General features: G+C 42.1%; 5 protein-coding genes and 1 non-coding gene across 10 annotated transcripts; 2 read left to right on the top strand and 4 right to left on the bottom strand.

The window, feature by feature from the left end:
- The first annotated feature begins 10,073 nt into the window (after positions 1 to 10,073).
- On the top strand, positions 10,074 to 36,799 carry LOC108936098 (prostaglandin G/H synthase 1-like). Its single transcript, XM_018755178.2, has 17 exons — positions 10,074 to 10,214; positions 10,383 to 10,478; positions 13,421 to 13,537; positions 15,858 to 15,998; positions 21,905 to 22,048; positions 22,507 to 22,688; positions 23,724 to 23,807; positions 24,131 to 24,377; positions 24,951 to 25,237; positions 26,463 to 26,610; positions 27,148 to 27,491; positions 28,507 to 28,584; positions 28,953 to 28,989; positions 32,308 to 32,403; positions 33,698 to 33,874; positions 34,361 to 34,542; positions 34,640 to 36,799. The coding sequence occupies exons 1-17, from the start codon at positions 10,109 to 10,111 to the stop codon at positions 35,201 to 35,203; spliced, it is 3,030 nt and encodes a 1,009-aa protein (XP_018610694.2). The 5' UTR covers positions 10,074 to 10,108; the 3' UTR covers positions 35,204 to 36,799.
- Positions 36,800 to 39,966: 3,167 nt separating this feature from the next.
- rpl28 (ribosomal protein L28) lies at positions 39,967 to 42,707 on the bottom strand. Its single transcript, XM_018750493.2, has 5 exons — positions 42,673 to 42,707; positions 41,795 to 41,887; positions 41,544 to 41,667; positions 40,711 to 40,829; positions 39,967 to 40,100 (listed from the first exon to the last, which is right to left on the bottom strand). Exons 2-5 carry the CDS (start codon positions 41,873 to 41,875, stop codon positions 40,011 to 40,013), a joined length of 414 nt encoding a protein of 137 aa, XP_018606009.1. The 5' UTR covers positions 41,876 to 41,887; positions 42,673 to 42,707; the 3' UTR covers positions 39,967 to 40,010.
- Positions 42,708 to 42,989: 282 nt separating this feature from the next.
- LOC108933549 (uncharacterized) lies at positions 42,990 to 48,905 on the top strand. The gene is made up of 7 exons (XM_018750708.2): positions 42,990 to 43,277; positions 43,868 to 43,974; positions 44,147 to 44,261; positions 45,328 to 45,440; positions 45,835 to 45,934; positions 46,224 to 46,345; positions 46,474 to 48,905. Exons 2-7 carry the CDS (start codon positions 43,884 to 43,886, stop codon positions 46,599 to 46,601), a joined length of 669 nt encoding a protein of 222 aa, XP_018606224.2. The 5' UTR covers positions 42,990 to 43,277; positions 43,868 to 43,883; the 3' UTR covers positions 46,602 to 48,905.
- Positions 48,906 to 51,006: 2,101 nt separating this feature from the next.
- inpp5e (inositol polyphosphate-5-phosphatase E) lies at positions 51,007 to 56,294 on the bottom strand. 2 transcript variants are annotated; one of them, XM_018750824.1, is made up of 12 exons: positions 56,223 to 56,294; positions 55,163 to 55,600; positions 54,783 to 55,027; positions 53,859 to 53,982; positions 53,667 to 53,764; positions 53,382 to 53,506; positions 53,169 to 53,288; positions 52,860 to 52,967; positions 52,590 to 52,751; positions 52,181 to 52,296; positions 51,790 to 51,926; positions 51,007 to 51,550 (listed from the first exon to the last, which is right to left on the bottom strand). In XM_018750824.1, the coding sequence occupies exons 2-12, from the start codon at positions 55,544 to 55,546 to the stop codon at positions 51,418 to 51,420; spliced, it is 1,752 nt and encodes a 583-aa protein (XP_018606340.1). In that variant the 5' UTR covers positions 55,547 to 55,600; positions 56,223 to 56,294; the 3' UTR covers positions 51,007 to 51,417. The 2 variants fall into 2 exon arrangements, with proteins under 2 accessions (XP_018606340.1, XP_018606331.1); XM_018750815.1 differs by having other exon boundaries at positions 54,783 to 55,600.
- Positions 56,295 to 58,171: 1,877 nt separating this feature from the next.
- On the bottom strand, positions 58,172 to 82,567 carry sec16a (SEC16 homolog A, endoplasmic reticulum export factor). 4 transcript variants are annotated; one of them, XM_018753351.2, is made up of 32 exons: positions 82,438 to 82,567; positions 78,620 to 80,984; positions 77,519 to 77,968; positions 76,606 to 76,754; positions 74,885 to 74,976; positions 74,663 to 74,804; positions 74,217 to 74,415; positions 73,266 to 73,419; positions 72,956 to 73,098; positions 72,143 to 72,204; positions 70,076 to 70,214; positions 69,232 to 69,474; positions 68,742 to 68,839; positions 68,501 to 68,582; positions 68,282 to 68,399; positions 67,598 to 67,709; positions 67,091 to 67,196; positions 66,150 to 66,290; positions 65,918 to 66,031; positions 65,422 to 65,626; positions 64,885 to 65,279; positions 64,691 to 64,738; positions 64,208 to 64,375; positions 63,786 to 63,863; positions 63,587 to 63,643; positions 63,384 to 63,495; positions 62,703 to 62,843; positions 62,507 to 62,598; positions 62,328 to 62,399; positions 60,933 to 60,992; positions 60,116 to 60,193; positions 58,172 to 59,886 (listed from the first exon to the last, which is right to left on the bottom strand). In XM_018753351.2, the coding sequence occupies exons 2-32, from the start codon at positions 80,903 to 80,905 to the stop codon at positions 59,818 to 59,820; spliced, it is 6,405 nt and encodes a 2,134-aa protein (XP_018608867.2). In that variant the 5' UTR covers positions 80,906 to 80,984; positions 82,438 to 82,567; the 3' UTR covers positions 58,172 to 59,817. The 4 variants fall into 4 exon arrangements, with proteins under 4 accessions (XP_018608867.2, XP_018608843.2, XP_018608852.2 ...); XM_018753327.2 differs by having other exon boundaries at positions 77,519 to 80,984; XM_018753336.2 differs by having other exon boundaries at positions 77,519 to 80,981.
- A 3,124-nt stretch (positions 82,568 to 85,691) lies between these two features.
- trnal-caa (transfer RNA leucine (anticodon CAA)) lies at positions 85,692 to 85,804 on the bottom strand. Its single transcript has 2 exons — positions 85,767 to 85,804; positions 85,692 to 85,737 (listed from the first exon to the last, which is right to left on the bottom strand). It is a non-coding gene; the product is annotated as a tRNA-Leu (tRNA).
- Between the last annotated feature and the right edge of the window lie 23,249 nt (positions 85,805 to 109,053).

Raw genomic sequence — 109,053 nt, 5'->3', positions numbered from 1 at the left:
CAGGTACGGTTGTTTTGTGAGTCTACAATTTTTTGACCGATAAGAAGGTGATTACGTGAACTAACGTAACATTTCTGCAGGACAGGATACCTGGGAGAGCGTTATAGCCCCTCTGCTCTTCTGGAACATTTTGAGGAGGAAGACTGCAACCATATAATCAAGTAACTAATTCCAGGAGGAAAATTGTTTCCTTCCCTCCACTTGCATCCAGCCAAGGCGACCCGCTTGGCAGTGCAATTCTAGGCCGGCGGAGTGTGAGCCCCCTCGGGGCAAAACCCTAAGGCATAGGGGCTGGGCATGCGGGACCTCCGCTGCCACGCAGCCATCCTCTCGGAACAGAACCTCTTTTTTGAGCTCTGAGTGGTTAAACTGTCAATTTGAATCGTCTGGACACTGTAATTACTGGCGTGAGAGGAATTATACATTTAGCTTTATGTCCACCATAATTTCCTGTCCCCATGTTGATCCAAGGTGACTGGTGTTCTCAATATCCCCCATCTCCAAAGAGTTGTGCTCACACCCCAGGAAGACAGTCATGAACAACACTGAAGAGGAGGGTCACAATGGGGTCTGCTACATCGTGCAGCTCGCCTTCCACACATTACAACCCAAGCTTTTAATTTGTTCTTAGAGAGAGGGTCTCTCCAGGTTCTCTCATGTAGGAATAACACCAGTCTTTGTTTGACTTGTAGATGAGGGTCTAATGACCTCCTAGAGCTTTGATGAACGTGAAGAGTACAGCAGTGGTTACTCTGAGGTTACTTCAGTTGCCTAGCACCCAGAGATATTAACACTCAATAGGGTAAAGAACAAGAATGGCGAGTGGCAAATTAACTCCCTCACCCTGAATAAGAAAAGGACAGTGAATGAAGAACCTTTTGTCAAATCAGACATGTTTCTTTTGTGAGCAGAGCTGTCAGTCCAGACAAGGTTTGGCATAAAGGCTAAAATATACTGTCCTCAACACGGCAGCTGCATATGTTTTATAGTTTCAAGCTGGTCTTTGAGTATAGTGACGATATCCTTTATCTCTGTGGTTGTGGACCTATGTTTGATGCAGACCTGAGCATCGCAGTTCCCCTTTACCAGGTGCCCTGGGATTTTGTTCAGTATCTGCTTTCAAGAGCAAAACTGAAAAAGTTACGTGGATGTCAGCAAGTGGAAGAGACCTGGTTTGCGAGTCGATTATATCTATGTTTCACTTAAATTATTCATTAAGGTTAAATTTAATATTAACATGAATAATTTATTTATGTAAATGATGGCTCTAGGTACCGCTAATGATCCGCGAGTGCAATAATTAGCTATGAGCAATTCTGAGGCCTTGTTGATCCAATGTACGCAGTTCCAAGACCAATTCGAGAACTCGTGAGGGGCAGCGCTGATTACCTGAGAGTGTGAATCTTATAATTCGTCTAGAGGGAGCAACGCAAAGGAGGGCTGGCAAGTTTCCTTCCTGGCTCATTCCATGCCTGACGGATCAGTCGGCATGAGTAGTGCTGGTGTAACCCCGATTACCCTCCACTTTGAGGGATCACCAGGGGTCTGCTGGAGCACAGCGGGGTCTGTGTTGTTTTTTCACTGAACTGTGCATGCTCCTTGACACTTGACAAATGACCACTGTGCAGAGCCTCCTTCTCTTTTTTGGCCTCCGATTTCTTGCACACCTTACATTTACATTTACATTTACGCATTTACCAGGCGCTTCTCTCCAAAGCGACATACACCTTCTACCTCCCACTTCTTTATCTACGGTGCACTAAGTGTCTCATGCCCTGTAGTTCACAGGTACAGTTGAGAAAGCAAGACATGACCCTTTACCTGGAGTGTCAGCTCATCTCATCCAGTATAAATGTGTTCTTAGAGACACTGGCCAGCATAAATTGGCACATATGTGGTTAAAAATATAACCTCTTTTAATCTGCATGATTGCACAGCGCTGAGCCATGCAATATTGTATTTCATGTTACGTTTTTGCAATCCTGTGAAAACACTTCCGTATTGTGAAGCACATCCCGCAATTCGCACTGCTCCGAATGCAATGCTGCATTTCCTTGGCAAAATATTATTTCTCCTACTACGTATAGATCTTTATTGATCTTAACCTTTTCTAGGTCACCGACCCCTTCTCAAAGAAGTACGACTATAAATAAACTTAGAGAAAATATTGCCCTCGATTTATTGCGCTGAAACTTGATTACCTTAACATAGAATTTTTATACATGGTAATGCCTAAGCAATACTTTAGTTTGATTTTCAACTTTTATTCAGTTAAACAGTTTTATTTTGAAAGCCAGACTACATTTCACAAACCCCTAAACAGGAGCATAGCTATGAATTCCGGGCCACCCTGAAAGAATATTGCTTTCCCCCCGCTTAAATAAAATGAATTACCACTGAAATTTCTGTGGGCACTTTCCAGGTGTGGCCCCGTTAGTCATTGCCACCATACATTCTACCAGCGACAGCCCTGCACCTAAAGCCCTCGGGGGGGTCCGTGGATCCCAGGTTAAGAACCCTCCTTTAGATATACCTGTACAAAGTTTTACAGGTCCCTATTAAAAGAGCTACTTTATTTACACGGTAAAAGTCACCCAATTAATTACTTGTAGTTGCCCAACTCTGTAAGAGGCATCTCTGTCTCTGTAAGAGAGCCATCCCCCCCATCTGCCATGGAAATTCCTTATCACCATTTATATGTCATTTAGTTCTACTTTCTGAACCACAGCAGAAGATCCTTTTTCGTGAAAATTAAACCTGCATTTCCAATATTCACCCCTAAGTAAAAGGCATATAATTTGATCTAATGACACAATTTGCAACTGGAATTAATTTCAACTTGGAACAAGCTATTTCCACATTTTACAGAGTCTGACAGATGCTAATGTAAGTATAAATCTGTGCTGTCTGTCACACAGTATTGGTTCAGCAAATGTCTGACACAACCTACATGTATGTAGAGAATCCTGATCATTCTGCGATATGATACCCGATACGAGAAATATGTGTGCATGCAAAAGAAATGTGATCTGGAATATAGTGTGTTCTTTGGCAAAGATTTTAATGAACCAAAGGAAAAACTTGTCTATGTTAATTTTTTAAAATTAATTTTCACTATAGCTTTTCAGGGAAACATATAGGGAACTCAGAATTATTTATAGTCCAAATGTGTATCATATATTACTGCTGTAAAAATTACTCTAGATATATTGCTGATTCATAGCTTAGCAAAATACCATATAACCAATGAAACACTCATCCTAGTTTTTACTTGTCAGGTTTGTGTGCTGTACATATGGTTGTGTGAAAGCTGATACCATTGAACTAAAAAATGCTTTGCAGTGAGGAAAGTCTTCCATCTCACATGTTGTTAATCTTAAATTTCCACTTTGTTATAGGCACCATGAGCAACACACAACTGTACTACTGTATTAGGATTTGTAGGATGGTTAATACTACTCTACGTCTTGGAGCAGAAGAATTTTTATTACTGAATACTTTAATTATGCATAGATCCAAAAGTCTGTATTGTTTTACCATGGAGACCCAACATGGAACAAAAACATGTTGATACCAGCAAGATGGACACAGAGCAGTAATAAGTCTACAAGGAAAGGCAAACTCTTCCATGTGACAAAGTACATCACTTCCTAATGTTATTCATAACTAAAACCCTTGGATGATCCTATATTAGTTCAAAGCAGCATTAAAAAAAGGCCTCTGTCATTCAGATGCTTCTAATTCACTGGCTTATGAAAGCTTTAGATGAGTCCTTAACAATGCTGTGTAGTTCTGTAGGAAAGATCATCTTAAGTAATACATGATGACCCTCACCAAACTATCAGTTGGAAAGCAAATACAAGGACTGGACAGGAAGTCTGCTAATCTGTAACCCAATACCAAGGAAGGAAGAAGTCAGGAACCAGCCTTCAGAGCTTTCGCCAATCATATTCATCACAGGGCTTGGCCCAGACTCATTAGGCTACATTGCTGCACTTAACTAAACATCTTTTTCATGAAATAAATGCTTCCAGGTTACTTAGAGCCCAGGTCATGCAAGCATCTGATCTCAATTACTGCGGTGATATTGGACGTTTCTGGTGCTGTGAGCCCGTAGCGCCATGGCAACAGGCACAGAGTGCACTCCACCATAGATATGTCTGTTGTTCCATTCTTAAAGTCAAATGGAGAAAAATTATTATTAAATAATTGGTTCCTGATGCACTTCTTGCCCTGGAATATTAATTGCATGTTGATTAAACTTTTTCGCTATGTTATGCTGCAGAGAATTGTGACTGAGCTTTCAAATTGATGGTTCTAACTATCACCTGAGGATAAAGATATCAGATGTTCTAAGTTTAAACCCAGAGGAAAATACCTTCTGTTGATGACTGGGGTTTCAGAGGCCAGCTGGGTTATATACGGTTCTGTTCAAAGATAAATGGACTTGTACGTTGTAGTTCTTTTATATTTAGATGCATTCAGAAAAATGTGCAGAAAATAAGAACAAACAAAATGTCAAAATCTGTTCAGCATATGCTCCTCTAGACTGACAGAAAAGTTGTTGCTGGAGAAGAGTGACTGAAGAGCACCCGGGGAAGGTCTGTAAAATAGAAAGCTTGCGGAAAGCTGCTCAGGTCCGCTTAGACCAAGAGATCCTAGTGTTTGCTCTGGATTCTGCTCATGAACGCACAATATAAAATTGCCCAGTCTCTTTCTCCACCTGTATCTCTCACTGTAGCAGGCATGGTGGGTCTCCATGGCAACAGAGCACAGTACCATTTCCAGCCTATTTCCTGCAAATGTCTTGTGTTAGGTTAGACACAGATATAATTTAGGCAATACTCCCCCAAGTGGTGATCCATGAAACAGAAAATCTGTGGTTCTGACGTGGACAAATATGCAAAACACAGTTCTCTGCACATCTGTGTTTGTCCAAGGAACTAATGTTATATGAAAGCAAATAAACAAACTTCTTTTTAAGTCGTAGCTTGCAGCCAAGGAAAGAAGCCAAAATATACAAAATATAAAAAAAATTAAGGACTAATGGACAATAAAGGTGAATGCATGTGGATACAAAATGTGTAGAGATACAGAAACGAAGAAACAAAGTCTTCAGAGGACGACAGTAATAATAATAATAATAATAATAATAATGATTTAGAAAGGTAAAGCACGGAGGTTCTCAGTTCTGGCTCCGTTGTGGTGGAATGACCTTCCCCTCTCACTCAGAACTGCTGAATCTCTGTCTACATTCAAAAGGGGTCTGAAAACTCACCTTTTCTGGAGTCACTTCACCCAAGGTCTCTCCAGCTCACGTATAGTGTAAATGTTCATGCACGTTGACTTTATGATCATACCCAGATAAGCCTTTACACAGCTGCTACTCCTGTATTGTATGTAAATGTTTGTGTACCTTTTTATTTTTTTAAAAAAAAAAAAAAAGTGAGAAATTTTCTAGGAAGGTGATCAGGATTAGTCTATCCTGAGTTTTGTGCACCTACTTGTGCGATGAACATCGGTGCATAAAATGGAAAGAAACTAAATAGGTTTACTTAAGAATCACACATCTGTAACTATGTCTCTCTTTATCCTAACGTAATGCACACACTGTATTTTCCCTGAGATGTACGTCGCTTTGGAGAAAAGCATCTGCTAAATGAATAAATGTAAAATAATAAGAATAATAGTTCCAATAACTAGTGTTTTATTTTAAAAGGTATTTGTCTAGTACACAAGAAGAACTTGCAGTGAATTCCACCCCAAAGACACAAGGAAGAGCATGGAGAGGAAGATGTAGGAAATAGATGTGCCTGTACAGTATATTTTACATCACACACACACTGTCTGAAACTGCATGTCCCAAGCGGGGTCGCGGTGCCTAACCAGGCAGCACAGGGCACAAGGCTGGAGGAAAAGGATGCCAGTCTGTCACAAGGCACCCCAAGCAGGACTTGAATGCCAGACCCACCAGAGAGCAGGCACAGGCCAAACCCACCATGCCATGCCATGTCACGCCACGCCACACCATGCCACCACACCCCCTCATCCCCATTTCACATCACTTGTTGGTTTATTTTTGTTTTTACAACTCAAATAAAAATTCATTTAAGAGAAAATGTAAAAAAAAAAGTCCCAAATACTGGCTAAATACAAATACAAATACAAATTTCAGCAACTCATTTGGATGAGGTTCCATACAGTAAAACAATACTATAGTAGCATATAAAAACATATACACTTGTACCTCATGTTACAAATATCCGTATTATGAATTTCTGAAGATAGGAACAATTCCCAATTAAAAGAAAATCTTTAAAATGGTATTTTCTTCATAATGTATTTTCTGTAACATTTCTGTTGCAGGGTGAAAATGGCATGCAGTTCTGCTTCTCGCCATTAGTTGGCAGCAAAATCCACTCAGACTCAAATGGCGCTGTGGGGAGGAGAAGTGCAGTGTTCCGTCATGTGCAGTAGCTGTGCTGGGTCAGTTTCATTCAATATATTTTTTATTATTGCTATATTTAAGATTTTTACAGAAACCATCCAGCAAATAAACGCACATACATGTTACTATGCCTTTCAACTGAAATCTGAAAATGACAGTTGCTTTTGGTTCATCTAGGCCAGCTTTGTTGTATCCTAAGTCTCAGACATGACATGTTGTATCTTGTCTTACGTCTCATGTCTGCGGTGTAGAGACACATACCATACATATAAACACCAAGGCCCTGCAGTGTGTGAACTGTTGATGAAAACAGAGTAAATTGTCACTCAATAAATGTTTAATTCATTATCTGATGTTTTTAATAAATAAATTGTCATGATCATAACTCAATGCATTATCTGATATTTTAAACTGATTATTTATCTGATGTTTTTAATGGAAGCTAATCCGTAAATAAATTGAGGGACTGCACAATATAATTAAGCTTTTATAGATTGTAACTTTGTCTTTGGACTTGGGAACAATTCAAGTTATGAACAGACTTTTGGTCCAGCTGAGATACACAAGTGTATCTTTTTCACGTAATGGGTTTATTATTCATTGCAGTTGTGTTTTTGGCAAGTTCAACAATAGTATTACTTCCATAACAGGTATTTCATTCACTGTTTAATAAGTCTTTCACTCTGCAAGGCACACTATGTTCTTCCAGAACAAAACTAACTACTGTATCTGACAATGCTTGATTAGACAGATATAATATCATAACTGAAACAGCAGCCTCAGTACTATTATTAATTCATTTACTGTATGCAATTTACAACATTAAGTTCCTTGCAATGATTTATCGTTTGGGGTTCCAACCAGCACCAGCTAATAATGTCCTACGGTACTTAAGTGGGATTTTGTGAGAGAATGGGCCTAGACTGTGGAACCACACAACGCTAAGTGTTGCGGCTGTTAGTTTCATGGCTTTTCTAGAATTAGTTATTTTGCTGACGATGCTCTGTTTTAGTCTAAAATGAACTAATAACTCTATGTCTAATACTGGGTTTTCCAGACTGTAAGACTAGCTTGTCGCAGTTTCCCGAGATCTCTATTTTGATTAGTATGAAAATGGGGTTAAAGCATAGATTTGCATGTTCTGCGAATGTTCTAGAAACAATTACAACCTTTAAAGGTTTGGGACAAGTACATATTAGGAATTTTATAATTTATATAAAATTCTTAATTTTGCTGCATGTTATGTACTACTGTAAATATGCTATACTTGGTTTCACGTTAGTTGATCTACAAAACTTCACATCTGTCCCCCAACACTGGAATTCATAGGATGGTACAGTGAAGTCCTACCTTACACCTGTTACTGTGCTGGATTTCCCACTAGACATTGTAGGCAGAGAATCTACGGCTTATGAAGGAGGAAAAATGAGGAAAAAGAAATGTAATGTAAGTAAAAGTTCCAAATTAAATTTCAAGAATTTTATTTCAGAATTTCTAGGCATTCCCTAAGAAAGATTCTCTCTTTGACTTTTCTAATTATTGTGTGGTTTGGCAATAATAATAAAGAATTAAAATAAAGCATTAGAAGAATAAAGTGCATCTTCTCAATATGCATAAATCTATCTCTGTTTATCCATGTTTTGCACAGTATAGAGTAAAAGTGCCTAGGACCTGTGAAAACCAAAATCCAGCCCTGAGCTGTTATCTTGCACTGATTTGACTTTCATACTTTCTGTGTTATGTGGGAGACCCATGGGAGAATAAGGAAAAAAGTATTTCCACACTTGTATGGCAATTCTGAAGATGAACTAGTGATCATACACAAATCCTGTCCAGGATGACACCCCTATACTGTTTAAAAAGGTTAAAAAAGACCAAATGAGTTACCACTTTGTACAGAAATGCACAGTGTGCAGTAGGGTGAGTGTTTTCTTACTGCTTCTTTTGAGTTATTACAGTGTATTTTTCACAAGCATATTTATTAAAATACACACTATTTTTGGCTTTACGCAGTGTCAGCCCCCCCCCCCGAAACACTGCCATGACCCCTCGGAGGGAAAATGCATCTCTCATACATTGCATTTTTTCTAATTTAGCTGATGTTTTTCTCCAAAGCAACTTCCAATGGATACTATGTAGTGTTATCAGCCCACACACCTTATTCGGCAAGGTGACTTACACTGCTAGATACACTACCTACACTGGGTCACTCATCAGTGAAACACACACACTCTCGGGGAATCTGAACAGCATGTCTTTGGACTGTGGGAGGAAACCAGAGTACCCAGAGGAAACCCACGTAGACACGGTGGAGAACATGCAAACTCCACACAGACCGAGTGAGGATGGAACCCACATTGTCTCACACAACCCAGCAGCGCTACTCGCTGTGCCGCTGTGCCAGCATGCCATCCTGTTAGCACTCAGCAGAGGGCGACAAAGAATATAAAAAGTTGAGATTCTTTCCATCCGTAATGTGAATTGCCCATTGTTTCTGTATGCCCCTACAACGCCTCTTCAAAAACAGTCTGAAAGTAAAAAGTAGCAACTATTATCTGCCAGAATCTCATTTGGAAAAAAATATTAAAACGTGCCTTCTCTAAAATTCTCATAGGTGTTCCGACTCAAGGGCGCCCCTAGGAGTAGGAGCGGGTACTGCAGTTGTAAATTGGCGGTGCGTTAATTCGCATTAAAAGTTGTGTTCAGTCACAGGGGGGAGTGTGAGTGATCGTGCGAGTGAGTTCCTGTGCCTAGACTGTCTTAGGCTGCCTTTGGTGTGGCCAGGTGTGGTTTCTCGGGCTAAAAGGGCCATAATTCCTATTTGTCCTTCCTAGCGGAACCTCATGTTGCTTCCTCTTTTAATTAATTCTGCATTAAGAAAACCACACACATCGGGCTTTGTTCTCCCCGTTATCACCCATTGCTACAATTCATTACTTAAATGCGGTATCTTGAAAGCACAATCTGCATTAGTCATTCTGGAGTTTACAAACTTTATCCTCTTTCTGCACTGGTCCAAGTTGCAAGATTTACAAATTCATTTTCTTTCTGTAAACTCACAGTAGGGGCAAGGGGGTGCGGTGGCCCAGCGGGTTTGGCGGGGTCCTGCTTTCGGAGGGGTTTGGGGTTCGAGTCCTGCTTGGGGTGCCTGTTGCTTTAGGTCCTAAAAGGTTGCGGGATTGAATCCCCCCGCCAGGCTCTGGTACCCTTGAGCTGTATAAACTTTAGGGGTAATTAACGGTAATTAACGGTAAGTAACTTAACAGCGTAAATCGCTATGGAATTAATACTTCTAATTTAAGCGAGTCTTTTTCTTGTACAACGTGGAAATCAACTTGACTGACAGATTTATAGACACGTGGCGGGTATCCTACTGCAATCATTTCAGGGTAAATTAAGTACCTCGATTCGGAGAACTGCTGCCGGGGATGTAGTAATAAATTATACAGAATTAGTTTGGGGCATCCCAGCTTTCCGAAGGGGAGCGCACAGCTGCGAGGCGTGTGGGGGGGGGTCCCTGGGTACATGGGGGGGCACCTCACCTCCACGTGCTCCGTCCGTCCCACTGACGCGGCGCCTCCTGCACTTCGCCCACTTCCACAGAGGCGCGGGGGCGAGTCACCGAGCTGCGCAGCGCTGACATCATCTCGATCATATTTCATGCGAGAAGTGAGCGAGCCGCCCCGAACCAGGCAGGCGCTGCGGAGCTCGAAGACCCTGCCGAAGGAGCGAGCGCGGAGGAGTGGATCAGAGCGGAGGATGAGAGGTGAGCGCGCGCTTCTCCACACACAGGCGCGCGACGACGGTCCGCCGCCGCCGCCCGCCAGCTCCCTAACCCTGCAGTATCATGGGCTTAGTTAATACGCCGATGAAAGACATGCCGAGATCGTCTCCTAAAATGAACACGAAGGCGTTTTGTGCACTTCTTTGGCAGCTTCCAGCCCGGCGTTGATATGCACGCTCGTAGTAGTGCTGGCACGAGGAGGAGTCGGCGGCGCGCGAGGGGAGGCGGAGATCTCCAGGAAAACGTGTAAGTAAAGTGCAGCTGAGCGCACAGCACTCGTTCCTGACGAAGATTCATTCATTCATTCGTTAATTCGATTAAAAACAAACGAGCACCAGCGAACGTGACTGACACAGCAAATTAAACTTGCTTTTAAAAAACAGGGCATTATGGTTTCTCTCATAGAAACAGTCTCGTTCGGTTGCTTTGCTCTCTTTATTTCTTTACACTTTTGACTTTCCTGGACTGAAGTTTTTGCTTGTGAAATATTATTTTTGCTGACTGGTGTGTTTGTAATGCATAAAATTGTACTTTTGCTGAGATTTACGTCGCTTCGGACAAAAATAAAAGCGTCTGCTAAATTAATAAATGTTAATGTTTGTATGATAAGCTTCTCAAAATGAATAACCCATTTATACAGGAGTCATTTTTACTTCATTTGGGTAAACCAGATGAGAGCAACGCACACACACACACACATTTTGTTTCTGCTGCTGTAACATAAAAATTTCCTGTGGGATTAATAAAGTATTATCTATCTATCTATCTATCTATCTATCTTCTCTACTCAATTGACTCTGAAAATGATCGAGAGGCATCCCATTTCGGAGACATAGAGCCTGTGTTGAAGTACAGGTAGTAATAATTACAAAACTGTCCTCACAAATGTGCAAGTCGATGGCCAACGTGTGGCCCGCTACATAAAAGTCAGATGTTCTATTAAACTGATGCTTTGGCTTTGGGATAATTTCTGTTTCCTGTTAGGTCCCCACCTCTTCCCTCCTCGGCCGGAGGTATTTGTGAGCAGAACAAGTCTGATCTTGGATGAGTCCACTTTTTTTTTTGTAATAGTACACTTCCCTTGTGAGGTGTGGGGTGCGGGGAATGTAAGGCATTCGGGATATTGTTCGAGATACTCATACAGGCTGGACAATAGCAGCTTTTTGCCAGTGTTTCTGAGAAGAATGGAGGAGCGATTTCTCACCTGTCTGTGATAGATCTCCGCCAGCAGACACTTTAGAATACAGGATAGTGTGTGGGTGACCTCCAAAACTGGCAAATGTAAGAAAATATAAGGTACAGGGAGCTAAACTCTGCAGGAATGTTAATAGTGGCTGCTGCTAAGCCAAGTGGGGTAAAATGACTAGGGAACAAATATGTGTGTTAAACACACACACACATTGTCTGAACCGCTTGTCCCATGTGGGGTCACAGGGAGTCAGAGCCTAACCCGGCAACACAGGGCATAAGGCTGGAGGGGGAGGGGACACACCCAGGACAGGACACCAGGCCATTGCAAGGCACCCCAAGCGGGACACGAACCCCAGACCCACCGGACAGCAGGACCCGGTCCAACCCACTGCACTACCACACCCCTGTGTGTTAAACACAAACACACACATTTTCTGAACCACTTGTCCCATACGGGGTCGCGGGGAACCGGAGCCTACCCGGCAACACAGGGCATAAGGCTGGCGGGGGAGGGGACACAGCCAGGATGGGACGCCAGCCCGTCGCAAGGCACCCCAAGCGGGACACGAACCCCAGAACCCCGGACAGCAGGACCCGGTCCAACCCACTGCGCGACCACGCCCCCGTGTGTTAAACACATTTGTGTTAATTTTTCAAGATGGGCATTTTTGGGAGGTTGTGAGGGGAGCCATAACCTTGACCAAAATTTGCCCTTAATGTATATAAAACAGGGAATGTGTAAGATTTTTTTGGCACAGGCAGGCACTGTTTTGCCAAAAGGATCCTGCTGCCGCTTCATAATTCATAGTGACTTGTACAAAGGCACCTGCTGACTAAAAGAATGCTATACTTCTCAGATAAATAAAATTACACACATACATTGGCTAAAGCTGCGACAAGCCAGCGTCGAACCCGGCAATACAAGGTGTAGGAGACACACCCAGGATGGGATGCCAGTCCATCACAAGGCACCCCCAGTGATATTCGAACCCCAGACCCACCAGGGAGCAGGACCTGGCCAAACCCACTACTCCACCACACCCCCCTAAATAAAATTAAGAAGGGAAAATTAGGTACGCTTGGTCGTGAGCATTTGCATACAGCTTATTACTTTGTACAATCTAAGCCATGAAAGTTATTGCATATTTATCTCAGAATAAATGGCCACATTTGATAAGTATGCAGAATGTTGGCTTTTATCAATCACTGTATTACGTAATTGGCCAGAACCTATTTGCATTATAAAGGAGTTACTTTCTGTGTTATATTTGGGCAGCTATGTTATAAGGATTATTGTTGTTGTAACCTTATTTGAGGGTTTTCTGTTGTGTTCTCTGTTTAAATCAAATACCCGCTATAGTTGAGATAACAGTGTTATGGAACTTCTCATCATTTCACTATCGATTAGAGCTTGTCCAATGCAGGGTCACAGTGGTACAGGGCAATCACACACTCATTCACTCACATATACAAACAGTTTCTGCATTTTAGGGTCACCGGTTTACCCGAAACATGTGTTTTTGAACCACGGGAGGAAGCTGGAGCACTTAGGCGAAACCCACGTCCACACAGATGCAGCCAGATCCAAACCCGTGTCTGAAGCCACAGCTCACGAGCTGAGTGACCAGCACTATTTATTGTACCACTCTGTGGAACCACCTGGGAGACTGAGGCTGATTAAATTAGAACATTTTAATATTAAGACTAATATTTTACTGTGCAGTGATTGGAGTTGGGGAACTGGAGTAACATCTTTTTGTAGGGATAAGAGAAGCAGCTATAACCCTGTTGAAATCAGACACAGTCCTCCTGGTGAATGAGGTGGTGAACATCAGTAAGAGCTTTCCGCAGTGCAGTCATTTAGGACATTTTTTTTTTTTTTAAGAGAAAAGCGCTCGTGAGAGACGTTTCAGTTACAGAAGTGTTAGTCGAGCTGTCACCTGGCCCCTTTCGTGCGGTTTTAAGAACTCATTTGCGTTTATGTTCTCCTGTTGCAGACGATCCTTGCTGTCATTACCCCTGCCAGAACAGGGGCGTGTGTGTGAGGTTTGGCCCAGACAGATATGAGTGTGACTGTACCCGCACAGGTTACTACGGAGAAAACTGCACGATCCGTAAGTCTGCATTTTAATGTTTTGTTCAAGCTTTCAATTTCCTTTTTCTCGACTTTCTTTTCTTGCAGTCCTGACATTCACGGCCATCGTTAACATTTCCTGCAACCGACAGTCTAAATAACAGAACGAGAGATATGCGTAACGGCCGGATTGTCAAAGGAACTGTTTGGTTCACTCCGCATAGAGCCACGATGAAAAAAATTCACAATGCACAGCTTAGCACAGCTGTACATTCTCCGCAACTGGGGAACATTGTAAGACGAGGACGACTATCCCACCCTTGAAATAATTCGTATGGGAATCCATCAAGTTAGGAAAGTCATACCCTAGAAGAAAAGGGGAATAAATACAGCTGCATTGCTATGCTAAGCAGGTCCCTCTGAAAGCTGTGCAACCATTAAACACAGTCACATTCCTCGTCTTAGACAAGACATGAACGGCATCCTAAGCCAGTATTTCTAGTCCAGTAATAATGTTTACAACGTTTGTCTCTCGTTCATTAGCAGGCTATGAATGTGCGTAAAATCTACAGTCCTGATGTTCCGACAGAGCCGCTAACACTCCTAAGATGAATTTCACACCGGTAGTCTACCCCCCCCCCTCCCTTCCCACTGTAACTTTGTAAAGTTCTTGAAAGTGTCTACAGGAAAAGTGCTACACAGCAATATGCATTTTTGCTTGTGGTACAGATGTGGCAGGTCTATCATATAATACACATTTAATATAGCACAGCTGGAAGTTGGGCTTTCTAAGAAAACCCTCCTTACAAACGGGACGTGAAATCTGTAACTGAAATGTACTGAAGCAGGACAGTCATTATGAAATAGAAAGTGTGTGCATCATGATTATATAATACATTATGTAACGCACTTTAATAAGAAGTGGGGTAGCGGTTTGGGAGGGGGGGGGGGGGGGTCTGCCATCAGAGTCCAGCAAGAGTGGCCACATGGTCTGATTTGGCTGGTAGGTCGTAACGGCCCTGTTTCACTGAGGGCTAAGGATTGTATCACAGTAAAGATGTGGCCAATTGTGGTTAATGGCTCGGTTGGGTTTTTACTAATGCGGTGAACTGAAAAAGTTGTAAACTAAATCCATCAAAAAATGTAAAGCTGTTGTTCTGGGTGTTTCCCTAAAAAGTAACTGCATTGCGGATTTAATTACATACGAAAAATAAGCAAAAATATTTATCTTTGGAGTCAGCTTTTATTTTTCATATCACACTTTCTATTCCAAATGCTTTCAGTGGTTCTGTCAGGAACTTGTTGTATTTATCCATTTCACTGCCACTTATCTAAAGCTTTGTGCACTTCCTGACTCTGGAAGGGGAAGTTGATTTTCTTTTTTAAAATACGCCTAATATTTTAGAACGCTTAGGTTCTGCCTGAGTTAACAGAGATAAAGCTCCAGACCTTATTTTAAAGCTAAACTCATAGATAGTTTCATGATTCATTTTCTGTGCGTGCTTTTAAATTTGTGTTTCTCATATTGTTTTAAGAAAACGCAATAATGTGATCGTTTTAAAATGTAGTTTTACCAAAAGGTAAGCAAATGTTCCCCAAAAGGTGTCTCACCACTGAGAACCTGTAAGGTTTGCCATATATTTCTATTTTTGTCACAGCTTTAGTAACTCTGCAGGTTTTTTTTCTTTTTTTTTTGCTGTCCATCCTCTCTGTCACCACCAAGCTCTTAACTGAAATTCCTTTGGATTGTAAATATCTGTTAAAAAACGGGACAATAAATTTAATTATTAGTAAATGTTCCCTGTAAAGAAAGAGAAAAGCATGCAAACTAAAATGTATAACAAAAAGAGGGAGTCCCTGGCTCTAGGGAAGATTGTTTTATGGGATTTTGACTTCCTGCAGAAACTCACATAAGATTATAAATTTCATGTCCCTCAGTAATGCTGTCTTAGTGGCTTGCCAAGTGGAATGTGGAGGAATGCATGGCATGCAACCTGAGGCCAAAATCCAGCAATCAATATCAGCCTCAAGCATCATATAATGTGTTTATCATGATTTTCAATATTTTTATATTCTTACTAATTTTTAAAAATCAATCTTTGCTCAGCTGGTTCATTTGGTCACTGTATATCATCCCAGCACTGTATAGGATCAAAACCTGCACTGTTGTGAATAAATTTCCATTTGCGGAAAATCCAACTTAGGCACAAGGTCAGTAGCAGACATCATCCAAAAGATGCATGTAATAATGCAGAATTTCTAAATGTTATTTCTTTTTCATTTTTGCTTTCTTGAAGAAATGCACTGAATAAATGTAAGGCTGCAGTATTAGTACTATAACTCCACCTCTTTGTTTACAGCTGAGTTCTGGTCTTGGGTTCGACAGCAGCTGAAACCCAGCCCCGATGTGGTGCACTACATACTGACCCACTTCAAGTGGCTGTGGGATATTGTCAACCAGACCTTTCTGAGAGATGTTTTCATGCGCTTGGTCTTTACAGGTAATATCCCACCTGATCACAGGTCTAAAGAAACAATTAAAACTGTATGTGACAGGCACCAAGGGAATGTTGTTTTTGCTTAGAACCTGTACATTAGGGGCTTGTTGGTATTAGCTAAGCAACTGATTGTACTGAATAAGATGATTTTGTGTGTGTGTGTTTTGAAACCCTTTGAATCTCATTTTGGCCCTTTTTACACCACCTGAGTAAATGAGAACATGAAACACTATGTTTGACAGATGTATGGTATGGTACAAAAGGTTTTTCAGGTCTATACAGCAAAGTTGTAGGTTTCCAGAAAAGCCAACTCAGTTAGGTCTCCAGGGTATGATGTCGGTTTTTAAGTGACGCAACATGTTAAATTAGCCTAATTCATTATTCTGTGTCAGATAAGCATTAATCTATAGTGACTGGTAGCAAGGGGGCAACTGCTAGTATAGTGTATAGTGGTGCTGTCTTTGGATCCAAGAAGTAGAGGTTCAAATCCTCTTTCTAGCTTTAATACCCTTGTGCAAAGTACTTACCCATTACTACTCCAGTAAAATTACTCACCTGTATAAATAGGTATATAATTGTAGGTGGATTAACAATGTTAGTTGCTTCAGAGAAAAGCATCTTCTAAATGAATAAACTGAAGTTACTGATCAGTGTAACAGTCTGTCTGAATGATAAAATTCACACTGCAATAGAAGTGAAAGGCAGAGCTCAAGCACATTTCAGGTAGACGGCTGGATTGGATTCAAGGTTTTTTTTTTTTCCATTCTAGTTTCATCTGAATTCCCATGATGTAGTCCTACGCCTCAGGCACGTCTGTGATGTGTAATGAAATGTAAACTTTGTTCCCTTGCATAGCTGAAAATGCTCTTGGCAATTCTAACAGTACAGAGATAAAACTAGTGTTACTTGTTTTTCTGTGGGTTTAGGGTTATGTGCACGTTATTTCTCTCTCTACTTCTCTAAGTTACCTTAACAAAAATTTGTATGTTTTCACATTTTTACGAGAGGGAAGGGGTCTTCGACCTCTTTCCGAGAAGAACTACAACAGGATGCTTTCGCAGTTCCGCCTATAGTGTTTTGTTCATGGGACACATCACAGAACTGTCATGTCCGGAAACTGATTCGACGGACTCGATCGCAAGTGCCATGGTCCAGTCAGGGAAAGGCAAAGGCGTGGTCAGGGACAACCAAGGGTCGGGCGACCTGCAAACGTTGTTCGGAGAGTAACGCAAAGCCGTTGGTCGATGAGCCGAGGATCATCCGAGACAAGGGCGCAGGGATAAGGCGCGAAGAGGAAATACCATGGAGCAAACAAGGGAGCCAGGTCATGGCACAAGTTGGGTCTTCCTAACAGTGAGGTTCCGCAATCAGGTGTTTCCAGGCTGCCCCGTTTATGCCCGTCCTCCTTAATCTCCCGCAGGTGCGGTTGTTGGGCACGCGGTTGGGGGCGTGACAAGAACGTGTTTAAGAGGTTATTAAGTTTAGAACAGTGTGTATGTGATCAGTCTCACATCTCCACACTCCGCATCACATCAGCAGCGGCATAACTGGCTTGAGATGATTATTGCTGCTTTTAGTGGTTTTCAGGAAAATCACATGTATTTTTTTTATTATGTTTTTGCCAGATGCAATTTATATATCAAATTTTCTCAAATAATAGATGCTGTTTAGACAATGAAGTCAACTTAATGTGGATAGGGCCTTGCTAGATAATGGTTTACCAAATACTCAGTGTTATGAAATATAGTTACTGCATTAGGTATTTGATGTATTGTACTTTTGTGAGGGGGTGCGGTGGTGCAGTGGGTTGGACCGCAGTCCTACTCTCCGGTGGGTCTGGGGTTCGAGTCCCGCTTGGGGTGCCTTGTGACGGACTGGCGTCCCGTCCTGGGTGCGTCCCCTTCCCCCTCCGGCCTTACGCCCTGTGTTGCCGGGTAGGCTCCGGTTCCCCGTGACCCCGTAAGGGACAAGCGGTTCTGTGTGTGTGTGTGTGTGTGTGTGTGTGTGTGTGTGTACTTTTGTGGTTTTGTGAGAGAATTATTTGTAGGTATTTAATTAAACAAGTACGTCTTTTATCAAAGTCCTTAGGCTTCCGCGGTTGCAGTCAACTGACTGGAGGTTTTGTTCTTCTGGATTACGCCGCGTACGGGGCATTGGTGCCGACGTTTCGCTTCTCTTGCTGGAAGCATCGTCAGGGTTTACATCTTGTACATCAAGTACATCTTTTCTTGTTCACTAGACTGCAGTTTTGAAAATATGCCATCAAATTTGTCACAGTGTTTGAATAATTGAATTGAATTGCTGCCTGAAAAATGGATTGTATTTCGGTAGGTTTGAATTTTTTCCAGTCGCTCTTACCACGCATGGACCTGCCGTATGACCACCAAAAAATTCTTAGAAAAAATGTTTAGATTAGCCTACTGTCTTTGGTCGATTATTACATTATTGCCAGTCTTGAGCACATATATTTAAGTATCTCTAATACTTAAATTACTAGCACAGTAACGTACTAATATGAACCTGCCAAAAGGTATGAAAAATGGCCGATGGTGTCTGCACCATGACGGTGCTCCTTCACACACTGCTGTCTCTTGAAGAATTTTGGACAGAAAAAAATTAAATTAAAAATGAACGGAATTAGATTTTTTTTTTTTTTTTGTCATTCCATTCATCTGGGATAACGGGAAGGCACATCGTAGTCACATCGATGTTTGATTGCTTCTGAAAGGGGCAGTAATGTTGGGACGAAAGTATGTCATCTGGGGAGATTGCTTAGAAGGGGAGAGCACATAAAATAATGCATGTACCTTCTTCTTTTAAATACGCGCACGATGGCTGAAACTGCTTGACCTGAGCGGGGTCGAGGTGAACTGGAGCTTAACCCGGCAACACAGGTGGAGGGGACGCACCCCGGACGGGATGCCAGTCCGTCGTAAGGCACTCCAAGCAGGACTCGAACCCCAGACCCACCAGAGAGCAGACCCCATACAAACCCGCTGTGCCGCTGTGTCACCGGGCCCCCTGCTTTTTAAGTACAGTACCTGATAAGTCTAAGAACTTTTTGATCAGACAATCAGTATTTGTACATGTTGTAGACTATATAAATGGAGTGAGAAGACCATGGAAGTTAGCACTAAACAATAGATCAGCTTTACAGTATTAAATATTCCCTCCTTTTCAGAGTGTTGGCAGAGCTGTGCTTCACACTCTGATGCCTTGAGTGCAAGTTATGAAATGATCAGTGCTTTTGTTGGCAAGTGTTTGATTTTCTGTTTTTATCAAATATCTGAGGCTTCTACATGAAGGTGGCTTCACCTCTCAGTCATTAAACTGATCTAGTGCAGTCATACCTAGAGATATGGGTTACAATCATTTGAATTTACAAGGAGCTTGATTTACCCCTACTTTGGCATGAGAGGCATTTCTTTGCGTTTAACACAACCGAATTTGAATTTTGCACCCCTCACACCAGCAGAGCGGTGCGAGACTAGAGCCACCACGTGGTCTCCTTCGCAGTTATGGTTTCGCTTGTGCTGTGTTAAATTCTCAACCTCAGTTACCCCATGTTCGCTTGTTTCGCCCGTTATAATCTTGGTAATCATGGCTCTCATTTGGACTATACAAACAATGTCAGTTCATGAATATGAATCCATTTGCATTGTTTTCATCGATTTTTGTCTGTATTGTTCCATTTTGTTTTTGGCATCACAGGTTGAATTAATGCATAAAAACTAAGTGTCATATGAATCAACGTTTTGTGAGCATTTTTTAAGTGTACAGTACATAATATCTGTGAAAGAGCTGAATAAGCACATGTATACAGCCATACAGTACTAGAGAGTAATTAATGAAGGCAAACTGCCTTGTTATGTTATAACTAACGTTAACAATTGAAGCGGTTGTGTCCATTTTAATGAAATTCGGTAATATTATGGCATAAATAGGTACCAATTTAGGGGTTCAGGAATGCGGCTGTGAATTTCTCTGCAGGGATTACCCTGTTCTACCTATAAAATAAACTGATGTTTCCAGTTTATGAGAATTCACTCTCCAAAGGGTTTTTCAGGAATGAACTACTTTTATAAGGCAAGGAAAGAGTGTACTTTTTGTCAATTACTGACATTGTGCTTACCACACGTACACCCTAAATTGCGTAATTATGATGTTCCCAGGGTATGGTATCGCTCCCAGGCAGTCACCAGCCCACTCTGGAATTACACACACACACACACACACACACACACACACACACACACACACACACACACACACACACCCATTTTCTGAACCGCTTGTCCCATACGGGGTCTCGGGGAACCAGAGCCTACCCGGCAACACAGGGCGTAAGGCTGGAGGGGGAGGGAAGACACCCAGGACGGGACGCCAGGCCGTTGCAAGGCACCCCAAGCGGGACTCGAACCCCAGACCCACTAGAAAGCAGGACCCGGTCCAACCCACTGCACCACCGCACCCCCCCAATTACATAACATTACATAGTTTTCTCTACAACTACATAAAGGATCTTTTTCAATGGTAACCCTGTTGGCAGAATAAAATATGATGTTGTAACTTTGTAGTGTACGTATTCTGTTTTGTTTAGTTACAGCCTCTGTTTTGGTGATGAGTGAACTTGAGAGACTCCAAGGATAATAAACCTTTGCCAGTTAAGGGAAACTTCTGGCAGATGTGATTCCTTGATGTAATCAGACCAACGTCAAAGGATGATTTTGTTAACCTTACTCACACATCTTACTTCATAGTCTTTCTAAAGAAAAAGGTCACATTGCTATTCTGACTTCATATTTACTAGTGATTTCTCTTCAGAAATCCACAGACAGTGTAAGTTGTTGTTGTTCAGTGTTTTACCTCAACATACAGATGTCACCAACTTTAACACGTATGTACTTCTTCCCATCAATTTTTCTAATGAATAACGGACCACATGGAACACTTCATTGTCTCACATGCTTAAGTTTTCGTTTTATTCTGCACTTTCTGTGGAAGTTCACATAATTTTCATGGCACTCCCTAATCATGAAGCAATACTTTCAGACCTACAACGTTGTACATCTTGAGCATGCAGATGCATCTTAAGCATTACAGACAAACCTGCCAAAAACCTCCTGACTAATCCCCACTAACACAAATACTCCCCCGGGTCTGGATTTCATCTTGCTACTGCCTCATCAACCGTTCCTACACCGCTTTAATGTTGCCCAAAAGAAACACTTAACTTAAACCACCCACCCTGCGGTAAACATTCTGCAATACACTGTGATAACATGCTTTTCACAGTGATACTTTTATCTGTAACATCTACATGCTACATTTACCTTAACTGCTAGTTTACATCTTGATCGCCCATCACAAAACCCCATTATGTTAAACTGTCACAACAGAAAGTAAGAGAAGCTTTTGACAGGTAAGAACAGCGCAGTGGCCCAGCTGGTGCCACACACTTGTGGGGTTTGGGTTCGAATATGGAATTGAATTCAGCTCTGTCTGTACAGAGTTTCCATTTTCTTCTTGTGTTTGAGTCACTTCACTCCTAGTGCTCAGGTTTCTTCCCACAGTCTAAACTGGTGATTTTAAATTGTCTCAATGGGTCTATATTTGTGCGACTGTCCTGCAATGGACTGATATCCTCTCCAGGACATACACCATCTTATCTGTACTTTTGGAAGAGTGTCTGGACCACCATGACCCTGCACTGGAGAAGCAGTTACTGACAGTGAATGAATTAATGATATTATGTGCAATACAGGCTGAATTGTTGTAATTAAAACGATGAGCATTTTCTGTTTTGGATGGGAATTGTATTTTAACAGACATAACTCATCTAACTTGGTATTTGTAAATACTCTATATGTTTTATGCTGTCTGCAGTTAATATTGTATTCTTCTCTTAGTAAGGTCCAATCTAATTCCCAGTCCTCCAACGTACAACTCCAAGTATGGGTACCTGAGCTGGGAGTCATACTACAATACAACGTACTATACCCGCATCCTGCCCCCAGTGCCTGAAGACTGCCCCACACCCATGGGTGTCAAAGGTAAAGCTTACTTAGATGGGTGTACTTCATTTTTGTATGCTAATGCATTTAAATGACTTTGTTCCGCATTCTTAAATGTAGGATTTCACAGCAATGGCCTGCCATCCCATGCAATGTGTACTCTGTCTCATTCTCCGTGCTTCTGAAATAGGCTCTGGGTCACTCTGATCCTGCTTTGTACAAAAGGTTATTAATAATGGATGGATGGCACACTTTTCGTCTTTTTAATGCAGGCAACACAACAACGTGAATATTTTGAGATCCCATTCTTACTTTATTTTCATTCCTTTTCACAGTTTTTAACGTTTATTATTGGTTAGTGAGTTGAACATGTATATGAATTTATGATTTAAAAGTTGTAACCTTTCAACATTTTTACATTTTCTTTGAAAATGTACACAATGGCTAAATGTAGTTTTATACAAGATGTTAAATATCTACTTGATTTCTTATAATAGGAAAAGCTACACTTCCAGATCCTGAATTACTGGTGGAGAAATTTTTCCTGAGGAAAAAGTTCAGACCAGATCCCCAGGGAAGCAATCTGATGTTTGCCTTCTTTGCTCAACATTTTACCCATCAATTTTTCAAGACACACAATCGGAAGGGGCTGGAATTCACTAAAGCTCTGGGACATGGAGTGAGTGTTTCTCAGGAGTGTCACACGTTCAGTAATCAGTGATGTAGTTTCAAGTTCTTTATATACATATATCTACACAACATGAGAAGTAACAAAGGAATAATAAAAGTAATTAATACATTTACATTTATTCATTTAGCAGACGCTTTTCTCCAAAGCAACGTACATCTCAGAGAAACAATAAACTTAAAAAAAAAACTTAATATATAGTAATTGTAATAAAATCTGTAATTATAGTGTATTTATAACACTTTAAAATAATTACCAACTTACCCCAGTTTATGAGCAAGTGACAACTGTAACTAAAATTTGATTTACAAACTACTTGCACTGCAGTTCAGAGAAATGTCTGACCTGCAAAAATTACAAGTTGAAAACTTCTGTCCTTCATACAGTGGAACAATACAGATTGGTCAACATAAGCAGTTGCAGTTAGATGGGGCCATATGTAACCTTCAGTAACATGGCCTGGCTATACGAGTAAACATATTTGACTAATTAGCTGTAGCAATATTTTTGGTGCATGCCAAAATGTTTTTCAAGGGTGCTGTGTACCATATTTGAAACTATTTGTCATTTGAGTTAAATGCTACAAATGCTATCGTAGGTCAAAGTTAAAACTGGCCTTGATTGTCTTTTATTTTTTAGATATTGTCTCAGAATTTAGAGGCCATGAGTGCATGCTGTTTTTATATACAGAGGTAGGAGGATGTGGGAAGTCAGTTAAGAGGTTGTGAATGTTCTCAAAACTTATTAGTGACGATAATGCTTGAATGTAGTAAAAATAAATTATGTGGCCGGTCTACTATTGAAACATGAAACGCTAATAAACTGTCGGTATTGAAGGTTTGCATGTGAGCAATATAGTGCGCAACCATTTAGCCAGTTCAAATCATATTGTTGCGAGGTCCTTTAATGGGTTTTATGGTCTGTTAAGGAATTCTTTTAATGTGTCTTAAAAATGAAGCGAACGTTTGTTGACAACTCATCCTGATTTTAACACGTCTTTTTTTAATTTGTGTGAACCGGCACTAGGTTGATGCTGGGCACATTTACGGCGATAACCTGGTCCGTCAACTAAATCTGCGACTTCACAAAGACGGAAAACTGAAATACCAGGTGCGTGACATGCAGGAGAGCATTCACTGCTGATGCTTTTAATGAAAGCAGTTATCCTATGTTGTGCACAAGGAGTTGTAGAGACCTGTCGTTGTCAGCGACGTCACGTGTGGGTGGAGGCATTAAAGAAGATACGATGTAATCTCACAGATAATCTCAGTTGAGAAAGTTTTTTTTTCCAGTGTTTGTAGGATTGCATATGATTTTACCCATATGCTCATGTGTCATCTTCCCAGTGAACATGTTCCCTCATGTGAAGTATAACTCGCCTCTCTCGAGTAGTCCATCACTGGAGTAAAAGTAATGCATTCCCTCTTCTTCAGATGATAGATGGTGAGATGTACCCCCCAACGGTGATGCAGGCACCTGTGGAAATGAGCTATCCAAAACATGTGCCTGCAGAACAGCGGTTGGCCATTGGCCAGGAGGTGTTTGGGCTCCTGCCTGGCCTGTCCATGTATGCCACCCTGTGGCTGCGTGAACACAACCGCATCTGTGACATCCTGAAGGCAGAACATCCCACCTGGGACGACGAGCAGCTCTTCCAGACAGCCCGTCTCATCATCATTGGTGAGCACCACCGGCCAGACACAGCACCTAAGTCCACGCCAATAAATGGACGTACTTTAACCAAATGATTAGCTACATTTACATATTTATCAGATGCTTTTCTCCAGAGCAACTTCCAGTGCCTACTATGTAGTGTTATGAGCCCACACACCTTATTCACCAAGGTGACTTACACTGCTAGATATGCTACTTACAATGGGTCATGCATCCATACATCAGTGTAACACACTCTCTGTCACTCACACACTATGGGTAAACCTGAACAGCTTATCTTTGGACTGTGGGAGGAAACCAGAACACCCAGAGGAAACCCACACAGACACAGGGAGAACATGCAAACTCCACACAGACTGAGTGGGGATCAAACCTATGTCCTCTTGCACCACCCAAGCACTATGAGACAGCAGCACTGCTCACTGTGCCACTGTGCCACCCTCTACACAATTACATTTTTATGTTTGTTTAAATCAGTGCTGTCCTGAAACCGTTTGACTTATTAGGCCATTTTTTAGGCAAGGTAAAAATGCTGGCTGCTACAGCTGATTGAAAGCCGTCTTTTCTTGTTCTGGGGAGGTGAGACAATCCAAATTGTGATTGAAGAGTACGTTCAGCACCTGAGTGGTTACCTGCTGAAGCTGAAGTTTGACCCCAGCCTGCTGTTCAGCTCCCAGTTCCAGTACGGGAATCGCATTTCTGTGGAGTTCACCCAGCTGTACCACTGGCACCCTCTAATGCCGGACAGCTTCCACATTGATGGCAGTGACGTTCCCTATTCCCACTTCCTCTTCAACACCTCAATTCTGACCCATTATGGTGTGGAGAAACTTGTGGAGTCCTTTTCAAAACAACCAGCTGGCCAGGTGAGGTCCATCGTAAGTTACACCTATGCACATATTAAACGATCCCCATTTTGGCAAAACAGGATGGAAAAGTGCTGATTAACTTTTCATATACAGTACTGTATAAAACAGCTATGGAATTGCTTTTTTGCTACGGCACACCCCTTTGTACTGTATAACCTAATCGCATAATAATTACAGTTACGTTACAATTGTTTTTAAGGGAGAAATAAACTTTTCAGAGTCTTGAACTTTCCCAGAAAGTGCTCACTAAATTATTCCCTACTTTGCATGTTTTCTCCTATAGATAACAATAAGCCTGTATAGAAAAACAAGAAGCAATGAGCTCATATAATTTCCCATTTGCACATTTGGTAATGCAATATTGCACATTTGGAGTTGTGTAATTCTAACCACTACATTGTGGTAAATTATATCAGGGGCAGAAAATGGATATTTAAATGACACATATTTGAGTCATGGCTTGTTCTGATTTATGTTAGATAGCACAGTCAAGATTTTATTTGCTTGATGTCTTAAAGATATTCATATCTTTTTTGTAGTGTTTAAAGACTAACCGTATATTTGAAAATATGTATATACCTTATAAAATATCTACTGACAACTGTCTGCAATACAAAGTAGTATGATCATTTTTGCTTCTGTATGTGAAACGTGACTTTCCTATAGCCTGTCTGTATTCTTTAATTGTACTATCAAAGTGCCCTTAATTTAATATCTACATTGCATTAGGATACTTGTGATCCTTTAAATATGAATTTATAAATAGTCAGTATGCTGTCAGTAAACTGACTTCTTTTGGGAACATAGGTCTCTGTCCTTCCTCCAAAAAAAGTGGTAGCAGACCAGAGAATTAGTATTTTGCAGGGCATAAACATGGCCTCGGGCATGAGGTAGGAGCAATGTGAAGAAAATGGAGCGGTGCTCTGTGGAAGTACTGGCTAGCAGCTGAAGGGTCTCTGTGTGGACATTTAAACCTCACATTCAAACATTTTTTCACGGATGGAAGCGTGTTCCCGTTTCCCAAGAACGTCTGGTACCAAGGACATTAGCCCAGAAGTCAGATGTTTGGCTAATTTCCTGCCTTATTAGTGTTCTGTGACTGATGTGTACAGCTGTGTGTATCTCTCCGGCATGTGGTCTTCTCTGCTTAGCTTTACCTCAGCAGTAGTGTGTTTAAATACATCACATAGACACCATGTTTACTCTGTCCCGTGCCTTACAGGTATGTGGGGGTCACAACATTCATCATGTGGTGGCAAATGTGGCTGTGGGCACCATTAAGGAATCCAGATACCTGCGCATGCAGCCCTTCAACGAGTACAGGAAGCGGTTTAACTTGAAACCTTACACATCCTTTGCCGAATTCACAGGTGAGCACTTCGTCCGAGAACTTTTTCCAGGTTTGGACTTGAGGGGAAAAAAAAACTGCAGTTCAGTAAAGTTACGCTGTAACTGCAGGGAGAAAGTTTACTTTCATTTTTTGATTTGTTATTTGACCTTTCTAACCTTGGGAATGCAGAAGAAATTATAGTGGTACGAACAGGAAATTTCAGTGTGGTTGGACTGTCCGGGGTCTATGGAATGCTGGATTTATGTGGGAGTTACATCATTGTTTTATAAACTTGGAGCAGGCAGCTTTAGAGCATGGATTAGCCAGCTGTTACCTCTTCAGACATGGTGGATTTCAGGCTGAAGAGTAATTAAAAGAAAATAAGTATCATCTATTGTTATGCTCCTCCACCAGTACAATATTTTAATTTCATGTAATTTTGCTATTTTCATACCTACTAAATTGCTTTTCAGACATTTTGTAGTGTTTGTTTGGGCATTATTATCATGTCACTGTAGTTTCTGAGCAGTAATTACCAAAATACTGTGTTCTCTGTCACCTGTCTCTTGGTCTGTAGATGACAAAGTTATGGCTCAGGAGTTAGAGGAGCTCTATGGAGATATTGATGCCTTAGAGTTCTACCCTGCAATGCTGCTTGAGAAGGCGCGCCCCAACGCCATATTTGGTCAGAGTATGGTGGAGATCGGGTCACCTTTTTCCTTGAAAGGGCTCTTGGGAAACCCCATCTGCTCTCCAGAGTACTGGAAGCCCAGCACCTTTGGTGGTCAAACAGGGTTTGACATCGTCAGATCGGCAACGCTAGAGAAGCTGGTGTGCCTCAACACAAAGTGGTGTCCATATGTGGCTTTTCATGTGCCACCAGCAGATTACAACCAACAGGAAGTTGCACAGAAGGAGAAGGTTGAGTTGTAGCTCACTGGAAGCTGTTGCTGGGTGATCTGAGGATTTCCTACTGCCAGTAAAGTTAAGGTTTAAAAAAAGTTTTTGTGGAAGTTGTAGCTCTCAAATTATAAAGATCTGAAGAAAATAATGAATGTGATTTTTCTTTGGTTGACACATACATTTTTACTTACCTTACATGCTGTTCTCCTGCCGTCTAACACAGATCACCTTGTGCCTTATTTTTTTTTGTTTTCCTCTTAATATGTAGTCTAATCCTCATAAATATTGAATTTCCATAAACCAGTTTGGAAAAAAACATAAATGCCCAGAAAAGGATATTTGACTGGAATTCGGATGAAATATATCATATTATGGTAGGGTTAGTGTTCTCTGGCATTGAGGAATGTGTTTTTAGTGGCAACGGTGGTATCAGAGAGAGGTCTGGGTGCTTCTGGGCATGATCCCTCACAACTTATCACGCAACAGAATCAGTCGTTCCAGGATTTACTATGTAAACTCTTCACTGCACTTGAAAAAGATTTCCAAAACGAATTTTGCTGTTGACATATATGCATACTTGTACACAACACTGGATGCTTGTTTTGTGCAGTGCTACTGTGCAAACTGGAATGTTTTTAAAAGTTTTAGAACAGCTATTTATTGAAGAACAATTTTCAAAAAGTGCCTTGTGATTTTTGAACTGGTTTCAGTATTTTTCAAACCAAGTGTTGTTTCAAATAAAAAGAAATAAAACATTTAAAATTTAAAAATGTTATTTCATTGAGAAATATAGATAGGAGATTGCATGTAAAAATGAAAATTTTTAATGCTTTTATTGGGTGACTTCAAAAGGCTTTATAACATTTCTACTCTCCTACTAAAGACATCCAAAGTAGAGGCTTAAATATATCTTAAACATATTGAACCATACTCACTTCTGATATGTTTGATTCTTTTACATGTCACTGAAAAACACAGTGCATGCATAGTGACTGCCTTGACTGGCTCTTTTCTAAACATTTGCGGGGTGTAGACCATGGAGAAGCAGAGCCCCAAGAGAGAAAGCAACATGCCAAGTTTTATCAGCCCATATTACCTCCAGTCTTTTCCGGTAAGGGAAAAGGCCCTTAAGTGTAACTTTACACTGCGACCAGTGAAGAATTTCTCAGCCACCAATGGGGATCTTTATTGGACCTGTGTTGTCTTTGGAATGAGAACAAAAACAGCTAAGCCTCAGATAAATAATGAAAGTGGGATTATTTAGCATCAGCTGTATTTCTAGACATGACCATGCTACCTGAATAAAGATCATTTAAATGTAAAATAGTACTTATCTAACAATCCATTTTCAGAAACTGCTTATACAACTGAGGGTTGTGGTGATCTGGAGCCAAAGAAAATAAATGTTGAATTGCTGTATGCTTGACTCCTGGCATTCTTGAAGCAGGATATGAGATGTTTTTCTTCTATTCTTTCCAGAAGTTTTCCCTCGGGTTCAGAGAGCTGAGGCTAGATGGTGCAGTACAGCAGTACAGATAAGTATCATCTGTCACTACTGCCCCCAGTGGAGGCAGATGGCAGTACAACTTAGGTTTGGGAGCTTTTGCCTTTTCTAAGTGATACTATAGCATAGACTTGGATTTTGTAGCAGTATTTTTTTTAAACAGGGGGGCGCGGTGCTGCAGTGGGTTGGACTGGGTCCTGCTCTCCAGTGGGTCTGGGGTTCGAGTCCCGTTTGGGGTGCCCTGCGGTGGACTGGCATCCCGTCCTGGGTGTGTCCCCTCCTCCTCCGGCCCTACGCCCTGTGTTGCCGGGTTAGGCTCCAGCTCCCCACGACCCCGTATGGGACAGGCGGTTCAGAAAATGTGTGTGTGTGTGTGTGTGTGTGTGTGTGTGTGTGTGTGTGTGTGTGTGTGTGTGTGTGTATTTTTTTAAACAAGACAGCAATTACATTGTCTGTCAATTAATTACTATTATTATTACATAAATGCAACCTAGGACTATTCATATTTTACACACACACACACACACACACACACACACACATTGACTGAAGCTGCTTGTCCCAAGCAGGGTAGCGGTGAACCAGAGCCTAACCTGGCAACACAGGGTGCAGGGCTGGAGGGGGAGGGGACACACCCAGGGTGGGACGCCAGTCCGTCATGAGGCACCCCAAGCGGGAATTGAATCCCACACCCACCAGAGAGTAGGATCCGGCCAAACCGCTTCACCACTGCACCCCCACACTCGCAAACACCAGACACAATCTACAAATACTGTGAAACCCACCTAAGTAATCTGATTACTTTATCGGTTCTTCCTGTTGTTTTAAAGATTAAAGGCACAATCATTTTTTCCAAACAGGCTACAATAAAGTGGTCAATTTTGAAATGTGCCCCCCCCCCCCCCCGACTGGTTTTTGGTTCCCACTGCGCCACCTCTTTTAAAAAATCCTGGAATCATCCCTGTGTAGCTAACAGCTTTAAAAGAGCTCAATGAGCACAAGGAGAGAGAGAGAGAGAAACACAGTATTATAGAATAATTAACACAAGGTAACCACATTTTTATGGCAACAGATGTTAACTATTGAAGGAACTATTTACATTTATTCGATGCTTTTCTCCAAAGCAACTTACAATTATTTACCCATTTATACAGCTGGGTAATTTTTACTGGAGCAATTCAGAGTACCTTGCCCAAGGGTACTACAGCCGGAGGTGAGGCTCAAACCTGCAAGCTTTAGGTCCAAAGGCACTCACTCTAACTACTACACTACCAGCTGTCCCATTTTAATGGTATTTAGTGATATTTTAGCACGAATGTCACTTTTGGACCTGAGGAACAAATGAAAACTTTTACCAGTGAAACTAATGGTAATGGAGTCATTGAGTTATGACAGTTTACATTGTGAAGGGTTTTTAGGGAACGCATTATATTAGTACTGTGGGAAGGACAGTATTCTGCATGAGCTGGAAATGATGCTTCTGAAAGATGCCAAAGCCTCAGTAGTAGGGTGGTGCAATGGCCGAACCGGCATAGAAAATTATTTGCTTAGTTACTTTCTTTCTTAATGATTTAAATGTGTACTAAGCTATTTACAATTATTTACTCAGTTACATTGTCTGGTAGTTTTTGCAGAATTAGTTTGTATTTTATCACACATCTTGCACTACATCTGAACAAATCATCAGCGATGGAATCTGGGGTCACTGGGTTTTTCAGGTCTTTCAACAATACACCCCCTTCTCCAGGATACCCAACCAGAGCTGATCAGACCTTCAGCCTGTGCCAAGGTCATGTTACCTTGAACCTACAGTTCATTTTTCCTGATCCACAGCCCTCTAGATGCCCTCTCCACAGCCTCAGTAACAACTCTTATAGCCTTCCTCCTCTGGTTACACTACATACTATAGGCCCAATACAAAGAGTTACCCGCAAAGTCCCTGAAGCCTACTTCAATGGGCACACACCTTGTCCTCCAGCCTTTTGAGCACCACTGTTCCCCCAGTTCCATGCACTTTGCCATGTCTCTTTCATTAGCCTCTTCCATCTGTTCTTCTCAAGGAACTGTAAGCTCCAACAAGATGACTTGCACAGAAGCTTCTGAGGGGAATACAAAGTCTGGCATCAGAGATGTCTCTGTGACAGTGGCTGGATAGTGGCCGTTACCAGAAAAGATCGTGGCTTAATGCACCTCATTGATCTACTTTGTTTTAAGGAGCCATCAACTTCATTAGTTACTCAAAGAACCTGCAAATTCCAGACTGACCAACCACTGGGCCATCCTACCCCCATAATTATAACTAGAATACAGTGACATATACATATCTGTTCCTGTTTCTAGAGAGTATGTATGGTATTATAATAGTTATAAATAAAATAATTTATTGTGGAAAAGTTATAAAAAGCAATACACTTAATGTATTGTAACAACCCGCGTTACTGTGTTTTAGCGGGAAATGCGTGTGCTGTGATTGGTTGGCGTTTGGTGACGTATAGGGAATTGAGGGGTGATTGCGGCTGCCAGCGAGAAAGAGAGAAGAGGGCCTGGGGGCGCTAAGCAGGCTGGGAAGACTGCCTGACGCGCAGGTGATGGAGGAGGCGGGGACCTCGGACCGAGAGCATCATTTCCCTGGGGCCGGCGGTGTTCAATAAAGCGCTCAAGATGAACGCTGCCTCTGCGTCTTTCTTCGCCCCACGGCATGTTTCCACTTAACAGTTACTTCGACACTGCAAACTGTTTCTGTTAAATTGTAATAGAAACAATATAAGAAAGATTGCAGATGAGGTATACTTTATTAAAACACAGCGGAAAGAATTATAGAAATACCAAGTGTGATTGTGATCACGGAAGACTCTGTTTAGCTAATGTGTAATGTGAGCTTTTCCGTCATCTTTTAGGAAATTCCGAAGTTAAACACTTTTTTTTATTAAACAATTCAAACACTCACGATACTTGAATATTATTTAAATCCAGAACAATCAAACCAGGGGGAAAGTAAACAAAGAAATAAGAAAATAAACATAAATAACAAAACACTCCAAGTTAATGGCCTTATTACATTCCTCAACAGTGTTTATATACTGCTTAAATTCTTTATCAAAAAAGAAAATATAGGTATTTATTTGCAAATTTGGACCTGTGTATATGCACTGACTGTTCTCGCACGTATTAAAAACATTACCAAATAAACCTATTGCTTCCTCTTCCGTGTTATGCATGCGAGCTTGATAAGTGTCAGCACGGAAATGAAGAAACTTCCTGTCTAATAACAATTGGTTTTTACTGCTGTCAATCATTTTATCTCATTCTGATTGGCCTATGTGTCTACAGAAGGATGGTTTAACAAGGTAACATTAAACTCGTCTTTACTGAGACCGGTGAAAGGAAAAGCAATCGGAGGTCGTTTTTGGCAACAAGAAAGAGAAGGTACGTTTGCGGAGAGCCTCTGTTGATCGCTGTGTAAGGTTTCGAACAATGTTTGTGAATGTGTTTGTGTATTTGTCAGCTCCGCGTTCGCTCGCAGTGTGAGTGTCGACTGCGTGTGTGATAGATCATAGAGTGGGAGCGGGCCGTCGACATGATGATGATTTTAGACTACACGCTCGTGCAGGTGACGCGGTGATAGGCACGAGAACATCGGAAAACCTTTACGAGCGTAAAAAATGTTTTAGAGACTAGTCGTCTCCGATATCTGGAGCCCGCTGTGATAATAAAAACATTGTACAACCCATGATCTCCCTGCTAAATCTCACATAATCCAATTAACGAGTTACTTCACAATATATTCTGCTTCCCCGCCGGTCATGAGCTGCGCACCTAGAATAGATAATTGTAGTAGAATTTGGCAATAAAGGAATCATTTTTACGAGCGTACAGTGATAGTTGCCGCATTCTGGGGATCTAGTACTACAGTAGCGCTTTGTTTTTACCACCACTGCCAGCGGCCACGCAGAAGCACTGCACTCCGGACTCTTGTATGTGGAGCGTTGCCATGGTAACAGCACTGCCGCCCCCCCCCCCCCCCACATCACCACCACAGTGCGTTTTAACCTTTCATACGGTGTGTCTTCGCTGCTGCTGCTTCTTATGTTTGCAACATATACATGTTTGACATTTTCTTCCTGATCTGCATAATTTTGCTGCAGTGATGTCAGTTACGGACCTGTAGCTTAGGCTTAATGAATGAATGCGTTGCTGTGAGAATCAGAATGGCGGTGGAATATTGACCACACACTCCTGGCCATCTGTGTAGCGCTTTATATCCAGAATCACTTTAATATGAAGCATCACTCCACCTGCCCCCAGAGCTGAACCGACCTTCGTTTAGAGATATAAAATGGCCCGGATGCAGCTCCGCTACAGAGCTCTCCCTTCATCTCTGGGAAAACTCCATGGAGATGCCTGTTCTGAAAAGGTCAAGGATGGACCATTAGAAGTGTTAAAGTGCTTTGTTTCTCTTCACTGTTTCTTCTCGATTGAAGAAAGACTGAATGATGTGTCTCATGAAGACTGACTGAGCAGCTCTTTTCTTTGAGTGACTAGTGAAGCTGATGGCTCCTAATACAAAGTAGACCAATGAGGTGCATCGGTTCTATGCCGTTTTATGTGATCCCAGACTTGCTGGAAATGATTTAGTTTTTCTTGGCCGGCGTAATGCATGTTCTTGAACTCTGTCAGTTCCGGTGATGGAAAAGCTTAGTAGGTTTGCTTAAACATACAGGTGTTACCATGACTACACTGGATGACAAGCTGCTTGGGGAGAAGCTGCAGTATTACTACAGCAGCAGTGAGGATGAAGACAGTGACAAGGAGGAAGAGAATGTGGATGACAAGACCATTCGTAACCCGGATGTTCTGGAGGTGGAATACAGTCAGGACGGCAGTGCCATAAATACAGGTAGTTCTTTCTCGGAGACCATGTTGTTAAACATACCGTTACAGTGCAGCCTGATTATTGGTAATGCTCAGGGTTAAGTAGCCCACTGTCCTACCTGTACTCTTTCACTTGTCCATCCCCGTCACAGTCGTTGCAAACTGAAACTGTCTGGTATCCCAAATTAATATGGATAATAATGATGTGTCCATATCTGATACTTGATCATTTTTCAGAAGCGCAAGATAAACCTACTTAAACTGAGCAGGGTGGTTAATGATGGGATCTTTCATCTGTTACGTAGTTTCGTCCCCTGCCCTAAAGTAACGTTTCGCACCCGGTTTTTAACTGCGTAAATCCAGATTAACGTGGCTATTTATGACACCCTTACGAGTTTCTTCTCATGCACGTCAATGAGTTTTCACTTTGTTGAAAATCATAGTAAAATGTTCAGTGACATTTGCGGTGAAAATGGTAATGATACTAGAGGCTGATGATGCTCTTTCCCAGGGCCAAAAGGTGTAATTAATGACTGGAGGAAGTACAAGCAGCTGGAGACAGAGCAGCGCCAGGAGCAGAAGAAGGAGATGGAGCGGCTGATCAAGAAGTTGTCCATGACCTGTCGCTCCCATCTGGATGATGAGCGTGAGAAGGAGAAGCAGAAGGAGCTGCAGGCCAAGATAAATGGCAAGGTGAGACAGGCTTCCACAAAATGTACTGTTGGTTGCTCTGAGGAATCCAACCGTTTGTCATCACGTTTCATCATTTTGCGTTTTGTGTCCTTCCTAGATGACGCTGCAGGAATACAACCTGCTTCAAGAGGATGAGGATGATGAAGATTTCTTGGCACAATACCGCAAGCAGCGCATTGACGAGATGCGGCGGCAGCTGTACGCCGGCAAGCGCTTTGAGCAGGTGTTTGAGCTGAGCAGTGGGGAGGAGTTCCTCGAGGCTGTGGATAAGGAGGATAGGGGCACGTTGGTGATGATCCACATCTACGAGGAGGATGTGCCTGCCTGTGAGGCCATGGCTGGCAGCCTGCTGTGCCTGGCGCAGGAGTACCCGCTCGTGAAGTTCTGCAGCGTGCGCAGCTCTGTCATTGGCACCAGTTCTCTTTTCACAGGCAATGCGCTGCCTGCCCTACTGGTGTACAAGGGTGGCGACCTCATTGGGAACTTTGTGCGTATCACCGACCAGCTGGGCGAAGATTTCTTTGCTGTGGACGTGGAGGCCTTCCTTCAAGAGTACGGCCTGCTGCCAGACAAGACGGCCGTGATCCCGACCTCGATTCGCAGCGCTGCCATTTCGCAGCACGCTCAGAGTGACACGGACAGCGACCTGGACATCGATTAGCCTGCAGTGTTCCCCACATCTCGACAAAAGTAATTCCTTGTTGGAAAGTAGATACCCCATTGTATGTTCTGAAGAGTCTTTGCTACTGCGTTTATCCTTTAATGGTGGAGATGCACATGTGCTCCAGATTAGCGGTTTAACTGTGTGTGTTTCTCCTCCTTCGCCCACCTATGGTGACAAAACGCTCGAAATGAGTGCCCGAATGAGCTGACCACCTTCGTATTACAGACAGACATGCACGGTCCATGGTCAACGCTCAGGTTCCGTGGTTTAACGCCTAGGACGTGTTCAAGGCAAAGAGTACTCGCGTCATTGTCCTTTACAAATTAATTGTTTTTCTTCATGGACCATGTATAAGCACTGGAATGGCATGGTGTTATTCCACAGGAATTCTTGAGTAAACTTACTATGAATATTTTAATTGCGGAGCACTGTGGAAGTAATCTTTTGGCGCAGTCGAACTTGAACATCGTTCATATCCGATGTTCCTTTTTTGACAAATTTGGATTTGGCAGTTGGATGTTTGGTAACTTTTATCTCTAAAAATGCTGTTCTAAAGATAACTAATTTATCAGAATGTTGTTAATAGCATACATGGCAGTTTTATTTATTCAGTACTGTTTAGTGTAGTATTGGCAAAAGTGGTTTGTATCTTTGACTCATAAGTATGTTCAGAATCTTCATGAAATGTACATGTGAGCAGCCTTTGTGTTGTGATGTGATTTACTGAGTTTTTGTTTGTCACTCAAGTACTCGTAGGCAAATGCCACTAGTAGTTTAGGAAACATCAGTCCCGGAACCATGAGGACAGTAGCCAGTGTGTATCGAGTTGATCTGCTGACGGTAATACTTATTATATAAAATCAAAATAAATAGTAAAAATTCACTTTGTGAATATTTAAAAGGCTGCTTATTTACATATTTGTGGAGCATTTTATTAACATTTCTTTCATATGAGTAAAGTCTTCCTATCAATATTACTACAGCTCAATATGTACAGCTCTGTGAGATTATGGAACTGTGTTTGAATACATTTCACAGGGCATGCATGTGGTCTCGCTCCGTTTTTCCCTTAAGGTTTTCGTTGAGTTTTGCTGCAGCCTCACAGGGCTAGTTGTCTTCCAGCTGAGTGCAACTCTCTCGTAGATTCCCGACGCGTTTCCTCGTACTGTGAGCCTTTTCTGTTCCGAGTCGCTCTGTTACTAGAGGAAAGCATGTGGACAGGGCGAGTCCTGGTATAACGCCGTGACTCCAGTGCAGCCCCCTGAGTGTCTTCTGAGAGCTGACCAAATGTCCTGTTCCTTGGATGCAATTACACAACTTTTTTTTTTATTTTTTTACATCTCTTGTGCTATTTAAGCTGAATGCCACATGCTGATATTCTTCTGTATTAGTGCACATCAGTGTCCATAACTAGTGACTTTTCTAGTCCTAAATGTGCTCTTGCAGGCTGTCACACTTTCTAGGTGCAAGGAGGCATGACAAGCTTTTGATCATTCCTATATACAAAAAGTATTAGTTCTGCACATTTTCTATGTTTGAACTATTGTAAAACAGACAAATTACAAATAAATAATCAAACCTCATTAGCCTGTATTTTTCAGCTTGCAACATTCCTTTCCATATGTAAGTCCCTGATGATGAGTAAATTGAAGAATTAAAACAATTTTGTATGGGGGATGTATTTGTATGGAATTCTTGAGTAGTTACTGGTATGCAATACTAATGATAAAGCGGCCTGCATCACAGCAGCGGAAAGCTGAAATGTAATAGGGTAATAAGGATGAGGATGGTATTTGCCTTCAGTGAACTCGCCATCCCGTGGAGGTCGTGTCCACAGAAAACATGTTCCAGCAAGAGATGGGTCTCTGCACTGACACCTGCAAGACAAAAGGTGGCAATGCCTTGTTTAACATAACCTGCTTCCAGAAATTCCGAGGATAAGCATGAACAGAACTGTTTTAAAACAAATTATTTTTCCCTTAACATTGTTACGAGTTGCAATACGCAACACTGTTCTTCAAAACAAAATGCAACGGCCTTACATTTTTCTACTATAGCGACCTGTTCTTCATAAATTACTAAACACCAGTCACAATATTGCATGTTGTAGTTCATCACTGGTTGTATTCGGAAAATAGAGATTGATTGCTAGGCCTCCTTTTTAACTTTAAATCACTACTATAGTTACTACTAATGGAGAAGTAACTATAGTAAAGTTCTCACTATATGCACAACACTGTTCTACCTCTCTCTTGACCAGCTCCCACTCCAACCAGGACACAGTTTAAGACCGTCATCCAAACACACAGGTCCTAGACGTGGCTCGATTACTCATGACCTCCGGTCTCTCATGTCCTCAGTCTAACCTCCACTGAGCCTCTACCTGCCTTCCATCTATACCTGCTTTCCTAGACGCAAACAAAAGAATCAATCATTCTCTCTTCTTACTCCCAAAATGTGGGCTGAGTTTCAGCTTAACATCAAGTTAAGTGCTATACAAAAGTACTGTACAAACTTAACATTGCAAATTTTCCCTGGACAAAGGCATCCACAGTAGTAGTAGTAGTAATAATAATAATAATAAGAAGAAGAATAATGGCTGTTCACATATTTTCCACTGGAATTTATAGAAAGGATGTTATTTAACCGTCTCCAGGCAAATGTTGTAAATTAGTGTCAGCTGGTACAGATTTCTACTACTGCTAGCATTAATTTGGCCCTGAACGGGTTAAAACATTTTGTGTATATATAAAATATGAAAAATATTTAAACATTACAGTAAAAACACTTTATGTAAGTTATCAGAAATATAGGCCATAAATGTGAGTGAGGGACAGCATTGAGTTCCTTCTTGTATCATGTAAAATTTTCAACAAAACACACACACACACTCCTCTCCGTTAGGCCTGTCACCTTTTTTTTCCGGATGTGCAATGGAATTACACAATGCAACAGATTTGCACAAACGTTTGTTCCCAAAACACTTATAGCCATTGAAATTGTTTAAAAAAGATCAGAAGAGAGGTAACAGATGAGAACTATTACTATGTACCCAGCGATGAACTGGCATCAAGTCCAGGGTTTAACCCAAGTGGCCTACCACCCTGAGCTTCTGGGATAAGCTCTGGATCACCACGACACTGACTTGTACAAGCAGTTAACGATAATGAGTGTGTGAGCATGAAAAGTTACTAAGACCTTCTTGAAAATAGAAACATGAAATAGGAAAAAAATACCTCGAACTACTGAAATATTAATCTTGGAATATGCAGCTTCTGCTGCTGTCATAAGTTGTGATTCCAGTGGTCCAAAATAAAAAAAAAAAAAAAGTGCAGTGGAAAATTTCAAAAGCCTTTTTGATACTTATGTCAACATCAGTTAGAAATAATCTCTGTGGGTATCGAACAGATCTTTACAGAGCAAGCGGTGATGATTTATTTACCATGTTCCATCCATTCGTCCCAGAGATGCTGCAATTCAGGGTCATTCTGCCCTCCAGCCTCTGTTAGCAAAGACATAGTAATTACATTTATTTGACATTTTCCTTCAAAGCAACCTTGGAATTATTTACCTATTTATACAGCTGGCTCATTCTGGAGCAATTTAGGGAAAGTACGTTGCTCACAGGAGGTACTACAAACGGAGGTGAGATTCAAACCTGTGGGTCCAAAGACAGCAGCTCTAACCACTACGCTACCAGCCGTTCCTTGTTACCAGCTGCATCAGTTACATTTTATCTCAACGTGTATTTGTATGCAGATGAAGAATAACAAAGTAGAAAACACAGCATAGCCAGGGTATTTATGAAAAGAATAGGTGAGCTTACCTTTGGAGTGATTCCACAGCAGCTGTTTCAGTTCTCGAAGAGCCTGCGTTAAGTTCTCCAGCTGGTCATGCAGATGAATGTTCTCCTCTATTAGGGCGTGGATAGTATCCTGTAGTTCAAATGTAACTCCACATTGAGGAAAAGTAGACAGTGCCCACAAAGCAAATACCACCTGGACTGATAACATTCTGTTGCCTCTTTCTCAACATGCAGCCACCCACACGGTGCTCAGTGGGAAGGAATAGGTATTTGACAGTTCATTGCTCAAATGAGGTTGCCATCATATTTAATCTCAAGCCTCCCTTCAACATTCCTACAGAGAATGACACGACTAAGCCAAAGCGATGCATTTATCAGCGTTATGTGATGGCACATCCAATTTCAGCGAGCCTGGAGGTGGTGGGATGTCAGCAAGCTACTTTGAAAAATCAATCCGATTGTTCTGCATCGCAGAGCAAAGCTACAGCCTTGTGCTATGTGTGGCCTCATTAGTTTTATTTTTTTAAAACAATGTATTTAGCATAAAGAGCGTTAAAATACAACTTATGTAGACACATATCAGAAAACGCTAATAAGAATAGTTGCAAAAAAGAAAAAAACTCACCACTTCCATTGACCATTTCTACTACCAGCTCTGGTGCAGGTAATCAATAGAATCTGCACATATGTATGTCTAGCTGGATTTTAATTAAACATGTCCTATTTACCTCTGCACAATCCTCAACAGATCACTTGTTTCTATAGGCAGGTAACTAAACATACATTAAGATCACTTTGGAGCTTCAAAGACACCGAGCTGTCTCACAAAAATACCATACTAACTTAGAATTAAAGAGCAACACCATCACAGATGGAAACTAGTATCTTTTCAATGATCAGTGTTTTTTTAGACAAAAAAAAACTATTATTGTGACATATCAATGACAGCAGAGACTTAAGTTTTAAGAAAACTTTATTTGGGTATCATTCTTGTGACGTTCATGCTGTTTTGGCAGCTCTCGTACGCTTCTTCTTCACGACCACAGGCTTCTGGCTTTTCAGGATGGCACTGGCACGACGCAGAGCCGCCTGAGGAAAACAAAAAACAGTATGACAACTGTAGACGTAACAATTTAATATGCCTTTATACAGCCGCTACTCCAGCATTGTATGCGATTGTGTATCTTATCCTGATAACCTCCAACCAATTTTTTTTTTAAAATATATCCTGTTTTATGCCCCTACTCGAGCGATGAACATCGGTGCATCAAGCAGAAGGTAACAAACTAAGTTTACTTAAGAGTCAAATGTCTGCAGTCATGTCTCTTTCTCTTAATGTAATGCACAAATTGTATTTTTGCTGAGATGTATGTCATTTTTGACAAAAGCACCTGCTAAATGAATAAATGTAAAACATGTTCTCACCTCCACAAAACTTAGCAATCTTCTAGAAAACATAAGCCAGTTTTCTGCATTTATTCTTTTCTACCATTTAGAGAGTTGAACACCAAAAGGTTAACTACAAACTAACTACATTCTTCATGACATTTTTAAAAAAGACCAACATCATAATTTTTTGAGAGACTGTTTTGGTCAATATTTTTACTAACACAGAGGAGTACAGAATGTGGTGTGAACCTCACTCATCCATCTATAAATACCTCTCTGGACATCCCAAGGGGCATGATGAGGGACCTACCATGCGCAGGTCTTTCCTATAGTTGTTTTTGCGGATAATGTGGCGCACGCTGCTTAGGGTGGCACGGGAGTTCTTGTTAATGGTGATCCTCTCATACAATGTGACCGGTTTGCGCTGACCTACAGTCAACCAAATAAACTTTAGTTACTGCTAAGTTAAGCCATAAAAAAAACACTGGCTTTACAACATGAGTTCAGGGAAAAAAAAGTGTCCAAGACAGTTCTCTACTAAAAGTTCTTCACAAAAAAGCTTGTTGTTTATATGTGTTGGACAGTTTATGAAAATAATGAATAAGCCATGATCTTAAGAAATAATAGTTAACATGTTAATCACTAATCAAGGTAACCATTTTGCATTATAATTGTGCACAGTATCAATAGTTGTAACTATGAAACTAAGGCTGAGTTTTTAACATCAGAATCAAAGGTGGCACAACGAGTAGTGCTGCTGTCTCATAGCGCCTGGGTGCTGCGAGAGAACGTCAGTTCAATTCCCCGCTCAGTCTGTGTGGAGTTTGCATGTTCTCCCTGTGTCTGCGTGCATTTCCTCTGGGTGCTCTGGTTTCCTCCCACCATTCTAAGACAAGCTGTTCAGGTTCCCCCCTAGTGTGTGAGTGAGAGAGAGAGTGTTTCACTGATGTATGGATGAGTGACTCAGTGTAAGTCACCTTGGTGAATAAGGTGTGTACTAGTAACACTACATATTATCCATTGTAAGTCACTTTGGAGAAAAGCATCTGCTAAGTAAATAAATGTAAAGACACTGGAGGATTGCATGGGTTTGGAGAAGGCACCTGACTGAAGTGAAAAAAGTAAAACAAAGTTGGTACCCACCTGCACGTTTCTTCAAGACCACAACAACCCCCTTTCCATCAGCTGCTGGCTCCACTCCTACAGTCTTCCTGTGCACCAGCCCATTAAAACGAAATGAGTTTCTGGACTTCAGGTTGTTGGGTTCCTTGCAAGAGAACAGAACACATCTGTAAGTGTCACAGAAGATGGTGATGCGGGGCAATTCATATGGCGATTCACGAAGCGTTCAGAGAGAAGGAAAGCTGAGTGACAGAAATAAAAGCCCGACTCACAGTGCTGTAGGTTTGTCCGTTCCTCTTGAGGAGGAAACTGGAGCAATTCCTGATCACCATCCACTGCAAATGAGCAGACATGTTGTCCCACACCTGCGTGGAATAAAATAATAGCGTTATTACCTTCAGGAAGCAAGGAATCTACTTTTTTTTTTTTTTTTTTTTAAAAAATCATGTATTTAATTTAGCTGACATCACTGTGACTGACAATATATATTGCACAAAAGGAAGGTGCATTTCCAGTCGTCTAGTAGTGATAAGTGAAATATAAGTGTTACGACTATAAAGTATGTTGTCACAAATCTTTAAAAAGCAACACGTATTCTAAATTTTTTATTAATCTGCAAGTTAAATTTACGATTTAGAAATTAAAATGTAAAACCTAACCGGGCCGTTAACTTAGTTTGTACAACAACGCGCGGGACATCGGAACTAATCGTATCGGTTACTGAAACACGATGTGTCCTCTACACTAAGTGTAGACCGGCTTAAAACGCTGAAGCAGGGCGCACAGACAGTGATAGCGGAAAGAAAGGCAGCCGGTGACTAAAATTGACGCTTGTGGACACGTTCCGACTCTCTCTCTGTGTCTTAGCAGCAAGCAGTCGGACAGGCCGGTTCATGGAAAGCGCAGCTGAGCTGTACAGCCACTCGACTCGTCTCGAGACACGTTACGTTAGGTTAGCAAGCAGAAGAAGAAGAGTGAGCGCGCGCAGTTTTAAGCAGGAAAACTGTAATGCTTAAAACTGGAAATGCGGCATTTGTAATTGTGATGTAATTTTCGTTTGGATTTTTATAACACGGATTGTTAATAAACGAATTTTGCATGTTTAAGACTAAACTTGCCGAAAAACTAAACGAGGCCACGACCACGTTACCTTCAGCGACAAAGGAGAGAGGGAAAGGAAGGAAACCGCACTACACAGATCGTTTCTTGGATTCATGCGCCTGTGCTCTTTATGTTTTGAAAAACAAAATGCATTTGGAAATTATAATTTAAAAAAAATAAAATTCAGTACATACATTTATAAATTTTCTTTAAAGATGAGTTATTTTTCAATAGATATTACGTCTTAGTCATTCAGTAGCTCGGAAGGATACATTAACTAGAAGGCGAGCTTAAACACCTACAGAAATTTAGGTCCGGCCTCAATACGTCATCAATGTGCGCGGCACAAATTGTTTACGGTTTAAAGACAGATGGGTGTCAGGACTATACCAACGATAGAGAGCAAATGGTTGTTATTCGGAAAAAAATGTTCTTTATCATGCACTACGTTTAAAATGATTATAGTTACACTTGGGCTCTGTCTAAACCAGTTAGCCAGCATCATGTGGCTGTGAGTAATGAAACTTTGTTGTTTGTCGTGTTCTGAGAAAACAGTGAGTGAGTGAAACTGAAGTGCAAAACTCAGTAAAAAACAAACTACAGAATATCATCATGACATGATGTAGCTGTAACGGTCAGCCCACTGGATAAAAAGTAAGTATTCTGTAGTCTGCTCCCGAAATTTAACTGAGAAACGCTATGAGTTCTGATGATCTGATTAATTGTTTTATTATACTCGTTCCTTTTTTTATGTAACAGTACATATAAAAACTTGTGTAATCTTGGTCAGCTATGTAATTAAATGCACTGTATGTTGGAGTTCACTACTAAAAAGTCTGGTTAGGTAAAAAGAGTCTTCATTTTAACTTAAGTGAGGCTCTGTAACCCCAAAGAAGTCTACCCAGCAGGACAAACGTGAAACGAGTTTTCAGTCATAAATGGATGACTGACTTTATTTGTAAAGCATTCGCAATAAATACACCAACTCACAGAATTTTACATTTATTTATTTAGTAGATGCTTTTCTCCAAAGTGACTTCCAATGAACTCTATGTAGTGTTACCAGCCCACACCTTATTCACTGCGGTGACTTACAGATACACTACTTACAATGGGGTCACTCATAATTAAAAATTCACTCAGTGAATAATTGTCTGCTGTGCTATTTAGTTGTATTTTTCTACCAAAATATAGAAATGTTGAGACAGAAATTGAAACCTCATAAATCATCTTGCTGTGTACAGTATTCTACTGTATAATATGGAAGATGAAGAGGACCTTGAGATGCTTGGGGAGCAGCTCTATAACCTCATTTATCCCAGACACATGGACATGGCGGGAAAACTTACAGGTACTACCATGAACACTATCGACAGGTTATTTGATGGAAATTATTTTCAGGTTTTCAATGCTGAATGGATCAGTTAGTTTACCTGTTATATTACTGCCTTTCCACTTACAATTTTGATGCTCAGCATTTTGTCATACTGTCAGCGTACGGTTAAAGTCTTAAAATTTTGCAGGAATGTTGCTGGAGCTGCCCAGTTCAGTTCTGGCAGAGATGTTAAGGAATGAGACCATGTTGACCAAGGCTGTGGAGAAAGCGCTTGGTGCTCTCAGTTCGTTTGATTACACCAGGTGAGTCAGGAGCACAGTTTCATCGGTAGTTAAGGTTTTCACGTAAAGTGAAACTAATCAGCTTTTCTGCGCAGATTTGAGGTTGTATTGCTCACAATGTTTTGCTTTTGGGGGCGCGGTGGCGCAGTGGGTTGGACCGGGTCCTGCTCTCCAGTGGGTCTGGGGTTCGAGTCCCGCTGGGGGTGCCTTGTGACGGACTGGCGTCCCGTCCTGGGTGTGTCCCCTCCCCCTCCGGCCTTACGCCCTGTGTCACCGGGTAGGCTCCGGTTCCCCGCAACCCCGTATGGGACGAGCGGTTCAGAAAGTGTGTGTGTTTTGCTTTTGTAAGAACAGCTGGTGGCAAGACATTGGTCAAAATTCCGTAGTGGTTAATTATGAGCACCACTTTCTTAGTTGTTTAACAGCAGTTATCATTTATATTTATTTGTTTAGCTGAGACTTTTTTTCAAATGCAGCTTACAATGGTAAGGTCCCTATAATTTTTTTTTTTTTTTTACTCATTTACAGGTGGTCCCCAATTTATGATGGTTCAACTTGCAATTTTTTTCGACTTTACGATGGTGAGCTGGCGATAGACATTCAGTAGAAACCGTACATCGAATTTTAATTTTGATTTTTTTTTTTTTTCCTTGGTAAGCAATATGCGGCGCGATACTCTCGTGATGCTTGGCAGCAACAGCAATCTGCATCTCCCAGTTTGCCACGCAGAGGTGTGTATTAGGTGTGTTAAATGCATTTTTGACTTACGATATTTTCGACTTATGATGGGTTTTGGGGAACGTAACCCCATCGTAAATTGGGGACCACCTGTATACAGTTTAATCTTTTTTTTTTTTTTTTTTTGCTAGAACAATTTAGGGTAAGTACTTTGCTCAAGGGTATTACAGCTGGAGGTGACACAAATCTACAACCTTTGGGCCCGAAGGCAGCAGCTCTAACCACTATGCTACCAGCTGTCTCATCATCTGTGTGTTTTTCATTTTGGTAGTTAAAGTGTAGATTGTGATGTAGTTATGTGCCATTTTGAAAGATTCTATACCTTCGACCTTTCTGTCCCTTAAAATAGCAATATGGGGCGCCAAGGAGAAGATGAAGTGTCTGTGTCCTCTGATTCTCTGGGTGAACAGCTGTATCAACTGGTGGATGTCCATAACACTGGCCTCACTGAGAAAATCACAGGTGATTAAGTGCACGAAAGTAAATACAATGGTGTGTTTAAAGGCTGTGTTTGTATGGGTGTTGTGGTGAACTGGGTACGGTACTGTCTTCTGGTGGGATGGTTCCATTTGAATCCTAAATTATACTGTGCCGTTTCATCAACCAAAACTGTCTTCCCCCAGTTTCTCCACAAGAAAAAAATTAAAAAAAAAAAAAATGGATTCCTTTCTTTTTAAAAACGCATTTAGGGGAGTGTGTAATTATAATGGAAAATCATATGCTAACATACATTACATATAGCCTAATATGAAATGTACTGGGTCACCAGACATGTATTGTGATAGACAAACATACATGTTGTTATTATTAAAGTTATTCTGCATCCTTTATATTTATTCAATTTTGGTTTGTGAAGGTATGCTACTGGAGCAAAAGAAAGAGGAGGTGCAGAAGCTCCTTTCAGACCCTGGTCTTTTAGAAGAAAGGATTAACATGGCACTAGAAACACTGAAAGAGTAAGAACTGTGCAACGGTGTGCCTGATTGTTGAATGTGCTGACATGTAATACACATAAGTCTGGGTTATTGTGCATGGGAGTTCTATATTTTAGCTTTTGAAAAGCTGTTCAAGCCTGGAGAATTTAACCATAAGTAGAATTTTGCAAGTGGAAAAAAATGTGGAGGTTTGCATGAAAGAAACCACCTCCTGGAGATTTGAAGATTCAATTGCCTGTTTTGCATATACTTTTAAGTCTGTATGTAAGTATTGTTCTACTATGTTTTTGCTTGGTTTGTCTTTTTAAAGAGATAATTCCATGGAAACAGATATCAGTGACTCATCTGACCCTGATGATCCAGAAAGACTGGGGGAGAGGCTCTTTCAGGCTGTACAAGAAATTGATGCAAAGAACTGTGCTGATATCACTGGTGAGTTGTCGTTACAAGGCATCTGGCATCCATCATCATTTAGAACTGCAATGTCCATATCCCTGGCAGAAATATTTTTGCATCCATGTCTACCAAGTTGATTCTGATGCTAACATGTTTCCTTCCAGGAATGTTACTGGAGATGGACTCTAAGACTCTGAAGCAAGTTCTGTGTGACCATACTATGCTGGAGCAGGCTGTTCAGAAGGCCCAGTCAGTTTTAGTGTTGGATGGTTTGGATGCACCCAAGCTGTGATAGACTCCTCTATTCAGTTACATAGAGAGTGCATAGAAAGAAGCATATGTGCAGGAGTTAAATGAAAGGAAGATCAAAGGTTAAAACAGAATGTCAAATGTTCTTCTTAAAAATAGCTCTTAAAACTTTATTTTACATTCAGGTTCATAAGTTAGTCCTAGTCATGGCAGCTGATAGTTTATGGTTGTACAATAAAACAAATGGCAATATAAGGATATTGTTAAAACTACGTTGAACTGGGTCCTGTACAATGCAAAATTGCTCCATTCAAACAATTTGTAGAAAAAATAGATACCATTTTGTTATATGGCATGGTTATAAATTCATTACAGTGACATTTTCACATGTTACATTGTCATTTTACTACCATAAAGTTACTTTGTGTGACCCTGACAAAAATGCAATAGGTACTACACCAACACACGTGTACTCAACCACATACAAGTGATTCCAAGCAGCACAACTCCCATCCCTGGTTATTGATTCAGAGCAGTTATTCAGCACAACAGTGATAAAGTAAACAGAGGAACATTTAAGAAAAACACATCAAGTAAGTTAATTTAACTATGTACAGAAGCTTAATTATGCTTAGTGCTAGGCAAGATGGAAGAACAATGTTTGGCCATATTGACAGTCTCAACCAATCACAACCATCAATTAATGCATATCTAATATTACAGTTGAAATGGTAGATTATTAATTTTGCTGATGCTTTTCTCCAAAGCCGCTTACAATGTTAAGCTACTTACAGTGTTTTACACGTTTATACAGCAGGACAGGATCATTCTTGCTGTTACTAGTTCAAGATAAGTACCTTGCTCAAGGGTACTACAGCAGGAGGTGGGATTCAAACCTCATGTCTCCTAGCTGAAGGTGGTAGCTTTCAGCAATATGCTACCTCCTGGTTCCTTTAATAACGTGGCTCTCCTTACACTACTGTAAATAAAGCTTTAACCTTATTTAAATAAAGACCATCTAATGTCAAACATTAACACTACACAGCACCTCTAACAACTTGGTGTCCATATGCTTTGCAGAGTAACATAGAAAGTGTTTTTAGAACTTTATTTCTTTATAGCATAAACATCTAGGAGCCAAACTATGAAAATGTGTCTGTCTAGTGTACCCTGTGCTGTGTTTTATGTCCTGTACTTGTGAGGTAAACACTGAACCACTGCCTGCACTAGACAAGCAATTAATGATGGTGAATGAACGAAAATATAGCTTTGAAGGACGAACTGGAAATAAGGCATCCCAAGCAGGCCTCGAACCCCAGACCCACCAGAGAGCAGGCGCAGGCCAAACCCGCCGCACCGTCGCGCCCCTGCACAGTGCTAAAGTGTCTCTAAAACAAAGAAAAGTACAAGTTTGTTGTACTGCAGCACACTGTATATTGTGTAATGTTGCTTCAATAAAACAGGACATGAATTATGAATTGTGTATGAATATTATTGAAGGTGTTAGTCTATTAATAGATTAAGGGCGTCTGCCTTAATGTTGCTCAGGAATAAGAAATGTGAGCACTGGACTGAGGACCCATTCTCTGCTTTAAGACTGTGATTTAGCTGATACTTTTCTCCAAAGCAACATAGTGGTTTACCTATTTATACAACTGGATAATTATATAGCAACAGTTCAGGGGAGGAACTTGAAGGTGCTACAGCAAGAGGTAGGATTCAAACCTGTGTCTTGGAAGTGCAAGGCTGCAGTGCTAACCACTAAATCACCTGTTGACCCCCTTGTGATGATAGGGACTCCTACTACTCTTATGCTGAAATGAGGTTATGTTGGGATCTGTCACCCAATTGTAGTTACTACTTATCCAATTCAGGGTTATAGGGATCCAGATCATATCCTGGGAATCGTAGCGTGCAAGGTCCACCCTGGATGGCACTCCAATCCATTGCAGAGCACACATACACTTCGTGCAACATAGGTTTACGTGTCTGGGTCTATGAATTTTGAACTAACTGTTCTTAGCAAGCGTGGGGGTGTCCCGACATTAACTGTGAGGGGTAAGGAGCACTTTGAGAAAATGGAAATCCCAGAACTGACCATGGGACAATGTCCCAAATGGGATCCATCATGAGCTGAAATCATTGCAATGCCAAAGCGCTCCATCAGTTAAAATCAGTTCATTCAATAAGATCTTCATCAGTTATTTGTCCATTTGCAACTTTGAAAATAAGCTGAAATTCCTTTTTGATTCTAATATATTTTGGAAAACCTTCACTCTTCCTTTTTTGTTCTTCAGTTGTCATAAAACTTATGTCTTTCTGAAAGCTCTTTTAAATGCTCTCTAATTTCTTCATAAGATCATTATTCTTTTGGATTTTTACTTCTCATCTGGTGATTTCTACTGCACGTCACGCACCATAACAATTTTCACCATCAACCCCCAAGGAAAGAGTGCTGTAAAAAACAGTAATAGGCTATGCTACTTGGCAGATTGAGAGCCATGGAGGAGTTGACAAGCAGTTCAGTTCAGAATGAAGATGATGGCAAGTTGGAACTTCACTGGCAGATCAAAACTGGTACATATAGAAGCCAGAGCATGATCTTGCAGCACTGAGGAACACAGCAAAACCTCTGGGATGCCCTGCCAAAGCTGACTGATGTGGGTCAGTTGCAGTACACTTACTTATTCATGCAGACAAATAGAGGACTGAGGCTTGTTTGGTGTGGATGTAGATGCTGCCAAACACACACAAGTGTGTTTTATGGTCCATTTTTGTATCTGTTTGTACCATTGTTTTATATTTGTGAGTAAAACATGTCAATCCATCCTCTATTGCCTCATGCCTGCTCACTTCCATGAACCAGATATATTAACTGTGCCACACCTCTACAGGTTGTTCACCTTCCCTTTGCTTCTCTTCCACCTTCTCCACTCTTCAAAAAGTCTAGGGAGTGGTTACTATGCGCATTCACACTGTCTGCGCATTGGGTGACACTTAGACAAGCGATTTTAACTGTCAAACCAGCCTAAACACTTATACAAAAAAAATTATCAGTGAAAAGTTCATTACTTGAAAGTTCAAAAGTCAAGCACCAACTGTACTTAGTAACAATAAATGCAAAGAAGACATACATTTGGAGCCATCCAATTTTTGAAAGCTATGTAACTTTTCATAATACATAGACTTCTGGTGTCTCATGCAAAAAGATTTTATCAGAATAAATGTGGTGTTTTGCTTCTATGAGAAAATGTGGATAATATGATGGTGTTTTTTTAAAAAAAAAAAAACATTGTGTCTGCAAAACTAAATGAAAGATAGTATCATGTCTCTCGTTCAGCTCAGCGTGCCATTTAAACAACTGGGAACAAAGTGTTCTTACTTCTCCCAGTAGTGACAGGTAATCCTGTTTTTGTGGCAAAGGCACTGTTTTATATGTACAGCTACATTCTTATTAGCACAAAGAAAAAGAGGATGGGCAGGTAATTATAGTCTATTGGAAGTCACAACTCTTATAAAAAAAACATCAAGTTTTTCAGAATATAGTAAATACAGGTTAAGGTTCATTTGATTGCATTAGTCTGTCACTTTTAACACTGACCATGTACTATAATATCAATGCAAGAATTAAAACTTTAATGATTTTAAGACATTTTCCATGAATATGAAAGGCAACAGAATCATTAAATTAAGAACATACTTTCCCAAGAGGGATTTCAGAGATGGATATTTAAGGCAATGCATAACATAACCTTATTTCTTTGCTCCCATTCAGTGCCTGTAATGCGTTCAGCATCAGTAACTGTTGTTAAAAACTTTAAATATTGTATTTGCCTCAAGGAATAAATTCCACCTGGAATAATCTGTTACACCAAGAGCTGATCCCAACTCTTCAAACTAAATATTAGTCCAATTACTTACAGAATATCACAGTATTATTAAATTTCTAGTGATAAAAAATGGATATTCACCCAGAGGCTGGTTAAATATCGATGTACAAAACATAAAAAATATTCTACAATGGCTCCTCATTTTATTAATTTTTCATCATTTTCTAGTTTATTTTTAAACTGCATTTTCTTCACTTTATCTTCACCTTTTTTCTAAAAGTTGTGGCAAAACAAAGGCGACCTGTGTTTATCCGTTGAGCAGAAAAATAGCAGTAAATTGGTGTGTGTGACTGCCTTAATTCAGCTCATTTCCACAGTGTTTGTAGCTCATATCTGGTGTTCGAGTGATGATTAACAACAAAACAACATGTTGTACATTTATGGGATGAATCAACAGGACTAAACTGGAGCCGTTTAGTCCATGTATTTTTCTTTTCAGAAGATTTAACTTTAATGTACCTTGAACTTAATAAAAATATTAAAGTATTTGTTATATTAATTATTATATGATGTTTTTACCCAAATTTGAATAAAAAATAAATTGAGGAATGTCTGTATTATTAAGTTTTTATTTACTGTGTCTTAGTGTTAAAATAAAGTTTTGACTTAAGACAAAAGTGGATAGAGTCCCAGCGGCAATTGTGTTTTTAAGTTGAGGAGCCAATGTATACACATGCATGATCAATTAAACAATTTATCAAAAAAGAAGACACTGGTGTTAAAGCAGTGTAACCACAGCTTTTGTAAAAGTGTATAATAAAGGCTGTTTTCTTGTAGTTGTGAACCAGCCCTGCCCAACAAACAGGTTCTTCTGTTTTTCATCTTACAGAAAGCTCGGTGTTTGGTCCACAACCACCTCCACACTTGAGTGAACAGAGGATGTACAAAGTTCTTATCGCTCTGTTACCTGTGTTAAAAGGCTTGAAAACCTACGTCAAGTCTTTGAAATGGCTTGCTTTGGTCCTCCGGTCAGGAGATCGAGCAGACAGTACTGTTCTTCTGGCTCTTCATGGCGTCCCTCCTCTTCAGTTCGCGAGTGATCCTCCTGCGAATACCTTCCAGGTAGAGTTCCCTGTCAAACAGGCCAGCCCCCAGAGGAATGCTGGAATACAGAGAAACCTTTAGTTTGTTTACCATATGGCTGTATTTTGGTCTCTGGTGCAGAATGTAAACACAGGCTAAAAGTACACTGATGCCAATGTAGCTCATCAATTAAAACAACAAACTCATGCTAAGGAGGTTCATTTTATTATGTCTGCTTTAAACACAGATTGCTGCACTCATTGCGCTTCTCAGAATTCACTGTCATTTTACAGAAGTTTTTAGGCTGTCATCACTTACTTGTCCCTTCCTGGTCGGAGTTTAACGTGGAAAATGCCAATAACAGGCCGATGGTCAGATGTTCTGATAGACGAACAGCTGGTGTATTTCACTACACTAATGTCATTCTTCTGTCTGCTCCTGTACAGAATCCGGTCCTTCACAAGTCAAGGAAAAAGAAACTTCAGCAAATAGGAAGAAAACCCAGTACACCATGACATGATTGTGTTATTATGTGCTTTCTTCACTTCGTAACCTGTTCAAGTTACCATGAAGTATTAATTACTTCAAAATAATAATAAAAACTCCTTAGCAAATAGTTCTACGAAAATGCAAAGCACCAAACCTTTCAGTAACCGGCCACAATAAAAAGGTAGGTATTCTTAAGGGAGGGGAATGCTACATTCCTCACCGTGTACGAAGGAATTCTCTTCTTTGATGTAGTGTCATAAACATCAGAGCCAATGTCAAACTTGTATGTAGGAAGGAACTGTATGGGTGCTTCCTGGAAACCTTTAAAGATAGCACCTGCAGGGTAGTGAAAATAAGTATACCCCTCTTTAATCACAGCAGCACTAGTTAAAAACATAAAATAAATCCAGTTTCATTAGCTATACTGCCATGGGGTACTAACAAATTTTGAAAAACTAATTTCTTATGCTACACTGTACAACTGTGCTCCGCTTCATTATCTAAGAATAATGAATAATACTAAAGGTAAAACTGACTATAACTATATTATAACACACCAAGTTTTCGTTTTCATACTAGGTACTCACTTCTACATCTACCCCATCCCTAAATGGAATAAACAAACATACCATCCTTCATTTCCTTGGAGAGCTGGTCATACTGTAGTAGTGGGCCCATGTCTGACTCCACATCATCCTTCAGGATGGCCTCCACTCCTGCTCGGTCCTTACCAAGGCGGAAGTTGAAGTCCCCAAACCAGAACACCTCATCAAATCGGGTTGTCACATCCGCTTGAATTACAAAATAATCACTCCATAGCAACCACATCCACACAGTGAATAAATTCAAGTTTACAGCAAGATGTTCTGTATATATAGACGAGGAGTCTGGATACTCACAGGAAGTGGAGCGGTAGGGGTTAGTGTCAGGAAGGCTTTTGGGAAGTGTCAGGGCCTCAATGATCTTGTTATAGTCCAGAATCCTCTCATACACTTTCGTATCTCCAGCTGAAACCAAGACAACCACAGTGAGGATGGAATAAAAAAACTGGCAACTTCAGGATTTTAAAACATTTATTCTGTACATATTCCACTTGATTTCATTTGATCAAGATCATTAACTTAGAGAGCTGTTTTTTCAGAAATTGGAATGAATCACACCTTTTGTGCTGAAACAGCAAGAGTAACAGGCAAAGAAATCATACTCACAAGTGAAGTGAGAGGTAATAAAAAGAAAGGAGGTGCCAAAAAAGGTGAATCCAACCCCAACAGCACCTTTGGTCTTGATCTGAGATATGATGCGTGTGGTAACTGTGGCATGTTCCACCTCTGGCCAACAGAAGGGAGTCACCATGGTTATTGAGAAGGAACACTGCCATGCAAAGCCATGTTATAGCTACACAGTGAACTGCTGGGTCTCACCAGAACAAAACCAGATGAGGTCCCTCCTAACAAATATGGAAAGGTACAGTACTCCATGTGTGGCAGCGTACAGCATAACATAGTAAGGCCCCAGAGTCTCTTGTAGACGAATTTCCCACTCTCTCCTGTTTAGACAAAGGCACAGAAACTTAAGTGAATATTCAGATCTTCCACAAAATGTCAAAAAAACTCATTTACTTAAAGCATACTTCTGTACATCCAATTTTCAAAAACCTTTAATGTTTAAAGTTCAAAATGTTTCTTCACAACCCTGCGATGCAGTACCTGTCATCACAGCCTTCCTGGACTCCAATGACATAGAAGTCTTGAGCAAATTCTGAATCTGTGGGGAGCAGAAGGTCATCCAGGTTGTTGGGAAGACCCTGGAGATCAAATATTCAATTAACACTATTGTTTGCTTTCCATACTTTACAACTGCTCTGCTGTGAAGGCTGAATTTGTAAAACTCTGACCAACCTTCTCTCCTTGCATATTCCAGGTGACAATATAGATTCCCACTCTCCTCTCCGGGAAATATCGATCCAGCTCTTCTGCACCAAGTAGTGCACCATGCCCCAAAACACTGCCCTCCAGGAAGCTCCTGTATAATTCCATGAACAGGACAGACAGAAGCAAAGGACCGTGACTGAGGCAGCCAAAAGGTGGGCTCTTGATTTTCCTCATTCTGTTTTATTATGATTGGCAAGAAATTCATCTATCTTTATCAAAGTAGAAGCAAACAAAGCAATTCAAGACCTTTCAATGATAAGCCATAGTTTGAAAGAATTTTCCTCTTGTTATCCAGAGATGTTTCCCTTATTTCTTGATGAATGAGCACCCTCATTCAGAACTAAGTGTCTACATGTCCTGAGCCACTATGTAGTTTTACTTGCTTCTCCCCACACAGTCCTCTTCCATTCTTCTCTCTCCAATCTACTCTTCTCTTAATCTTTTTTTGTCCCCCAGCTGTCACTCTCTACTCTCAGCCGTCACTTTTACTTTTCTAGTCTCGCAGCCAAACTAAGATGCTCATTACAGAATGAGGCTTCTTTCTGTAGAGCATTTTTTTTTTTTTACCAATATGACATTCTACTAAGACTATGACCTGTACAGTTCTTAAAATATTTCAAAATTATGGCAATTTGGCTAATAAAGCATGATTTCCTGTGCAACTTTTACAACTTTGACATACTTTAGGAATATAATGTTGAAGAACAAAACCCTTCCAAGTTCTGACTCTATAGCTTTGTATAAGAGAATAGACTGATCTGCCACTCTGGTTTACCATAAACCTTAAATAATCAAATGCTATAAAACACACTACATTAATCTAGAGTTAATATGACGACTGCTGGAGACCATGAGTGAGAAATCTCATGGAACCTAGGAAGAAAACTTTACCTGTTCCTCACATCGCTGGGTCGAATGGGGTTCAACACACTGAAGGAGGACTTCATGGAGTTGAGGGAGGTGTTGTCTGACACCATGGTCTCCAATAACCGGCTGTCACTGAGGTTCCTGTGCAGCCGCTCCGTCCCTCCTCTCCGCGCGGCGCCATAATCCAAACAATCCCTGTCAATCCGATTAGCTGTCCTTAAGGACGTGGAGGCAACAGAGAGCTCCACAGCAGGCAACGGTCCTGAAGGCTGGAGAGGGGACAGGCGGATCTTGGAGGATGGTACACGATTCAGTAAGAAGTCATTATGCTTGAAGGTATTCTCAAGCTCAGACAAGCTACCCCCATGGTCTCTAGAGAGGTGGAATTCCACTGTATTGCCCACCTGACTCCCATCTACAGACCACTGTCTGCTTGGTGGCAGAGTAGTTCTGCCACAAGCAGGCAGTCCCACGCCATCTTCGTGGAGGGAATCTGATGAAGATCCTGTCCCTGTTCGGTCAGTCAGACTCTCCTGACTCGTCTTGAGAGCTTTCAGCCTCCTCCTCCTCACCTTGACCTCCTTGCTGCTCTTCAAAACCCTAGGGGGCTTAGGTAGGAGGGGTTGCTGTGGGGAGGAGGAGGTTGCACCATCTCCTTGGTCCAGCTCATCTGAAGGGAATCTAAGAGTGTTGTTGAATAACTCCTCAGCATCCTTGCAAGATTTCTCCAGCCTCAACCCACCACCAAACTGACCGGGATCCTTCACTTCCACTTCGTTCATTGTCATTTCCAGTGAAATCCCCCAGGTCTTCACTTTACGATGCAATCACATGTCTTTCAGCTAGAAGGTAACAACGCAACTGTTAATCCTAACTGATAAGTTATTTCAGAGGCACAAAATATTTTATTTATGCAGGTGGAGTACTGAATCACTGACATCTGTTTATAGTGTACTGGAAAATCTACAAAGAGCAGATCTGCAATAAAATCTAGTGTTATGTCTACTGCAAAAGAAACTACTCACTAAAACGTACAGTGAATGGAAGCACGTGACTAACATAAAACTACACCCTGCTGCTGGAAAACGTAAAATGAGGTACATGGGCTGGGTAATTTACATCAGTGTCACACAGCAGGCAGATAGAATCAGTATAGAAAATAGCAAAGTTACTGAAAATGAATTGTAGGGTCAAGAGGCTACGTGAAACATGATTAGAAAGTCTCCACAAGTCAAACGACACTCGAGCTCGTGGACACCGTTCGTTCGTGACGAGGGCGAGGAAACGATCACGTGACATCAAGTTACCTTTTCTGCCTGGACACCATATAAAAACGCGACTGTAGGGGACTGTTTTCCGCCTAACAACGCACGAAAACGAATCGGAAAGGTTAGCTGTCGGTCTACAAGACTTGACTTTTATTTTCCAACGAAGCTGAGAGTGTTGTGCATTGTTTTAACTTACCTAATTGGAAAATGCAAAGAAACTGTATCTTTGCTTAGCATGACCGTCGCCGACGGTTGTCTCACTTCAATTGCGGTTAAAATCTTATGTTAGGAGAGGAAATCCAGGTACTTCGATTATAAGAAGCGTACGCAATTTTTTAAAGTATTTTTATTTTTAATAAAAACTAAACAGATGCTCCGTTTCCCTTTAACAGCTAAATGGCAGCGAATCACTTCCTTAGTAACGAACGCGCTCGTTCCAGGGCTGGACATTGTTGGCGCGTTCAGAGCAGCGGCGCCTCCAACATACTGCCCCGCTTGACTGGGAGGAGGAACTGCAGCCTGTGAGAAATGGAATTCAGGCGCCGGCCTGCTCTGTGTGCGTTAGCAACGTATGCGGACAGGTTTTATGTCCCCTCGCAGACTACGCGAACAGAACAGAAAGTAGTTAATTCTCCAGTATTTAGGGTTCTGATTCACATCTACTGTGTTCATATGTCCCAGATCCCAGCATCTGCTGTACAGATCTCCAAAATCAGTGTACTCTTTCCACCTCTGCTTGATCTTTGCTGTCTATTTGCCAGCTTGCATCTTTGAGCATTTCAAGTTGGGGTTTAGTGTTCTGATCTTGCGGAAGACCTCCCTTGTTCTTCCACACCCGTTTCCATTTTCAGTTTCTTTGCATGCTATAGAACTTTTATCTGCTGGTAGCTTTAATAGCTGTTCATATGTAGGATGTTAAAAAGGAAGGTTTTGCGGTGATGACAAAATCCAAATGAAATTTTAACATCCCATTTCCAGGCCTGAGTGATGTGATGGATGAGGATACAACGTTCATGGAAGCATGCGGAGCGTGAAGGGGATCAAGCGCAGGCATAAACACAGCTGCATGGATAAAATGGCAAACAAAGCACCTTTACACCTGTGTATACATCACTACAAGGGGGCTCTCTCTGCTCAGTCCACACCTCCTTGTAAGAGATGAACTCATCATGTTAGTCTGACTATGACACAGCTGTTAACAGTTGGAAATTCATAGATGAGAGGCTGCTGGCTCCGAAACAAACGCCGAAAATTGCAGCGACAACCCATTGTGTGGTCATTTTGGGGCAAAAGTGGCACGAGTCAGAGAAAAGGAAGACAAAAGGCAACGTGTACATGAAAGCATGACACACAGATAGAAGGGTGAGAGGTTTTTAGCAAGGGAGGGATAAAGGGATGATTGACACACTGCGCACTTCACCTGGTTTAGTGAGCTGATCCTCATTTAAATGACATGACTTAAGGTGACCAAATTTAACACTGGTGTACTTTTCAATTATTTAGGAAAACTCAACAGTAATGCCACTTAGCAGTGAAAAGTTTCTACAACTCTACTTGCATTATCTTATTTGACTCTGGTGCAACATAAGAGGTGCAAATGATTTTTCTAGTTAGGATAGATGGGTGCCTACTTTAACTCTGAAGGGGTACACAAGCTACCCATCCAACTACATTTCATGCACGGTGTCCCCTTTTTTGTCAACTAGGAGAACTGAATTCTATAAATGTTTGTCTAATTTATTATGGAACAGTAATTTGATGACTTGTAAATTATATGACCTCAAGCTACTTTGTCTGATAGTATTATAAATCAGACAATCAGAGGATAGAAGCAAACCACAATATTAAAAAAGGAGCATGATCTTGCCATGGCTGAACATTGGTGTCATGTTCATTTATCATGGGCTTCAATTGCCAAGGGGGCAAAAAAAAAGAAAAAAAAAAAAAGATTATGAATCCTGGAGGTTCTACCGTTCCCCCCCCCCCCCCTTAGATTGAAGGGGAGCAAAATGGGAGGGGGGGGAAACCCACATTCTGCCTTCACTTCAACAGGTATGTCCTACTGTAAATGTCTGTAACAGTAATATTTTACAGGGAGGTGTACTGATACTGAGAACGTCACAAAAAAAACAAAATGATCAAGAGCGCAAAAATATTTTATTCCTTTGTTTTTGATTTTTCAAGAATTTGTGTCAATTCTAAACACTTAGGAAAATCAAGATGTCTCCTTTGTATAAAGGAAACGAGTTAAAAGTATACCTTGGTCTACATGAAAGTAGCTTCAGGAACTATAGCACAGGAAGGATTCTGGGTACATTATGACTTGGGGAAAACAATAGTGGAAAAATATAATCAGAGGCTGAGGTTAGAGTAAAACTATCAGTTTGCTTCTCACTCAACTTTTGTAATTCAAACGCTGAAGCACATAATGCAACTGATCATTATGGTTTTAATCTAGATTATTTTATCTGCATACAATGGTTAAATTACAAATATTAGTTCTGCACACTTTGGACTACAGGTCATAAATACAATCTGAATCAGATATACAAATATTTGGATACATTTGTGAATTAAAATGGCATTCAGTCTTGAAACCTTCTGCAAAATTCATTTACTGGCAAGTCCCCTAACATCTGACATAGCTTTTAGGCTTTTAAATTAAACAGCTAGGCGTTAAGACCACAATCATTGACAGCTAGATATAGACCAGCTGGAAAATATCTTAACACCAACACTCCCTTCCACCCCAAGGGTAAAAAGTTATAGAAGCCTAGACAAAAACCAATTTCTTTTCTTTCTGCTGGGCTGTTGCCTCAAAGAAATGTCTGACAAACTGGGGGAAAAAAGAGGAGACAAATATTGCACTTAAAAAAAAAAAAAAAAAAAAAAATCACATTGTTTGGCTCTGAGACAAACCTTGAGGGCTCTTCCTTCTCTCAAAAAGATGCTTGACCACCATAACTACACAGGTACTGAGGTTTAGAAGGAAATTAATCCAGTATCTGATATTTCAAAACAATTTTAAAAAATTACTTAATTTCACTTCTCTGACCATATCAACCCAGAAGGGAAAGAGAGAAGGATTTATTGGCCACTCGGGGACATCAAGCTGAAAGGAAAAGACACTATTGAGAGCACTGAATAAACACCATCTTGGCTCATCTGGGTGACAGCAGTGAATAGCAGCTGGTGAAACTGTAGCTACCAGTTATAGAAGACAGAACCAGTTGAGTATACAACTCCTTTACTGAATGCCTTTACTGGTGAAACTGCCTTGTCTTATCAGTCCAAAGGGGGTGGGTGGGGCATCTGGTTTTCAATGACTTTCTCTACATTACCCTCACAAAATGATAAAAATTCAGCTTGCCACTGCCAGAATGCATGGCTGCTTTGAACATTCTTAAGAGATGGTGCTTCATATGTTAATTCTCACATTGACTCTTCAGTCAGGCTCTCAAGAAGGAAATAAAACCAGCAGGATGACTCAGCATAGAAAAACTGACTCCCAAGTCCATAGAACAATTGCAAATATTACCTACCATGCACCGAACATTTTGGTGAGAGATTATCCAAATTAAGAAAATGGGGAAACTATCAAATAAGGTATGTTGAAATTAATGGAAACAGACTGTTTGGCATTTGGTGGCAGTTTGTCTAGAAAAAAAATAACCTGCTGGATGAAAGAGGTGCAGAACTTGGCAAAAAGCCTCTTGTTGGAGAACTGGGTGCCATTAATGAGTGACAGTCTGCTGTGGACAAGGGAAGGTCCTTTTGATAGTTGCCAGCATCTACTTCAGTGTTGGGTATTTCCTCTGACCAAACCGTCCTGGTCGGGCTCCTCCTGAAGGAGCAGTTGGCTTTGGGGAAGAAACATCACCACCACAAAAAGTAAGGCTACTAATGTGAACCAGAGATCAATACTGCTCAATACTGCGCAATACAATGTTGCTTATACAAAATTAAAAACATCAAGTCATAACTGACTCAATCTGACATAAGATCTACATTTTCTGGGTTCAAAAAACTCTTTTCAATAAAGTACCACCAGATACATGTGTGAATGAAGCAAGTAATATGAAACCACACCTGTGCAAACTGGGAGGGGTTATAGAAGGTCACGTTTCCAGAAGGTGGTGCACCCTGGACAGACGGCTGGGGAGGACCCTGTGGGGGGGAAAAAATGTTACCATGGAAACCAAGCAATGAAAAACTTTTTTTTAAAACTGGTATAAAGCTTTGTTTCAGTACTTAAAATAGAGTTTTCAATTTTGAAATAGTGGTCAGTTCAGTCTCCCTAGACAATTCCTCCTCATTCCTTCCATACAGGGAGTTAATGAGGAGGATCTTGCAGGTAACACAATCCAAATGAAATCTGAATATTCCTTTTCCCTGTCCAGAGCGGTGTGGTGAATGAGGTGACTGGCTAATGCGCCCACTAATGTTAATGGAAGCATGCAGAGCACAAAGAGGTTAACATGAATGACATGCACACAGCTGCACACACAGAATGACAAAGGTGTATTAACACCTATGCCTCCAGCACTGCGAGTTGGGGACCCCATAGTACTCAGTCTGCACCTTAGTCTAATGTGAATTTTTACCTCTGTAATGAAACAGCCATCAAGAGATTTTGAAATTTAAAACTAGAGGCTGTGTCAACTCAAAAACCACAGACTTTTACAATCATGGCTACAGCATACACTGTGTGTCATTTTGGTTTATGCTAAACCAAGAGGCAGATGTCAAACATGGGCCACAGAAAGAATGTATATGGTGACTGGGCATCATGCTGGAGACAGAGGATTCAGATGTGCGCAGGAAAGAATGAGACTTGTGGAGGGAAGGGTGAGAGGTGGGCAGAGAGAGGTGGGCGAGGGGGTGACAGACGCCCCGCTGGATGTACCTGGTTTAAATGCTGACTCACTTCGCGTGATAAAGAACTCATTGAGCTAGAACGCGAGAGCTAAAACGGCAGGAATAAACAAACGGACAAACACAAAACCACAAGCCAAAAATTAATACGTGCAAGTATCAATCCCAATCCATCTCTGTGGGACAGGTTCTCAGGCTGGGATAATTTCAGATCCAATTCTAAAATGCCAGGAGAGTGCAGTATCATATCACTCTGAGGTATAGTGAGAAAAGCTGAACTGCAATTTTTCCTTGTAATAAAAACACCACAAATTTAAAATGTAAGAAACTGTCCTTCCACCCACTTAATGTCTGATATGTTGTAGAGTTTGAAAAGCTTTTAAGACTCTCACATTTTAAAAGTTAGCATTCAATATTGCAAGGTTGTTTTACTTTTCTATATGAAATTCCACCCAAAAATCTCAACCCTGAAACACTGCTCAGGGGTTTCTAAGATTCTGTACATATTGCACAATAACTGCTGGTAATCAGCTTTTTGGCCCCTAACTTAAATAGCTCTGCATGAGGCATTTATGCAGCAACTAGTCAATGTATTGAGGGCAACTGCAACTAATTTCACCACTTCAGTTATGAAGACGACAACAAAAAGCAGTCAACAAAAACTCAAACTTCACTACAAAATAAGAGCAATAGAACAGTCAAGCAGCTTTGGAAGAGCACCTTTCCTGGCTGAGTCATTCAAGAGTCCATCATATTGTCATAACAAAAGATGCCAGGGGCATGTACACCATTTTTAAGCAAACCTAATTTGCCCACCCCCCACAGATATTTGTGTATAATTCCTGAGTACTACTGTTAATTTTTAGTCCTCTGAAACCTGATAATCCTCATTACCATCGTTTGTTAAAGAGAAAAAACTATTGTTTCTCAATGAAAAATATACAAACCGTTTAGTAACTTGTTGCAGATGCATAAGATATTGAGTAAAGAGTGAAAAAACAATACAAAAAAAACATAGCCAAACAAAAGACAGATGTGTTCAGCTGGAGTCTGCTCTACCTGGAAACTATGGTCCTAGAAACCAGAAATAATGTTTGATGAAGTCAAGTTGAAATGATCCCACACATTCATAACACTCGCAAGCAAAGGAAGTCTGATTAAATACTACCGTTGTGAAGTTGTAAACCAAGCAATACTCTATTATACCTTGACAAATCTAGTACATGTTAATGATCAGCTTTTACTTGTGAACAGCTACTTCCACACAAGAACCTACAAGGATGGAGTCTAGGTGGTTGGATGCTTGAAGATTCTTTTGGGAGTTGGTCTCCATGTCTAAGGGATTAATGTGGCATAAGAGGACTAAATGTGTAAAGGCTTGAATAAGAATAATAAAATGACTTCAATTCTATGATTTTCCACTTACCTCCCCTGACTGAGTCCCTTCAGTGACTTGTGCCCCATTATGGCCAGGTGGATAAAGTGTCTGGTTAGATGTCTGGAAATCAAAATTGGGACATATATTAAAGCAAAACGATGACCACATGTTCACAATATGAGTCATTCAAAGTTTGCAGAGGTGACTAAGAAGAAAGGAAGACTCACCTGTGCTGCTGTGCTTGGGTTGGGAAGTCCCTGCCCTTGAGACCCACTTGCATCAGGAACACTACCCTCCATGGGCTGCTGCTCATCTGAAGCTGAGGACATAGTACATATACAATTTCCAGCCTGTTCTGCAGCTAATTCTCTGAAGTTTTTAATTTTCTATTTGTTTACATAGAAGTACAGCAAGCCAACAAACCTCCTCCTGGTACAAAGAGATTTGCAGGCATGGGCATTGGGGCCAAAGGTGCAAAGAGATCAGCTGGGGGAGGGACCGACCCACTGAGCTTGCTGCTGGACCCTCCTGGGTTTAAGACATCCACATACCTACTCTTTGTGCCTGAAAATTAAAACACATACTCTAGTGACTGAAAAGTATAGCTCTTGTCATCCTTTAACAGAATCCTGGTGAAAAAATTTTTTCCATGAAGTTCTGTCTCTGTATCTAAGAATCTGTGTCTAGATGAAAGACAACTACAAGTGATGCTATTTTGAATACAAACTTCCCTCACATCATGTTATTTGTTCCGGAAAATCTGCTTGTAAAATAAATTCTTACTATACAGTTACCATTGATTTTATAGGGGAAAATGCATTCCTGAACCACAAAGGTTCACGCACTTGTTCAAATACACAAATTTCCTGCTGTATTTTCTAACCTCAGGTCACTGCTCACCTTCTATGGTGACCAAAGTCAGATGAAGTGAAATTCATTCACATAATGCGTTTTTCTTGTTGAAAGCTTATTATGCAAATTTTGCAGTACAAATGACATGTGCTTACGAGTCCTAGTTATGCAGAGTTGTACAGACTATCAGAAAAAACTTCAGTTAGTATATTTACCACCTCACCTTCCAAAGACAAAATGACCACACCTCACCTGCTTTTCTAGAGAACATGTTCACTTGCGGTCCACTAGTTGGTGGAGCACCAGGCCCCATTTGGGGAGCTGCTTTTGGGAAACATGTTGGGGGCGGTGGGGGTGGTTTGTTCTATTTAAGAAAGAAAATATTTCACAGAAGATTCTTCTCAAAACATGACAGACAAAAAAAAAAAAAAGTGACCACTGTAAAACAAAAATACCTCCTCTTCTGGTTCATCCAGATTAACCCATCTCTTTTTCTTCTCATCCCAAACAATCTGAAAAGACAAAGACATTATAAAGACTATATATGAATTGAAAACATCAGTATTATTTCATTTACAATTAATATTTAAAAAAAAGATTTCCATGACTACATGCAAAGAGTATTTTGTGAAGACTAGAAAATTGGTTTTTCACCGATTTGTTTTTGTCATCAGGCAGATGAGCCTCATTCCTTCCCCTGCGATAGAACCAGCCCAGCCAGCTACCACTGCCCTAACACACAAATGCAAAAACACAACAAAAACATTTTAAAAAGGGGAGATGGCTGTTCCTTCATTCACAATGGAAAAAAACAAAAGTCTTTAAAAAAAAAAGGTATTCATTTTGTGGTTACTCTGAGGATTCTCAACCTAGTTTTATCACAACTGTATATTCAGTACCTGTTAAGAAAATCACTGAAATATATAAATAAGATCTATGAATGAGATATTTAAATGGATTTCGAGAACACTGAAAGACTTGAAATGTTAGTGGCATACTTAAATGGGCCTACTTTCAAAACTAAACCTACAGTTACTCCACAATAAAGTTTCCCATATATTGTCTACGTTGTGTACCTTTTTGGGAGAGCCTTTATTCCGTTTTTTGGGTTCTTCCTGGCAAATGGGCTGTTCTGGAATGGATTCAGGAGCGGGGAGAGATGGTTTTGCAGCAGAATTACTTCGTTCTCGTCCTGTGGAAAGGTTGGAGGACTCCGAGGTTGTGCGGGACCGCAACCCTACACCCTATAGTCCACAAAAGTAAGACAGGTCCAGCATTCAATGTGACAAAGGCTTGAGAGATTGCTTACTGCTTCTTCACACATCATAGGGTAGAAGTCTGTGTATGGAGGGGTTATCTATAAGATTGTTAGAAACATAAAATCTAGGATGACAAAAAGCAGCCTGCTAAGTCTGATGAGAGAGAAAATGTCAAAGGAATCAGCAAAACCATTAAAAGTAAGCTCCAAGAGCTCAAAAAAATGAAGAGGGGTGAGGACTTTGGAAGGAGAAAAATCACTAGAGAGCATCCGTGGGATACTCAAAAAAAGCAGCTCCTACCATATTCATTGAAGATTGTGACGTTGTTCTTGATCTCTTTCCAGGAACCTAGGTTGACACAAAGCCCAATATGCTGCCTTTTAATAAAGCATTGCTATGCATCATAATCAATGGAGCAATCAGCAACTCCAACACTAGTCCACACTGCTCCAAGTATTTGCTATATTTTCATAAAGTCGGAACTCCGTGCTCACCATGGATGCCATCTGGTCATAGAAGTCCAAATGTTCTGTTAATGTGTTGCGGGTGGGTGACGAAGGTTGGGATGAGTTTTGGTGGGAGACCTGCTGGTCCTGGAGGGTAAAAGGAGGCTCCACAAGAGCCACTCCTGAGGGTGTTGCAGCGGTAGAATATGGCTGCTCAGCTTGGTATGGAAGGTCATATCCAGGCACGGAAGGCAGGGCACCATGTGTCTGGCCAGGGACAGGGGGCACAGGGACTAAGCCTGAAATCGGACCAGGGACTGAGCCAGGAACTGGACCAGGAACTGATCCAAGGTGAGGAGGAATTGGGTAGAAGGGGACTCCATCATTGTTGGGTAGAACCTGGGATACAGAGGCCATGCTGTCATCAAGGATGGTAGGAGGTGCTGGAGAAGAATACAGAGGGAGATGGATTAGAGGGGTAGATAGAATGTTGGTAGACTAACAATTACACTGAACAAGTCACTATATATAAGCAACAAAGTAACTGTACAGTTGTAGATAATCTACAGGAGAAACAAGTCACACCTGGAGGCATGAGCTGCACCCCTGGCAGCGGTGGTCCTGGGTTTGGAAGCAGTGTGGACATGAGGTGGTTCTCTGGACCTGTGTTCATATTTACTGGCAATCTCACTGGGTCAGGTGGAGTAGGCTGCTCAAACTCAGAGCTGGGGGTGCTGCACACATACTGCTGGGGAGTTGTCCTGTCTGTGCTATAGGAGATTACTCCTTCCTATAAGCAGCCCCCCCCAAAAAATGTTTTTTTTTTAACACAGTCAACACATTTTAAAACCTGTATTTCACAACATACAAATATTACAATGGGCTGACAAAAAAAATGTAGCGACTTGGGCTTATGAGCACAATACTGCTGACCATGAAGGTTTTCCATCTTAGACCTCCAAATACTTAACTCTGTAGGAACTAGGCTGAAGAAACAGAAGTTTAACACCACATGCTTTCAAAGAAGGTTTAGTTAGATCTATAAAATTAACACATGCCAACAATAATATTCCGTGCTCACTCTAATCTGGCTGTCCAGCTGGCGTAGCTGCAGCAGCCAATCAGGCTCAATGAAAAGCTCCTGCTCTGGCTTCTCCTTTAGCTGGGGGTCGAAGAATCGCAGCTTGGCAGATATCTGGGTTCAGAGAAAGAACCAGAAGTAGGCACATAAAATTTGCAAATGAACATAAAGTGTGTACATAACCCTGCACAAACTAAATGATGAACAGAGAAGCATGTGTGTTTATATATACCTGTATAAGCTGGCTGATGAACACAGGAGAGTGGTAAGATGGGAGGCTGAGCAAGGATCTAGCGATGACCTCACAGTACTGGAAGGCTTGCGCACAGAGTCCAGCCTCAGCTAGCCTGCAGGCGTAAATGAACTTGAAGACCTGTAGGGCAATAGGTCATTGTTTATGCTGAATCTTTATCATATACATTAAGTGTACAAATTAGTATCTCAACAGCTCATCCTCTTGGATCTCACTGCAGTCTTTGACACAACCGAACACAACATCCTTCTACACAGGTAAGAGACATGTTTGATCCTTTGTGGAACTGTCATCGAGTAGCTTTGATGATATACCACACACAGATTTCACTAATACATATATATACACACTAGCAACAACTATCTGAAAAATTGGGCTTTTTTTTTTTACATGACACATGTATTGTCTCGAAGACATCAAAGCCTGGATGAATGCAAATGAAGTAAAATACCTGACATTCTCCAGGAGAAATACTAGCATGGTCTTCCCTTGCACAACAAGTGTAATTTGTTCCTAAAGATCTGCTCATAAAGGGGAATTCTTTTGAAACAAACCCTTAATTACCATCAATTTAAATGGAGAAAAAGCACATAGAAAATTCCTGCGATAGCTTTTAAAACTTACAAAAAAATTTAAATGAAGCCCAGAATACCAGAATTGCTCTGGAAACTTAAATTGAGAAATAACACCTACATAATCAAAATTACTCATAACATTTGTATGCATGCTCATTTTTTCTATCCATCTTGAACAGAAATTTCTGTTCTGGTAATGTGGTGTTTGCAATTGTGAGATGATAGCTTGTTATGCAGCAAGGGGAAACCATAATTTTCAACAGGCATAACAAACCCAGACTAAGCATTCAGAAAATGCTGAAAATGCAAGTCACATGTGGAAAAGCACCAGGCAGCAACAGGTACCTGGAAGTTGGGCAAGGAGCAGGGCTGAGACCCTAGGGACTGTGCATACTCATAGGCCTCTGTCCTCTGAATTGCTTCATTGGAGGCAAATTTGAAGAATGGCAAACTGAGGGGGGAGACAGCATGCTGAGATGAGCAAAAACTGCACATGTATCCACTCACATATGGAAGAAAAAAAAAAATTTTACTTATATGGTACTTATTCTGTGCATACATATTTTACACAATACAAGTGATTATTGCATTGGGGGGAAGGGAGGGAGAAGGGGGAAAAAAAAAAAAAAAAAAAAAAAACCCACACACACACACACGGCATTCAAAGGCCAGAGCTGGGTATCGCATATGCCACAATGGACTGAAACTGCAGCTCACCAGAGTGGCACAAATAAATAAAACTCATGACCATTCAAACAAGTGACAGCATTTTGATAGGGTAACTACTGCTATGAGCATTTTAATAATGTATTCAGTTATTTCTAAAGCTGTATGGTGATTTGCTTGTCTGACCTGTGGTTTGAGCCTATCAGGACCATCTTAGTACTCTTCTTCGTGTAGATGCCAAGTCCAACTTGAGCCATCATATAGCAGAAATGAGCTGCATCAATGAGCCCTTTGGAAGCTATAAGGTCCCAGATGCAGACATTTGACACACAAAAAAAGAAAAAAAAACAAATGACATGCATATACTGAAATATTAATCTACCATATACTATTTACCATTCACTGTTCTGTTAGTGTACCAAGTCTAATGTCAACAATCCTGTTTTGGTCCAATTTAAAGCAGCTTATGTTTTGGAGTTAACAAGATGTTTTAAAAATAATTTAGACAATGGTTATTCCTCAGGGACATCAGTACATTCAGACAGGTAAACAAAAACTGGTTAAACATCAATGCAATGACAACACAATGAGGAGAGAAAAAGATTTTTCAAGAACAAGTGAGCTCATTAATGCCTAATCTAACATCTTTGTCTTTTCAATTTGTTTAAGGTCTGACAGCTCTCAGAAGATTGTTCCACTGAATACAAAAAGATAATTAAATCAGTGAGAATTATTAAAACTTCATTAAAAACTGAATTAATTCAGCACTTTTTAGGATTTAAGAAAATGTCAGGCCAAGACAAACATCCTTATCTGAGGAGACAGCAAAAGAATGAACTATGTTCTACTGAGTAACATGACTGTACTTACCAAGGGTATCTCCCATGGTGGTAATGGTTCGTGTGTCAAGGTCCAGGGTGTGTGTGAGGTTTGACAGTACCATGGCTAGGTGAGGGCGCCAATCCCCCCACTTTTCATCCCCACAGCACTACAGAATAGGGGAAAAGTCACATACAGTCATTCCTGGATTGACTCCACAGCCCAATATACATTCAGACATCTCCTGTACAGAGGGCCAGTATCACTCACTGTGGCTGAAGCAGGCATCCTCCCAGACATTAACTGGTAGACAGTCTGCAGAGGGTCATTGATGGGAAGACTATTAGCGAACCTAATGACCGAGGGGGAAGGAGAATAGCCCATTATTGCTTAGCTGAAAACATACACAGATTCTGTCACACCTTAACAAGACATTAAATAAACGGACATAAAAACTTCAGTGTAAATATGTTTAAGAGAATTTAAAAATATAACTGGAATGGGTCTCTACCTAGTCATAACACGTGCATGAGTCCTGTTGTCCATTTTACTTGCAAGAAGAAGAGCATGTCCCCAGAGACCATTCTTCATAGCTGACTCCAGAGCATCCTAAACTCACATAACATGTAATTACAGCTGTTAATGGTAAACAACAGTTTCCCCAGAACCCCAGGAGACCTGCAGCTACAAAGGAAACAATGAAAAATGTCACAATATATATCTTCCTGGAGAAAACAGCTGTTTAGTCATAACAATACAATCTGAGAAGAGTACCTTTAATGGTATTTGTTTGCAACTCATTTAAGGCAGTTCAATGTAGGCTGTTCAAATCATGGGGGGCAGGGCCAGACTACTGAATTTAGCTGAGGAATAGCTAATCGATACTAATACAGCCACAGTCTATATTAATCTGTTACATCCTATGCTCCTCAAGATTGCTATGAAATTCATAAACACAAGGAGTTGTACAAGGACTGTGAAGTACGAAGGTGGAAACTTGCCTTCTTACGGCCGAAAAGGAGGAGCTCCCGGAAGCGCTCGGTCTCCTTGCCGACACTGTCAGGCACGCTCATGAATGTGTCAGAGAGGAGAGACAGTGGACCAGACCCTGGCTCATCGTCAGGCCGCTCCAGTGGCTCCTTGTTGAAGTCGATTAGGTTAGCCTCATTGGGAGACTTCCCTGGCAGCCATACAGACTTATGTTCCCGTAGCAGCAAGTCTGCAATGTCCGTCCCAACTACAGTCTGCCAACAATAAAAGTACACCCAAAAATAACTATGTGTATAAAACTTTTTGGACCCGTGAATTCATTAACCTACAATATATAGTCATCCCCAAGGTTCACCCATAGTGTGTGAGGGACAGAGAGAATGTGTTTCACTGATGTATGGATGAGTGACCCAGTGTAAGTAGTGTATTTAGCAGGATTAAACTCATCTAATCACATCTCCTAGGTGCTGAGAGACACCATGTAGTCTTGTTTGGTGAATATTTCATAACACTTCAAATAGGAGTCAGTTTCAGAGCACAGGAACACCTAAAAATCTTTACCACTGAAAAGGTAATTACATCTTTGAGTCAGAATTAATTTTAGAAAAGGGTTAAACACCAACCTTTGCTAAGCACGAAAAGACTAAATACACAATAACATATATACAATTATGTACTTATAGCTACAACTGTATGAATAATTGACAGCACATTAACTTAAATCCACCAGTGATGTTTTTATGGAAATGACTCAAAGTAAATGTTCATGTGTATGAACACAATGGTTGATTATGCCAGAAAACTTAATGGTCAAATATACTGACAATGACCAGAGAATGGAACACGAGCATGTACCCCATTTTGCCTGCACAGCAGCACAATGAACTCCCAGATGAGTTGTGCAGAATCCTTGTCAATCAGACTGTCATTGTGCAGGGACTCGAGGGACTTGTTCTGAGCAAACTTGATCACATCAACCTTGTGAGTCTCGTCCCTGCGGGTGGAAGGGAAGAACCGAATACTTAAAGTGAGGTGAATTCAAAATCTTGAATCTGCTAGTTTGACTCCAGGGGATAGTGAAGTCTATGGGCATATAAAAAAATTTAAACATTTCAAAGGAGAAGAATTAGGTTTACAAGAGTCTCCACTGTATGGTGGTAGGTACAATCAATGCCCAGTCCTGCACTCTCAAACCAATCCTGGAAACACAGAGCATGGAGCAGGGTACAGCCTAGATAGGACACTAGTCCAGTAAGGATTTTTGTTTTTATCACTTTTAACTTCAAACTAAATTAATTTCAAATGGCTGGGGTAGAAATTATCTTTTTTTTTTTTTTGCAACTCGATTCGAATTGCTCAAAAACTCATCACATTAACAAGTCCAATGTTCATCAGTTTCTAAGAACTTTAATATCTCCACAATTAAATAAATACGCTTATTATAGTGAGCCATCTAGTCTTAGACCAAAACCTTGAATAAAGCTATACAAATAAAAACTTTCCAGACATTCCACTTAAATGTTTAACTTTGAGCACAATTAAAACAAATTAAAAAGGAACAGTAACAAAATACCTTGTCTACAAAATCCTAATGCTGACTGATCCATTCCACAACATATGTGAAAAGTTTATCATCTTGTTCATGATCAACAATGCTCAAGAACCCCAGACATGTGCTGTAAACACTGGAAGCATGCTGAATTAAGGCAGTCCCATATTCCTATTGTGTTACATTTTGGCAGCCATCTAATGGCTGGGTGTGTAAACACCAGGTAACAATTTTATAAACTAGAACAGTAAAGAAAGTTAAAAATTAAACTGAATTTTCAGATAAATATTTTACAACAAAGAGCTAGTGTATTATTACTACTAATTCATGTTCACCTGATGCCTTTGTGCAGTGCAACTTAGAATGTTAGATATTATTCTAAGCTACTTACAAGTACTTTCTCATCCAGGCAACAGAGCAATGTAACAAACAGATACTGACAAAAACATATACTAGACAAGTTATTCAAAAAAAATTCACGAGAAGCAAGTATCTTTGGACTGTGGGAGGAAAACTGGCATACCCAGAAAAAAATCCACACAAATGTGGGGAGAACAGGCAAGCCCCACAGAGCCAGATTTGAACCCACAGCCCAGGAGCTTTGAGGATTCCCCCATGCTACTCACTGCAAAACTGTGTCTGTGCACTTCAGCTCAATTAAAAAAAAAATATTCTCAGGACAGCTTGGTAACTTAAAGAACACTGGAAATACCACGCATCCATCTCTTGCTTAATGGGATTAATCTGTTCCATAAGAGTACCCTGTTGGTCAAATTGTCATTGTAAGGACACCGAATTAACATCCCCCCCACAAGAAATACTCAGTTTCAGGGTGAAAAATGTGCCCCGTAAATACAATGAAAACACTCTAATAAAAAGTATAGTTGGATAACGCCACCAACACAAAATATACCTCTAACAAAAACTTCCTCCCTGTCTTTTAATATTATACCTTCATAAATTCACTGTGAATAACTTCTTGTTCAGTGAATGCCCTGCTGGGCAGAAGTACACTTTGCCAGCATAGGGTGAGAGACACAGTACACTTGGGAAACATTTAGATAATTTGGCTCACTGAAACACACGACAAAGAAATAAGGTTGACAAAAATAGTGTCACTCTGCACGGCACCCAAACAATTTGCTTTGACAAGCGCTGTATAATGCTACAGATGTTGACGCTAACCAATTGTGAGATTAAGGCTTTATTTACCATGAGGTAATGGTAATTGTGTTATGAAAGTTGTTTACATGACTTTAATGTTCATCTGTAGCTGAACAGCCCTGTTTTATACAAAACAATGAGTGACAGTCCCAGCAGTATCTAGAGTATTTGGTGTGAGGGTTTTCCACTGACAGAAGCGGAAGGCTTACTTCACCAGAGGCCCTGGGAAGGAACACAGCTCTTTCTGCTCCTCTGTTTTCTCTAGCATGCTCTGTAAGTAAAGGAGATGCATGCCCAATCACTAGGATGAAAGTTTGAAAATTAAAACTGGATAATATATTTAAAAAAAAAAAAAAAAAAACCTTGGGATTGAAAATGTTGGAATTTTTCCATACAAAAACATCTGTTATACTGAATTTGTTCCTGAAACAGTCTGAGCCTTTATATTAAGGGTAGTCCTCAACTTACAACATATGCAACTCATGACAAATGATGGATCAAGCTTGTTATATTACTTTTGTGTATCAATGTTTAGTTGAAATATCTAATGACAACTGCTCCATCTGCTGTATCATTACATCAATTTGCTGCCCTGCTGCAAGGTAGCCATATTTCTTACTGATTCAATGTGTCTACTGGTGATTGCAATTTATTTACAAAAACATTTTATTTACATGTTTTGATTCCATTCATTACTTTGACAAGCGAGCAAAAACCTGAGTATTCTGGTGGTACAATAAAACAAAAGATATTAAGAAAAATGAAAGTGAAAAGAGATGAATGTGTCAAATTACTGAAAAACAAAGCTCTATTACACAATGTAGCATTCATTCGTATTGTTAATATGTCCTTATTGGTTATATTATGCAGTATAAAGAGGTTTGCAACTTATGACAAATTTTACTTGCAATGAGATCATCAGAACAGAACCCCATCAAAAGCTGAGGACTACCGGTACTGACATACTAAATAGTTACTTAGCAAAGGGAAAGAATGATTGGCATCAAGTTGCAAAGCCTGACCTCAATACTGTAGATCTCCACCAACGTGGGCTGCCCTGCTGAGGGCAGGTTTGGCAGAACCTGAACCATCTGACCTGCAGGGCCAAACCTAGCACACCGATGTGGTACTGTATACTTCTCCGGAGTCAATGGCCGGGGTGGCACTGCATATATTAGGAGAGAACATAAGATTAGACATGGATGCCGATTACTAGAAATTCATCACTCTCTGTCTGATCTGTTTCATTACACCACAGCTGGTGAGTCAATTACTTTTGGAAGTCTATCAGAGAAAAACGAGACAGTGCTTCTTTACCAAGTGTGCTCTTACTTTGCTCCATAGCAGGCCACCCACCCCCTCCATAATAGTCTGCTGGGTACTGGTAACCATCCACGTTGTTGGGGTAGACCATAGGTAGGGAGGGTTGGCTGGGGGGGTCAAATGGAGCTGAAACAAGGTCCTGCTGACTCCTGCTGACCTGACTCTGAGGGTGGAAGATGACATGTGGGGTTGCACCACCTGTGAAACACTGGTGTTGCTTCAACTTTTCAAACATGCAATGGCAGATGGGACAAGGAAATCTGATTGACAATATCAAAGCAGCCAGAACACAATAAGGGGGAACAATGCCATAGCCAGTACTTAAAATCACAGACTGAAACCTAGAACCAAGACTTTGGGGTGTCAATTTGGAGAAGAGATTTTGCTGTTTGCCACTTTTGGGGGAAAAAAGGTACCCAAGTTCAGGTTCCAAGATTGTTTTTAAAAACAAAGTCATACAACTTGCTTTTAAAAGGTATCACTTGAAAAAACATGTAAAACTGTCACACAATGTAATGAGAGACAGAACTCTACACCCAGGTAAGCTGCTAGAATAAAATTCCCAAAAGTCTAGAAGGTCAGAAAAGATCATTATTTCTTAGTTCTGAACATTCTGTGGAGAAAAAAAAAAAATCATGTGGCATGCATGCTTAGTTGTGGCCCTGCGATGAACTGGCGTCCCGTCCAGGGTGTGCTCTCCACTCCTTCAGCCTTGCAACCAATGTCTCCAGGATAGGCGCCAGCTCGCTGAGACCCCGCTCGGGACAAACCGTTCTTGAAATTGGTTGGTTGGTTGGCATGCATGCTTAAGTACAGGATATTGGTTCTTAAGGGCATTTTTTTTCTTAAAAGGCCAAGATGCCTATAGAAGGATGGCCAAGACATCTTTAGACTTCTTGCGCTCAATATATATCAAGATGCATATAAAAATGTGTGCAGACAAACACATGCACAGCCAACCTGTTGAGAGCGGGAGCTGAAGCTGCTCCTACGACTGTGCTGGCTGTGAGAAGTGCGCACACTGTGGGCTGAGTGCTCACTGTGCACACTCCGTCGGTCATACTCATCACCATATGGGTCACGCTGGCGTCCATAGTCCTCATCAAAGCTTGCATCGTACCGGGGATCATATCGCCATGGATCGTTGTATCCCTCCGGTCTGCAATTTGAAAGATGATACCTCATATCCAAACTGTCAACTAATACTTTTAAATAGAGATGCTTTTAGAAACAATTAAAAAAAGGGGCAGCACATAGTCAAAAACAGATGCGCAAGTCCCAGGAAGGTGTCCAGCAATTCAACTCCAGCCACTTCCTTTACTGTGAAACTAGACAAAACTTACTTTAGAAACAAAAGCTATTAAGCAACAGAAGCAGCAAAAACATGGACAATCCTCGGTGTGCACCTGGTAGGGTATGCCTGGCTGTAGTAGTTCTCCCTGAAGCTGTAGGCTGGATGCTCGTAGTTGTACCAATAGGACTGATCGTAGTAGCTCCTGTACCGCGGGTCATAAGCAGCTGATGGATCATAGTGTTCCAAACGGCGATCTATAACCAAGAATTAGTGTCATTCTTTTGTAAATGGAGCAACTAGAACACCTGAACACACACAAACCTGTTGCCCTTACCTCCATATTCATATGTTTTCTTGTAATAGTCTGCATAATAACCATCACAGCCACTTCGGCTGGCTCGCTGGTAGTCGTCTGGATAGCCTTGTCTACCGTGAACAGTACAGAAAAAAAAGCTAACTCAGTACTAGTAATCATGCTATTAAGATCATCCAGGCAAATTAACCACTTCTGCCATTTTTTCTCTCGTATTTTTACAGTATGGTTAATTCAGAGATTAATGTGGTGGTGTATGTGAGCACATATGCATGCACACACACGTATACATATTTTACACACACACACACACACACACACACACACACACACAATGAATATTGGATACTGACTTAATGAAATAATGTGACAGTCTGACAGGTAGTACTCAGGAACCAAGTCATTGGCCATTACCCCAAATAAGCTCAGCAATGAAAACAACCGCTGTACCACAATGTAACAATGACTTAGTTCCATAATGTATTTAATTACCATCATCATGCATTTGCATTACTCATTGCAAAATGTTAGGCTTTTTAACTATGGAAGATTTTCAACTCAGCCAGGAACAATCTGATGTCTCTACTTGGCCAGGTATGTAGCGACCTGTAGACCTCAATGCATGCCACACATGGGGGGGAAAATCAGCAATAAGTCAAATTAAGGAGGAGACCCTCCCATGTTCAGTAGGCCCAGGAATTGCCTGGCCTTTCTCTCAGCAAAATAGCTGGCTTTGGAAATGAGTTGTCCATGTATACACACACACACACACACACACACACACACACACACACACCATCTGAAACCGCTTGTCGCATACAGGGTTGCGGGGAGCTGGAGCGTAACCTGGCAACACAGGGCGTAAGGCTGGAGGGGGAGGGGACACACCCAAGACGGGACGCCAGTCCATCGCAAGGCACCCCAAGTGGGACTCAAACCCCAGACCCAACCCACTGCGCCACCGCACCCCCCGTTATCCACGTAGCAAAATAAAACAATTTAAGAGTAAATAATCCCAGAGAAAAGGGATTAAAAAATGAATGGCATTTTACTGTTACTGAAAGGGAAGACATAGTGGCATAATCTGATTTAGCTGTTACACTACATCTTAAAAATAAATATCCTGGAAACACCTGCCAGCAGACATATAACTGATGTTTTGGCTTCTACAATGTAAGAATTTGGGTGGAAACATGTAAAATACACAATGCCAACTGGAGAAAAACATTTAATGTATAATTTATGTATTTAATATATTTCAATTGACAATTTAATGTACACAAAGATAAGTGAATGTAAGTCAACCAGAACTTAACACTTCTAGGAAAGTGTTACAACTACAAAATTAACTGTCAAAAACAGAGATACTAAAACTGAAGTGACAGAGATGAGCAATAACAGCATCAAGTTCAAGTTTTTGTCATTCCTCTATATAACCTGTAACAGTGGAACGGAATGTCATTTCTCTAGAGACCATGGTGCAACACAGAAGAGTAGAAAACAGTAAATAAATACACAAGACAGGACGTGGAAATCGGCTGTGAACTGTAGGCAGTTTTTAGTGTATGGATTCATGCTGAGTTAGCTGTTTGACTGTGCCAGGTGAGCGTTGGGAAGCACCAGGGTGTTGAGTAATTTGAGTGACTCAGGGAAGAAACTGTTGGGAGTCTGCTGGTGAGCACCAACAGCATCAATGATATGTATCAAAATGACAAGCAAATAAGACCTTTAAAGGTACTGACCTCGAAGAGGGGCGATCAGAGTACTGACTGGCTCTGGAACTAGACCTCTCTGGTTGCTCCCTGGGCTGGTACCGTTCAGCATCCCTGTAGCCTGGGTTGGCTCCTTCATACTGAATGTAGCGCTGGTCATACCTCTGGTATGGATCACCCTAAGCATAATACCCGATATTACTTAATGAGAGGTGTACACCGCACAGAACTTGATATAAACCTTGAACCTTGACTACTTAACTCAGCATTTTCAAATACAAAATTACAGCTCTAAGCACTTCTACCACTTTAGCTACAGTGTATATATTTGAGTACATAAATACAGAAAAACAGTAAAGTAGCAGTAGAAAAAAAAAAAATCTACACTTTCAATGTCTTTTGAATCATCCAAATAAGTTGCTTTGGAGAACAGCATCTCTAAAATGGATAAATGTAATATACTGTAACCAGACTTTGGGTTGTCCTCATATAAACAGCACCGACATACATATAAACCAAAACCACCATAAAGGCCAAAGTTGTACTTACTTGTTCACTGCTTATCTTACTCAGGGTCAAGGCCTAAATTCTTCACTGTCAATTTTCTATATAACTAGTCTGTACCTCTCACTCACCCAAACTAAGGTTCATTTACTGTCACAATCTTTCTGCCAGACAAGCAGTCACAAAGAGTGAGAGCAGCTTGGCTGAGTTGCCAAGTTCTGTGGGGTCTCCTCACAAGTGGGAAGGTGACAGAGCAATTTTACAAGGATGTTTGACTACTACAAAACCCTGAGACCCACCCCCAGACACTATGAAAAATATACACAAAACAAAGGAAAACATCTTTGTTCCCCCACTTTTGTATACAATGACAGAGATAACAGGAATACACATTTACGTGTAAAGCATCAATAAATAAGCAGATTTTGGAAAGTGCTACCTGGTAATACTGCTGTGCTCTGGGGTCAGCTGGAGGATACTGAGGAGGGTACGGTGGCCTGCCATCCATGTACTCAGGATAGGTGCTCCCATAGTAACCTCCAAACATTGGTCCTGGCATCGGAGGAAGCCCGCCATACCCCAGCTGCCCACCCATTACTGAGGAGGGTCGAGAGGAGCTACCTGGCTGAGGAGGGTAGGGTGGAGGCTGAGCTCCCCCAGAGCCTGGAAAAAACACCCCAGCCCCTGGAGGCTGCGTGTGAGGGTACTGGTTATTCTGCAGAGAACCTCGATTGGCTTGGTTGTGAGCGGCGTCAGATTCGACACGAAGACCGGACTGCATCCCAGGCCTCTGGGAAGAGTCTGGGGCAGGCCGCATCGTGTGACCGGAGTCGCAGGACTGCTGGGGCTCGTTCTCAGGCCACCTTTCCTGCTGTGCATCTTTGGTTACCTGCCGGTAAAAATCTGAGGCATTACTGACCGGCCCTTGTTGCTTTGATCCTGGTGCTGGAGGTGGAGCTTGTTGGAAAACACCAGAAGGCACACCAGTAGCTGAGCTAGAGTTTTGGCTGTTCTGTGGCTGATGCATGGTAAAATCTAGGAGCTCATAATTAGTAAGCCGTTTGTGATTATCAGCAGCAGGTGGGGGGTGAGAACTAACACTGGGTGCAGAGTGATTCGGACACCCAAGCAAATCAGGCCTAGAAAAAGGAGGATTAGAGGATCCAGCAGTTGACGTTATAGGTGGGATATCTGACTTTTGGATATGCCTACTCTCTGGGGCTAGGTCTAGAGGGGAATGATTCACAGCAGGCCTACCAGATAAAGTTTCAGAAGAATTATCTGATGAAGCAAAGTGCTCCAGATGATTAGTCTTTTGAGGGACTACTGATGCTGTATTTGCAGTTGACTCAGAGGATTGATGTACAGGCAATGGATTCTGCACACTTTCATTACAGACCATTTGGTATGCCACTGGGGTAGAATTATTTGGTGGAATCACATTGTAATTTGTAGCAGGAGGAGCAATCAAAATGGGCTGATTCTGGAAGGATTCAGCAGCTGGGGAAGGGACCAGAAGGGACGCATAGCCTAGACTCGCCTGGGGGCTCTTTGCGCCAGTCTCCCCCAATTTTGGCGGATTCTCCAGGTTCTCCATGGAGTTGTTAGGCTTTTGGAAGGACTGCGGGTCAGCCTGGGTTGCCTGCAGGTCAAGGGGGCCATCTTCAGGGGGCTGGATCACCTCTGTGCTAGGCTGCTTCAATGGGCCAAGTACTGGTGGGGCTGCAGGGGCCAGCATGATGTTAGTACCTACAACAGGTAACTCAGTCTGGGCCCAGAGTGTGGTGGCAGGACTTTCACACTTCAGACGGGCACCATGTGCCCGGGATGAGGGCCTTCTTTCAGGTGGCACACCACCAGGGTGGTGCATAGGGGCCATGAAGATGTTCTCCATGTTGTCGGGCGGCTGCTCAAGGTTTCCCGGAGATATGTCCGGAACACTCACCCTCGCCAGTCCGCTGCCATTCTTTTCTGCCACCATCCTGGCCTGGTCAACTTCAAAGGGCTTGACACCCACACTATGAGAGTGAACAGGCTCAAAGGAGCTGTTAGCACTGGCCTGAAAGATCCCAGTGGGCTTTGGGGGGCTTGGCGTCAGGGGCTGGGAGGGCTGGCCATGGCCAACCCGAGGCTGCGCATTCTGTGGCACAGCCTCAACAGCAGGGGACGTGTCAATTTGTTCAAAGTACCCTGCAGAGGAATCTTCGGAAAGCCTTGGCACCTCCTGCTGGATGAAGGTACCAACCACACCCTGAGGCCTTCGGGCCCCAGAAACACTCCCGTGGCTCACGTTGCTGTAGCCTGATGAAACACTCTCGGGTCTTGCTGGCCGTGGCACGGAGTCTGGAGTCTCCAAATTCGGCCCCGTTTCAAAATGCCCCCCACCTTGGACAGTGGCACTGCCCTGCCCTGTCATAAGATTTTCACCAACATTCTGGGGTAACAGTGGTGTTTTGTGTGGCTCGTTGGGTAAGACCTCCTGGTTGGGCACACATTCCAAGTTCTCCACATGATCAAACTGGCTTCCTTCAAGTTTCGGGCTGCCACCAATAAACCCGCTGTCATTTAAGTACGGCATGGCCAAATCACCACTCGGAACCCCATTTACAGCCTTCCTTTCTCCGGTGAGCGTCTCTTCATTCTCCACATCATTTTCTTTGAAAAACATTGAGACAGTGCCAGGATCAGTGACATACGAAGTGGGGCCTGTGTGGCTAGGAGGGTTCACTTGCGGAGAATGAGCAGACTCATGTCGTTGACTACTTGGACCCCCAGCCATCTGGTGGTAAAACTGCTCTTGTTGGGGCTGGTTAAAGCAAGGGTCAAGAGCTGTGCAGTTCTGACTGAAATAGTTTTGAGCTAGAAACTGAGAATTGTGGTGTTCAGAAGAGTTCCCTGCACCACTAAGTGTTCCATGAGAGCTGATGGATCCTGGATGAAGCGAGTGAGACTGCTTCTGGGACGGAGAGTAAGAAGGGGCACCCTGGGTAGTATGTGGGGAAAACGTTGCTTGAGGAGCATGAGCAGCTTGAGCATAGGGGACCATGGGAACACCATGAGGGGAATGGGCCGGAGGAGGATCGTGAGAAGAGGCATCCGGCAAAGCTCCTTGAGCTGAAGATAGGGTGGCAAGAGCCTGGGACGAATGATCAGTGGTAGGCTGGAAGTAGTTTTGGACAGAAGGTGGACGACTGCCATGGTCAGGTATCCACTGCGTGGGATGGGACGCCACAGAGCTTGGCCCAGAGGGGACATACAAGGCAGGATCCTGCCCATGTGGAGGTCGGCTCTGAGTAGGAGATGAACCATGAGGCAGGGCTCCTGGAATTATGTTGGAGACATTTCCCTTGGTGTTGAAATACCCTTCCTCTGTGCCAGGAGAACTGAAACCCGCAACAGTATAGGGAGGTGGAGCCGAAGACCCAACAATGTTGGGTGTCAAAGTGTTTCCCCCTGTAGTTTGACTGGATAAAGATGAAACCAGTGGCACACTATGAGGGGCCTGTGCACCTTCTTGCAGCTGTGGTGACTGGCTCTGGGCTGGGACAGTCTGCAGGAAGCTGGCAGGAGGTGGAGTCTGCATAGGAAGAGGGCTGCTGTTGGAGGTGGGTGGGTGGCTTGCAGTAGGAACAGCAGATGGGGCTTGCAGACCAAACGCAAAGGGATCCGTCATGGGGATGACAGGCTGAGTTGGCCCTGGCATTACAATTGCACTCCCTGGATGCTTGTGGGCCCTGGGGCGCCGGAAAGCGTTGGGGACTCCTGTTGATGGCGGCGGAGGGCCAACCGCCCCTGGCGGAGCCGTACGAGGAGGGGGCTGCATCATTGCGCCTTCTTTATGATGAGACAAGCTTAACTCCAGAATTCAGCTGTCTGGGAGACAGATTTGAAACGCTTTCAAACTGCTGGAACAGAAAAAAGTTTAAACTGCATTAATACAATTACACTGCTATATGTTGCATTTGACTTATACCAAAACACATTCAAATACAGAAGCAAAAAACATCGGATCAACCGACACCTCTGTAGAAGCCTACTAGTAATACAACATTACATTTACATTTATTCGCTTAGCAGATGCTTTTCTCCAAAGCGACTTACACTGGATACTATGTAGTGTTACCAACCAGTGTTACCAGCCCACACACCTTATTCACTTACACTGCTAGATACACTACTTACAATGAGTCACTCATCCATACATCAGTGAAACACACACCCTCTCTCTGTCACTCACACACTACAGGGGAACCTGAACAGCATGTCTTTGACTATGGGAAGAAACCAGAGCACCCGGAGGAAAGCTACGCGGAGAACATGCGAACTCCACACAGACTGAGCGGGGATCGAACCCATGTTCTCTCGCACCACCCAGGCGCTGTGCCACCATGCCGCCGTTATAGTAAACTATTTGCAATAAGCCTTATGGATCTGTATAGAAATGATTCACGTGAATACCATACATTACATAATTTTAAAAGGATATTTTAACATAACTGTCGAGCAGAAATATAACGTGTCAAACCACAAGTTTAAATTAATCTTTCAAAGTTAAGCATAACCCACCAATTAGTTGTCCAAAACCACATCAGTATAATACTATACTCGCAGCAAAGAATATCGAGTTGTAGCTAATAAATATTTGAGGTGTAACACGGGACGTCATAAGGCTGGTTGTTTTGTCACTTTGTGCAGCAGCGCTGAAGCCCTCGGCTGGATGCGACCGTTAGAGCCGTTATCTGCGCTCCTTGACCTGCCGTCTTACTCTTAGGCGCTTCCGCGGCGGCTCTTCTCGCTCAGCTGAGCCGCGAAAACCCCGAATGGAAATTCTTCTTCTTCTTTTTTTTTTTTTTTTTTTTTTTTTTAACTAGAGGGAGCCGTGGAGACGCAGAAAGCGACTTCCCGGAGGTGGTGCTGAGTAACCAAGGTTTCCACACACTCGGCGCCGCGGAGTGGGCGACACTAGCGCCAACACACGGACTCCACTCGTATCTCTCCGCTAACCAGCCGACCGAAGTGCGCTGGGCGACGGGCAGCTCGACGCTCACCCACTGCCACGTCGGCTTCCACCTCCACCTCGCGGCTGTCCGGCAACCGCTCTGCCGCAGGTCAGGAACAATTAATTCAGTGCGGTAAAACGGAAAGGGGACGACCGGCGTGTCGTGCCACAGCTCAGCTCGACTCGACTCGACTCTCCCAACAGCTCTGTGTGTGTGTCTGTGTGTATGTCGACAACTCTCGGGTCGGTCTTTTAGCTAGCCGTCCCGGCAGTGCTGGCTACACGAGCGAGTTCCGGGTCCAGTCGCCGCCGTTGAGCCTCTAACGGCGCCCCCGCGAGTCTGCAGTCTCGAGCCTTACCTTCCAGAGACAGAGCACGGCCGTCCGATAGCGCGGGATTAAATGTACCTCCTCACAAAAGAGCAGGAATGTGTCGCGGACCCGCAGCGGCCATCTTCGGCGGACACATCCTGCTGGGCTACGTGTACCTCATACGTCATCATCACAAACACGACTGCGTCACGTCGCTTTCGCGGTCGCTTTTTTTACATTTTCCTTGTTGCTTTTTTTTTTATTTAAAACGCATTAAAATATATAATTCCAGTGTATAAAGAGACGAAAATGAGTACACAGACATTTAGTGAAGTTCACGTTTATTTGGCCGGAAGTGGACTCGTTGAAAAGGGACAGCGCCCCCTAGGGCATGCTGACCAGCCATGTCCGACAATAAGCGTGCTATGACTGTAGGGAGTGGAGTACTCTATGTACTGTACTATATCTATTTTATTGTGCCATGTTGTATTCCATGCTGTTATCTATTATCATTAGCTATTATCTATTCTCTTATATCCCGAACCGTTGGAATAACAGCTGTCTACAGAAGATTGTACAATCATAGATTAGAAATGCATAAAAGAAGTGGTAGGCAACAACTAGGTTTACTTGAGTCACATGTCTGCACCTATGTCTCTTTCTCTTAATGTAATGCATAAATTGTACTTTTGCTGAGATGTGCGTCGCTTTGGACAAAAGCACCTGCTAAATGAATAAACGTAAATCAATAAATGTAAATGTAACATAAAACTAATATAAATATACACATAGCGCACTCCTGTAACACAGGTAATTTCACAAATCAAAGTTTTGTAAAAAGAAAAAAAAAACATAATTACTTGAGGATTACAGAAGCAAGACGTGCAGAAGCTCTGAAGACGAGAGGCTGTAATCACAGGGTTCCTTCAGATCAAAATCAACAAATAAACTGCTTCCCTGACCAATTCCGAGTTATGATGTTCAAGAGGTTTCAGGTAGATTTTAAAAGTTAGAAATGTTTCATTGGCCATTTTAATGTATATTTGACTGAAGGCTATACTAAATGTCCTACACTAAATATTATAGCCTGTAAACTTGATTTGTTCAGAAGTATCACTGCTGCGTTACATAGGATCCTAGCAGAAAGCACTGACTGACCAACTCTAAACTGCTGGATAAACAGACCATATTAAAAAAATATAAGCAATCTGTGGATGGAAGTACATGGGGAAACAAAATGTTTGAATTACTGTATGTTAATGTGAAAAAAAGCATAGGCCTACAGCTCCACGACACTGCTACTACCTGGCAAATCAGACCACGACCTCATCCATTTCATTCCCAAAGACAAGCCAGTGATCAAAAACCTCTTGGGGTCACAAGGACACTTGAGAAGTAGACAGGGAGGCAGAAGAGGTCCTGCAGGACTGCTTTAAGGAGACAGACTACGAGATGATTTGTGATCGACATGGCGAGGACACTCATTATTTCAGCCGCTGCATAACTGATTACATCAGTTTTGGTGCTGACATTATTATCGCTCTGCAAAAACAGTGCATTGCTGTGCCAATAATAACCATTTGTCACAAAGATTTGAAGGGTCTTCTGAATATAAAAAAAGACTTTAGATTCGGAGGCAGGGTGGGGCTGAAGAAGGTACAGCAGGGGCTGAGCAAATGTGCCTATAGTGAGAAGCTAGAACAGAAGCTCCAACACAAACACTTGAAGGAGGTGTGGAAGAGTCTCTAACCCTCAGAGCTGTTTGAAGGTGATAGAGGGGTCTCTGCACTGGGAGAGTAAACTGAATCGGTTTTTCAACAGATTTCATTCAGCCATGTCCACACTAACCCCCGCTTCCTCTCTAAAACACCTATCAATGTGGACCTCACCTCCACCACCTCTTCTGCCTGCTCACAAGCCCAAGCATGAACACCCATTACTTCCCTCCAGTTAACCACTACTCCTGAATGCTGCCTTCATCCCACCACTACTGACCGTGACTGAGGACTAGGTGACAAAGGGACTGAAGACTGCATATCGACAAAGCTGCAAATCCTGATGGAATCAGCCCCAGGGTGCTGAAAGTGTGTGCCAACCAGGTGTCTGGTGTCCTCACACATATTTTCAACATGTCGTTGAGTCTGCAGAGGGTACCACTACTTTGGAGGACAACCTGCCTCGTCCCAGTTTCAAAGAAAAGGGGCAGCTGTGGTTTGAATGACTGCAGACCAGTGGCTCTCACATTGCATATTATGAAGACCCTTGAGAAGATGGTGCTTGACAACATCAGACCTCTTGTGAAAGAGCATCTGGACCGCTTGCAGATTGCTTATCAGGCCCTTATTGGTGTGGATGGTGCAATCATGTTTATGCTGTAAAGGGAAGCTGGTAGCACAGTGAGAGTTATGTCTTTTGACTTCTCCAGTGCTTTCAGTATGTTCCATCATTCCAGTTGAGGGACAAACTCATCAAAATGACTAGATATACCTATGGTGTCATGGATTTTGGTTGATCTAACAGGCAGCTCACAGTTTGTTAGGGTTCAGGACTGTACCACTGATGAGGTGGTGAGCAACACAGGTGACCCAAGGGAACAGTACTGTCTCCATTTCTGTTCACTGTGTACACTTCCTGTTTGAAATTGGAGGTGTGGACTGTGTAACCTGCATACATTCTCAGATGACTCTGCAGTAGTAGGGTGTACAGAGGAAGGTGACGAAATGGAGTACACGCGTATAATTTGTTTCATGATGTAACATAAACCATTTTCAGCTCAGCATCAAGAAGACAATGGAGCTGATGGTTGAATTTTGCTGCGTTACAGAGCTCTAATGCCTGGTTACCATAGAAGGTACAGATCTGGAGATTATTTGTTCTTATATGTACCTGGGGATATATATCGACAACAAGCTGGACTCTCACGCTACAAAGCAGGTTGTACTTTTATAGAAGGCTCAGGTTGTTTAATGTGTGTAGCAGAATTCTTCACATGTTCTACCAAATTGTAGTTGCCAGTGTCATCTTTCATGCTGTGGTGTGCTGGGGGCACATCTCCTCTGGTGAGACCCACAGACTCCAGAAGCTTGTAAAAGGGCCTGAACCCCACAGGTAGAAACCTCAGCTATGCGGAGGCAGTAGCAGAGGTCAGGATGAGAAGGAGGTTAGTATCTGTTCAAGTTCAAGTAGTTTTTATTGTCATTCCTCTATACAGCTTGTGTATAGTGGAACGAAATGTCATTTCTTCGGAGATCATGGTGCGACACAGAACAAGATGCTAAATAAACATAGAGGACAAAGGAATGTGTCAGAAGTGGGATTTGAACCCACACCTCCATTCAGAGACCAGAACACTCGTGCTGTAAGTGAAGGTTATTAGCCTTGAGTCTGGCGCCTTAGACCACTCGGCCATCCTGACACCCTGTTATGAGCCATGGCTCACATCCTCTCAATGAAATGATCACCATGAGCTCCTGAAACCATCCGATTGTTCACCTATGGCGTCCAGCAAAGTGCTTTGGGGTCCTTCTTACCAACGGTCCTCCTTACCTCCATTATGCCATTTAAGGGCCTGTTGGCTCCTCAGTGCAGAGAAGCAAGGAAGCGTCTTGTGACCTTACAGTCACTGAACTTTGTTTTATTGTGTTATTGTCTTGTGTACAGTAACATGCAAATGCCAGTTTCATTATTTACTTTGTTATTTATTTGGTATTTGTTATTATTTTGCCGGGCATAACTGTACCCTGTGTTACATGTCATGTTTAAACTGCTGTGTGAATTTCCCTGCCGGAATTAATAAAGGATTCTTCTAAAGTCCAATCCTATGCTAGAACTTGGCAGTTCTGACTTGCCTTCAGTATCAAACACTAACATTAACTGCTTGTTCTGGTCAAGGTCGCAGTAGGTCAGAGTCCATTCTAGAACCAGTGTAGGGTAGTAACATGCACATATTTAGACACGCTACGGGGAATTTAGAGGGTCCAGTTACCCTGAACTGCATGCCTTTGCACTGTGGGAGGAAACAGACGCAGACACGGCGACAACATACGTACTCTACGCAGACAGAGCTGTGTTTGGACGGCCCAGGCCCTGCGAGGCACTTGCGCTTCCTGCTGCGCCACCCTGCTGCCCGCCTTCAGTGCCTGTTTTCTGCCATTAATGCAGTCATTTAGTACAACGGGGCTGATCAAAAAAAATGTTTGGCTGGGAAGTATTGTGCAGAACTGAAATGTTAGTGTCGGGTTTACCTTAAAAGGCAGCTTTTAAAGAATCTCACACGTCAACGGTGGCTACGATTTCGCAGCGGTTACAATGTCGGGTTTCCACCAGCAGGGGGCGGCACGTGGTAGCGCAACCACAGTTCCAGCGCTTTCTGGTTCCAAAATGCAGCTCTCAGCGTTTTCCCCTTTGTTCAGTCATCGACGAGCTCAAAAACAGCCATCAACAGCCACGAACAGCTTTCTTAATTAATATTTGCATTTTGCATTAATACCGTTAGTGGTTTACAGATGTCATGTCCATACATTTTGGTAAGGGATAAATAAACTTGTGACCTGCTGCTAGACTGCGGTTATTATAGGGAGAACCTGCCTGTTTAATTTAAAAACGTTGGTACACACAAAGGTTGACCAAAACAGCCACACTCAGGTGTGGAGTATCTCACATGGTTGGGGAAAAACCATCAAAAAAAAAAAAAAAAAAACAAAACAAACAAACAAATAAAAAACTGGTGAATCATTTTATAACACAAAATTCCAAGAACTGAAGTAAATGCTGTAGAATCAAAGTTCACTCTCGAGAATGATGTAATTGTGCTCAGTAATTCTAACTAATTCTAAGGTGCACTTTTCTAAGACTGGTAGATGTTAATGATAATAATAATGATAAATGTACCGTTTTCACGTATGAGGAGATATCTGATCTTGGCTCCGGTCTTTTTCTCTACATTGTGTGGAGAATATGTTTTCTTTTCCTTTTTTTAGGTAGAACTCAGATTTATTCAAATGGCATTTACAGTATATATTTTGTTTATTCCGTTTCGATGAGGTTCTGGGTAAAAACTGTATCACTGTCAGTAAGTGTTCTTTAACTTTTTATACAGTAACAAACAGCATGTAGTTCTCATTATAAAAAGCAAAGACCAATACTTGCAAACTCCGTGCTGCACCAAAACCCCCCAGAATTTGCTCTGCCTGGGCTAACAGTTGAAATCCAGTCACACGTTGGAGTATCCAGGACTGTTCATGCTCATCACGGGTTGAGTGGTAGTATAGTAGTCAGAGGTGCTGCCTTGAGCCCTAAAGGTCATAGGTTCAAATCCCACCTTAGGCCATAGCACCCTTGAGCATGGTATTTACCCTCAATTGCTCAAGTAAAACCACTTAGCTGTCTAGCTAGGTAAATAATTGCAAGTCACCTTGGAGAAAAGTATCAGCTCAGTGAATAGATGTTAACAACATATGAGGAAATGAATCTGCTAGTTACACTTTTTTGGCCTTCTTTTCAGTAGTAAAGATCATAAACAAAGATAACCGTGAATAAAACCAACACACAACACTCTTCAGGCTACTGGCCAATCAGCAAAAATATAAAGAATCTCAACCTTTACTGAATAAAGGAAAAGCAGTCGCTTTTCATCTGAGATGCACCTTCCCTGCCTTGCTTCACGTTGCGACTCAAGTCTAGTCTTTACTCTGCCCTTACTCCCTATCTGTCCACCCAGCACTGTTGTTTTTCACGGGCTGTTTGATACTTGATTGACTGCACCTGAGAATGGTGGGGAAAAGCAGCCCATGCTCCGGTGCGCATGTGCGCCGTGGTGTCAGCAAGGCGGCGTCCCTGTCAGCTGCCCATGAAGGACCATCTGCATGTCCCCACACGCAAGGTTCACTCTCCCATGGTATGCTCGGGTAAACATCCCCTATCCACCACCCATATGGATAACCTGTGGCTTCTTCCTTGTTTTAGTTTAAAAAAATTCCCATCATCCTGTGAAATCTTGGGATTACTGTTGAGGAGAAAGGCTGTATTTGTCATCTGAAATAAGCCCGTCCAGCAGTAGTTGCAAAAAAGAACCAATTGATAATGATACAGAGCCTCTCTGCCCAAATCATTTTCTGATGATGTCATTGTTGGGGTTCTTCAAGTCAGGTAATAACGATACACAATGCAAAACCTTAGGCTCAGTCATGGCTAATCCTGATCCTGAAAAAATATCCACCACCTCCCAGGTCCTTTGTAATATACACTGTTTACCTGTTTTCATCAACTTCAGACACTTTGAGAAAGTAGTCAGTATAAAACCCCCTTATATGAAGCTGGAGTGATGATAATTAATGTCATGTTTACAACTGGTCTTTATCGTCAGATTTCTCTTGTACAAAGAATACCGTACAACTATTTTGTTTGTTGCCCTGTCCTGCACAATTGTTATCTTACACAGAACGGTCATTGCTCTTGTCTGAGCTGTGCACAGTCTCAGCCGAGCAGCCGAATTGAGTCAGAAATTCTTAAACCTACCGAGTTTGCACCTTAGGACTCTATACCATCTGTTTGAAGCACCACGTACAGATGCTCGTCACCTTACGATGGTTTGACTTACGATTTTTCAACTGTATGATGGTGAGCTGGCGATAGACATTCAGTAGAAACTGTACTTCGAATTTTGAATTTTGATTTTTTTGCCAGGCGACTGATATGCGGTGCAACACTCTCTGGCGATGCTGGGCAGCGGCGGCAAGCCCGTAATGGCAGCCTCACGTATGCTAGGCTAAGACGTTCGGTAGATTAGGTGTATTAAATGCATTTTCAACTTATGATATTTTCGACTTACGAAGGGTTTCGGGGAACGTAACCCCATCGTAAGTCGGGGACCACCTGTTTTCGCTGTGTAGCACATGTAAGGGGTCAGAAGAAGCGCTCCCTATGACTCTTTCCATGCTGCACTTGGTTAGCTGCCAGAAAGCACTACTCAAAGGATGGCCCACGGTCTTGGAACAAATCTGATGTTCTTTCAATAACTTGGCCTTAAGCTTAACAAAAAAACAGCTGTGCCAAGTTGTCATACAATACTGCATTATGCTCTGAACTATTAATTACAACTAGTAAAATCCGATTGCTGGCTACATAGGAACTTAACCTGTGGAGGAAATAAATGTGTCGCTGTATCATACCGCCATTGTGATTATTGGGTGTATTCCATGACAAGGTTGCATGTGTGTATGAGATATGTGTAAGATGTAACTTCCTTTCTCTTGTCATTGTGATGGAACAGTATCTGAGGGAAGACCAAAAATAACTTCCTCTGTTTTCTTGGTGTTGATGGCAAGGGTGTTCTGACCACACCACCCTACTGGACTATCAGCACTTTTCCGAATAAATTTGGGTCATCCTTGCCCATCAGCAGGGATAGTAGGATGGAATCACCAGAGACTTTGAGGATGAAAGGGTTTGGTGTGTGGGCTCTACAGACGTTGATGAATGGCGAAAAACAAAAGTGGCGAACTGGCTTGGGATTGGAGAAGTCTTACATTAGTGATTATGGAGCAGGATAATGTCATGTTTACTTTCAACAGCTCTACTCTGTTAGTGAAGAAAGACCTGCACCAGTAAATTAGACAGGCACTGACACCTAAATGAGTCATTTTTTACCGCAGAATATCAGGTTGAATACTGGGGCGACATGGTGGCACAGCCAGTATGAATATGCTCTAAAGACTTCATCACCACTTATGTCAATGCCACCGGACAAAAGTCATTATATTCTTTGTAGCATGGCTTCTTTGTAGCAGTGTGATCAGGAATGTCTTCCATATTATCTGTGGTTTAGGAAGGGCTGTTATTGGGCACAGCAGTATTTTTCATATAAAGAGGCAAAATTGACTGGTGTAATGAAGGGACTGGGTGGGGTAAATAGCGTGGTTATGTGATAGTACTGTACTATCAGGAATGGCCATATATACTTCACAGACTGTGTCATACAGCACATCTGCATCAGAGCATCAGTACATAAGACATCTAGATGCTGTGTTTATCTTAATTAGAACTGTTCAGATTCATGTATCTGTCATGTTTGTTTTTAGTGGATTTACTGCTGCAAAAGAAACTTTGGAGGTTGATTGCGTTTCCCAGGCTGGGCTTATTGTGTCCCCCAGAAGCGAAGGATTGTGGGATTTTTATTTGTCTCTATTGCCTGTGTCCTGAGCTGAAGATCCATGCTTAGGTGCAGCTGTTGCGGTTTTTATGAGCCTGAGGCATTCTGCCTTTAACCACAGCACTTCATGCAAGGGATTATCATCTGCATAAACAAAGGAAAGCTTTAGAGAATATGGAGTTAAAAACATACAATTGCTCTTTTTTGTACCTAACTTGTCTGCACATGTGACCGTAGCAGCTCAGCAGTTTCCCCCCACTCAGCATCCTGAAGCCAATCTCTAACAGAAACCGTGAAATAAATCAGAATGCATGTGCTTTATTTATAGTGCCTTTTGTTAAGTTAGGATCCCATGCCCCTGGTCACGACCTTCCTGACCCGCTTTTTTGAGGAGCTCCAGTCACAGGGAGGCCGCCGGCTGATAAGGTAAAGCTGAGACAGAACAAGTAGGGCCATTTCTTCCAGTGAAAAGTGTTGGGTGGGAGAGAAGCAAGGACACAAAGCTGGGTGGAGTTCGAAACTTACATAGATTATGAGACACATATACCATAATCTTTAGAGTTTCTATGTACTTAGTTGTGCTTACAAATGCTGGTGTTACTCACCTATTACTTAATTTTTTTTATCTGAATCTGTCACACACCTATTGCCATTAATTTTTTAATAATCAGAAATTAAAAAGCATACAAGTTTTATAAGAAAGTCAAACACTGTCTTCCATGCCTTTGATAAAATATAATAAAATGAGTAATATGATAGGGGGGCATGGTGGCACAGTGGGTTGGACCAGGTCCTGCTCTCTGGTGGGTGTGGGGTTCGAATCCCGCTTGGGGTGCCTTGCGACAGACTGGCATCCCATCCTGGGTGTGTCCCCTCCCCCTCCAGCCCTACACCCTGTGTTGCCGGGTTAGGCTCCAGTTTCCCCCGACCCCCGTATGGGGCAAGTGGTTTAGAAAGTGTGCGTAAGTAATATGATGAATTTCTTTCATGCAAACTATTAATATATTATTTTTTTTGGGTAACAAGAAATATCATTTTTCTTCTATTGTGTCCTTATCTGATTTACAGTGACACAGCCATGCTTATCCATACATAATGTTATCACATTCTCTGTAACTCTTGAAACATCTGCTCCTTGTGAGTGGACAAGGACTGTATCCCAGCTGCACTCCATTGACAGGCCAGGACAAGCCTGCACAGCGTGAATGGGTCTCTCCCACTTCTGCTCTCGGTGGTAAAGTTTCTCAGCCTCATTCTGCATCAGCCTGCCTTCTACCCCGAGGCTCAAAAAAAACACACACGCCGGTTTCGGTGAGCATGCCGGTACAGGTGCACTGAAACGGTTTTCCATGGGAACCGGAAGACACACGGCAGGCATCACGCACCTTCTCCACCCACAGCTCTTGCTGTTTAACCGTTCCCTTCCTGACTCCATGCGAAAGAGGCCTAGGATCATCAGATGCACCTGGTGTGGATGCAGGGCTTCAAAGAACAATGCAGGAATTCACTGTATACAGATTGCAGATTACTGTTATCAGCTTTTCTCTGTGAAAATTTGCACAACACACACACGCACACACACACACACACACACACACACACATTTTCAGAACCGCTCATCCCATACGGGGTCACGGGGAACCAGAGCCTACCCGGTAACACAGGGCGTAAGGCCGGAGGGGGAGGGGACACACCCAGGACGGGACGCCAGTCCGTCGCAAGGCACCCCAAGCGGGACTCGAACCCCAGACCCACCGGAGAGCAGGACTGTGGTCCAACCCACTGCATCACTGCACCACCGCACCCCCTTTTGCACAACACATAACTAGATTATATCATTCGTCATTTATCACTGAGTTATTTTATTATAGTGAGGTGGCTATCTGCTTAACTTAGTTCAGTGGTGTATTCGACTACTGGAATATATCCTTTAATAAACTAGGCATAGGGGGGTGCGGTGGCGCAGTGGTGCAGTGGGTTGGACCGCAGTCCTGCTCTGGGGTTCGAGTCCCGCTTGGGGTGCCTTGCGACGGACTGGCGTCCCGTCCTGGGTGTGTCCCCTCCCCCTCCGGCCTTCCGCCCTGTGTTATCGGGTTTGCTCCGTGACCCCGTATGGGACAAGCGATTCTGAAAATGTGTGTGTGTAAACTAGACATATGAATGCTGTAAAACATTATTGGTACACTGACATTGAAGTTTTATTTTATTTGATTGCCTATCATTCCCATTGTATTCCAAGAGAGAGAGACTGGAGAACATCCTCAGCAGCTGTACAAAAAGTGCTAGGTAAGGACTGCTATCACTCATACCATGACCAGAGGCTCAAGGTTGTGGCAGTCTCAGCGCAATACTCGCAGCTGATGGTCAACTTAACAAAGCAATTTGGGTTTCACATGGGATTGCAGGGAGATCTCTAAGGCCAGACTTGCGCCTGTTGTCTGAAACTTTTAAACAAGTTATCTTATTAAGAAAGCCGGGAAGGAGGCCAGTGAGAAGAAGATGGTGAATTATGAGGACTAGTATTGATGAAAAGGCTGGAGGGCTAGGTGTATGTTTAAGGACGTGGGATACAGTGGTTTTGGGGGAAGGTTTGCTGCATAGAATTTACAGCATTTTGAGCATCACAGGTATTCAGAGGAGGAAGCCAATAAAAATGCACAGAATAGGTGAGCTCTGGGTTCATGATAACGTTACCCTTGCGGGGTCACCTGAGCGAAGGTATCTGATGCAGAGAGAATGACCCGAAAAACCCCCGTAACCACAGGTTATATCAGTGATGATGCATCCGGGTGCAACATTATTTGTGAATTATTATGTACTGATTTACATGACATAATTAATGGGAATGGGTCCGTCTAAGAATTAAATGCAGTGAAACCTGAAGTGCAGCTCTGAAACCGATGGGTGACACGGCATCCATGTCAAACTATCCATTAGTCATGATTGGCTAAATAGTAAACCCAGTAAAAACCTACATTTTTTTTTTTTTTTTATTCTCTTACAGCACCAAGAACATCAGACTGCTGAGAGTGTTTACTGAGTTCCTATTTAAACTTTTGTCAAGGCCATATATATTGACTTTAAACACACAACATGTCCTTCTGTTTTACTCCCTCCATTCATGTTTTGTGTTGCAGTCTCCCAAAAAAGTAGCAGGACTCTTTGCTCTGGAAATGTCCTCACCGGACATACCTGTGACCATGCTTATGTCCAAACAGGCAGGAGGTTTTCCACAGTAGCACCACCAAGGGGCTACACTTAGCGAGGCCATAAAGGAGTCTTGCAAAGAAATGGACGTCCTGGTGGAGAAACGCTAAATTTGTAATCCAATCTGCTTTCCTCAATTTCTCTCTCTTAGTGTTGTGATTGAGGCACCGACGTGCGTGAGGAGGCCTAATGAGAATCTTGTATGTGTTAATAAAGGAGGATAATCCCAATATAATCCATAATTACGGCCAACACTGCATCCTCCACACTTGCATTGTTCTGCTTTTCACTTTTGTCTGCTCACAGCCAACAACCGTTTTCCTTCTGTCAGTTTGATTAGGCACTTTGCATCAGAATCCTTTATGTTCACTGACATATCAAAAGATTAAATTTGCAAAACATATGAGTAACTCAAGTCTAAAGTCTAAGTAGACTCAAGTCTAAAGAGAATCAATCTATATTTCCCTCAATGTGAATGTGGGTATAGAATAGCATTTAAAGATAAACATATAATGTAATACAATGAATAATGATATCAGTTTAGTTTATTCAGATAAAAGTGTAAGAGTAGATTGCATCTTAAAATGTACTTTTTAAGCATCCATTCCATTCCAGGATGCAGAGGTCACCCTTAAAAAGTAGCAAGACTTCTTAATTATTATCGCCTCCAGTGCTTGAAAATCAGGTCTTTGGCGGATTCTGCTCATGGGAATGTACCAAATAACGTTTGTGTGCAAAGGTTACTTGCTTGCACACCGTTCAAAATCAGCCTGTATCGGTACTGAATTGGCTGCAGTTCATAGAAAATGTTATTGATGGAATTCCGTGCATAACCGGTTGAAAGCTATGATTTATTTACATTCCATCTGAAATAAATGAACAAGCAAGCAAACAGAAAACACTGCAGCAGCTTAATTTACAGCGTGGAGAGAAAAGGAGGCTTGATCTTCAGTCAAAAGATGAAATGATCAACGCATGAGGAAATTAATTAGCCTCATGTTGGCAGAGTGATTATAAGTTATTTTAAACCTCATGGTATTTTACACACCCCTCCATTATGGGTTATGAAAATGAGTGTACGTGATTGTATTGTGACTAAGGGGTTACATGGCACCAACCTGGCCCTGTAGACTTCTTTTAAGCAGCAATATCGTAGCTCAGAGGTGAAATGGGTATTTTGTGTGAGGATATGATCTGAGATCAAAGGAAAGTGGAGGTAATCATATTCAACGCTTTAGGGCGAATTCTGCGCAAGACCGTCAGCTGCACACTTGGATTTATTGTTTAACGATCCATCTCAGCAGTTATTTTCCAGTCTTTGTGCTTGAAAATCTTTCAAAAGTATACAAAATTACTAATCGATCTGTTTTGTGGTGAAGTGAATAATTTTGCAGCAATCTTTTGCGCGCACACAAAAAGAAACAGTCTGTCACACACACCTGCGTATCACACAGACTACATTTCCACACACACACACACACACACACACACACACACATCTTCAGAGCCGCTTGTCCCATATGGGGTCACGGGGAACCGGAGCCTACCCGGCAACACAGGGCACAAGGCCGGAGGGGGAGGGGACACACCCAGGACGGGATGCCAGTCCGTCGCAAGGTACCCCAAGCGGGACTCGAACCCCAGACCCACCGGACAGCAGGACTGTGGTCCAACCCACTGCGCCACCGCACCCCCCATACTACATTTCCATTTTCATTTAATTTAGCAGATGCTTTTCTCCAATGCGACATACATCTCATAGAAAAAAAATGTGTGCATTACATCAGCAAAAAGAGAGACTTAGATGCAGATGCGTGATTCTAAAGTACAGTTAGTTTGTTACTTTCAACCTGACTAGTATAAAGCAGAACATTTCTTCGGTCCCCACTTGGTCTGTGTTGAGTTTGCGTGTTCTCTGTGTGTTTGCTTAAGTTTAATCTGGGCGCTCTGGTTTCCTCCTGCATTATAGTGATATGCGTTTCAGGAGAATTAGTAATTCAAAGTTGTCTGTACAGAGTAAATTTGTGTGACTGTCCTGTGTTGGGCCGGTGTCTTATCTGGGGGTGTACCCTGCCTCCTGGATTGCGGTGGCGCAGTGGGTGGGTCTGGGGTTTGAGTCCCGCTTGGGGTGCCTTGCGGCAGACTGGCGTCCCGTCCTGGGTGTGTCCCCTCCCCCTCCGGCCTTATGCCCTGTGTGTCGGGTTAGGCTCCGGTGCCCCGTGTGGGGCGAGCGATTCGGACGGACCCTGCCTCCCGTCCTGTACTTCAGGAACAGGCTCTGGACTGCCATGACCCTGGAGTGGACAAGCTGTTATTAATAAAAAATGAATCAATTTAAAGTTCACTGAAATTAATCTAAGTGATGAAATGAAAGTCTTGCTATTTTTATTTCAAATAGCTTTATCATAGGTTTTCACAGAAGCTCACCAGTAAACGAATCAAAGTACATCTATGCTATTAAATTTTTCATTCAGTTTTAAGCAATATTTAGTTTAACAAAAGCATCGTGGCATTGCAATAATTGTATTTCAGCACAAAGCCAGTAAACTTAACACTGCGATACTTTTTGGGAAGAGCACCGCTGTACAGTATAGCCACCACAAGCACTGATGTGAGGGAAGATATGAGGAAAATATTGACCCACAGTGTCAAAGGTCCTGACTGTTGAGAAGGAGATAAATCAGTAAAACTACAAGACAAATAAAGCATTTGGCACAGAGCCACGAAAAACATGTCCCAGGGCATGTAAACCAGCTTCTGCCTGCTAACAAGGCCTGAGGATGATCCGCAAGTTCCTCCTCCTCCTTTACTTCGGCTTCGGGAAGAGTGGCGAATTTCACGTAAAACGAGACCGTTCATTTAGTGGAGGTTGTGGGAAACTGAGAAAGTCTTGGCAGTTTCCCCAATTCTAGCTAGTATCAGTGCGGGAACTACACAAGGATTATTCACTGTCAACAGTTATTACATTACAAAGGCCAAAGTACTGTTTTGACCATTTTGACACAGAGCCATAAATCTAAGGTGGCTGGATTCTAACTCTGAATCAAAGAAGTGAAAGTGTGGGACATGATCAGTAAAACGGCAACACTGACCCTTGAGTATATTTTGAGATATACAACCCACCTGCAGGCTTTTTCAAACAAGTAATAACACAGATGGAAAGTACACATTTAAAAAAAAATTATTTAAAAATGCAAGAAGGCTTTAAATTTGCTCAGATGCAATTTTTCCTTTAAACATGGATCTTCATCATGGCCATTAAACAGCCTTAGTTTTCACAGTGTAATTTATAAGGAGTGCTGTACTAAGCTATGCTTTCTGAAGCAGACATTCTAAAACACTAAATAGTACATATTTACATTTATTTATTTAGCAGACGCTGTTCTCCAACACAACTATCCAATGAACTCTATGTAGTGTTACCAGCCCACACACCTTATTCACCGTGGTGACTTACACTGCTAGATACACTACTTACAGTGGGTCACTCATCCATGCATCAGTGGAACACACACTCTCTCTGTCACTCACACACTATGGGTGAACCTGAACAGCATGTCTTTGGACTGTGGGAGGAAACCGGAGCACCCAGAGAGAACACATGCAGCTAGATACGCTACTTACACTGGGTCACTCATCATCACTCATACAGATATAATTTTTTGAAGAGGCTTTATAATAATTACACTCTTAGCACTCTGTTCTCTCTTCCGTTTGTTCTCTTTCCCACAAACACACTTGTTTTTTTAACTGAAGGAGCAGGTGCGGACTGCCCCTCTCAGCAACTCGAATTTGTACAGTCAGGAAGCCCGGGTCAGAGAAACAAAGGGCATCTAGTCCATCTACCCCGCACCCTTTTTTGTTTACTGTCAGCAAGGGCAGTCGCGTCACTAGCGCCCAGCAGCAACGTGTTCAGCCAGCGGTGCCGATATTCATGTCCAGGCTGGAGACATGCAGCAGGAGACGCCGATACGCATGGCAGACGCCACTGGAACGCAACGCTTTCTTCGGTTAAAACGAAGCAGCCGCACAACCCACACAACGCGGTGCGCGAGGCTTTGGGATGGAGTTCAAAAATGAAGTCATTCCTACATCTTTCACGCCCTAAAAACACCGTGGTGGTATAGAAAAGTTGATGAATGCTGCAGAAGGATACATTGAAAAATCCCCTTTTCCTTTCGCAGTAGCAGAATTTACTTCAAAGGGTTGCAAGAGAAAAACTTTAACAGTTAAACATTGTTCTCATTGCTAACATTAAGGCAAAATGATTTCAGTCCCGATGTATTATTGTATTTTCCCATCAGTGAAAAAGAAGCCTGGAACTTTCCCAGAGTCAGCAGAGGGTGACCTTCAGGAGAATTACTGCAGAGTAAGCTTTACCGCAGATAAATTATGTCCAGAACGCTTCTACTGTTTTAAAAACACCAGTCAGACATGTACGTGAGCTGGCTTGGGGTTGGCTGAACTGAATTGAATAAGACTTGTTTTTGCCACAAATTTATTTGTCCTTAGGGGGGTGCGGTGGCGCAGTGGGTTGAACCACAGTCCTGCTCTCCGGTGGGTCTGGGGTTCGAGTCCCGCTTGGGGTGCCTTGCAACGGACTGGCGTCCCGTCCTGGGTGCGTCCCCCCCCCCTCTGGCCTTGCGCCCTGTGTTGCCGGGTAGGCTCCGGTTCCCCGTGACCCTGTATGGGACAAGCGGTTCTGAAAATGTGTGTGTGTGTATTTGTCCTTTGACATTTTTTATGGATAATCTTACATTGTTGCTTTGCCCTCTTTGTAAAAGCAAAGTAGAAACATGTAACACCAGACAACGCTAAAATCATCAAACTAAATGTACAAACATATGAATCATTTTAGCTTTAAATATGAATTCTCCTACAGGTTCCCAGTCCGCACGGACAACTGGTTACATAGTGTTGCAAAAAAGAGCATGTTAATTAACTATTCAACTGAGTGAGAGGTAAAGCTCATTAGAAATGTCTGAATACTAACCACAGTGTTGTGATACAGTAGAACTGAAATTATACCAGACCTTTCCAATGCGGGGCAGCTCATAGTCCATACGCTGATAGGCCTATGGCTGGACTGTCCACTGTGAGGAGGTTTGACTAGGAACCTCACAAGACACCCTTGGCTGCCATCCATCATGGTAAGCCATTTAAAAGCGTGACTGTTGCAGCTCACCTGCGCTAAATGCTCACCTGTATTGGTCCTCAGGTTCCCAAGATCAACAAAGTTGTCCGTTGTTCTTGTCTTTCATGTTTGGAGTCAAAACTTGTGGATGGGACAGTCTGGAAAGTGGAAAAGAAGCAATTCTCTACATTATTTTATTTAGCAGACGCTTTTCTCCAAGCAACTTCCAATGAACTCTACGTAATGTTATCAGCCCACACACCTTATTCACCATGGTGACTTACGCTGCTAGATACGCTACTTACACTGGGTCACTCATCCATACACCAGTGAAACACACTCTCTCTGTCACTCACACACTATGGGGGAACCTGAACAGCATGTCTTTGGACTGTGGGAGGAAACCAGAGCACTCAGAGGAACCCTACGGAGACACGGGGAGAACATGCAAACTCCACACAGACTGAGTAGGGACTGAACCTACATCTTCTTGCACCACCCAGGTGCTGTGAAACAGCAGTTAACAAATGAAACTGATGAAAAAGCTCAATGTTTTAAGAATCCACAATTTTCCAAATTGCTTGGTAAGCTAATTTTGAATGATGACTTATGTGTATTGAATTTTAAGGTGTATTGAAAGTTAATAGTTAATACTGTTTCATTCTAAACCGGGTACATTTCATTTTTAGTGTGATGCAACATCATTGATGTTTTCGTGAACTTTCTGCAGTCTGCTCTCTTTAAACCTATAGATTATTGTATTAAATTGATCATCAGCTTCACTGCTCTTTGTTGTGTTCTTCACTGCATCATTGGAAAATGATGATGACAACATCATGAGTTGTAACCGAACAAGCTGTTATCACCTCAACAAGAAGACAGGCCACACCACATGGTACGACTGTATTTGTGATATGTATGTTTCTTGGGCTTGGGAAGTCAATCTGGTGACCAACTCGCAACTACGATGTCCTGTGCATAGATTGTAGTATTTGCTCTAGTCGTGATGGATATTTGCAGGGCATTTCTGTTTCTCTCAGACACTGAGCTTCATCACCTTCTCTCAGCTACCTGTGCTTATCTGAAAACCTTCTTCTTTCCCTAGCCATCTTCAGTGCAGTCTCTGTACAGCTCCCATTACTGCTCTTGGCAAAGTTACCAACTAGAAGCCATTATCAGTTTAATCTACTAGAAACCAGTTCGCAAAACTCATCTATGGCCATATTAATCCTTGTTTGCTAATCTGCTTTACTTATCATGAGGCCATTTTTGAGTAAAAAGCCATAAAACAATGTAAACTCTACCCAGTTCAGCCATCCAGCTGGTATTTTCACAATAGTTTGGCCTTCACACCCACTGCCCCCTCACAGGTGGTCTTCTGGACACTGACTCTTGAGGGAGCGAACCGTTACCGTCATTCAGTGGATTCAAGGCTGGCTGTCCGCTCGTCCTGAATGCCCTCGGCAAGGAACGCCAGCAAGTGCAAAACACACACTAAGTGTCCAGGTGGTTGAGGGACATGCTCTCCAGCATCCCGTGCCCAGGTCAAGGGCACATTTCCTCCTTCCCATTGAGTTTTATTCATCCACTCCCCTCTCTTTGTTTGCAGTGTCCAGAGACCTTGAGAAAGCAAGAGCCCTTTTGATTCCACGTGCCCAGAGCCAACATTCCTAGGAAGCGGGCAAAGGCTGAAGGGGGACGACTGGGTAACAAGCTCCACCCCCATCTTTCAGGAACAGAACTGGGGTTCAGTTTGAGCCACCGCCAAAGAGACATGGCAGCCGTTGAGTTGATGGCACAAGCCAACGTTCAAAGTGTGGGAACGATGCGGATATCAAGAGAAACAGGTGGAAGTGTGCCAGAGGAAAACTATAATGTTTCAAACAATAAAAATTTGGGTGTGGGTGCATTCAGAATGAGAATGTAACTAGATTGCATCTGATTAGCTGCATATTGTGTGTGAAGCACTAAGGAGAGTGAGGAGAGACGCACTTTAACAGCCAAGTTCACAAACAAGTTAACTTGCATCTTTACACACTTTTATGAGCTTTACCCGTTCCTCTGCCTAATTTAATGAATCTCTTCATTATCCTGGATGAAAAGACCATGTCTGGGTCGCAGCAGACCACAACTTGACAAGCTGTTAGCTTGTTTAGTATAAAGTTATATTTTCTGGTTGCTTTATTTAGGTTATTGGTACAAAAACATGCTTCTTGTCACGTCCACGCCCACACCCTCACTGCAATTGGCAGCACCAGACGGTGATCAGACACCTGATGACAATCAGAGCACTCAGCTTTAAAAGATCCTCCTCAGCCCCATTGCATGTAGTCCTAGGGTCCCTGGCTTTTGACCATTTGCCTCAACCCCCGACTATACCCATGGATCCTTGCTCCCACTTTGACTGCTGATCAACCAACTCTTCACCCAAGAAAGAACATGCCTGACCCCTTGATTCCTGACAAATGATCCTGCATTTGGGTCCAGCTGCCCCCATCTTCTCTGTTCCATGTGATGCTTCTCATCTTAATTTCAGCACAATGTTTAACTGTATTGTGTTTTTTTTTTTTTTAACACTGTGTATGTACAAGTCCTCCCACCCCCAGAAGTGGTTTTAATCTGTCTTTTGCAGTGTTTGGACAATAGGGAACAGGCAAATTTTTTGTTTTTATGTTGGTTGTAGCATTGTTTCCTTTTCCATTACAATACACTTATGCCAAGAAAATGATTTTTAGATCCTTCTGAGGTTGTTCCAATGTATTGTACATGTAAATAAATACAGTTAGAAAAAGAATCTGTCCATTTTATTTCTGCCAAGCAGCTATTGTGGTCATGAAGGGATTGGTCTCTTGAGGGGACCTGCCATCACCCTTAACCCCTTGATCTAGAAGGGGTGGGCCTGGTCCTCCCAGACACCTTAGTAAAGACCTCTAATGTGCTCCCCAGCAGCCTGCTGGTGTCCTAACCAGCCCTACAGATCTTTGATCATTGGGGATAGGGTAGGAGAAGTAAGTCAGAAATGGAATGAAAGCAAAAATTCCTTCCTTGCTTCCCTTTCTCATGACTGTTTATGCTTAAAGTCAGTAGCATCAGAGCATTCAGATCCCAAAATGGAGAAGATCTAACACAAGGAAGTTCTAGTGACAGTTTCAGCACACCAGAAGACCAAGCGATCGCACAAATGTGTGATGTGAGCAAATGTTAACTTGCAGTACAGTGGCAGAGTGAGGGCACCAGGGTGTGGAAAGTTGGAAACCTCAGCAGAGTGCAATGTCAGGATTGTTCTGAGATGAACTCCACGAGGCCTGGGGTCAGGTGCCAGGAGTGGGCCTGTTTCCACTCCGCCCACATCATGGCTATGGCACACCTGTCCCTGTTTTCACAGCTGTGGACAAGGCCAGGGCTTGGACCCTCTGTACAGTGGTCATCTCCACAGAGAAAAGCTTGGTGGGAAAGGTGGGAAAACACACAAGCAGCGACATAACAGGGAAATGTCTTCTTTCCCTGTTTGGTTTCTGTGGCAGCGGTCCAAGGCGGGCTATGGTGACTGTGGAAATGTGTCTTTCTGTGTGAGTTTATAAAAGGAAGAGAAAGGGAGGCATCTTCAGATTTACCAGAATGCCCTCTGACCCTACTCCACATGTTTGAAACCTCACTTAAGGACATGGCCTGTAGGACTGTAGGTATTGAGAAGAATCCTACTACAACACCCTTGAGAAATATTCTTAACCTGATTTTTTTTTGGTGAAAGGTGTTTTGAATAAAAGGTCCTAGGAAGAAAAAAGTAGTAGTGAATATGCTCTGGTTCTCAGTGTCTGAGTACTAAAAAATGAACAATTAATGTTGCTATTCATTGTCAATTTTAATGTTTTGTCAAAATGCAACAGCATCTGTAATTGTGGATATAAAAATGAAAGGCTGTTAGTTTTACAGTGAAAGATACCTTAACAGAGGGTGTAAAGGGGTTGCTCACACAGAGTTAGACAAAATAGACAAAAAAGCCACTCACTATTTGAAATTCCAGGTCTGTTAAATGAAACTCTTGTGTTGTCTGATGTGTTGGCGGGTAGGAGGGGTTGGGAGAAGCAATACTGGGAAGTAAAATGTAAAGGAAGAAGCTAGGCTTCTAAAATCAAGAAAAGCCAGTTAAATAAAGAAGAAGAAATGTGTAGTCTCCATCCTCCAGCTCTTTTCCACTTTAATTTGAGTCTCAGCGGGGAGGGGGTACCTAGTGGCAGCCCATCTAATATCTCAACTCATATTCTGCTCATCAGAGGTTATCACCTTGCAAGCAGGGGTTTGTGACATGTTGATCTCTCAACGATGAGATGTTTGCCCATAACTGACATGTGCAAAGGGCACAGAATGCAAGGCATTCAGGGTAGAATGCAATAAGATATTTCCTTGTGTACCGCAATGCATCATTCAAGAGCTGCTAACTTGCTGTTCAGTTGAAAATAGACAAAAACATTTAACACAACGCAATGTATACCGTTGCAGTAAACACTTTACAATTACAAATATAAACTTTTTTTGCAGCACTTACAAAACTGAGGAAGTACAAAGCAGGACAGCACAGATAAGGAACGAAAGGTTAAGAATCCGTTCATCTCCACGCTGAGCGTGGATGCCCGCTCAGCACTACAGCTCTGTCGTTTTACCACGTTCCTCATCAAACCAGTTCAAATCCCGAACACAACAAATGTGCATCGTCATTTAAAATAACACTACTACTCAATGTTTCTCTTGGTCACATTATGTATGTTGGACTTTATACTGACTGGGGTGGTGTGAGGCAGAATGATATGAGAGTTCACTGAAATGTTTCTACTCAGGATATGGCATGTTGACTGTGTATAGGGCTGGTTAGGCTGCACCAGTAGGGGACAGTGTTGCCATTACTGTGCAGGAAGTGCCGTACTACTGGGAGACTGGGATGAAGGTCTGGGCAGCTCTGGTAGTTGCTTTTGTAAATGCACTGTTATTATCAAAATCATTAAAAAAAGACGTTACTGTTTTGTGAGCACGATTTCTTTGAAACCTTGGATTCCTGCTCCTAGAACCTGTTTCCTTTCACGTTAAAATTCTTTGATGGATTATAATCTCATACTGGAAGATGGGGCTGACTCACAGTGAGGCTGGAGGTAAAGTTGGGCACCGCATAAGTGTAAGCAAAATGTACTACAGTCCATTACACTGAATCACTAGATAAAACAATGGATGGATTTGTGAATGAGGGCTGTGCTTCCTTTCTGAAATGCGAATGTGATTTCCTGCTGCTCGACTACAGGTTTACCTACATCATCTCCACTTCAGGAAACTCAAATAGTGTTTTTACAGTTAAGACAAAAAATAAAAAGGGTTTCTAAAGGTAATATTTACAGCCAGCAAGATTTTTATAGAAATCCATAGGGTTCTCATGTGAGAGTCATGATCTGGATGTTTTACTGAGAGGTGAAAATGCCCTCTCTCTGGGTTTCACAGCGATGATGACTGCTGCCAATGCACAGCGCGAGCTCAATCCCGATCCTTTTGAAGGGTGATCCTGGCCGGATCTCTCTCATCCTCATCGAGAGAGTGTGGATTTTTCCTGAGGCTTAGTAATACAGTGCGTTACGTGATTAAGGCCTTTCTTCACTGCTGCTTAAGACCAGTTTCTTGCCGGAAACTTCTCAGGGAGGAGTGAAAAACATGACTGAGGTGAAGTTATGCGTCACAGCATTTATTTTCTTTTGGAAGTCATATTTTATGTAAGGCTGTTTAAATTATCTCTATGGATTTTATAAGACTGGGATAAAGACTATTCGTTGATCTAATTCTAATGAAAAAGCAAGAAAATATTCTTTTGCTGTAAGAGGTAACATTAGAGTTGAGAACACAAGGCAGTGATTTTGGATTGTCGGAAACATTGTGGTTTCAAACCAGCCTTTGTCATAAAACAATGGCTCTTCTAAAAGTCCCAGAAGGAGCACTGCTGTTGTAACCTTGGAGAGCTACTTATATTACTTGAAAAATATTCAGATGTACTGTAAAGAGGGAAAAACTTTGTTGTTTAAATTGTTTTGGATTATAGCATCTGCTGAACAACTGAAATAATAACCAAGGAATACGAAGCGATTTATTTGACCTTTTGTAGTTGAACGAAGCATGAATGGTCATTTTGTTCTCATGTTGGATGTGGAAAGAGAGCTGACTGCTGCTAGCCCTGGGATGGCTGTGAGTTGGGACCTTTGGGCTCTGGGTCACATGTGGGTAAGGTGAAATAAGGAGAATTTGGGGGGAATAGGGGGCTTGGGTGATGGATTGGAGCCTCCCCCCCTTCCCCTCTCAGGGCATGCTGTCGATCTCGGGCGCATACGGCAGGGCTGACGCCCAGACGTCACATCTGCCACCGCCACTCCCCTGAGGCTCAAGGGGGCATGGGAACCTGCCTCCTCCCCCAGACCTGGGTCCCCGCTTACCCTCCCCCCAACCAACTCCTGCTCCTCAGTCCCCACCCAGTCACAATGACACTCCCTTCTGCTTCTCCTGTTATCTTGCTTTTTTTTCCAATGCCTGTTCAACTCCCATACGATCTATTCCCTGAAATATGTTCATGGGAGGGGTACAGTTCTGTCCTTGGTAGAAGCACAACTACAGAAGTGATGTAATGTGGACCAAGGATACACAGCCCTCTCTCTGCCGCCTGCTTTGGCATATGGCTCATTCGAGCTGATAGTCCCAGGATGGGTGAGGCTGATAATTGTTTGGTTTATGAATACTCTCTAATCTGGGCATGATTGCCTCCATCCTCCTGGTGGATGTGGCCTTCTCTGTTTCTCATGGACAGATAGGGATATGTGAAAGCCATGCTGGCACCACCTTCTCATCTAATTGTCTGAGAAGAGAAGGTACTGGAAGAAAAGGCTCACCTTTATTCACAACACATATCTGCAATGTTATCTGACTCGAAAAAAATCAGAAAAAACTTTCCAGTACGCAAGTTCCCTTCGTTATTTAAATCCATTCCAGTAATGAGCATCTTCTTCTTTTCTTGATATTTGTGACTGCATTAGTGTTATAAAGTCAAGACTGTGACCACATCAAAGCAAATGCTGTTACCTTAAATACGTTCAGTTGACACTTACAAGGTTAAGTGACCTACAGTGATTTACCCATTGATACAGCCTGATGATTTTACTGGAAAGCTTAGGGTAAGTACCTTGCTCAAGGGTAGTATGGCTGGAGATGAGATTCAAACTTTCAACCCGGTGGGCCAAAGGCAGGAATTCTAATCACTATCCTACTATCTTCCTCCATACCATGAAATGCAAGGAGAAGTACAAATACAATGAAAAATAGTCAAACACAAGTAAAAAATCCAAAGATGCCCCTAGCTTCACACAGTTCTTTCTGTAGCATAAAAAACAATGAAAAATGTTGACCTTTTTTGTTAGCCACATCATTAACCTTCACATATTCATATGCACTTTTATACCTGCAGACAGTTTTTTATGACTGTCATTGTGGGGATTTGCCTCTCACTTGAAATGTAGGATTATTAAGCCCACCCTGACACAGTAAAAGTGGAGGCTCCAACTGTCTGTATGTTAATATGTATTGATTCCACACAAGTTACATTTAAACTGCCTGAGGCCTTCACTCACCATCAGGTAAAAATAATTTAAAAGCGAGAGCTGTCTGTTTAGAACCTGAGAAAAAAAAAAAACAAAAAAAAACAAAAAAACCCCCCAAATATCTCCTGGTCCACTTTCTATAAGATTCTTTTATGTTTTGTTTTGTAATAATGAACGTACTCTTCTGTTCTGTGAGTCTAAATATGCTTTTGGCAAATAAATAAATTTTATTTAACCAACTTATTTCGAGCATCAGATCCCATCTGTTCACTTACAGTACACACACACACTTTCTGAAGCGCTTGTCCCATACGGGGTCGCGGGGAACCGGAGCCTACCCGGCAACACAGGGCGTAAGGCTGGAGGGGGAGGGGACACACCCAGGACGGGACGCCAGTCCGTCGCAAGGCACCCCAAGCGGGACTCGAACCCCAGACCCACTGGAAAGCAGGACCCGGTCCGACCCACTGCGCCCCCCACTTACAGTACATTTTTTCAAAAATTATTCAGGTGTTTTCCATACTTGATAATATTTCCTGTTTTTTGTTACGTATTTCACTGTCGGACCATTTTCTCCCTTGAACATCAGCAACAGGAAAACCTCACTAGATGATGTAAAACTGTCAATGATCCACCTATGTGGCTGTGTCTTAAATGTGTGCTGATGCAGGGCTTAAACTGCAGAACGAGCCCTAGTGAGCTCACTGGGCTCCAGTTAGTGAACTGGTTGTGTCAGATGGTATCTACTGGCCTTTTATTCGCCCCCTCCACTTACCCACGGGTTTCATGATCACACTTCTGGGTCATTTTGGTGGTGTTAGGTTACCTTTCTCCACCCGTCAGCTGCCTGACCTGTGTAACTCTGGGCAGTGGTTGGCATGCGCGGACCATGCCCCGCAGGGTTAAAGTTTCACTGGTGCCAGCTGTCTCCGCTGCGTGCGCCTGCCGGCTCCCGGTCGCAGGCGCGCCTGCCTCCGTTTTACAAAGCTCCCGTGGGAAGTGTCCTGCTTCACACTTCCTCAGCCAGATGATTTACTCCTCCTACAGCCAGCATCTGTCTTTTTTTGTTCGTATTTTACCTTTATTGTTAAGTACTTTTCTCAAGAGTGAAACAGCATGATGCCTCCTGGAATTTGTCCTTTCTTGCTATGGAATCTACTGTCCCATTTGAACCTAATGTATGTTATGTCAGTCACTGTTATCCAACTTGAGAGGGGGTGCGGTGGTGCAGTGGCGCAGTGGGTTGGACCGGGTCCTGCTCTCTGGTGGGTCTGGGGTTTGAGTCCCACTTGGGGTGCCTTGCGATGGACTGGCGTCCCATCCTGGGTGTGTCCCCTCACCCTCCAGCCTTACGCCCTGAGTTGCTGGGTTTGGCTCTGTGACCCTGTAGGGGACAAGTGGTTCATAAAAGAGAAAAGTGTGTGTTATCCAACTTACAATCAGATGTACGACTGTGAGACTTTGCAACCGTTCTTGCCGGGAATGAGTTCCGATCCACTCCCTTGGCAAATCTGGCCCAGCTAAATTCAGATCTGAACAAGTCAAGTATGCAATGTTATGCAAATAACTGTGAATACATCTGCTCTTGTCTCAGACATAGAAGGGACGCTTTTCCCTCAAACCTAAATTTATGCTATTGGTGTTTCTAATGCAGGTCGTAGCTTGTTTGTGATGGGCCAAAGAAGCAGTGGTGACAGTGACAGCTGTCAGATTGGAGCGCTACCCCAAGGAAAAGTGATAGCAGGAACAGCTGAAACTGTTGCAGGTTCTGACAACTGAAATTAAATTCATAGCTGAGGGGTCGCTGTGGTCGGTGCTTCAGCTCAGCTCTCTGGAGACTCTAGGAGCAGGGAGGCTTCCCCTGCGCGGTGTGGGGTGTCCTGGGGAATTACAGGGAGTCTTCTGGGAATTCTTTCGAAGGACCTCATATTGAACACAACATAACACAGACCAATTTAATTTCAGGCATCCACCTTGTTATAGTACAAGAAGGACAGAAACTGAAGTAAATATAGAATGGTATATTTATTGTAAATATAGTACCTTATGGCAGATAGAGATTTTGGCAAGCACAGTAGTGCAGCAAATAGCCCTCATGCCTTACAGCTCACGGGCGTGGATTCAGACGTAGGTTTCAATCTGACATAGTCTGTACAGAATTTTTGTTTTCCCTGTGTTTGTGTGTTTTCTTCTGAGAGCTCTTGTTCCCTCACACAATCCAAAGATTTGTGTTTCAGTTGAATTCGTTACTAAATTGATTGTTTGTGTGTGTGTGGGAGGTTATCCTGCGATGGAACCTCATCTCATCCACTGCTATATGCCCTGTGCTTTCAGGACCACAAGTGCTTGTTGATAATGAAAGGATGTACAGACAAGAGATCTTGCTTTTAATTTCCATTCTCTTTCTTGTCACAATGCTAACACACACACACATTTTCAGAACCGCTTGTCCCATACAGGGTCGCAGGGAACCAGAGCCTACCCGGTAACACAGGGCATAAGGCCGGGGCGGGGGACACACCCAGGACGGGACACCAGTCCATCGTAAGGCACCCCAA

Source organism: Scleropages formosus, chromosome 6 (assembly GCF_900964775.1).
Source record: "Scleropages formosus chromosome 6, fSclFor1.1, whole genome shotgun sequence".
In the NCBI taxonomy this organism is placed as follows: domain Eukaryota; kingdom Metazoa; phylum Chordata; class Actinopteri; order Osteoglossiformes; family Osteoglossidae; genus Scleropages; species Scleropages formosus.
Note: the sequence above shows the minus strand (reverse complement) of the source record. Positions and strands in the feature narration are given on the sequence as shown.

Excerpts from the sequence above, each read along its gene's own strand:
- LOC108933549 (XM_018750708.2), top strand. The coding sequence starts at position 43,884 with ATGGAAGATGAAGAGGACCTTGAGATGCTTGGGGAGCAGCTCTATAAC. Across the intron at positions 44,262-45,327 it reads AGTTCGTTTGATTACACCAG|CAATATGGGGCGCCAAGGAG; the intron begins GTGAGTCAGGAG and ends CCCTTAAAATAG. Across the intron at positions 46,346-46,473 it reads GAACTGTGCTGATATCACTG|GAATGTTACTGGAGATGGAC; the intron begins GTGAGTTGTCGT and ends GTTTCCTTCCAG.
- LOC108936098 (XM_018755178.2), top strand. The coding sequence starts at position 10,109 with ATGCGAGAAGTGAGCGAGCCGCCCCGAACCAGGCAGGCGCTGCGGAGC. Across the intron at positions 24,378-24,950 it reads AGCCCGTCTCATCATCATTG|GTGAGACAATCCAAATTGTG; the intron begins GTGAGCACCACC and ends TGTTCTGGGGAG. Across the intron at positions 25,238-26,462 it reads CAAAACAACCAGCTGGCCAG|GTATGTGGGGGTCACAACAT; the intron begins GTGAGGTCCATC and ends CGTGCCTTACAG.
- rpl28 (XM_018750493.2), bottom strand. The coding sequence starts at position 41,875 with ATGTCTGCTCATTTGCAGTGGATGGTGATCAGGAATTGCTCCAGTTTC. Across the intron at positions 40,830-41,543 it reads GGTCTTGAAGAAACGTGCAG|GTCAGCGCAAACCGGTCACA; the intron begins GTGGGTACCAAC and ends GGTTGACTGTAG. Across the intron at positions 40,101-40,710 it reads ATAGGAAAGACCTGCGCATG|GCGGCTCTGCGTCGTGCCAG; the intron begins GTAGGTCCCTCA and ends TGTTTTCCTCAG.
- sec16a (XM_018753327.2), bottom strand. The coding sequence starts at position 80,905 with ATGATGCAGCCCCCTCCTCGTACGGCTCCGCCAGGGGCGGTTGGCCCT. Across the intron at positions 67,710-68,281 it reads CACCATGGGAGATACCCTTG|CTTCCAAAGGGCTCATTGAT; the intron begins GTAAGTACAGTC and ends GGGACCTTATAG. Across the intron at positions 66,032-66,149 it reads TCATCAGCCAGCTTATACAG|ATATCTGCCAAGCTGCGATT; the intron begins GTATATATAAAC and ends CTCTGAACCCAG.
- inpp5e (XM_018750815.1), bottom strand. The coding sequence starts at position 55,546 with ATGACAATGAACGAAGTGGAAGTGAAGGATCCCGGTCAGTTTGGTGGT. Across the intron at positions 52,968-53,168 it reads TATTACCTCTCACTTCACTT|CTGGAGATACGAAAGTGTAT; the intron begins GTGAGTATGATT and ends TCTTGGTTTCAG. Across the intron at positions 51,551-51,789 it reads CTCCGACCAGGAAGGGACAA|CATTCCTCTGGGGGCTGGCC; the intron begins GTAAGTGATGAC and ends TCTGTATTCCAG.